General features: G+C 41.6%; 2 protein-coding genes across 2 annotated transcripts; both read left to right on the plus strand.

Annotated features, from left to right (window-relative positions):
* Positions 1–285: 285 nt before the first annotated feature.
* LOC307249754 (blue-sensitive opsin-like) lies at positions 286–2,233 on the plus strand (the record flags this gene model as incomplete). The annotated part of the gene is made up of 5 exons (XM_080026607.1): positions 286–664; positions 801–969; positions 1,060–1,225; positions 1,352–1,591; positions 2,132–2,233. The coding sequence occupies 5 exons, from the start codon at positions 286–288 to the stop codon at positions 2,231–2,233; spliced, it is 1,056 nt and encodes a 351-aa protein (XP_079882733.1).
* A 1,815-nt stretch (positions 2,234–4,048) lies between these two features.
* suclg2 (succinate-CoA ligase GDP-forming subunit beta) lies at positions 4,049–99,447 on the plus strand. The gene is made up of 11 exons (XM_080026176.1): positions 4,049–4,153; positions 22,218–22,359; positions 45,375–45,474; positions 46,522–46,612; positions 48,703–48,855; positions 50,416–50,505; positions 52,012–52,108; positions 55,186–55,347; positions 56,718–56,860; positions 88,415–88,535; positions 98,425–99,447. The coding sequence occupies exons 1-11, from the start codon at positions 4,070–4,072 to the stop codon at positions 98,535–98,537; spliced, it is 1,296 nt and encodes a 431-aa protein (XP_079882302.1). The 5' UTR covers positions 4,049–4,069; the 3' UTR covers positions 98,538–99,447.
* Positions 99,448–144,179: the final 44,732 nt, after the last annotated feature.

Below are 144,179 nucleotides of genomic sequence, written 5' to 3' on the forward strand. Positions count from 1 at the left end.
TGAATTACTCTAATTAAAACACAAATGAAATCAATCAATTAGACAATCAGTTAACATTTAATGTGGCTTAATGGCATCCCGAAGCGCTTTATAAAAGTCTGTTCTCGGCAAAACATTGACATGAGAGACATTAGTACCGCAGGCTTCACGACATTCATGTCTGAAGCTTGAAGCTTTTACACTCTCCTTATCACATGCTTTATATGAAAGTTAAGGGGACAACATAAGCGCGGAGAATACAGGAGAATAGCTACTGTGATCAATTTTCATAACAAGAAGAGCTAAATGAGGCCAAACCGAGCCATGGAGCTACCGGAGGACTTCTGGATCCCCATTGCCTTGGACACCAACAACATCACGACTCTCAGCCCTTTCCTGGTTCCTCAGGACCACTTGGCGAGCCCAGTCGTCTTCTACGTCCTGGCACTATTCATGTTCTTCATATTTGTGGTGGGCACTGGTATTAACGCGATTACTATTATAACCACCATGCAATACAAGAAGCTCCGGTCCCACCTCAACTACATCCTGGTGAACTTGGCTGTTTCTAACCTCTTGGTGTCCGCCGTGGGCACCTCCACTTCCTTTATTTCCTTTGCGTGCAGATATTTCGTATTGGGAGCACTAGCCTGCAAGATTGAAGGTTTTCTGGCAACGCTTGGTGGTAGGGATTTCAACTGAATACTTTCAAACATGAATTTACACCATTTGAGCGTGACTTTCTATTACTGAACTTATCCTATATTATATTGAACTTATATAATGATTTGACGAATTTTTTTTTGCCTCTGTCATTCCAGGTATGGTAAGCCTATGGTCTCTTGCTGTGATAGCTTTTGAAAGATGGCTGGTCATCTGCAAGCCAATTGGCAACTTTGTTTTCAAGCCTGACCATGCTTTAGCTTGCTGTGCATTCACTTGGTTCTTCGGATTGCTCGCCTCAGTTCCTCCCCTAGTGGGATGGAGTAGGTCAGTATTACCTGCATGCCCCTTAGATTTGCAATGATCAAGCTGAAAGACTGACATGTAACACCAGTGCTCTGCTTATGTTATATCCAGGTACATCCCAGAAGGCCTGCAGTGCGGCTGTGGTCCAGACTGGTACACAACCGACAACAAGTACAACAACGAGTCCTACGTGATGTTCCTCTTCGGCTTCTGCTTCCTTTTTCCTTTCAGCGTCATTGTCTTCTGCTATGGTCAGCTGCTCTTTGTAATGAAAATGGTGAGGCAGACATATCAACTGATTTTTGTTTTTACGTAAAGTATGTAGCACTCGGAAAAATGGCAATCGGCAAACAGAATGAATGGTCATTATTATTGAGATTGATTCAATTATCTGCCTCAACAGGCAGCTAAAGCCCAGGCTGAGTCTGAATCCACCCAGAAGGCAGAGAGGGAGGTGACCAGGATGGTGGTCCTCATGGTGATGGGCTTCCTGGTTTGCTGGATGCCCTACGCCTCATTTGCTATGTGGATTGTTAACAACCGTGGCATGCCGTTTGACCTGAGATTGGCCACCATACCTTCCTGCTTCTCGAAATCCTCAGCAGTCTACAATCCAATCATCTATGTTCTCTTCAACAAACAGGTCTATTAAATTCTGTGATGACTTATTTGAAAAGGGATACACTTTCTTTTCTTTCTTTTTTTACTTTGTTGCAAATATGTATGTGGGACAATTGTTAAAAGAATCTGATATGAGACCCCAACAACCTTCTGCGGACCACTCATTGGGCTAACAATGGGTAATGCATACTCTATATCTGAGATGCACGACTGCAACATTTTATTTTATATGATAATAGTTTAAAAATAAATTTGAGAAGACGTTACTGCTGCAAACATGTTTATTTTCAAATAGAAAATGTTAAACCATTCATGCATCCACTTTATTAACACTGTGATGTCAATTTAAGGCACGATGGATATATTCCCATAGCAAAAGTCCTGCAGGAAATTCAAAAAAGTGTGCAATATCTGCCACTATGTATTTATGATACAACCACTCAAAAAAGTGAATTCAAGCTTTCCCCCCTCTCTGCAGTGAATTTTTGTTGTTGAAATGACTGTTTGTTTTATGGAATCAATGTTCATTTGAACTATTTCAAACATATTTTTTGTCTTTTAGTTCCGTTCATGCATCATGCAGATGCTGGGGATGGGTGGAGGTGATGAGGAATCCTCATCAACATCATCAGTGACCGAAGTCTCCAAAGTTGGGCCTGGTTAGACTGAACATCAAGACCGGTTTCTTATATGCCACTAATGATTATGAATTGTAAATAATGATATAGATAAATAATCTGCAAAGCAAAACAAATAAAAAAATATCCTGTTTATGATGTCTTTTCAGTTGTTGGTAATGGAAAAAAACACATTCATGGGTTTGGACAGTGTCTTTTCCTAAGGCCTTGTTCACATTATGCGTTGTGTGAGCCTGGCGTGCAGGGGCGTAGAACCAAATTCTAGGCCCCTATACAAGAAGTCCTGGTGGGCCCCCTGAGAGGCTGTCTTACAATACAAATGTGTAAAAGCTATATTTGTCTACAGTCCAAAACGTATTGGTGGGTGGTCCCTCTCTGAGCCAGAAAGCACCACAATATTTCAAATCGTTACTTGTACATTAACACAGTCCCTGGTCTAATGGCTTTTAAAAAGAATACACACATACAGTGTTTCTCACAGGAATTTGGGAAACTGTGGTGGGAAGCCAGTGGTCTCTCGTTTTTGCTTGGCCAAACCGGCCTCTCATGTATTTATCCCCCCTGTGTTGTGAGCGTATTACACTGGTAAATGCACAGAGACAGCAAGCCGAAAAGTTGGGTAGGGTACGGAGATAAGCGAGCCTAACCGCTCTAAGCCGCTCCTATTTTCGGTACTCCTCCATTGGGGTACCAGCCGCCTGAAAGGGTGCCGAAAAGGTGGAGCTACACACTGCTGTCCGTTGATTGCAACGGACAGCAGTCCGCCTCAAAACATAATTATAAAACAAGAGGTCTAAAACACAGATGATGAACAAAGGACTGTAAAAATCTAGTTCAATATCTAACCTGTAGAGGGCGGTTATACGCTAAACAGCGTCTTAACTGCCTGAATCTTATAAGAAGAAGAATAAATTCTAAATTGCTTGAGTATACTTCAACAGAAAACGTTTCGACGCACCTCGCATACATTTGGCCGGAAGTAGGTAGGCGGGCGGAGCCAGGCTACCAGTCCCTAGGATTCCTACCAAAATGATTATGCAGTGTATACCAACCAACCTCTCACAGCACAAATAGCTAATTATAATAAACACATACAGAATATATAACATCAAATTTGAATAAATACAGACACACATCGGGACATGATTAAGAACAGACCTGACAAAAAATAAAGCAAAGTCTATATTCACCAGTTAATCTTCTTGGTAATGATATTCTGAGCACTCAATTCAATCCAATCCAATCCACAATTTTAGAATGGTTTATAGGCTGCCATTTTTCTTCCTGCTCTAAGCTTTACTAGAGCAGTATTCAAAATGTTCCGTCTTCTCTTTTCCACATTCAGTGAAAAAAAAGATAAAGCGTTGTTGCCTATTCATGTAGGCCTTATGACATGTTAATTAGAGTCACCAAGCAAACAATGAAAATGTAACATTCTGAGCAGAAACACCATGAATATCAAGTGTCAGACTTTTCTTCTTTTCAAGAGAACTGAATAATTACTTTTTGTATTTTCATAGATTTTCAGAAATGTGAGAATTGTTTGAGAGTTTTAATTGTCATTGTATTGCAACTTGTATTTTTAGATATCAAATAGACATATTACTTTTACATTGATTCAAGTGGGCGAACCATTCATTCCAAACTCTACTGCTGTAGGCTACAATTTAACCGAGTTGTAGCCTACTTGTTGTAGCCCTTAATTATGAATACACATGTTCACTGGATGTTTGGATCATAGATGGATACGTGCGTGCCTTGACTCTCCTTCAAGCCCCGCCCATCGCTGCCAGTTGACCTATGTACGGCTCTGCCTTTACCCGCACGTGCTTCCGACGTCATCTCTCTTCTTCCGTGTCAACATGGCGGCATCCATGGCATCCCAGGCTGCAGCAAGAGGATGGAGGACAGCGACATCAAAAAACATACTTCTGGACAAAGTCAAGGTGCTGTAACAGCTTACGTTACTGAATATGCACGGGGTCTCCTCTCGTGCATGGTTTCTGCTGTCGTACGTCTGTTGTCACCGTCTCGTGGAGCTGTTAGAGGAGCTACGTGGCTAGTGCAGCTTAGCATGTGTGAGCAGGGGGGCTTTGACAGATCAAAGTTTAACAGTCTGACAGTCCAAGGGTGATGCAACGGCACTCTCGTCATGTAACCTCACCTTCATGCTTATTGTAGGTTATTGTAATGCTACAGGCCATTTAATGACTTCTGTTTGTTGAAAACCACTCTGAACCCTTTGCTTGTCTGTTTATAAAATGCAAAGTAAGGCTTTTATTTGCTACTCTTGACATTGACCTCTGTGTGTCTAAAGCTGTATTTGTGTGTATGCACCATAGACCATAATATGCACATGCAGTTTAAAAAGGTTATTAAGTTTTAACAGGAACGTCTGGAAGTTGAACTTTTATGTCAACTAGTGTTTTCTCTCAGTCTTTATCTTTAGTGTACATGTAGCCTAATACTAATACAGAGGGCTGTGTAAGCAGTTGGTTCATCATTAACAGCAGTGCGATGTACACAGCCTAGTTCTAAAGCCAACCCGAGGAGATGTACCTGAACACTGCCCCCAGGACATAGCTCAAAGTGTCTAACCGTCCCTGCTCCATATCAGATAAGACCACACACAGTGAAAAGGTTGATTTGTGCACTTTGATACTTCAATGTCTGTCAGCTGAATTTATCCGATAAAGTCTGTCTATGTACAAATGTCAAATGATAACAGGTAAGTTGTCATCCGCTATTTAAATATATAACAGGCCTAATAGTTCAAACTGAATGAAACAAAAAGCTGCCATAACAACACGGAAAATGAATTGGACTCAGAGCTCCCGAGTCCCTACATTGTATTGCCAACCAAGCAAATACACTCTCACAGAGAAGAAAGCAGACTTTTCATTTCGCAAGTGTTGCCAAAGCTTCAAGATAATCAGATTCATATTATATCAGCTTGTTCTGCAAGCAGCGCCTCAGTGTGCCTGTACCAGAGATCTGGTCGTTATCGGATCTGTGTCTGTATAAATGTTTGTAACACAAGTACAGATGTCCTCATTGAAAGGACAGACCAGGAACCTGTTGATACAGTAAACATTGTTCCAGGTAAAGTAGTCACGCTGTTTGGCACTGTGTTGGCAGTACAATCTTACGTCACATTCAGCTTTTCATGTTTGCTTTTGCTGTGTTGCTCTGAGAGAATCATACACCGATGGAGCCTGTTGTGTTGACGCTTGGAACAGGTTTTAAATTGAATTGAGTGAAAATTCTATCGCGATATTTATTGTTTTATCGGCCATGAACAGTATGTCTATTTTTCTCTTTCGTTTTCTATGAATACCTTTTACAAATGCAAGTATGTACTTTCCATCACCACAGTTGTTGTCTTCTGTTTGAACAGTTACTAAAACCTAGAGGGAAAAGTTACACAACAGCGGAGGAGCAGCGGAGGAGATATTATGATACAAGTTTCTTTATTTGTCAATTTACACATGGTATATCGAAATTCATTCTTCGCATATCCCCTCTCAAGTTCCCACACTTCGGAGGGGGTCAGAGCGCCGGGTCAGCCAAAGTACAGCGCCCCTGGAACAGTTTGGGGTTAAGTGTCTTGTGAAGTAAATACAATCCACGACACTTGCTCAAGAACACAATGGTAGAGATGGTGGGTACTGTAGATGTTATACAATCCACCACTAGTTTTACAAATAACACCCTCCTGTCTGGTGCCGGGGATCGAACCAGCGACCTTGTGGTTAGTAGTCGGCTCCCTTTTCCTCTAGGCCATCCTACCACCCACCGTATCCCCCATATGAAACTTATTGTTTATGTTTATTAACGACACCACACACATACTATGCCCCACCAAATACAGTAAACAGTGAACACCACAAACCTGGTTTATCACTTGAGGCATCCCCGGTCTAATAAAGCTAGCAGGGTGAAAATGTGAGAAAACGGCTGGGAACAGGGGCATTTCCTGAAACAACTTGTAGTGAGAAAATCAGAGGAACACCCCTGAAAGCAAATGTAACATTACCTCTAGCATTTTCCAGCGTTAATAGAAACATCACACCCTCTGCTGCTTTTTTAAATAGCAAGACACACGGTCCAGATATGCACGGTTAAACTGAGAGATTTAAACTGAAGCTTCAGTGTAGATGCTGCTATACTTCAAACTGTGATTAAAGGAAGGGAGGACTAAAGGCATTTATCACTTGCATACATGCGAGACTCCACGTGAACGGTCTGTTTCTGAACCATTGTTTTACTCATTGGCGTTGGATTAGAATGTCTTAATAAATTAAAAACTCTTGTGAAACTTCAAATACCACATTTACTGGCTGGCTATTGTACCTGCCTCTCTCCCACTACTTCCACATGTCTCTCTCTCTCTCTCTCTCTCTCTCTCCCCGCATCCCTCTCTCTCTCTTGGGCCAGGTGATAAGAGTAATGACGAGGGATTCTCTCTGGTCTGTAGCACAGTATCAGAGCCTCAACTGATTGACAGCCAGGTATCTCCTCAATAGAATCAAATCAGCTTCGACAGTAAGTCCGTTAAGCGTAGGAATTCAATTTGTGATCATTTATCAACAACAATGAATCCAGAGGAGACACGTCACAATATTCATACGGTTAGGCTGCTGCTGCTGCTGCTAGCTCTTAAAGAGGGGGAGTGGGATTTGTCATTTTTCTTGCTCTTCGTTTTACCTCTCGCTCATAAATCAAATCTTCTGAATTCTTGTCTGCACGGCGAGATAATCCTCGGGATGTTTTTCACTGTCGCTGCACAGTAGTGAATTTGTAAACGTTTGCAAAGTTTTTTTTCTTTGTTTTTTTGTGTGTGAGGTGTTCCTGTTTAGTAATAAGTGAACAGTGTCAAAAGCCCAGCGTGGTTTTGAAGGCAACACTGGGAAGAGAGGTGGCTCAATGAGAGTCAGTCCTGAATATTTTACAGAGGGGGGTGGAGAGCCCTACTGCTCGCAACCACTTCTTTCGCCGGAGCTTCAAACGACGGGCGGCTTCCCCATCTGTCTCAGCAAGAACACATTTACATTTCCTTCCCCGCAAGGGATACTGGAGGACAAAGTTAGCTCTAACTGGATTTGAATATTGCCTCACCAAGGTTAACAGCCATTTTTGTATAGCTGGTGAGGTGCTTAGGCTTTCTCAATAATTTAGAGGAGGCTGCAGTCATTAGGAAATGTTGGCAGCCTCCGAAATGGGGAAACGCCATGATTGAACGCACTCCTATCAGCTTAACTTCTGCTGTTGTTCTAGTTAAGTTAATGAGAAGAATGTTGGTGTTTCTGTGTGTGAGGCTGGAAATTAGTTTAGAAAACACAACGCCAGGGATTGCTGACAGCTGTGATTCATTAAAAGTGCAGTGTGTGGAATATTACGTTCGGCCGTTTTAATAGGTTATCTATAATCTTTGAGATTATTAGACCTTCATTATCGTAAACCTGATTTTGATTTCATAGGTCGCTTTGCCTGGGGACACAACTTGCACTCATCAATGTGCAATCATTTCAGCAGGGGCAATCCCAAAGCATGATTATATGGTTATTTTGTTGCAAATACAGCGATGGCTGTGTTAGTGCGAGTGTAGTGCACACTGTGTTACTGAGCTATACAGCTGCTGCTAGTGGCAATAAAGACTCCAATAAAGCAGCTAAAGTAATACATTGTCTCTCCACACCACTGGCTGTTGTACTCCCCAGACGGTTTGGTTGGATGACAATTGTTAAAGCGGTGCACACACATATTATGCTAAGCTTTGTTTGCTGTTTTCAGAGACCGCCTTGTAGGGAAAGTACATCAACATGTGACTCATATTACATGCCTGCAAACCAAGTTCATATTGTACATATGAGCTTGAATGTATATGAGGGGGAACTTTGACATAGTTACACACACATTTGTATTCCCTTCTCCTCATTACGGCATTATCTTCCCCTTAGAGCTGACACCTTTAAATATAATTCGGCACACTCTGTCTTATTAACTATGCTAATTACTGAAATCCCTCTCCGTAGAGACACAACAGCCAGGTTTTCCTTCTTCTTAAGCCTGTCTGCGGGAGATTAGAGCTGCCCTGCCTAAAGACCTGCCGATGATGCAAATCTCACCTGATCTAAATCCTGGAGCCATGCTCTACTGCTCCCGCCTCTGTCTCTGCTCTGCTGCTCTATTCCTCACTCTCTCTAACAGACACATGTCATTTTTTCTCTCTCTCTCTCTCTCTCTCTCTCTCTCTCTCTCTCTCTCTCTCTCCACACTCTGTTGGTCTGGGGCTGGGTATGACCTCAGCATTTAAGAGGCAGGTACATCGAAGGGTAAAACAGCAGGAAAAAATAGCAAGACAAACCTTTTTTTTTTTTTGTGACGGATGTGAAATGTGGCAGAGAGGGGAATGACATGCAGACAACGACCACTGGCCGGATTCCAACCGTGTCTGCTGCGAAGAAGACTGAGCCTCATGGGGGGCCGCTCTAACCACTACACCATCAGACAATCTTTTCTACCATACATGCAACCTTACTTGATTTGTATTTTGCTCTATAAGTCAATTAGCCATCATGGAATTTGATATGTTCAGATAAAGCCTTGACATGATGAAATGTACATGACGTTTGTAGCTGCTTAAAGCCGGGGTATGTGATTTCTGATTGGTCAAAGTTAACATGAGCTGTACACTTTGACCAATCAGAGCGAGGCTCTGATTCTCTGTTCTTATTGGACTGTCCATTCACTTTGGCACAACTTTGTTGGTGTAGAGCGTGTCAGGGAGGGACCATAGTGGAGGGACCAAAGAGAAGTGGAGCGGTTGAGGTATTTGGATTCGAATCTCTATCCCAACTGCCATTTTCTCACCAAATCCTCCACCCCAGCTTTAATGCTTGATGATTGTGAATGCCTGGATTTCCTTGTACACATTTACAAACCAGCAGTGTTATGTCTGTGAGGATGAGTCACAAACCACCCTTACTTTTAACCGCAGTATTCCATCCCAAGTATCCTCCCCATTACTCCCCATGCAAATCTGTGGAGGCAATGCCAACGCTGAGGACAGAGAGAGGAATTTCTACCATCCAAACAAGAACAAGAACTCCAGAACTTTGCTAATTAAATGAGACCAGGCTAGATGGCCTTCTGGATTAGCCCACTAATGCTTCATGAAGCATGTTCTTGCTACATGGCTGACTTTATGCGGATATATGCATGAGATTCACACTGGCCTGTTTATGCAGAAAATCCACATCAACTCTGCTACTCTGCCTCCTCAATTTTCTATACTCTGTGTCACCTCTCTCGCAGCTTACTAAACAGTGCTTGACTAATTGCAAGACAGCTTGTTTTTATGAGATGCGACTAAGAAGCAAACTGCCACCTCTTAAGCAGAAAAACATTCTACTGCAATCAGTATGGCAATGATTTCGATAGTCTGCTCCCTCTCTGATGGGAATGTGGAAACTATAAAGTTCCCTTTTACATTTTCCCCGCCTGGTTAACTAAATGGATGAGGAAAAGAGACGAGTTCATAACCTGAAATGGAAACAAATCAATTACATAGAATTGGTGAACTGGCAGTCTGTTAATTTCTTAAGCATTGGATGAAGCCGTTGTGGTTAATTAACTCTGCAGTCATTTGTCCTCAGTAATAAGGCAGTGTCATTTCTAAAGGGGGTTAGGGTCTGGCCATGACAAGTAATGAAGATTTTAACCTAACCAGACATCTGAGGATACCACCGTATATTATGAGATTTTCAGTGCCTCTCTGGAAACTCCACTTGGCCTCTTGCTGTGGATACTATAGCAGAGCAAAATGCACTGTTCAGACCCCAGTATAGGATTTGTTAGGGGCATGAAAACACACTAACTTTTTTAGGACCCAATTCTGCAGAACTGCATATCGCAATGTCAGTTGCTCTGATGAGGAAATGCATGATGAATGATTAGTGAATGTGATACTGTATATCTAAAGGCATTAGTTAAGATTCAGTAAACAAATATACCTCAGCCACGCCAGCTACTCTTTAAGGCTGTTCTCTGGCTGCACTTGTAGCTGATTTCTACAACTTATCTCCACTGATAGGCTTTTACTGTGAATAGTACCTAATCAGGTGTAACTTTTGTCTGCTTTGCCTTGATTTAATTATTGCGTGAGACTAGTGCATTTTTCTCTGGGCAAATGAGGGGAAAAAATCCATTAATGCGGGCCATGTCCGATTTTGATGAGGGAGGAATACCCTGTGGTCATTAGGACATTCAGTGGGAGGACATTCAGTCAGTGTCCTAAAATGATCTCAAAGCCCCCTTAGAACCTTCCTGATTGGAGTTCTGTAAGCTTCTTCTTCTGGTTTTTCACAAGGGCCACATCAATACAGATTTGCAGTTTTGTCATAATTATGCCTGCTTATGGGGATCCCTTTGGAATACATCCTGGATTGGCATATTAAGAGTTGAAGTTGCACTATGTCCATCTATTGAAACGTGTTGTTGATGATAACCTCTGTGTGAGTGGGATGGTGTCTCTAGTGGTCAAAATCTATTCCAAATACAAGCTGATCTTTACTAGCCTGGCACCGCCCGCCTACCTACTTCCGCTCAATTTTCATTTCACTTCAGTATTCAGTCTGGGGCTGCGATATATTCATGGGTTCCTTCTCCAGCCAGACTTTTGGCGGTCCAATCAGCGAACAGAGCGAGTGGCTGAGAACGATAACGTCGAAGTCGCGCGCCAGTTTCAGTTAAATGCTGCGTTCCTTTATAATCGGAAATTTCCGACTTGGTAGTTCAGAGTTCCGACCTGTCTGTGTTCCAGTGCATCTGCTCGGGAAAGTATGGACGCCTACAACCTTTCTCATCCAAATAACTAAACGTTAGGCTCTAGCAAGTGAACGTTAACAGGTACCGGTAGATCCATAGACTACAATATGTAGTGAAGTCGGAAATTTTCGAGTTCCCAGTACACTGAAACGCACCGTCAGAAGCTGGCTCATGACATACGTCACAACCAAACGTTATGCGATTGGTTGGCTGATCCAGAGAGGCACTGGGCAGATCCAATAGTTTTAAACTTCAACAGACACCTGCCTCCAAGTGAGTGAACGTTTGCCAATAGAGCAGTTCCAGACCTTCTGTACAAATGAAATGAAGTACGATGGTCTGGTTGGACCAGACTATATCTTTACTGCCTTAATGCAGCTTTTCATAGTTCTTTATCTGTATTCATAATTTATAAATTGTTTAGGAGGGGGGAAAAGTCTGCAGTTTGTTACTCCGTTATTGACTTCTCAATGTGAATGATGAACACTCTTGTTCAGGTGTCCTATAAGTTAAGTTATAGTTTAAGTTATTGATTCAGTCATGCAGCTGCTACCACTTTGCATGTGTCTTCTTTAACATGACCAATCAGTGCTCTCATTCCAACATTACCGCTGCTGTATTTAATTATCGAGCAGCCGTTTTTAGTAATGGTTTGCATGTACGTAGAGCTGCAACTAATTTTCACACGATAAATTCACCTTTTATTTTCTTGGTTAATCAAATAATTGTTTGGTATATAAAATGTCAGCACTTGGTGAAAAATGCCCTGATTGTGATCAACAGTACAAACCCACATTTTCCAATGATTTGCTATCATGGAAGAATAAGAAAAAACAGATATTTATATTTCAGAATCTGGAACCAGATAACTTTTGCCACTTCATCAAAAAAGTTAAAAGTTAACCAGCTATTATAAATAGTTACAAATAATATTTGATTTTTAAGATCTACATGCAGATGCTGTGTTCAAGCCTTGTTGTTACAGTTTAATGTAGGTGAAAATAAGATATTAAGAATATTAAATATTTAATCCAGTATTAATACAAATCACAAGATGGCGTCCATATGCATGATTACATGATAAGTAATCAAATTAATCATTGCATTCAACTACATTTCATCTTAATGTGAAAATTAATTTAATGTATAATGGATAACCATTGATATAACCCGTTGTCGTGCATTAGCATGTATGACCTAAACGGCATTACTAAAAGATAGTGTTGGCTAAAATGTTAAAAAAAACCTCTGTGGCTTAGTTGGATAAATGGCCTGTGTTCAGAGATAACGTTCCCTTAGAGCTACCAACTGCCAGGGCACTATCACATCTTCACTCACTATTGGCCGGATCCTGTCTGGCTTCACTTCCATTCAAGAAACAAATGTGTTTTTTGACCTGCGATGTCAAACCTTTGAATTTTTGAGTGACAGATTAACAAGCAGCGCAGCATTGACTGGCTGATGTTTATGGGCCTGATCAAAGGTGATTGCCTGCGTTGTAACCTTCCCCTGTAAATTAGGGCTTATGGCCGTAATAAATTTCCAAGGGAGCCTGAACTACTCTGTCAGCCGGTGACTTTTTGACATTGTTCCACTCTCTCATAGTGATAAAGACGACTGCTCAGATTAGCCCTAGGATATTGACTCCTTAAGTTGAACAGAAGGGCACACAACAAAGTACTGGCATGTCTTGCAATGACTTTGCAAAGTGCCAAGATCAGACATGCCCTCTCACTGTGATGACACTTCTCACAACAAGTGTGGTTTGACATTGTGCATGCTGCTCACAAGCAAACATGAGACTGCAAAAACTGGTGCCTCTTAGGATAAGTCCTGATGTTGCATGGTTCTGTGCTGAATGCCATATGGTCCAGCCAAAGAAGTGTTTTGGGAGTAGCGTGGACTATACTGAGAGATTTGTCCTTCAATGCCACTAGTGGATCAGTACAGCTGCAACAAGGACTTGGCCATCTGATGCAGCTGCTGCCATGGCAATGTATGTCCTCTCTGTGTCTTTGGTTGAGGGCACAGCCACTTTGAGTGCTTGGTGAAAGAGCGGCTGTATAGGGACATAGTTTATTCAGCACATTTACATTTTCCAATGATTCCTTTGTTTGTTTGCTTGCTTTAGGAAACAATATAAGTATACTGAATGTAAACAACCGTATATGCATAAATCCATCCAAGGAAAACACTCCTCCCCAGTATACCATGGTTTATTTATCACATGGTGTCTTCTGTTTACCAGATAAAACTTCAGGCAACCTCATACACCGATTTAATTTTATATGGACTGTTTTGAAAACCCACTCTGGGCTGCAACCTAACTGTGAAAATGTTCTCAAAGTTGGACACCTTGATCGAAAAATCAATGAAAAGCACCATCGAGATATGACGGAAAGAAGGACTTTTATTTCTTTTTGTTTTAAACAAAAAAGGCCCTTTCCTAAGAGAGAAAGGAAACAAGTTGATATCATCTTCTGCAACAGTGTTCGTGACATTTTGTGATCACCCGCGAAATGTCAAGACTGCAGCTCCAAGCCCGCTGTAAGTAAACATCTTTCACCGAGGAATCGCATCTAGAGCTGTAACGATTAATTGACAAATCGATTATTAAAATAATCTGCAACTATTTTGATAATCAATTAATTGTTACAAGTAATTTTTTAATAAAATGTCAATTCTCTGATTTCAGCTTATCAAATGTGAATATTTTCTGGTTTCTTTAATCCTATTATGTCAGTAAACTGGAATATCTTTGTGTTTTGGAAATAACAATACATTTGAGGACGTCAACATGGGCTTTGGAAAATGTATCAACATTTTTCACCATTTTCTGACATTTTACGGACCAAAACACTAATCGATTAATAATCGATTAATCGATTATCAAAATAATCGTTTGTTGCAGCCCTAAACGCATCCACGATATGACTTCAGCATCTTTCTCCTCTGCTTGATTAGAATTTTGTAGGGAAGTATTTAGTTGTGCTTTTACATTAAAAGTTGATAGCGTTGCAAGGGTTTAGAACATAATGGAGTCAGTGGTGGGATATTATTGGGAGTGGTGTCACATTTATCCAATGTCTTCACTGGTGCAGTCGAGTCATATCCCGCCTGGAAATTCATGCATCTCTAACCTGAATGGAAAGCCATGCACATGTGGTTTTTATGTTCGAGCAGCTGATTTTGAAAAATAATCACTATGGTTACCAATGTTAATGCATGCATTTCTAATTTTCACATTGTAGTTAAAAAAAAGTTCCTTCTATGGTGCTACCTTAAATTTCTTGTTTGCCTTGTTCCTCCCCCTTATTGATAGAAAATATTTCTGTTTATCGTTGTCCCCACTCCGAATCTCTTGCCACTGCGCCCCACATGTCACTTGGATGCATTCATGAGCGAGATCTTGAGTGCTTTTGTGTGTAAAGAAGTTTGTTTGGAATATTTATGTCATCTAGGTCCCATGTCAGAGCGTACAACTTTGTTCAAGCCCTAGTGTGTCTTCGCCAGTATGCACATCCTGTCTGTCTATTCTTGTCTTCTTTGTGTATTAAGAATGAATCAAGCAGTAGTAGGTAGAACTGGATAGGTTGAATATAGTGGGCCGCTAATGATAAATAGTGTAGAGTGTAGTCCAGGTGCCTGGCCTGCTTGCCTTCCTGCCTTGCTGCCATACATTGGCTTATTGCTTTCTTCCAGGGCAGACATAGCACTCTTCACATTCACAGTATTCTAAGAGGAAAACATGAGAGATTTCTTTGTAGGAGATATCCATTCATAAGGTGGAAATTAATTGTTTTAAATTATGTTATCACATAGTTGCACTAAAGGAGCTTCTTGTTATGAATGTATTTTATATAACTGTAAATTCCTGTTTTGTTTGTTTTCATGTTTCTAAAAATCTTACACATGAGAGTAGTTTAGTTTTTTTATTCTATAATGTGTTGGCCATTTTATTTTGTCTTTGCTTCCAAGAAGTCCATTTTTGTCAGTTTATTATGACAAATGGCTTTGATTACTATGGTACCCATCAGCCTCAGCTGGCATCACTCTGGAGATAAAAACCAGTCAAATGTGCAATTTTATAATGGGTTTCCATTCCAAGATGCTACACTACAATGATGAATTCCACCAGCACTGACTCAGTCATTTACATGACCACATCATGTAAACAGGCTTCTACTGTTGACTTTGTTGTATCAAATAACCAGCGATTTCCATTTATTTTCTTTAAGTATTTTTGGGAAATCTGTGATGAGATGAGATGATCAATCAGAGCAGACTTTGCTTTTAAGAAAGAGGCTTAAAGCTCCCATATTATACACTTTTCGGTTCTATTATACACCATATTATATGGTCTTAGTGGTCCCTAATACGTTTTTCTTTAATTGTTTGCTGAAAAAAACTTTCAGATAATTTATTGTACTATGCTATTTATTGTACTATGCTATGCTATGTTCAGCTAATCTCACAATGGCCTATTTTTTTAAAAGAGCTGCAGCTCCCCTCGTAAATATACAATCTTTGAGCTCCCCCCGCCCCCTGTCCGGAAGCGAAGCCAGATACGCCTCGCCATCTGTCTATCATGGATATGTTAGAACACATTTAAAAAGTGCATTTAGCACAATATGTGACCTTTAAAACAAGGGCTACAATGGAGCCTTTCACAATTATGTACACTTACTGACAACATTATAGACTGACATCTTCCAAAGACAGTTGTGAAGTAAAAAATACATTACTTAATGACAATGCAGGCTCCATATGAAGCTTACAGTTTAAGTGCCAAGCAAGAGCCCATCTTTGATAGCAATTGTCTATGGGTCTGGTACATACTAGAAAGTGCCCACGGTTCCTTTCCATACTCTGGTGTTTGGCCCAAGGTAACTGTCATTGCCTGGAGGGACACCTCCAGCCACACTTGATTTATTCCATAAGCAGAAGCTGTTATTTTGGGAAGTCTGCTGCTCCTCTCCTCCTCATCCTCACTCCTCTTGGTTTGGAGCGTTTTTAAGATATGGGGCGACTGAGGCTCAGGTGGTAGAGCGGGTCAGCCAATGATGGAAGGGTTGGCGGTTCGATCCCTGCCCTGCCACTTCTGTCATGGTTGTTGTGTACTTGGGCAAGACACTTCACCTACCTTGCCTCGTGTGAATCTCGATAGTTAGCCTGCTATTGGTGTATGAATGTGTGTGTGAATGGTACATATAAATGGGAACAGGTCTCCCTTGCTCTCCGGTCTCAATGGGATTTACCTGTATAAATAAACGTTAAGAAAAAAAAAATTATATTGCTTTATGCTTCCTAGTTAGCTAGTCTGGAAAGGATAATAGCAGATTTACATGATTGCTGCCTGTTTACCAAGGTATGTCTTCATTTTTGGCAGGACATAGAAACAAAAACTTTTCTTGCCCTTTCAGATTGTGGCAGTTCCTTTCAGGTCACATTATTTTCATCCACCAGTGGTTTTTGGACATTCTCGCATGCTTTTGCTACATAAATGTTCCTCCTATGAGTCAGCAATTTGTTTTCTTTATTCTCAGGGTGTATTCACTCAGGGAAAGTCCGCTAGTTCACTTGCTTTGGTCCAGACCAAATAGAGTTTAGATTTTAATTTTTTTGGTGTGGTCCACTTTCATATTGCCCCTTTTGCAAGTGAACCAGCATTAAGAAGTAAAACCACACGTGATCTGAGGTCATTCATTCATTGGACAGACATTCTGGGGTGAAAACTGCGAACTATATAACTGATACGATATGGGGTTAAAAATGATAAATAAATAAATAGGCCTACATCTAGCCTATAAATAAAATAAAAAAACATAAAATTATTGTTGTTTCATATGGGTATAATATGTAGGCCTGTGTCAATGTGTGGCTTGTAGCCTACGATGTGAAACATAATATCTACTGTATTTTTGCTGCTGGACGCGCGGCTCGCGAGGAATAGGCTCAAGCTGACACACAGCTGATTTAGCCGTGTGTCAGCTGGGTGTGAGTTTGGCGCGGCTCAGCTCCAAACTGACACGGGGATAGTATTTACGGCCCCGTAACATGGGAAGCAAAATAAAAACACGCACTTCAAAGCGCAACGTGAACCTGTTGTCACTGTGTGATGGAGACCCTCCCCTCTCCTTTATCTGATCGCTGAACAGTGACACATCAGCATGTTTACGCGTCCTGTCTATCAAATGTAATATATTCGCTAGGGGCTGCCGGTCAAACCACAACTAATCTTCCTGACTATGGCGACAACATCACTTTCCCATATTGTGAAGCTGACGGCGATTTATTAAAAAGAAAAGGCACAGTGCTTCCTGCAATTGGGTCGGATCGAGTCCGGACAAATTCACACCACAAACGAACTGCAGCAGAGTGCGTTTGGAAACGCACCGAGACCACCTCTTCAGCTGGGTCTCGGAGCGCTTGTTTGGTCCACCCCCCAGTGTGATTGCTGTATTCACACCTGTCTGAAAGATGCGCACCGAAGGCGGAAGTGCATCTGAGTTTGTTTCAACCGAACTAAACACGGCATGTGTGAATACACCCTCAATTTCAAGCTTACTAGGACTTTTCTGTACTACATGGTTTCACTTCTACTAACGGCTCTTTTGTTATTTTAAAAAAAGAAGCCAGAATTACAGAACCTTTGTCTATCTTTGAGAATACAATTTTAACTTTATTTAAATCACATCAATATTTCCAAGAAATGTTATGAATAATTGTTGGATTCAATTTGTTGTGCTAGAGCCTGCAGCCAGCCGTAGGATTTATGCTGCTAATTTTATCTTGAACCACTCTCAATTTCCCTAAAAGTGAAGCCAAATGTGATGGTAATTTGTCCTCACTGAGGGATTGCTTTTCATGTTTCATTTACAGAAGCTTGTTGTTGAGATGTTCTCTGGGGTGTGGTGGTTTATTTGGAGTTATATGTATCAAGTGTTGTCCACACCTTGCTAACAGGTTGCATTGCAAGCTCAAAATTATTATTTAATTTTTTAGGTAACTAAGTTCAAAATGTAATCCTATGAATGCGTCTCGTACCATGTGATCTGAGGATATTTCCTGTGAAAATACATGGTCCTCCTGTGACAAACTCTTATCTCCAATTTTCTTAAGTCATGTGTAGACCAAAAGATGGACTGACAGATGGGGACTTAAACCTCGGCTGCAAAGCTGACTCTCCCAAGGCAAACAGTTTTGAATGACAAGGGAAATTTATTTTTTTAAGAGAGAAGGCCCTGCAGGCACCTGACACCAGTCAAATGAGTCCACAAAACAGAGAAAAGTTGTCCTTCAGTTTGGCTTGTTAAGGCTGTGGGATTTGTTCTGCTAACGTAGACATGAAGGAATGAGCTGCAGGCAGGAAAAGAGTGAATACTAAAAGGCATACACTAGGTTTTGCTCGACAACAAAAAAGACTGATCTATTTTGTCCTAATTTAATTCAGATTTTTGCTCTTGATATTTTTAATACTTGGCAGATCTCGTGCAATCTTTTCTGTTTTCTTTCCCTGCCTTTGAACCTCTCCAGACTCCTTCTCAGTGACTCACATCATGACTACCTGGTACAGAGTGCTATGGGGGATAATGTTAAAAGCATAGCTCCACACGTACAAATACGAACAGTAATAACTGAAACATATGAATAGTATGGTGTTGCAGCTGAGACTGCAGAGCTGACCCACAGATGCCCCTTATTACTGTATTCAGTTATGCGAGAGAAGAGGGCAGTATGGATCAACATGTACTGTTCTCCTGGAAAACAACCCATTTTGCCCCTAATGAAGTCTCCTCACAGACTCCCACAAGAGTTGGAATTGAAAATGCATGCTATTACAGTGTGCTGTGGCACAGAGAGGGTTGGTTTTTGCATTAATGTGAATTACCAGTCATGCGGTAGCTTTTCTTTTCAGTCAAGGCTCAATGATGACTTGGTTGATGGCTTCATTCCAGATTAAAACAGGTTTGGCTGGGCCGTTCCCTAGTAGAGTGACCTGGTAAAGCCAATCAGCCGAATCACAAGTTAATTAGTTAGTTTTGGTGACAGTTGACTCCTATATGCACAAATGGCATGTGCATGCACACATGTCCACACAAACAAATCTTGCCTGTCAATTTCATTCTCTGGTTTCTGCTGTATGGAGAGTCTTCAAACAATGGATTTGCTTTATCAGCTCTTCCCTTATCTTTGCTGCTCCGGTATACATTGTTCATTATACCTTCATTGTATATAGAGTGTTTTTTTTCTGCACACATGCAAACATTTTAAGACAGGCTTTTGGTATCTGAATATGACCCATAACACTGACTCTGTCTATTGTCATTTGTTCATGAGAGTTGTAGGGATGGGTTTATTTTGTTAGCATTGTATAGAAAGTGATACCAATATTGAAACTGATACTTATCAATACACTTATTGATACTGACTGATCTAAATCATTTGGTGCCAAAAATCGGTTTGGACCGACTGGGGACTCGGGTCCAGCACAGTCTCTGCTAAAGCAGTGAACCGTGCCTTAAGATTTATATAACTTTTTAATTGTAAATGTTTCATGAGGTTTCTGGGGTATTGCTTTTCGGCTGTTAAATTATCAGCTCCACTGCAAAAATACTCCTATTCATTAAAGTAACATAGCGAGTGTATGGTTAGCGAGTGGCAGAAAGGTGATGGTCCTCACTAGGACCAAAAAAGTGGATCACATTACCCCAGTTCTGAGGTCTTTACACTGGCTTCCTGTCACTCAAAGAATTGATTTCAAAATACTGATGTTGGTTTATAAAGCCCTAAATGGTTTAGGGCCAAAATACATTACTGATCTGCTGATACGTTATGAACCGTCCAGAGCCCTTAGGTCGTCTGGGACAGGTCTACTTACAGTCCCCAGAGTTAGGACTAAACAAGGAGAAGCAGCTTTTAGTTATTGTGCACCAAAAATCTGGAACAAACTCCCAGAGAACTTGAGGTCTGCTGCAACTCCCAGTTCTTTTAAATCGAGTCTGAAGACTTTTTTGTTTCCATTTTAACCTGCAATTTTTATTTTATTTGCTTCTTTTATTTGCTTTTAAATGTTTTATAATATGTTTTATGTATTCTAATCTTGCCCCTGTAAAGCACTTTGAGTGGCCTTGTGTCTGAATTGTGCTATATAAATAAACTTGCCTTGCCTTAATGCAGGCGGAGCACAGGGAAAATAAAGCAGTAAGTTGTCAATCTAGCTGTACATGTATTTAGACTACAGTTTGTTAATAAATGTCCTAATTAATAAAATCCCCACCACCACCGCATTGCTCTAAAGAAGAGGTAGAGACCTGGAGCTCTTCTACCAAGGCCCAGCAAAATGTAATGCTTACAGGCAGGTTGTAGCAGAGAGTAACTGAGCTTAAGAAAATGTTTGTAACTCAGAAGCAACTTTTGACACCTCCATTTTAAATAAGTAGTTTTCTGTGTTGTGGCATTTAATGCTTTGTTATTAATTTCCTCAGTTCTTGTCAAAAGCTGAACATTAGCCTACAGTAAATTACCCAGAAGGCAACATGAATAATTCCTAAGATTTCATTATTTTGAAGCCATTCCAATGCAAGTGAATACAGACCGGTGCCACATTACCCATATGTGTATGGCACATACACCACTAACAGCAGTAGCAGCAGCATTAATAAAGTGAACCCCCACTTTTGAACGTTTTGCCATGTCAGCCATGACCAGGCAGCAAAGAATGTAAACATGTAATAGCGCAACGTCAAACTTAAAAGTCTGATTCTAGCGGCTTCGTCATCATTAGGGGACGGTTAGGAATTGAAAATGCGACTGCAACATTACATTAATAGAAATAACAGTACTGCTGGCCAGTCAGAAACCAGTACTAGTTTAGTTCCGGTTCTCGATATCCATCCCTAGTTGGTTGCTCCGTCTTTGTCAGCTCCTTCAAAATGATTTCACTTGACTGCCATTCTTTTTGTCAGTCAGTTTAGAAGGACACAGATTCAATTTCAAGGTGTGGTGCGCGCCTTGATACAATTGTCATATTCTAGGTTGTGTGTTTGTTTCCACCGAAATGTATTTTTCCCACTGTCAAGCACGGAAGCAACCTGCAAACGGCTCGCTATTTCTTTTGAAATCCAGTGAATGTTGTTAAGAGCAGAATATCGACCATGCAGAGTAAAGCACAGCTGTTGTGGTAGAGCATTTGCTTTTTTTGCTGTACTTATGTATTATTGACAATGTATTACTTATTATATCTGTTACAATACCTACCTAACAGTATCACACAATGTCATCATCCCCTGTTTGTTTATATGCCCCATTTGTTGATTGATGGAAGTGTCCTTAAAAAAACGAATGTCTTGAGTTGCCCTTATAGTCACATAATAGATAAAAGCTTAAGTCAGTTTCACTTGACTTTGTCAGCACTCTCAGCAAAGTAATTCAGTGTTATACTGAAGTTAATGTCATGTTATTCAAATCTCCTCTGCAAGGGAAATATACAAACTGATGAATCTTTTACATAAATAAACCATAATGTACCTACCAATTTGAGTTCCCTGTACTTTAACTGCCCTTCTTTGTGTAATAACTCACTGGAGAACATTCCTGTGAAGACATTTGCGTTCACTCACATGCCCACACACACACACACACACACACACCCTGACCCACGCACATAGTAGTGGTGTGCTAGTGTGGAGGGATTCTCACTCTAATACATCCTGTGTCTCCCCATCACATTAAAAATCCAATTTCCTTTTAATAGCAACAACAGCTGGAGCTGACAGGGCCTGTGTCTGCTGATGGAGCAAACAGCTCCAGACCTGTCCTGCAGCTTAGACCTGGCTGCATGCCTCATTACTGGAAAAAGGAGAGAAAAAGAGAGGGAGAGACAGGTATGGTTTGAAGGGGGTGACAAGAAGGAGGGAAGAGGAGAAAGGATGTAGCCTGTGCACTCTGAGGCAGGTGTTGGACATGTGTTGGTCCTGTATAATGTAAAACTCTGTAGTAGAGAGTGCAGTGCACAGGCTCAGAGAGACGTTGGGCTGAAAAGGAAAACAAAATGTTAAAACAGTTGTATAGGCATGATGGAACCCTCCAGATTGGTACCTTTTACAGAAGCGTGTTCACTACCTTTCACTTACTATAGTCACACTTACTCATGCTGCCTCCCTCCTTTCTTCCCTTCAGGTCACCTGGTTGAGTCCCCGGCGATGGCTGAATCTGCAGGAGTACCAGAGCAAGAAGCTGATGCAAGAGAGCGGTGTGGCCGTCCAGCGCTTCTTTGTGGCTGACACAGCTCCCAAGGCCCTGGAGGCGGCAAAGAAACTCAGTGAGTAGTACAGTAAACACCAACCGGGCAAAGCATTCAACCATAACTTTTGGTTCTTTAACAGTTTTCAACCCTCAATGCACTATCGGTGCTGTGTACACACTTTCATCGGTTGAATTTCTCATCTGTTACTCCAGCTGGATTTACTTGAGATACGCTATTTGACACAAATAAACTGATGAGTCTGCGTGCTAAAGTGTAGCATGGCTTTTATTTCAATCTAATTTTAAATTGTCAAGTTTGCAGATCTTAGACATTTGATGTCATGGCAATATGAACCGCAATAAGATGCAGAATGCGCAGTACATTTTAACACACAGTAAAAGAAAAATTACTCCCTTAAGAACATGGCCACAACATTGCTTCAATGCTCAAGAATTGTCAAATTGTGTTACACTTAAGATTATTCTTCATTTACTTTAGTGTTGATAATAAGTGAGTTTTAGGGTTTTCGGAAGCTGTGATTTGGTTGTAATTACTGTGCCAACGTACTGCTGTAAAACTGTGAAAACCTCCCTATTTGTGCTGCATGGCTCTTTGGCCCTGCAACAGGATGTGCAAATGACTGTGGCTAATCGGGGTGGAAGTTTTATCAAGTTTAATCGCGTCTTTATGCTGTTTGCTCACGTGTGGACGCCTGTGTTGTTCAGGCTTAGTGGCTGTGCCTGCTCAGTTTTTCATCAGGCACTCATCCGCACTAATTTGTTTCACAACCTCTCGTGTTGACTTTCTCACGTTTTACATGTTTTTTTTTGTCTTTTGTTTTCTTTTCCCTTTTTTGTGTTGCTTTTTAATTTATTTATTTTAAATCCTTGTTTAGAATTTGGATTAATGTCCCCACACTCCCACACAAAGCCATGCAAGGAAGTGACTGAAATGTCTAATTGTATTCTTGTAGCACTAAAACATTGTACATGTGCAATGGACAAAGAGGATAGCTTTCTCTTTCTTCCCCATTCTCCTTTCTTCCCACACAGTGTACATACATATCCACCCTCAGTATTCCATTATATTCAGTGACCTCTCCAACTACAGCAGCAGCTTTCTGATCATGTATCCAGGTTGGTTGTCAGCCAGCAAGGTGCCACTCCTACCGCTGCCTTTTGGCTCTAGTACCCGGGGTCGCTGCTTTCAGTGACCCTGGTTACGATGGGGATGAAGATAAACTGAATAAGGGAAAATATATATATATAATCTCCTGACAGTTCATATTTATAATATAGGTACTTTACGAACAATTGGGACGCACAAAAAGTCAGGAGAAGTGAGTCAGAAGGGTACAAACATCTTAATAAAAAAATAAAAAAAGGCCAGACTCAAGAGCTGTTATTTTTCATTGCTAAGTCAGACATGGCATTTCTCCTTAGTTATGACATAATTATGGGACTGCATTGAAGTTGTGTCCTGGCTACTGAAAAAAATTGCATGTTTTGGATATTAAATCTGATGTCAGGATATGTATGTGTTGAACTGCAACATGCTGTACAGGATATGCAGGGAAAGGGGAAGGGACTTGAAACAAATGGGGGCTGAAAGTGATTTATCAATGCAGATTGTCCACTGCAGTAGAGGTAAGTAATTGTGTGACTGCAATCCAGAAGTATTTGTATTGGTTTCTTCAACCAATATTTCAAGTTGAGCAGCAGAAAACGTTACCCATTCCGTTTCACTCCATTGTTTTCCAGAAATGGACAAGGCACGTGTTAAATAGCCCAGGATCAGGTTGTAATGAGTAGCATTGCATTCAAATCATATTGCCTGTAGCTGTGTGACCGCTTACATCGTGAGTGTTTGTAAATTCCCAGTTGAGCGCCAACACAGCTCTGACAGTAATTTGCTCTTTGCTTTGTAAATCAACCCCTGTATTCCCACACAGTACTTCAGAGCTACTTTATCTCCCCATCTCCACTTATGCCCAAAGCTGTGGTCAGTGTGTGTGTCTTTTTAACACGGAGGAAATGTTTCCTGTGATTACTGCTGCTAGCCCACTATTACAGCACGCAAGCGAGCATCGACTGACGCTTAATTTCTTCAGTTACACACTGTGTCTTTTCAAGCTCTCACAAAAAAACGTGTACATCTCATCTTTGGGTCATGTTAGGTCCAACATGAATGTGCTAGAATGAGAGAGAGAGAGAGCGAGGGAGATCAGTAACCTCTTTAGTTAAGATCTGTTGGGCTAAAATGCAATCTCCGAGCTCTGACCCTTGGAGGGTGTGAGGTCAAGCGTAGATGAAGCTCTGTTTCATGGCTCTCAAATTCTAATTCTTTATTGAGAAGAACCCCTTGAGATAACCCATCTTGTTTTCAAGGTGGTCCTCAATAACATGAAAGGACAATTACAACATATTTAGAACATGTTTCTTGACATACAATAGGAAGAAAAAAAAGCCACTTTTCCACAGCAGGACCATCAGCTGCTTAAGTGAGGATAATTGAAATGAATACATTTTAAAAATTAATAAATTGCAGCCAATGTTGTGGTTTCCACTGTAGACGACATTGGGGTATGGCTGTGTACAGGGGATATGGATGGTTGGGGTACTATCTTGGGTGGACCAGGAGCAACTCCAATGGATCCCTTAGCGGTGCTGATATCTTGCTGTGAGCCCATGGTCCCTGCATACACAATATAATGAATCAGTTAAACGTGGTAGCATGGACAAATGTGAATGACATGTGTTGAGTACGCTTGCCCATATGAGCTCGGAAACACACTAGACACTCACACACCGACCAGTATGCTCCTCTCTGCTGCACTCACTTAACCATGAAGTGGTTAAGTTGACAGTTCAATTGCAGCTGTGCAATATATAGAAAACTCCTCTCATGTACTGTAGATTGGTCCAACTCTCCTAAAGTGGACACAGATTGATTTGTTCTATTACAGCTGACGCCAAAAAGCTTATACTCTTTCTCCTTCTCTATCAAAACGTTTAAAAAAAAGGATCCGATATGGACCACTGATTCCTTTTAACTTGAATGGCAGCTCTTAGAGGAGAGTTTAAATTGTGGCAGATGGGTGACTCACAACCAGCTAATGGCTCATGGAAAGCACGGTTTGATTTCTGTGGCCCCATACTGGGCGAGCCGTGCAGGGAGTTATCAGAAAACCCAACATCTCTCTAATGTGTGCCCCACTGGGACATTGAGAGAAAGGCACACTCCTGCTGTCCGTCCAAAACCAATGACCCGGATCGACAAGTTTCACGCATTTAATATTTGTGGTGTGTGTGTGTGTGTGTGTGTGTGTTTGACAGCCAAACCACCAAGCTTAGCTTTTGTAAAATAAACTTTTAGGCCTTAAAGTTACATACTCTTTAGTCATTCTCTAAATGTTTTGATTGAACATTTAAATATCTGTGTCCTACTTTGTTAAGATTTCACATTCTGGGATATTTGTGGATTTTTTTTGTTGTCAGGTATCTAGTCATTTTGTCTAGTTACCAAGCTCTGACAATAATCATTTATGCTTCCAAAAATGTGCTACACTCTTCAGCAGTAATGGGCAAAGTACAAGTCAACGTCTCTGTGGAAGAATCCATAATTCATGTATGTAATGTGATGCTACTATGGCATGCTACAGCCAAGTTTCAGCGGCACTTATGTTTCCCTGCTTCCTAAAATGTGACCTAAAAGAGGTATAAAATAGTAAACTATTAGCATTTGTGGTCATAACCCGAAACTCAGCTCATTAAAGATATATATGATCAAGTATCTTTCATTAGCACTTTATTGGGCTCCTGAGACAGCCAACCACTAAAGTAGGACACTACCTCACTTCACACACCAATTAGAAATAGTATTAGTGTAAAACCCATAAGTGTAAAAAAACAAAAAACAAAAACATATCAGTTAGACATTAAAATATATAGTAAATGTTTGAGTAAAGACAAGTCCTCTGTTAGGTAATACATGCACATCCCATGATGCAAATGCTTAGCTGCCCTGATGGTAATACTTGTTGGGAAATGGAGAAATAACTTCTTCTCCTAAATCCCCTGGGAGAATTTTGTGACATTTCATGCACCCCTATTACCTGGTGACACTATTCAAATTACTTGAAAAACGTGTAGGTATAGGAATTTGGAAGAGGTGGGCTTCTTAGGCAGACCCCCCCCCCCCCCTCTACATTGTGGAAATACATTATCCATAATAGTATTATATTATTATAAATGATTGTAATAGCTTCAGGCAGGACTGCAGTGCCTCTCCTTTTGCAGTGATATGAGCACGGTCATACATTCACAAATATACTGTATGTATGTGTGTATGCAGGTTTTTTTCCTCACAAGGAGGTGGTTGCTATCTAGCAGTTTTAAGATATCAGAACAGGTCCAGTAATGAATATAGATTTCGTCTTCGCCTTCAAATCTTCAAAGGAAAAATGCACGGCCATGCACGCGCACATAAATACACACCCGTATACAAATACCTATGCCCTGCTGCAGCCAAAGAGAATGCGATTATGCAGTCCACTTTGTGTGTCGCCACGCGCTTGACAGATGCATCTGTTGAACAAATCTTGATGGATTTTCAGTCTGAATTCTAAATCAAAAGCACATTTTCCCTCCCCTTTCCTTGCAGAGAGAGCCTTTCATGTCTGCCATGCCTCCTGCCTCCCCCAGCAATCATTCATTGACAAAGCCACGATGGAAGCAAACACATTGCTTTGGATTCTTATCTTCAGCGCATGTTGAGTCTGTGTGATGAATGGGAGCAACATTTACTTGTGTATATGTACACTTCATATGAGATGAGTTTGTAAACGATTAAAGAAAAAATAGGGGGCTCCTCTTTGGCTGGTTGAGATCTTCAACAGCCGAAAAAGTCCAGTCAATGAGGCTCACATTGTGCCTCAGATCATGTGAAAATAAATGTAGCTCAAGGCCAATGACACTGTTGATGTGTGTGTCTCAAAGTGAATGTTTTCAGTATGCTCATTTAGCTTTGTAGTCCCTGTGGCAGCTCAGAGCCCCTCTATGCCTCTGGACTGTGATCTGCAAATTGAAACGGATATCATTGTAAAACAGTAGCTTTAAGTGAATTCTGCCATCTATGCTGTTGGTGCAAGTGACATCCTTCTCTGTGAGAGCTGAGAATTTTGGCTTCAGATACAGTGCACATATTAAATGCCCATTTAAATGATTTATCGATTCAAATATCTTGCATAATGTCTGTCGAGCAACTAGCTTCCGACACCGCCAGAGGATCTCACAGCCGCATCCCAAGCATTCTAGTGCGTATTTGAATCTGAATCAAATGTGTATGATAATATCAATACACATTGTATTTAAAAAAAGACTGTATTCTAGTACATTAAATGAGGGGAGGAGATTGCAACAACCCAATCTACAGCAAACTGGCCAAGGAGTTGAGGCTTTTCACTAGCAAAACCTAGGGATGGGTGAAATAATTTGAACTCTGTTTTTGTGGAATCCGGTGGTATGGGTTTCCCATTGTGCACTGAGGTGCAGAGAAGAATACTTGCACAGCAGCCTCTGCTGGATAGACTCCCAGACAAATCCACTACATTTCCCCCTCATTAACAATGTGGAGAGACATGGGATATACCAGATACACAGCCAAGGGCATGTTGGAAGGACCCAGTGGCCAGGGCAGCTGTAACTTTGACAGCAACTGGAAGGACAGACGGCACGTTTCAGGCTATAAAACCCTGCATGTTTGTGCTTCGATGTGGAGAAGAAGGTTTACATTTAATGTTTTCCTTTCTATAGGTGGATCACAGCTGCACCTGTGTATTCCAGTGTTGGTTCACTTTTAACCACATATGTATGAAGCTAGAAATTAATGCTCAAACTCAATGCACGAAAAGGCAATCTAGAACATGAATGCCTTTCTGCACCTGTAACAAATAAATTTGAGGAAAGAAAAGTAAATCGTATGTTTGAATAACACATGATACCTCTGCTGAGACAGTGTAAAATGTTTGAGTAACCATTTGATGCTCGCATTTACCTTATATCAGTCCAGCCGTTTGCTTCAATTCACACAATGCTGAATTGTCAGAAGTAGTAATGCATAAAAACTGTGTTACTATGGTTGTGAATAAAACGCTGAAGTCACGGGGATAAGATATGGCATAGAACACATGCTCACACTTGCTCTCCATATTATTTTTACCTAGCGATATCAACGCTTCCGATTTTTCTGGCAGGGTGCAGAAAAGCATTTACTCCTCCGACGAGGCCTGGCACTGGTGTAAGAGCTCATCTAAAGAGTACCATATGCTTCTTCACTAACCTACTGCCTAGCCTGTACCATCTGTCATATAAATAATCCTCCCACCATGGCCATCAACACTAGCCATTTTCTGATTTTATTTATTCACAGCATTAAGTTTAGTGCATTTTAATAATTGTCTAGCTACTTAACACCAAACATACACACACACACACACACACACACAAATGCACCTTATTTAGTTAATTATTAATCTCTTAAGTTTTAATGATCAGATATTCTATTGCATTTTTCTTAAGCTTTATATGGTATGAGTTTTTTTTAAATTTGCAATGAAGGACTTGACTATTGTCATGGAATTGAAATACCAACCTTTAAAAGATGAGAATATAGTCAATTAATACGAGGTGACACAATGTTTAAATACAAAAATAGAACAGATCTTTAATGTTTGCAAACATGAGTCAAGACAACAATCAAGCAATGGGATTGTGTGAAATGACCACCGATAGGCAGTCAGACAGAGAAGTTATAGCAAAATCTAATTACGCACGAACCTCATCCTACGTAAATAGCTTTCAGGGTTGGAATAGTGAGACATAACAACCTTCACCATAAGGTCAGGTCAGAACTTTTGTTGATTAACTTCCGTTTATTTAGAGTCAAGATGGCATTAGTCTATATAAACACATAATTATTATGACTGTAATAAAGAATTCCACAACATTCCCTTCTCTTTAAAATAAATAAATAACAAATATAATTATTCTAAAAAATGGTCTAATAATTAAAGGATAAACAAGTTTATATGGAAAAACAAAAGCGTATTAAAATTCTACATGATGGCCTGTGAGATTGTCCGCCAAGGCCTGAGTGGCCTTTCAGGTGTTTTATCCCCTTGACCAGTGTATTCAAAATAGACGGACAGAAATCACAGGTCATCATCACCTATACACATAGAAGCAAACCCACCCCCTCACAATTGGCAAAAGGAGGTCAAAAGAATTCTATGCACTAACTATACTTACTATAACAGAACTTATCATTGGGAAAAAAACCTCATAGGTCGTTAGAGAGGAAAAAAAAATTTTTCAGACAGTTCTGTTTAACAAAAAATTAAACAGCTATGCTTAAAATATTTAAATCAAAAGTAATGTTATATGGCAGTATAATTCTAAACAAAACTAAATAAAATATTGTAAGAAAGAATTAATGTTAACTATTAAATGTAGATTAATATACCGTAAGGGTAATGTTAAGTTGCAGGATATAATTAAAGGTTAGCATAAATCAAAGGCCTGGTGTTCAGGTGTCATTATTTCATTGTAGCCATTCTCATCGTGGGATGCAGAGGAACACCCACATGGCAGGATGTTTCTTCGGGCTCAGGAGTCAGCATGCTACCTGTGGGTATACGTACCTGGGTCAGAGGTTCTAGAACATGACCCTTCGTAGGGGCGGACACCTTTACCGTGTGCCCTTGTTGTCATCCTTCCGGGATTTCTTTAGTCCTGTAGTCGTGGGTCTGCCTCAACCCTAGGCTTGAAGCATGCACATTCGGTAGAGTGGAGGCCTACGAGCTTCCTTCGGTCAAGAAGTGCAGCTGCTCAATGTCTGGGAGTGAGTCGGCCACATCCCAGGGATCAAAGGATTCTCGTCTGGGAGAACGGAGGAGAGCATATTGCTCCACCTTTCCTCCAACCACACTGGCTATCCATCTGTGTAGCAAGGCTCTCATGCAGGTAAGGGTACAAGTACAGAGACACAAGAAGGCACCAAACATGATTAGGAATGGAAAAAGAACTTGAAGGGCAACTGCTCCCCATGGGCCTAGCCTGTCCTGCAACCATTGTTCCTGAGACAAATTAGGCACTTTAAACAAAAAACTCTGTGAGTAAGTATTGAGGCCTGTTGTGTACCAGTACCTGTTAAAATCAAAAGGGAAAACTAAAACAAAATCATCATATTTTAGATCAAAGTTTTCTAAACAAATGTGTGAACACATTTTAACCAGATAAAAGGTGAAGTGAGCTAAAGAAAAAAAACAATACAATGGGTATTATTGTGTATCGCTATGGTGGCTTCCAGGTCGCAGGACCCCACCAAATCCAAACACTCCACCAATGTAGATCCTCCCTCCTCCGGCGGTCAGAGGCGCCAAACCCGCCGAAAGAGCGACCACCAATCTCTCCCTCCTCTCACACACATGCATGCAGTCAGTCACAATCAGACACACATGCCCGTTCATCCTTTCACGCTCTCTCTCGGACACACACACACACAGGCACTCAATTTTGGTGTCCCATGGTCACTCAACCACACCAGCACACATACTCACTCATACCCACACACTCCCTTTCTCTCTCTCTCTGTCTCTCTCTCTCTGAAAGGAATCCAATGTTTAACACTGTTAGGGACACAATACATACTTTAAACAATAGTTTAAAATAGTTTTTTGAAGCTTTGTTAAAACAAATTGGTGCTATTTGTAAATTATTCATTTCTATTCTAGAAATTTAAAGCAACAGCAGAATCTGATGGGGTAACTCAAACTCTGCAGCTAGTCTCTCAATTAAAATATGCGGCTGCATCTTATTAAAAGCAGAAGAAAAGTCTGCAAATAACAGTCTAACATGAGATCCAGGCTTTTCTAAATGTTTATACATTGTATCTATAATAAAGAGCTTTGCATCATCTACACTTTTTCCAGTTTGATAAGCAAACTGTAATGGGTCAAGTTTTCCAATAACCAGAGACATGATTTCATTCTTAATTTGTTTACCTTAAGCTCTAAATGCAAACAGATACTGGCTCTCTGGATGCAAATTAAAAAGACAACACTGTTGAACCTAAACCATGACTTTGTGGTGCATTAATGGCTGGACTCAAGAACTTTCTGAAAATAATCTGAAGTGAACTTGAAAAGGTAGCTTCTTTGATATAAATATATTTTGTGGCGAAATGTGTTTACTCAGATGTAGCTCGTGTGCTTGTCTGTTTGAGAGGCTGCTATGGCTGCTCTCAAGGTCTGCCACCTTATCTATTGTTTTTACTCACTGCCGTCTGTGACTGCATGTAGAAATAAACCTTAGAATGAGTTACTCTCTTCTGTGTGTGTGAGACTATTTAACTGATAAAACACACATTGTAGAATCATAAAGTAAATGTTCCTTGCTTCTTTCACTAATCATGTGCATTTAAATGTCTAATAGTCAATAAGCTAATTATCTGAGTCAAAAGGAAACGTTTATTACAACCAAGTTGAAATGAAGGAAAACAACATTGATAATATCTCAAGATCATGCAACGTAAATAGTTTTAGGATACTTTCCAGAAGGAGTCCAAGGGTCAATCTCCTCTCATAATTGTAGGCACTGTATTGTATGTAAATGCTTCTCTGTATCTCATAATTTGTTCCTCAGCAACAGCTCTCTCTATAGAATCTCTGTGTCTGAGCCACTGCATAGGCAGCAGGAACAAGAAAATATAATAGATCTCAACATTACAGCTAATTTGCACAACAATTTATTTCGGCAATTAACTTTTTAACTTTTGGATTTACAAAATCAAAAACTATAGTCAACATTCAACAAAGATAATCAATTCTGACTCTGGTGGTAACATCTTGCTAGTCATATCTCACAGTTGTCTTATATTATCACTGCAAATAAGAGTGTTCAATTTCAACATCAAACAGCATATACTCTTTGAAGGGGTACTATCAACCAAAATAGACACTGTGGACCCATTTATTTCTACTGGCATTAGTGGGTCTTCAATAGGGGAAGAAGAAAGTTTAATTGTAGCTGCTTGAATTAAATTTGTATGGTCTGACCATTTTTTCCGCAGAAGTTACACTGTCCTTTTCTCCAATTGTTTCTGAAGTTATTGTTTTGTGAGTAGTGTGGGGAAGTGTGTGCTTTGCTCTGCCGGCTGATGTACTTTGGTTCTATCGCACTCACTCCTCCCTTTTTGATCCCTGACCCTCCTGTTGCATGCAAGTCTATCTCCCTTAGTGCTTGAACTGCAGCTGCTATGAAAAGTAATTCATCCTCTTTATTTCTACTTACATGTTGTATTGTAGCTTATTCTATCTTCTGAGTTACTTTTGGGTATGAGGAAACAATAGGCACATCAATCATGGACGACGGGAGCGGTAGGCCGGCCTCTATCAGAGTGGCCACAAGACTTTGTGGTGAGGGGGGGGGGTACTCTGCCGTTTCACCCATTTGAATATCATGGCTTTAGCATTTTGTGTGGGGTTTGATCCATGACACTGTTTTATCTTAACCATTTCCTCAGCTCTAGTTTTCAACATAGTTTCAAGCAGTGGCACATGACGTGCACTTAAATAATGCAACACATCTATTAATCAATTCTTTAAGTTCTTCAGAAACTCGATCATCCTTTCCTTTGCACACATTTGCACGTTCAGTACATTCATTCTCACTTCCATACAGTTCTGCGGTGTCAAACCATATTGCCACACATCTTCTTATTTTACCAAAATCCCAAGCTGGATCTCCATGTGGGCCATATACAGTTGAACTAGCAAGCGTATCTGAGGCAAAGGACCCCTCCATGGGCCACTTTCCACCTGTCTCTCCTTGTGTTCTAAGCGTCTGAAGGACGGGTTATACACTGGCATGAGGTAAACACTGTTGATAAGAGGCCCCTAGGGCAGGCATGGGTATGGAACGATAAGCTCCACCTATTGAACCATAGCAGAGATCAATGGTGGTATTTTTCTGTGTTGTGCTGCAAGTTACATATTGTTCGTATGTTCTCAAAGTTTTACCCAAGTCACATTTATGTGTAAGATAAACTAAATTTGGTCAAAACACGGGTGCCCTTCTTGTCTAGAAACAAACGTTGTTTTGGGAAACATTCTCCTGAGCTCTTATCAGCTCTGCTGAGAGGGAGAAAAGACTTATCTATTGCCTTTTTCTGTCTGTAAGGAGAACGCAGTGAATTAGGAAAAGGTTGTAAAATAATTAAACAGTCAGTCTTAGTCATCAGTCAGTCCATGATCATGTATAAAGTTTGCTCTGCAGAGGCTTAACTAATTTTGAAAATTCTGAAGTCATTTAAAAATGATTATCCCTTTTTGGAAATTGTGTGGCTTGGGAATAATAACATCCCGTCTTACACACTGTTATTTTTAGAAAATTCTACTCACAAATGATGCTATAGCGCGATATTAGAAGTACTTTTCTATCATTAAATAATTGTTTCGTAATTGTGTGTGTATAAAGAAAGCTCTCGTGGTTAAACCAACACTACTTTAGTCACTGCAGTCACTTGCTCGGCCTATAGCCGTGTTTTGGGTAAATGTTTTCACCTGCAAAGATAGGTATGTAAACATAGAGACCTGGATACAGTACAATACTCAGTTGTCTATCAAAACAAATTAGATATACTATACCATAATTAGCCAAAAATGTAATCACCTAGCGTGACACTAACAATTCTGGTGTAGACAATTCAGATGGGAAAATTAAGCATATAATAATAATATTACTGGACAGTGAGAGTCACTGCATGTTTGGTGCACCTCACCCTCCTGTGGACCCCTCTCTGTCTCTCCTCTCCGGCCAGTCAGTCTCCCACTCTCCCACTCTCCCACTGCCTCTCTGCTCCTGGGACTGCAACTGCAGTCCATTCTCTGGTTGTTGTTCAGGACATTCCCTGCCCAGTGCAAGTTGTCCCAACACAGAATCAGCCATGTTGATGTTCCTGGTGTTTTAGCCACATCTGCTGGCTCTGCCTCTGCCTCTGGTCCTCTTCGTCCGCCCTTTCCATTTGTCCATAGGCCTTCAGCTGGGCCATACAGAGGTTGTCCTTGTCACAGAGTTCACATTAGTTCTGTCATAAAAGGATCTCTTCTTTAGGCCAGTCATGTTGAACTGGACCCCATTTGAAATGGAATAAGGTGGTAGTTGGAAAATACTCATCTGGCAGATGCAGGGCTGTATCCAGGTGTAGATGTGGAAACAGCTTTAGTTCGTTGAGCTGGTTTTGGTCTGCAACCGGAGGTGTGAGAGAGGAGGTTCTGCTAGGCCAGAGACGAGAGACCAGGTCTGGGATAATTGTCCTGTGAGGAGCTTAGCACACTTTGGTTAAAGTTATTTTACCTTTAAGCTAATCACTGTCTCTGTTCACTTTGCAACAAAGGCCTAACAAAAAAAGCTTTTATTTCTCTAAAATTTAAATAATTGCTAACTTAGTTTTTCTATCTTAATGAGCCTAAAGCTCACATTTCCTGGAAAGACCATATTCCTCCCATAAATTTACCAATGCACATGTATAGTGAGTCTCCACCCTTATCACACATTCTTTGCACAACTGTCAAATTCAACTTCCAACTCCTTTTGTTTAAACAGACTGTTCCCCTTTTACAATAATATTGAATTTTAGAGAATGCAGTGGAGGACAGATCCAACAGAAGACACAGAGACCTTAAATAAACCACACACAATTAGTACTTGAAAATATTATAAGTATTATATATAACTATTTTAGAACGTTCTTTATTTTAGATCTATTTTTGCCAAAACATTTTTATGGATCCTACGCACTGTCCCTGACAGTAAAGATATCTTTGTGGTCCCGGACCACCTAGTGCCCGGCACTAGATAGAATAGTTTAACCCGGTTAAATCTATCCTATTCCTCGAGTTTGGTCCCTGACCCTAGTGCCCCTGGCGCTAGATAAAATAGTTTAACTTAGTTAAATCTATCCTATTTCTCGAGCCTGGCCCCTGGCCAGTATATTTTTGGTCCCTGACCCTAGTGCCCCTGGCGCTAGATAAAATAGTCTAACCTAGTTAAATCTATCTTATTTCTCGAGTTTGGTCCCTGACCCTAGTGCCCCTGGCGCTAGATAAAATAGTTTAACCTAGTTAAATCTATCCTATTTCTCGAGTTTGGCCCCTGGCCTGTATAATTTTGGTCCCTGACCCTAGTGCCCGGCACTAGATAAAATAGCTTAACCCGGTTAAATCTATTTTATTTCGTAAAAGCTCGTCAGCTAATGCGAATTAAAGACCCCTGGTCTTTAGTTTTTAGTTCAACTAATCAGCAGCTGTCCTGAATTAACTAATTAAAGCTATTCATCCAACACACTTTATAGAAAAACTTGGTCCCTGACCTTTCAAAACATTGTGTTCTCACCCTTTTAGTCTTTTTGAGTTCCTTGGATGTCGTATCGGGAGATCCCCCGAAGCACACCTGATTTAGGCGCCAACCTGCATCTCCTGAGGTCAGTTACGGTCCTCCGTGGGGAGAGGTTTAGGCTCCGGGACCCAGTCTCCGGCTGTGCACAGTTAACCTGTCAGAGGGTGCTTCAGGAAATCCTCGAGTTAGACATCCCGGACGAGCCCCCAAATTGTCATGGAATTGAAATACCAACCTTTAAAAGATGAGAATATAGTCAATTAATACGAGGTGACACAATGTTTAAATACAAAAATAGAACAGATCTTTAATGTTTGCAAACATGAGTCAAGACAACAATCAAGCAATGGGATTGTGTGAAATGACCACCGATAGGCAGTCAGACAGAGAAGTTATAGCAAAATCTAATTACGCACGAACCTCATCCTACGTAAATAGCTTTCAGGGTTGGAATAGTGAGACATAACAACCTTCACCATAAGGTCAGGTCAGAACTTTTGTTGATTAACTTCCGTTTATTTAGAGTCAAGATGGCATTAGTCTATATAAACACATAATTATTATGACTGTAATAAAGAATTCCACAACACTATCGCGGGAGTTGAGTAGTGAAGCCTCTCTGTAAAGGCCTCTGTGACACATTAGCATCATTCATGCTTCAGTTGCTCTTTTATGTCATCGTGTCCCAACACTTTCTCAGTGATAAAGCCATTATCTGGGTAATACTGGCCCTAAATGGCATGTTTTATTAGGGCTATTCCACGCTTCATTGAGCGGTGAATTTGTAAGAAGTAATGCAGTGATATTTCTTTTCCTACTGCTTTCCCTCGGTGTGTATGCTCGTCTTCTCACTCGGGTTTGGTTACAATTGTTGGCTGCCTGAAATGGAATAACAGAGTCTCATGACGTCCAGGTCATTTGTACTTAAATTCTATTATGCTCGTCTCTCTTTGTGTAATACCAATCCTGTCTCTCCTATGACCAAGAACATGTTTAGATAAACCTACCATTTTAATTGTGTTTTGTATGAACACCATTATACTATTAGGGCTGGATATTTGCAAGGACTTCACGATATGATATGCAACACGATACATGGGTCACAATATGATGTAACATGATACGATGCATTTTGCAGTATTGCCATATTCCACATGGTTCACTGGAAATGTAAACACGGAGAGGAAATACAATTTGATGTGTATGATCTGGGTGGTCTTAATAAATCACATCGCATTATATTGATAACTCAGTGGAGAAATCCAGTCAAAACTATTTTAATTCAAAACTTCAATTCAAATGCAACACACAACAATTCAACTACATGAGCAGGGGTTGTAGTTCAACACCCGCTTTGAACAATTTTATTTTATTTTTTTCAATGCATCAATTTTAGGAGCTGTACATAATTATAGATACAAAAAATAAATATCATGATATATTGCTGCATGGATTTGTTTTAGCTCAGCCCTATATACTATACACGTTATGGTTGCATAGGACCTGCTTTCTTTTCAACTATAGGGACGGACAAATATATCTTTGTCAAACATGGTTAAAGCATTGAACATGGTCAGACCTCTCCTTACTGCACATCTCCCTCCGTTCTCATTCATAGTCCCCACTTGAGCCTCCTTGTGCATATCAACACTTCAAGCACCCTTTTAAGAACCCTTTCATCTTCTCCCCTTCAGAAAATGAGGGAGAGTCTCTGGTGGAAAGCCCTTACAGTAGCAGTTAGTGCCGTATAGAGTTGGCTCAACCACGGCCCCTTTCGCCTCTATCTTTGTCTGAAGTAGTGAGGGATAAGACGACCCTCTTAGAGCTGTGTGCGTTTGTGTGCATGTGTACCCCAGCTGGAACCCATGTCGTATCCTCTTCTCCTTGGTCTGTTGGACACAGGCCACTGCGGCAGCCGCTCTCCTATTGAGGGAACTGAGCATACAATGGCTTCTTGAACTTCAAAAGCATATTCAGCCTCAGTCCTACACGATATTGCTTTTATACCGATGCCATCCCCATGCTCTCACTGCCATTCATTCCATTTCCCTCAGCGAGCGGTCACCTTTGGCATCTCCTTTGTTTCCAATGTAAACGCCAAACTCAGTTGGCTCTGGTGGTCCACACACACTTGTCATATGAAGTATACTGTGATGCTGCTAACAATCATCAGCAGACAGGCAACATATGTAGCTTAATGCATTATGTTAAGATAATTTGCTTCTGTAGATAATACTAGTGGGTTTGTGTTTGTTTTGATCACTCAGCTGCAGAGCCACATCTCAAGCAATGGCTTTCTGACCAATTTATTTTTCGTTATGAATGATGCCAGGATATTGTAACAATCCTTTTCTTTCAGCAGAACACACAGGATGTGCTCTCACTTGACAAGAGACGTTCAGAAACAGCAGTCGAAAAGTTTAGGGGTCATGGCAAAGAAAAGAACATTGACTGAAATAGATTCTGTTGGTGTATTTGATATGTGTGGGTTTACATAGAAAAGTATTAGCGGTGGCTGTTTTGACACATGCTGCTTCTGCTTTTTCCGGACACAATGAACAAACTGCAACTGATGCATTGCACAGTTAAATGTGTCTCTGGAGTGAGTTGCACTTATATTGAACTGTGCTCTAATGGCTTCAGAATTGGTGAAAATTAGTACTTACAAAAACATATTTTACTTAGCAACAGTGTGATAACATTGTGTCTCGGAACACACAGAGCATCCATGTGAAATAATCTCAATGTGTGAGACAGTGTTAGCATTCGATTGGTTCATGCCTATGCTCTTTGGCTCCCACTTACTTGAGATGACTTCTATTAACACTACTGACATTTTGTGTTAGACCCAGTACATACAGTCCTTGGTACTCTTGGTACTTTTGCAGTTTGCAAAAGAACAAAGTTACAAAATGATAGAATAGATTGTTTGAATTCACATTGCCCTTCCTTGTTCATTTGTGTGGAACATTTTGGAAAGTACACTTTTAATATAAACCTACGAGACAGATCTGATCTGTGCGCATGAATAAAAGAAAGTCACTTGACAAATGAACAACCATTAAGCATGTTGCTGCTGTTTATGCAGACAGAATTTTGAATTAAGTATTATGCTAGTAACTTCTACATAATGTGTTGAGGTCCATTTGAATAGCTATTTTGCTGGTAATGTTTTGTGAAGTCAAAACAACATTACTCTTTCTTCTGCGTTTTACCCTCACGCTGTCACCTTTTTCTTCCCCCTTTGCCTCTTTTCCCTCTGTTCTCTCCTCTCTTATCACTTTTCCGCTCCCTCCACTTTGTTTACTTGCTGACTTTTTCTATTTCATTCACTGTCTGTTGTCTGTAGTTCTCAGCAGCACCCCTCAATTGATGCCCCGTCCTGTAAAAAAGGGGTAGTACTAAAGCAGTACCTCAGTGTCCTCGTTTGCCACTTTGATCACATTGTCAGGGAAATAAATGAGTGTAGAGAGTTAACTGGAGTGAGCTGTGGGTACCTCACCACCATGCCACTCCCTGCATGGCTCCCGCTGATGGACAGACCCACTCTCGTCCCTTTCGAAGGGTTGACCCATCACACAGCAAGACATATGTTAGGCCGCAGTTTTCCTGTCTCCACTACCTGCCAAGATAACACACATCCGATGAGAGGAAACGATAGGGAAGGGCTGGCTGGAAACATAAGGTTTATTAACACGGGCACGGCGGCCCACTGACACTCACTGTACCAGCTTTACTCAGAAAAAAAAAACCTTGTACACTGTTTGGGTCAATGCAAACACTGCGTACACAGAACACAAACATATTCAGACACACTTCAACACTTGCCTCTCCGAGGACCTGTTGTTTGTTTGTTTGTCACCCCCATACATTAGCTGACTCTAAGATTTTCTCGCTTGGTAAGAAAAAGCCCTGCTTTTCTGAAATTGTCTTAACAGCTGTAAATAGGCTTTGCAGGGTAAAGCAGCCTGTCTCTCAAAGAGCTGATTTCTGTAAGCGGCTTAGTGTTTCCACCTCCGCATTACACACCCATAACCTATTCATTTTGAGGGTGAGACATACAATTATTTCTCACACATCCCCCCTCTATTGTGTACGGATGCTGCTAATGTGCCAGAAGAAGTCAACATTAAGCCTAACATTTGTTGTCAGGGTACTTAGATGGCATGCACAGGCTTCCTAGTTCTGCTGGCATTAGTTGGACTTAAGAGTTATGTTAGGCTCAAACATAGGAATTGTAAGGGTGGAGTATAATGTACAAACTTACCTGTATTTTTGTTGTAGGGATTTCTCATGGAGCTAATGGGATTTTCCTCCTGCCCACCAGTGCATCGGCAGAAACAGATGTTGGCAGCTTTAAGAATAGTTATAACTGCTATTTTTCTAATTGAAAAAATTATGGTCAATTAATAACGAGTGAGTAGCTCATGTTTCAGATTTATTTTTCATTCTAGAACAAGCTGTTCATAGAGGCAGTTTTTTTTAGTTAACTGTCTCGCGGTGTGGCTTAATACAGGAAAATGTCTTTGCAGAGGCTATGTTCTCAAACAAACAATTCAGGTTCAATAATTCACAGGTAACCCCGTGGACATTAAACAGCCACTGTTCCACAACACCGTCATCGTTACTGTCAACCCTCTGGTTGCAAACCCAGTTAGGGGGTTTGAACTGCACCTCTCTGTCACTGAGAGGAGACCAGGGCCAATCTCAGGGTGTCATTAGAAAATGCTGTCTATGTCTAAAAGCCAGGTGGACTTGTCCTCTAATGAGGACTCGGCCCGTCATGCAAGCATTGACTGGAGGAGGTGTCATGCAATGGCACTGTTGATCCGTGGACGCTGATACTCTCCTGCACTGAGATGGATGGCATCATTAGAGTTCTAGAGACGGACACAGATCGACGGTGGGCTTACCCAGACAAGACAGTGAGATGGTAATGATATAGTTAGTTGTAGCTGAACAAACGAATCAAGTTGTTGTCATCTTCGACATTTTTGTAGTGTTTTTAAATCTCTTTGTTTGTCCCTTGTTATATACCTGCCAGACATTCCGACAGCTAAAGGACGTTGTAAAGGGTGGTGCGGATGTATCAATGTTAGTTTAATTTTCAACCTCCACTGAACAAGCAAATCAATTTAGCCATAAGAATTCTAAGGCCAGTCTGGCAGAATTGGAAATGGTGGACGTTTTTTAAAAGCTGAACTTGCCCCCTGATAATAGCAGCATTACTGTGGTGGTTAAACAAAATCATCACACAAGGAGTATAAACATTAAAGGCGACCTGTTCCATTTATTCATCCTGCCGGTGCCAAAGTGTAATTAAATGCGTTGGCAAGGCTATTACACTGAACTTTTTGCACAAATGATTTCTTGCCTCGCTTGACCTGTTTATACACACATAAGGGTAAATTGCACACACATATTCACATATTCAGTTTTTGATGCCGTTAGCAAAGCTTATCGGATAGTTGCTTTTTATTAAGTCATTAATATCCTGCCCTGCGTATGATACTTTTTGCTTTAGGTAGGTTGTGAGTTCATTGTTCCCAATATCCATGAGCCATGGCTGTACCACAGCAAAGAGCCCTGTGGCGAAATGAGTCAAAAGCTAGAGCTGCGCCAATAGCTTTCGGTAGCTATCAATATGCAGTTGACAACATAATTAGAGTTATTTAAAGACACGCCATGTGCCGCTAGATGGAAGCAAATGGAGGCACAGATTGTTGTTCTTTCTACTTATTATAGTGCTGGAATATACCCCTGAATTATGAAATTCTTTTTAAGCTGCTGGGAACTTATTCCAAAAAATACTGGGGTAAAGAATCATTACGTCTACATTATTCATTTTAATGGTCTTGCACGCTGACATTCTGGACCTTTTTTTCTTTTTTTTTCAAAGTATAATTTCCACCTCTTTGGCAGCAATCAACACACACATCGTAACCAGGAGGTTTACTGTCTTGATGAGCAGCACGCATGCTGAAGGTTGAAAGGTCTTTAGTTTTTTCTTCATCCCTCTAGTGGTGATGGCACGACGTGGGCTCTCTGTGCGCGCTCGTGTTTGTTTTCTCCACTCTCCCAAGAGTTTGATTAGTCTTCTCCGTTTAGCCGCCACATTTCTTTCATTACAGCAAACACTCACGCCGGGGAGGGCTGTCCTGATCTCTTCCTCTCTTCATGCAGATGGTGTACTGTAGCCACATCTTAACTCTCTCTGGATTGGCACACAGCCTACATCTGTCCCTTAACCAGCCAGCATCCCCCTCACGGCACAGCCCTCCAAGGCTTAATTAAATATCAGACCAAAGCTATAACTCTGCTGCTTGCCACCCATGGTCTACATTGGACAGACAAAAAAGAACACAGGCCTTTCAAAAGTCCACAGAAAAGGAATAAAGTGAAAGAGACACCGATTTGTAGAAGTAACATCTTCTATGCCAGCTGCTGCCACTGGCAAACAGACTGGAAGTTGATTTGCACTCATTACTGGGAAATGAGTAAGGCCTGAGGAGAATGAGGACTGCGTTACCCAGAGTGCATGTGATGTGATTGGAGATGTGGTGCAATGTTAATCTCCTCCCTTGTCCCCAATATGTAGGAAATAAATGGAGGTGAAAATCTTTCACCGCATCACAGTGGGCCATGCATGATTGGAATGGAAGCGGAGAACTGATTATGCAACAAGGGCTCCCTCCCCCAAAGCAAATGGTTTTCATTCAACTTCTTGGCAAACCACTGTCTGAGGGAGCAATCTCTTATTATTGTGGCGGCAACACGTTAAGAAATAGTGCCACGTTTTGCACACTCAAAGTAACAAAAAGGATACATTTAAGGAGGCATTTGGACAGCAAGTATAATATAATTCTGTCTGCGGAAACACACTTAATGCAATGTGTGTCTCCTTTCATTAGCGGGAACTCTCATGCTACAGTTTTAATATTGTATTTTTCCACTGCAATGAACACTTTATGCTCTGACCGGCCAACAGTGCTCACAAGTGTCTTTACTGATTAACTTCAGACACGTGCCCTTCTTTCCCCTTGTTCATCGCAGCGTCTGGGGTTGAACAATGCACATGTTAGCACGACTTGTCAGTTATTTTACATACTTGTACTCACTTTTTCGTCCTCTCCCGACTCTACTCCACACACACTCATTAGGGACCAACCTTTGTCTGAGTGGTAAAGGCCATCTCATGTCTGCTCTACTACCAGATAATGGTCACCCTTGCTCGTTACCATGCGCCATGTTCAGTGTGATCTTTGAGGACATCGTTATCCTCTCCACGTGTTTCAAACAGAGTGGAGCTATCGGCGTTAACCTGAGATTTTTTCTTCTTCTTCTGAGACAATGGTGCGCTTTTTTTCTCCATTAAACAGTCTTTGAGATGGAGTGTGAATGTATTTTTAGCCCATTATATCTTTTGTTCGTTTCCCTTTTGTTTCTAGTTTTATAAAGTTTTCTCTTATTATCAGCACATTGCTCTCTCAGTGCCCATTCATAATTGCTGATATTGCTACAATATCTCGTCGCATGCGGCATAATAAGAAGGGTTTGCTCTTTGTTTCCAGTGCAGTAGGAACGAACACCTGCCTTGTGTTCACCCCATTACCTTCCCTGGCACATTACATGCCGTTTTTATATATTTATTTAGCTTTTTTTAAGGTCCTCATCAATCTGTCAATACTCTTACCTTTCTCCACACCTCAAACAATGCCCTATTGGGGCTACATTGTTTGTTCCTCCACTTGTTTCTTTTTTAAAAGCAAAAGTCATTTCCTCTGTGCCGTCCCTCTTCGCCGCACATACCCGCAGGACACTCTATTTCATCTTGCTTTGAACTCTTTTAAATGTTGCACCGTAGCAGTTTTTTATTAACATATTTATTCATTTATGACTCCTCTCAAAGCCCTTTGCATATGAGCACACCTTTATTCTCTCATGTTCTCTCTCTTTCTCTCCTCTCCCCTCTCAGCTATCAACTCTCCACAGAGAACGAGTCTCACTAATGCAGTGTTAGTTTAATCCCTGCCACCCTGTCGGAGGCTATTTTCTCTGGATTTTCTCTTTTCTTACTACAGCAGCAGCAGGGAGCACAGCCAGACTTTTAGACTCCCTGCTCAACCGCGTTAGTCTAGACGTCCTCCACCTTGCTCGCGGCGTATGTTTTGCTCGCAGTCGAGGGAGGTGCACATCTCCAGCCCCCAAGGTCAAGCTGTCTTTCCAGCCATCGCAAGGCAAATCATTCCCTTCCACTCTGCCTATACCACCCACTTTCCCACCGATGCAGCCACCTGTCAAGGGCTGAACTCTTTCCACCTAAGATAATAATAACCTAGCCACAGACCATCTTTCATCAAGTGTCCTCACCCCATTTGAATACAGGGGAAATTCCGGGCAAAATGGTGAATAGACAGCTCAGAGGCCTCCTCTTGAGTTCTTGCAAGGTGGCAGTGACAGCAAAGGGGATACAGGGTGGTTATATGATTTCAGCAAGGTCATGTCAAAATGCCACAGTTCCTTATTTCCCTTCTGGCATTGAGATTGTAACTGAATGCAAGTTGTAAGGGAAAGGTACTAATCAAATAGTGCAATGGGATATTGTTTGTGTGTGGAATTGTTAGCCATGCTAGCCACATGATCCTAGGGATAGGCATTGATGGACTATGAGTTGGTCGACTTTCGTCCAGACTGAAATATCTTCACAACCACTGGATGGACTACCATTACATTTGGCACACTCTGGTGATCTGTTGACTTTTCTTCCACCATTTAATGCCACCATAAGGCTAATTTCTTAAAATCTATTGAATGGATTGCCTTGGCATTTGGTAACACTATATTCATTGTGCCCAGATGATGAATCCTAATGATTTTTGGTGTTACCCTGAGAACAGTTTTGAATTTTTCAGTGATATATCTCTCTTTATCGTCATACTTGATGGACTGGCACATAATTTAGAACAGCCGTCCATGGCTCCCAGACTAAGTATCCAAGTGGCTTCGTTGATCCCATAACAAGTTAAATGGCTTGACAACAATTACCATGACATTTGATTCAGATATTCAGCCTCTTAAGTTTCATCTTGGACCATCATCACGTCAAAACTGTTATCCATCTAATGGTTCAGTTTTTGAAACACCAATGCCGTTCCCTGACTTTCAATGATAGTGCTGAAATAGGGTTGATCAGGGAAATAATAACATATCACAGTTTGTGAACATATCAGCATTGTTACTGTGAGCATGTTAGTATGCTAAAGTTAGCTTAAAGCACTGTTGTGCTGAGGACTCTGTTTTGTTTAAAGGATATTAAATGTTCATTTCAGTCTGGGTGCAGTAATCCTTGTTATACATTTTTAATTAGTAGTTCAGGCAGGGGTGATTTTAACTCTGGACAGTAAACTTTTTAATTCCCAATAATATCCCGCAATAATCTTATCACGTATCACACTCAACCCTCTCTTTTCCTCTTCCCCTCTCTCCTTCAATCAGATAAACAGATAAGTGGCAGACTCGAGGGTGCTTTTAAGGTGTTGATCTTATATCTTAAGTGCTCTGTCTCTCTCTCTCTGTCTTTCTTTTCCCTCGTTATGTCTCTCTTTCTCTCAATCCTTCTCTCTTTGTCTCTTTTAGATGCCAAGGAGATCGTGCTGAAAGCTCAGATTCTGGCTGGTGGAAGAGGCAAGGGTGTGTTTGACAGTGGCCTTAAAGGTGGAGTGCACTTAACCAAGGAGTAAGTATGCCCCCACTGTGCATTTCACACTGAGTTACTGTAGGAGAAACACTCGTATTATTTCTCCTACCACAGCGGCTTTTAGAGTGAGGAGGCTCAAAGAGCTGTCTGAAGACGCTCCCTAGGCACAAAAACACAGTCGGATTACTTTTGCCGCAAATAAATACTTATCCTTTCTTCCAGGATCTCGTTTTTCGAACAACTACCCTCAATTAAATGAGGAGAAAAAGTGTTTTTCAGGTCAACAGAAGCATTATACGCCCCATACTCAGTTTTTTCTCAGTACGGTATTTTCAGGTTGATTGGGGTTTGTGCGGTTGCGGATTTTGTTCCAGATTAGAATTACTAGGTTTAATGGTTGTATTCCTCCTGTGGAAGATTTTTTTTTCAAAAGGCTTTATCAACAACATAACATAGATTTTCTTTGCTCCGGCACTGCCTTTCCCTCTACCAAGTTTCCATGTAATAAAACAGTGCTATCTTTTTAGTAAAGGTGCCTACCACCTACTGCCACCTTAAAGGCAAAGCCGTGATTTATGACAATTGTCCCCGACATGTATCATCCTCACCCTACTTCAGGGTTCGGTATGGCCCCAAACTTTTTTCATAGTGAGATATGCGGAAGTTCATGGTCCCCAGACGGTGACATGAGTGCACAGTTCACCTTCCTATCATTTATCAAAGGATGAGCACAACCCCCGGCTTCATTTTCTATTCACTCACTAAACCAAAGAAGGATTACAGAAGGAGCTCCAGCATGCAGGCTGCTTTTAAGCAGAGGGAATAAGTAGAGTTTAATTCACAAAGAAGTGAACATATACCAAAGTGTCTCCAAAAAGCTGTGCTTTGTCAGAATATGTTACATTAATGCCCACATAGTGCTGGAGCATATCTCTCTCCCACTGAACACAGCTCTGGATAGATAAAGAAACACTTATTCATTCCTCAGTTCATCGGCTTTCCTCATCTTCTGAATGTAACATTCTCAGTGATTGTTTTCCATTAAATGAAGACTGTTGTCTCACTGTTTGAGCCTCTCTCCTTCAGCCCTGCGGTGGTTGGTGAACTGGCCAAAAAGATGCTGGGTTTCAACCTGACCACAAAGCAGACACCCAAAGATGGAGTGAAAGTGAAAACGGTAAGCCACTGTGCAGACTCAAGGAAAGAAAATATAATCCTGTGTATATATACAGAATATACTTTGACCTCATTTCAAGGCATTTTGAGTCCAGTAATGCAGTTCCGTAAAATTAATGACTGTGAACTTCGGCAGTCGGGCTTCGGCAGTATGTGTTTTTTTCCCCCACTAAGTCTAAATAGTAGCTGTCCACTGTTGATTACTGTAGGTTTGTGCTGGCTGGTGTTATGGGCTCATTGCATAAATTGAACCGGGGCCCACTGTTTGGTAAACAACTGTTTCTATGTGCCACTAACAAGCAGGAATATCATTTTCTCTACTTGCATGCTGCATTCAGTGTACCTCCTCAAAACAGACATTTCCAGGTGATATAGCCCTCTCAGACTTTCTTTTCTTTTTTAGTCTTTTTCTTTTCCTCCGTATGTGTTTAACCCTGCTACCCCCCATTCCACCCAGCTGCTGCACCTACTCCTATACTGCAGAGTTAAGATGGAAATAAATTAGTGTCACACTTGCTGTTTATATAGAAAGCACATGCGGACCAGGAGGTTCACAAGCTCAGTATTTACTCCATATGTAGGAGACAGAGGGAAAGACAACACAAACAACAAAATAAATTGGACAAAACTAATTCCATGCAGACGAGAAAAATACGTGACACCCAATTGGCCATCTTATTGTCTTACCACTAGAGCTGGGTATCGTTCCGAAATGTTCAATATCGCTACAATAACTGACACCTTGAATTCGATTCCCATTCTTGATCGATAGCAATTTTATTGAATGACTTTCAACAAGATGAACCTTTTATGTATTATCTTTACCTCAGCACCCTGGCATTTTCACATAATATCAGTGAATAATACTTTAAATAAAATGAAATCAAACTAACTATTGTATTTTCCTTAGATGCCTTGTCACACCCAATCACCAGCACTCTAAGACCTTGGAACATCGATAATTTTTCATTTTTCGATACTCGATGGTATCTAGGCAAATCGGTCGGTGCCAAAAAATGTGATTCCCAGCCCTACTTGCCACAAACATCCTCTTTCGCCAGAAGCACTGAAATCACACTGGAAAGAGCAACCGTTGACTAACCTGAAGGATTAAGTAGTCAGTGTTACTACAGTGTCACAACCCTGGTCTGTCATATGACAGCCAGAGCTTAGCTGTCAACCTGCCAGTGCAGCTAGCATCAACCCTCCACCCATATACTGCACCTACAAGCTTAAAAAAACACCAGTGGAAAAAGGGGGCAGCACTTCAGCATCTACATGGAATTGCTGTCATGGAATTGATGGAGGATTGAAGATCAGGGAAGATGAGACAGAAGGTGTGAAAACTGGCTGTGGAATAAAGACTGCAGGAGACTAAAACAGTGATTTGGGGGGAAGAGAAAACAACAAGACGGGGGGGGGGGGATGGGATATGTTCAGTTGGAGTGAAGACACAGGCTACAAGTCAAACCACAGGGAACTTGAGAGAAGGTCTGAGTGACTGGAGGAGACAACATTTGGACAAGGAGATAGGAGCACACTGTCTGTTAACATGGAGGCCAGAGAAGGCTATCCATCCTCATTGGCTGGGTGGAAGCAGAAACATAACTGCTGTGGATGTTCAAACAAACACCCCCATGCAGAAAAACCTGCAGCCCCATTAACCACCACACAACTGATAGCTTCCTGTCAGGCTTTATTTCCTCCCCCTCTTGCTTGTGTCCTCTTCTCTGCTTATCTTTCCGGACTCTCCGTTCCTCTTCTATTTGCCTGCCTTTCTCTCGCTAACAGCGTAGGAGATTTTCCTCACAGCTGTTGCTTCATAGATTCTGCCAATCTATGGCTCCTGCTATTCTGACTGTGTTCCATTGTGTTTAATCTCGTATTGATTATTGTGGACCGAAGACGCGTGTAAAGATGGCACTGTAATGTGAAAATTAAAGTTTTGCAAAGGTTCGCCTCACAGGGAAGTCTAGGAAAATATTTTTTTTTAAATGAGAACTACACCCTTTTTCCTTCAGGGTAATTAGGTAGATTTAGTATCGTAGACAAATTCATCTATCTACCCCTCTTTCTCCATGTATGTTCCAGGTGATGGTTGCTGAGGCCCTGGATATCACCAGGGAGACCTACTTTGCCATTCTGATGGACCGTGCCTGTAACGGTCCTGTCATGGTAGGAAGCCCCCAGGGAGGTATGGATATCGAGGAGGTAGCCGCCAAGACTCCAGAGCTCATCTTCAAGGTAAGTCATTTGTGGTTTATCAGGGTTCCCCGTACGGTCTTAAAAGCATTGAAGGTGCTCCGAGGAACTTTCAGTTTGTGTTCATTCTTGCGCCCCTTTTGGAAAATAGCAGTAGTGTTTTACTAAGTCAGCTGTAGTTCCTGGGTGAGCGTACTCATGACAAAGGCATTAAGAACAATTATTTAAAAAAAGCAATTATTTGCAATGATGGTCTTGTGTTACATGTCATTTATGATCATCAGAGGAAAAATGTACTGTTTCAGAAATATTAGAAAGTTCCTCTTAGCACCATCAATGTATGTGAGTTTATAATAAATGTTATTTATTTAAAGTACCTTTTTAAAATGTGTCCAAATTTCCATTATATCCTTCCTACTTAGTTCCAGTATGGCCTGACGTTGGCTTTCAATTTCATTTTTCAAGTGGCATTAAAAAGGTATTAAGAATGTCTTAAATTTAACCTGGAGATCCCTGGGTGTACCCTGTTTATACTTATCATTCCAAAAACAAATGAGAAGAAAAAGAAAAGTCAGTTGAATCCTTCTCAACTCAATTTGATTGACCTTGTCTAGCACCATGAAACTCTCTAAAAAGTGAAGAACCCCTCGCCGATCTCTGCTCAAAGACTTCACTCTGTAATTGAGAAAAGTTTTATCTGGCTTGAAATCACGCCGGGGACCGGATTGCCCAGTGGGTGTTGCAGATGGAAGCAGTGCTCTGCCCGTATCATCTGCTAACTCAATTACATTTATTGTCCTGTCTGCATGGGCACTGCAGCAGCTGTACACGATTCACGCATATACGGCAATACACTGAAGCTTAACGTGCACAAACACAAACAAATGCACACAAACAACACAGCCTGCTGTTATTGCTATTAATTAGATCGCACCTACAGAACTTAATCCACTGGCAACACGTCCTTGTCATTGTTAACAGATGTACAGTTTAAGCGTTACAGATGCAGTTTCCCCCTGCATTTCCTATTGTTGTATATCTTTATTTTGCTGTAGTCTACAGATGTTCGAGCAGAGTGTTAAGATTCCCCTGTGATTGAAGCCATTCATTTTTTTTTGCCACAGAAGATTTCAGTTGGTTTATGCAGCAGTACCTACACAGCTGCGGCGTGGCGGTCTAACTCACGATAGAACAGTTACACCGTTCGCACATCTCATTAAAATCTATACTGTCCAAACAGGCCTAGTTTATACAGACTTGGTTCAAACCGACTAACAACAGCTGCAGCTTTATTTTTCCTCCCACTGAAATCCTTCATCCATTTTTACGCCTCTGACGAAAGTTATAAGAAAGCGTCTCTCTATCTGAAAGTCAAAGATACGATCGTCTCATAATCATAAAACCATCTTTTCTGTCCTGTTGCATCAAATAATGACCCATCGTTTGAGCCTTGTTCTCTCTCTCTCTCTCTCTCTCTGTCTCTCTGTCTCTCTCTCTCTCTCTCTCTGTCTCTCTCTCTGTCTCTCTCTCTCACACTCACACTCACTCCCTCTATTTGTTTCTCTCCCTCTCTCTCTTTCACTTCCACTGCATATCTCATAGGAAGTGGTGGATATATTTGAAGGTGTGCAAGACGTCCAGGCGCTGCGCATGGCAGCTAATTTGGGTTTCAAAGGACCTCTGGAAAGACAGGTAATGGGCGCACTGCAGGCTTTACAGTCACAATGCAAAGAAGGTGGCAGAGAGATCTGTGACACACACAACACACACACACACACACACACACACACACACACACACACACACACACACACACACACACACACACACACACACAGGCAGATATATCCTCATTTACAAACAGAGGCTATTATTAGTGTTCTATAGGCAGGTTGTGAAGTATCACACCAGACCAACTTGCCAGGTGGTTTATTGTCATACTTGGCAGTGAGGCAGAGGGCTGATGTCAGCCAAAGGGATCTGACATCACTAATGGTTCCATTATTTGAAAGAACATGGTGCACATTGATTCCCTGAGTGGATTATACAGTATAAGGAACTCCTCTCAATGTCCAACCTATCATTTTGAGGACAGCGAAACCAAAATGAATTTACAAATCTTCTCGCGGCAGCATTAGCGAACAAAATGAGACCAAGGAACAGCACGGCACAGAAATCACCCAAAAATCACATTCAGAATGTGTGTGTGTGTGTGTGCGCTTGATGCAGAGTTCATTTCAAAGCCATTTGTCTCTCGGCAACAAATACATAATTTGTTTTCTGTTCCACGGGCACTGTCGCATGAGAAATCAGATTAGCTCAGAATCTTAACACACACGGAATAAATATAAATCAGCCAAGTGAATCTACTTCTGAGAGTCAGGGGTGTTTAAACTCTGGATGCATTTCATTGTATGTGATCCTCCTTTTTGCAGGATGCAGAATGGTGGTGATTTTAAATAGGCTAGGAGAGAGACAGAGATAGAAAGGGATTGGATAAGAGTCTGCAATGTCCGTATGCTTTTGTCTGGTTGCTGTGACTCATCTGTGCCAGACTGTTATTCAGAGCTAAATACAGATCGTCTAAAATACTAGTGTCTCGAATGAGCTATGGGATGACTGTCTTTATGTAGATGTGAGTGTTTGTGCATGCTGATACTGTGTGTGTGTGTGTGTGTGTGTGTGTGTGTGTGTGTGTGTGTGTGTGTGTGTGTGTGTGTGTGTGTGTGTGTGTGTGTGTGTGTGTGTGTGTGTGTGTGTGTGTGTGTGTGTGTGTGTGTGACAGAAAAAAAGTGAGACTGGTGGACTGTGTGTCTGCAACTGTGTATTGAGAAGTATTTTTGATGCAATGTCGAGCTGTCTTCATTACTAAAAAAAAGAGTTACAGGGATGGAGGTGTTGTATAGTCATATTTCACCCTATTGACTGTGTGCATATCAATCCCATTGGAGAAAAAAAAGCAATGAATATGTTAGGAGGGAACTCATGAAATGCACATTAAAATATTATGTTGTCCACATTGGATAGAAATTGTGCTAGTATGTGAGAAGAGTCAAGACATGCATGCAAAACAAACTGATTTTGAGAAGTGACTTGCCATGTTTCCTGTAGCCTTTGTGAGAAGGCTGAGTGGCCTTGGTGGGGCCGGCTGCTCTGAGCCTAACATCAGGTAATTACTGTCCTCTGTGGACTTCGCAGGCAGCAGATCAGATTAAGAGGCTCTATGATCTGTTCCTGAAAGTCGACGCCACTCAAGTCGAAGTCAATCCTCTCGGCGAGACTCCCGAAGGACAAGGTACCTCGTATCATAGAAACTGTCTGTGTGTGTGTGTGTGTGTGTGTGTGTGTGTGTGTGTGTGTGTGTGTGTGTGTGTGTGTGTGTGTGTGTGTGTGTGTGTGTGTGTGTGTGTGTGTGTGTGTGTGTGTGTGTGTGTGTGTGTGTGTGTGTGTGTGTGTGTCTCTCTCTCTGTGCATGTGTGTTTCTCCTGTCATTAACCCCTGTCCCTATATCACGTTAAATATCTGTAATATTTCCCACTTTAAATAGTGAATTCTGCATTGATCTCTCACTGTTGGATATGGGCATAGAGTCTCCTCGAGTCTATGAATGCATTAATGAATCTAAAGTGTAGTTGCAACACATAACATCAGTTTTCTTGTCGGCGTGATTTGTCTGGATCAGAATACAAATGGCCTGAGGGAGCACAACGTTCCATATTCAAAGCATGTTGCTGTTTCTTTGTTGATGATCACTAAAGGAGCACATTTGATCACCAACTAGGAATGAAGAACTACTGTGAGGAATAGCAGCTGCATTTAAAGAAGCATTCCAAATGTACACTATATGGTTATGGAAGAGAATATTTTCATTATCTAAAACGTGCTACATGCTACTGTTGGGAAATGAGCTGTTCTAGATAAGGTCAACTGCCTTTGTAACTTGTGAAAATAAAGGTAAATTGTACTAGTAATTATCTTCAAAGCTCTATTCAAAAATCCATATTTGGAGATGTATCACAAATGTTCCATACCTTTTTATGTCCAAATGGAAGCCCTTATTTTTTTTCGAATCTTCAAGCGGTAAATCTACCTTTATTCTGCTAAGCAACAAAAAGTTCACCTGGGATTCTTCTGTTAAGAGAGAGACTTTTAGTGTATTTTGAGGATAAAACAAAATGAAGAGAATCTTTATAGGAGTGCAGCCTAGGCTAATACATTGTTTAGCCTATTAAAATTAAAGTACCTAGATTCGCGATACATTTATTGTGCTGTCAACCAATACAATATGCCACTTTTGTCAGGAGGTCAACTCTTATAGTACTTTTATTTTTCAATCACGGTGACACTAAAATCTTAAAATGCTGTCCTTCAAGGTCATCATTGTTATGCTTTAAGATTAATGAAGGTCTTAATTTAGGCTCTCTGTTTTGACCATGATTAAAACACTCAATGCAAGAATTCCCCCTTTTCTTATCCCCTATCAACTCAAACAGGATTTGTCCAAAACACAACTATTTGTTTCTCTATTTGGTCTCTAAAAACAATGAATATTCATGTTACTCTGCTTTTTAAATGGATTCCCAAGAACAGCTGGAGGAGCTGATCTGAAACAGTGTGCATTTTCCATTTGGGTGGAATTCAATTGTAAGCAGATACCAGGCTTCTTTTAAGTCAAATGTTAGATTTTTTAAAAGAGATTAAGATCATTATATACCAATTCACGGTCTCAAAGCCTGCCTCAGTCCAGTTTCTTCTCTGTCTATCCTAAGTATCCCTGATAGATGAAAACATTTGAATTCACAGAGAAAAGACAAAGAGATGATACATTTCAGTCCCCGGTTGTCACTTCAGTAAATTGGCATCAGATGACACAAGAGGTTATCACTTGGCGTGCTCATCATTCAAATTAGACTATAATATTATAGCTGTTGTGATGCTGCTTTTGTTGAACTTTTACTGAACTTTGTTTTTCTCTCCTTAAGAAATAAGACTGATTGCCTTGTCTACTGCCGAACACAGATTGACTGTGATGTGTCCAATCCAGACGCATTACAACACGCTGGAGCTGCGTCACGTCTTTGATGTTATTTAGTCTCCTCGAAAACAGATTCTTGTTCAAAGAAAGCTCTATCAAAGATTGACAAGAAGTTTGCTGTTTCATGATATCCTATGAATATTAATGAATAAATAGTGAATTTTGTTTTCCCTGAGGCACAAGTTTACTTGTTCTACCAGCAGGAAGAAGCAGTGGCTTGGATTGAGGGAGGCTTTGTTCGACATATTTCCCATTACAATCAACAATTTTTTTTTCTTTTGGTTCGATTTGTTCACAAGTCACAAGGGAGCACAGCTATTTTCTGGCAGGCATTCAGCAAACATGTTTTCCAATGTGTAATTTCTCAAGGGTGTAACATTTGTGTGTTTTGCCTCATTTGGTAATAGCGGAATTCATTTTGTAGATGGGCGGTAATATTATAATATGTCATAACAGTGCTACTTTAGCTGGAGGACTCAATATCTCTACTCCCCAGTCCCAGGACAGTATGCCTGCTGCATGTAGCGTGTGTCAATGTACGTGAGTTGTTTGTGCCCCCGTGTCTGTATGTCACTCCCTAAGCCACTTCCAGTGTTTTCACTGGAATTGGCTATGTTTACTTGCTTGTAGCCTTCACTTCATTGAAAGTTGATTCTGAAGATTTTATAGACTAGTTTCTCCTAAAACCACAATAGTTATTTTTTATTGGTTTAAGGTTTGCTATATATATATTATATGATATATATACATTCTAAACTCAAAAGTTTAACAGTTTGTTGAAAAAAGAGCAAATCATTCATGCGTAAAAAAGATAAATCTGATCCTCGCTTCTTAAAACCTAGATGTAATGTTATCTATTTAAATTAATATTTTGCCATTTGGAGAACATGCTCATTTGCTGGCTTCTGGCTTCTGGCTCCAGCTTCATTTTCCAAGAATGCAAAGAAAAAATAACGTACTTAATATTCCTTTAAGTTACACCCCCAGTGTAAGTGTAGTTTCATTAGGTAGCTTTGTGAACGTGGTCTCTTTGAAATGCACTCCCTTTGAAGTGTAAAGAAAATGTCCGTTTACTATAATGGTCTATCTATCCCTTTGGAAAAAACCCATACCTTAGTGAGCCAACCTCTGAAATAATTAAGACCACTAGGCCGAGGGGACGGCTCTCATTAATTTCAGGTTTTAGAAATGATAATGAGTTGGCTTTTTATGTCTGAAATAATCTCTCTTCCCTTTTTCCCTTGCCTGCTATCTACTCCTTGTCTCAGTCGTATGCTACCTCTGTCCCTAGCCATATTCCCTTACTCTGTCCTTGTCATCTTCCCCATTCACTCCAGTGGTTTGCTTTGATGCTAAGATCAACTTTGACGACAATGCTGAGTTCCGTCAGAAAGCCGTGTTTGCCATGGACGACATGAGTGAGAGCGACCCCACAGAGACGGAGGCAGCAAAGTGGGACCTCAAATATATCGGACTGGACGGAAACATTGCCTGCTTTGGTATGGAAACAAAAACCTTGTGACCCATTCCTAAACGCATTCACACACTCACAATCTCACAATCTCACACACACTCACACACACACACACACACACACACACACACACACACACACACACTCACATTCACATACAGTACACAACACAAACAAATTAAATTAATTATCTCATAAGCAAATCCGTCCTGGCATAGGGCGTTAGTGCACCTCTCAATCTCGTAAGTGAACAAGCTTTCGGACACAGTTAAAAACTTTGTCAAAGTAAAGGCAGCCCGGTATCTCCCCCCAGTCCACACATTAACAAGCGGCTTCCTGAGGACTCCAGAAGGAATACGGCCGTAACCAATGCGTTCTAATTAGCCATAATCCGCCCAGAATGTCTCCAGCGAGCCAGATTGTTAGCATTCTCATTAAAGGCCCCCTCTCTTGTCATAAATCAAAAGCTTTTACAGTGTACGGCAGCACTAACAGGTGCTCTCGCATCTTACCCCGTATCCTCATAAACACATTAGATGTCTGTTAGCGCCCGCACACAAACACAAACACATACACATACACATACACATACTTGCCACACCGATCCCCCTATTCTTCATCCCGCATCTCCCAGCCTCTCTTAAAGTAACAACAGTTTTTTTAAAGCCCCACAGCTTCCTTGAGCGCTCTGTAAAGCCACCAAAGTGACAGCTGTTAGAGCAAATTTCCCTTTTGTTGAGACCTCGGCCGGGGAGCTTGCCAGAACACAAGTTCACCCTAGCTAAACCAAATGAGGGAAGACATTTTTTTGTGCACTTGGCTCTCACACAATTTAGCAGGGTTTAGGCAGTTGGCGAAATGATGACACACAGGCCGCAAAAAAAGAAAACGCAGCAGAAACCTCTTTTAATTAACGCAGTTTTTCTCTGAAGTGGAGAGTTGATTCATAATGTTTTTTTCTCTGTGTTGCTCGACTTTGCAATTGAACGTTCCTGATGATAAGAAGATTTCCAGGCGATTTCACTTTTTTAAGTGTTTTTTCCCGGATATATCCTCTTCTCTGGTTGAGAATGTACTGCTGGATTCCTTTGTGGGTGTTTTGACAGTATTTCATCCTTCAGCGAGTGGACTTTTATAATTAACTCAAGGCTGGCTGCCGACTTAAAGTTTGCTCTCAGGGACTTTTGTTTCAGTTCTGGATTTATTGGTCAGATTAAGTTTCATTATAATTAATAAATACATTCAATACAATTTACATTTTAGGCTATAGTTCCAATAACAGTGACTCAACATTTATACCATTCAACCTAAAATGTCTACTTAGCCGTCCACTTTACCACAGCACACATTTTGGCATATTATACATTAAAGTGACACATACATTTTGTTTTACAGTGAATGGAGCCGGTTTGGCCATGGCCACCTGTGACATCATTGACCTGCATGGAGGGAAACCCGCTAACTTCCTGGACCTGGGGGGAGGAGTCCAGGAGAGGCAGGTGTACGAGGCCTTTAAGCTGCTCACTGCTGACCCTAAGGTAGGAACAAACGCTTAAAAAAAAGCTCATTATGTGCTTTTATTCTTGCAAATCTTAAATGTAAAAACGTAGTCCATCAAAGCCGTTATCTTAAAACACATCATTAGAGTAAAACAGTCTGAATAGAACTAAAGCTATTGTACCACCTGTTGAAATTGTCTTTGATATTGCTCTTGTGTATCTTGTCACAGCACATTCATAAAGCCCTGTCTATCTGCTTAGCACTTTGTCACAGAGACAACAGTGCTCATTAGACTGGGGACCTTGGCATACGTCCATGCTTCACTGAGGGAAAGCAGAGTGTGGGAGACTGTGTGATTATATGAGATCATTTTCACTTGCTGTGTAGCATGATAGATCGCTACAATAAAACTCTGCGTTTAGAGACCGGTTATCAAACTCTCCCCCGCACACATTTACACACTTATATTCAAACTCAAAATTAACTTGCATATACGAAGTCAACTCGAAAGATTGCGTCTGGAAGTCTTGCAGCTCTTGGGGTTGTTTTACAACTGATCCGACTCTATGCTCAGAAAGCTAATAACTCTAAACTAAACAGCATGAGCCTTGTAGGGACACTGAAGTGCTGATTGTGTATTGACAGTAATCACACCGCTAATTCCCCCACTGCTGTCACTCCCACACCCCTGGACTGTTCTCTCAGGAGTCCTCCGTCTTAGCATCATCTCAAGCTGGTGGTATGGAATACGGAATAGCATTTGATAAAACGTCATTCCTCTGCCCCCCTTTACAAAAAAATAAAAATAAAATGTGTTTCACACTTAATTTTCACAGATATCTACATATCTGGGAGTTGCCATGTTCAGCCACATCTTTGCACTACAGGTTACTATCCTACTAGAGAGGTAGCATCTCACACTTTCCCGTTTACATCTGTTTCTCCCAGCATAGTGCTAGCTTTCTTCATTTTAACACCCACACACAATGGAGAGAAGCTGGTAAGACAGATCAGCTGTAATACACATTCTGCTCTTAAAATAGATATTCTGTCAATATACACCACTACAAATACTAAACTTCATCCAAACCTAATCCTCGGTTGTAGAATTCATACAACTCAGTGTTGTGAGCGTCTGGAAATGGAAGCGTATTTTGAAGAGTTCTGACCCATATCTACAGCGCAGCAGTGAGCGGACAAGTGTTGCACACCCTTTTATAGATGAATGTTAAAAACCTACCAACCTTAACACCCCAGCGGGTGATACACTGCCTCGCTCAGACTTCCACTGAGTGTAGATTTTATTTGGTCTCATATGAAATCAAACCCAATGATCTAAAGGGGAAATAAAAAATGAATACGGTAGATAGAAAAGAAATGCGATCAATTCGGGTGAAAGACAACTACAAAGGCTTTTCACTCTCCCGCTATGAAGAGAGTCAAAAGAGTATTATTATTACTTGGCCCTTTTAAAACAGAGTGGAATTCTGCAGAGACAAAGTTGGTATTTTTTAACGTCTGCATTCATTGCACTCCCCACAAAAATACACTCCCGCATAGACAAGAGGATCCTCCTCCACTCTCCTCCCTCACTCTCTATCTGTGTGTTGGGCTGATTCCCCAGATCCAGGTGGGGGAGTGAGTCGGCTGTCTGTCCCTCCTGCTGCTGTGTATGGAAATAGAGACAGGGAGCTCCTCCCTCGCACGGGAAAAAAGTAGAATAGGATTGACATTAAACTGGGTTGGATGCACCATTAGCATTTGAACCAGGGGAGCTGAGCAACCTGCTCTGATCCGTGGAGGGAATGTTAATCATTTCACAATAAGAGAGAGAGAGAGAGAGAGAGAGAGAGAGAGAGAGAGAGAGAGAGAGAGAGAGGAGAGAGAGAGAGAGAGAGAGAGAGAGAGAGAGAGAGAGAGAGAGAGAGAGAGAGAGAGAAGAGAGAGAGAGAGAGGAGAGAGAGAGAGAGAGGAGGAGAGAGAGAGAGAGAGGAGAGAGAGAGAGAGAAGAGAGAGAGAGAAGAGAGAGAGAGAGAGAGAGAGAGAGAGAGAGAGAGATGAGAGAGAAGAGAGGAGAGAGAGATGCCTAGAATGCATTTTAGTTCTTCCTTTTCTTTTTTTTCTCCACAAATGAGCATCTCGAACATAAAAAAAACTCTGAGCAGAAATTGAAATTAAAAATCACGCCCTTTGGCTAGGTGAATGTGACGAGGCAAAGTGTATTGATCCCATGTCTCAATAAATTACGAAGAGAGCTTTGTGTCTCAATAAATTACGAAGAGAGCTTTGGTCTTTGTATTTTCCTCAAATATCAAAGCAATTACTGCTCATTACCTTCATACATGTGTGTCTCTTTGGACTATTTATGCACCCTCAGAAGCAGCAGATGTGCTGTTTTTTTTTCAGCTAACAATTTTGACAGCATATGTTTCTAAAAATGCTTCTTTCCACTGGTACTGCTTGAGATTAGTTCAATAGTGGCTATAGATAGGAACGCAATTAATGTCCTGCTGCATACACACATGCTTTTTATTAGAGACCACTGTGACTTTTGACTGGTAATATTAGAATGATTTATATACTGTTGAAAAGACAGAAGTGCATTCGGCGGCCAGGCAGGCAGTACAGCAAGAAAACGCCTGCTGTAATGACACCATGATTTTCCACAAACACAGGTATTTTGGTGTCTGTCGTTTTCTTTCAGTCGCTTTTTAAGCTTTTGTCTACCTCCCTTTAGTCTTTCTGCCTATCTCTCCCTCTCTGAGTCTGGGCTTTGATGTCTCCGGCTCATTGTGCTGAGAGTAGTGGAAGTGATGTGAGTGTGTACTACTGGCACTGAATAGCAGAGACAAGAGTTCTGAGATGACAAAGAAACCTTTTTTCTTGTTTGCTTACTCCTCCAGTATCTAGCCTCACAGCAGTCATTAGCTTAAACATTATTATTATGTGGGAGACCGGGGGAAGAGAAAACGGATGCATTTGGGGATAGTGTATATAAAATGGTAACAACATAGAGAAAAAAAAAGAAGTCAAAATTAAAAGATTGAGGCCATGAAAGACAAAAAGGAAAAAAAAACAATGGTAAAAGCAGCATGTTGCCCAGTGTGAGATGTTATGTAGCTCAGCTAGGTGTACTCGACCATTCAGCTCTGTTTGAATTTTCAGCCCCCCCCGGCCTTTTTTTTGGTACAGGGACATATTTATTTTTAATGCTAAAATAAATAGGTCCACTTTCTTTACATCCGCGTAAATAACAGTGTGTTGACAAAATGGGTGAATTTATTGCGGTTTCCCTCACATCACCTGTAGGCACAAAGCGGGAGCCGGGCAGCAAAATACCAACAGCCAAATAACCTTGTGATTGCCTTGTGCCTGTGCGGTAAAGAAAGTGGCAGATGGATGTTTTTTCCACCACGACATCCATTTTGTTTCTTATAGCTTAAGGCAGTTTGTCAGTAATTTCTATGGGTTACAGTAAATTATGACCTTTCTTCTGAAACACCACCTTGTAGTTGGTGTTCGTCTGTATAACTCTCAACGCTATATTAAACTGTTGTTTATCCTGGTAAAAAGTATTTAATCACAATATCCAAAAAAAAAAGAAAATCAAATGAGTCTCTACTTCATGTGCAATTTCAAATGCACATTACTACAGTATAACCAACCTTATCATATTTAAATTGCGTTTACAATTATATAACCGCATAAAGCACTTTGCTGGTTAATTAACTCTGAAGATCGGTTATAGAGAGAGACATAGAGAGAGACAATGTAATGATTGCCTGTGTTTTGATCAACTGAACGTAATAATAACTAAAGTAATAGTGCCACACAATTCTTTTTCTTTTTTGCGGAATAGTGGGTTTTGTGGAGAGGGTTGTGTCTGCTGGCTATCAGCTTTGTGTTTCTATTCGCAATCAACATCATTTTAATTCCTTTATACATAAATGAGAAGTGGCCAATTTGTGCCCATTGTCTATTTCCCGATGGTATTATCCTTGTTTGATAATTACAAACGTTGCATATTATTACACCCGTAGTCTGTGTGCATTTCTACAATAAAATACTTGATTCTCAGATTAAGAATACTTTATCAATCCCAAAGGAAAGAAATTCATTTATACAGTCTGAGTCTACCCAATTCCTGTAAATAAAATGAATAAATACATAAACTATTCTGACAATAGCAACCCAATTAACACGCCAGTGACAGCAAGCACACAGATCAATGGGTTGCATTTAGTAGCCTGATAGCCGAAGGAATAAAATAATTTCCATAACAATGCGTTTTCCATGCAGGCACTGAGGCACGTAATGGCGCCAGTCTGAGGGTATATCTGAGAATTCCCTGGAAAGTGCACGGTCGGGTTGACCTATTATTCTTTCTGCTTTATCACTTCTTCCAGAGAGAACTTAGGTCTGTTAACTGGACTCCAGTGATCTCGGAGCAGACCTTAACTCATTCTGTGTGAAAGCTTGCACATATCCGTGCATGTGGGTGGGTGTTTGTGTGTGGGTGGGTGTTTGTGTGTGTTTGTGTGTGTGTGTGTGGGGGGGTGGGGGTGGGTAGGTGGGTGGGTGGGTGGGTGTGTGTGTGTGTGAGTGATCTTTCTTGGTTTTTACCTGTAGGCTTGTTGCGTGCTGTTGTTCGCGGTGCTGCTACGCTGCTTCACTCTAATGTGAGAGAGAGAGAGACACAGATTGGCACATTAGCATTAGTTCGGCTGGGTGACCCGTCCTCCTGGGCAAACGTGGCGGTGTGCTCATATGCATGTGTTAATAATGTTGTTGCATAATTACCCTGTTGATCATGAAACATCTTTGTAGCTCCCACGGGCATATGCGTGATCTCAGTTTGGACTGCTGAGGCTCAACTGTGTGTGTGTGTGTGTGTGTGTGTGTGTGTGGTCTGTGCATCCCCCGCAGTGCTTCAGCCCCCATTGCCCTCAAACAAAACTAAATACTATTTTCCCTCTTTCCAGCTCAGTGGCTCTGCTTTAACTCACCTGTGGCCCCTCTTTAACCACTTTTCCTCCATGTTGCAGTGACACTCCTGAGCGCTGTCAGCTCCAAGTCCCATCTCCCCCTCTACAGGGGACACACATTACTACTACTACTTCCCCTTCCAACACTGTCCTCTGTTTTCTGCTAGAGTGACTGTATACGTAACATTCGGCACTACTTCCCCAGTGATTCATACCTGGACATTTATAGCAGTACCACAGTGTGTCTTCCTGCCAGTCTGTCATATCACTACTGTTCATTTCCTCCCCTTCCCATTTTAACTTGTTGATACTGTGTCTCTCTGCTTCTTTTTATCCCTCTTTTCTTCAATGCTGCCTCTCTTCCAGCTAAATCCTGTTAAAGTCAATGTGAGTCGCTCCCCCCTCGGTTACATGCCTGCAAGCTAAATCCTACAGGAGTCCAGGCGCTGTATTTTTCCCATTCCCTTGAGGAGACATCTTGGCCCATGTCTAACGTGCTTCAACATGTGTGGAGTCACAGAAGAGCAGAGGCTCCAGACCACCGTGTCAATGGCCCTTTATAAATTAGCATTGAGCCAGTAGATTTTTTTTCTTCTTCATATCAGTTAGCGGACTAAGTACTCGTTATTTGGTACATATGGTTGTAAAAGTTAGCTATACAGGGAATTATTTAAGCTTTTATTGTACATTGAATATGCTTTATACTTTGAAATATGGGTTTCTTGTACAGTATTTGAGATGTCTGGCTGAGCAGCGGAGGCTATTCACATGTAGCTAAAGGGTCACTGAACACTGCCACTGGTTCGTCACAGTTCCAGTGGAAAAAGGGCATCAGAGAAATGTGTTGAGAGAAATGCATCACCCTGTGTTGAGGAAAAGGAAAGGTGTCTTATTTGACAACATTGTGTCCTTAGGGTGCCAAAGCACACAACTGTGAATGAAAACCCCAAGCCCATTCAGTCATTGGGCAAAACACGCAAATAGGTCCAAATACATTCTTGTATTGTCAGACCCACATTTGCACCCACATACGGCACTCCAGGGACCCAAACAGCTCTTAATCACAAGAGTCAAGCGTGATGCGAGAGCCTGGCTGTGTGTTGTTTTAGAGGGAAAGAAATCAACTTTCCGCCTGAAGCCGAGGGCCTGTGGGAGACGCCGGATCCCTATGTTATATACAAAAGTAATGCAAAGCCGTTAAGAAATGGAGCGAAAGGAGAAAACAAGGTAGCACTGTAATGGAGTTCATTCCCAGTGCGCAGAATATTACACAGGTACTAAATAGGGGGCGAAGCCATGGAGGAAAGAGTACTCAGTCCAGCCAGCACAGTGGGGCTGCCATATTGGGGCCAGGGCCACAGAAAGTGCGAACATTGCTTGTAAATGGGCAGAGAGCGCAGGGCTTTGAGTGCTTTAAGGTAGAAGTGGCTCTCCGGGTGATGTATTTCTTTTTCTCAGGTCATTGTATTGGTTTGCCATTTTAAGAGAAAGGCTCTGCCTCATTTAATTGTTTTCCTGCAGATTTGCTTTCAGTGCATTAACATGCTGCTTTAGTGACGGATACAGGGTTGGGTTTTCATCTATAATGGGACCTCTTCTGCTCTCTTATATTTCAAATAATTACAGCAATGTGAGAAGCTTATGCTATAGGCTACACCCGGAGTTCACTGACCCTATGTTAGTCCTTGAAACGCATTCACTGGGCGCCTAATGCAATGGAATTGACCTGTGTGCACATACACATTGACTCACTCTTCAGCTAAATGTATTAATCTGTGTGATTTTTTTCTGTTAAAAGAAAAAGCCTGTAGCTTGTTTATTTGTGTGGGTGTGTGTTTGTGTGTTTGTTCCAGTGCTGTCCACTGAAATATCTAAAATATGGGGGCAAAAGTTCAAAACTCCGTTAGTAGTTATAATAAAGTATACACCTATATTGAGTGGGTGAACTCTGTGGACTGAGAAACCCACGTAACAGATGAATATAACATTTGCGCTAGAGATGTCATTCATTTCTTAGATAATATCAGGGTACAACTGATAAATCTGAGATCAGCTTTAACACCTGTGGTGGTTACAATATCTTTTTGTTCTCCACATTTCTCTTTCATTACAGTATATTGAATGAACATGCCCACAGGGACTGCAAAACTACGTGATTATACTTTAAAGTGACAGCAGGTGTACGTCTGTTGTGTTATGTGTTTAGAAAGGTAGTCCCTAAAGAAAAATGTCAACAAGCTTTTTATTCTGCAAGCTTATACTGTATGCATACAAATGACAGAAGGCAATGAAAAAACATGGTACATGATCGCAAGTTGTTTATCGGTTACTCATCAGATTTTGCAGCCTTCTGTTTCAATTACTGAAAGTGTAGGTGTGGCTTTGCCTTCTAGCTCTTCACATATCAAGTGTATGTGTACTCTGATTGTAAAATGATGGAATCTTAATGACTTCCAATATCTGTTCAGTGTACAATAGATGCTATGTATATTAACGCCTGTTAAACTTGTTTGAATACTCTGGTCTCTAGTCATTCCACAGTATTCTTCATCCGCTCATTTGTTTAATCAGTACAGCATTGCATATAAATGTTGTTTTAAGTTCTCTTGACTTTGTGCTTGTAATAAGGCCACTCATTTTCCAAAGCTCAATCCTGCAGAGCAAAGTGGAGAGAAGAGTTGAAGGCATGCTCATTCATTGTCACCCAGAACACTTATTGTCAAAATTGTCTCATATCTACTCACCATCCTCTACTTGTCCATAGTGTGTGCGCGCTGAAAAAAATGGTTGGGTATTTTTACACATTCCGCGGCTCGGTTAACGGCGATGTACGTGCGGAAAAGGCCCTGGAGCGTAGGTTGGACACCAGCTGGCTTGGTGAACAGGTTTGTTAAATAGAGATGGGAATGTTATTATATGTTGGGAGTTCTGCAACAAACTACCTGGCTTGTCTTGAAGAAAAGTTGGATGTAGGGAGAGAGAAAGAATGCAAGGAGCAAGTGAGAGGCACACAGAAGGCACGAGTGGGCGAGCAACAATGGTTCTGCTGTGGAGTAATGAATGTGTGTAAGATGAACTGAGTCAGTTAGTAGTATGCATTTTAATCAGTTTATATTTACAATTCACTTGGCCCCCTTTGTGCCTGGACAAGTTGTTAAGAACAAACATGTGAAGGTGCCATAGCCGTCTCTTACTTTTACTATCTTTCACACATATGCTGCTGATCTCTCCCCATGACATTTATACAAATGTTTCTCATCGCCTCAACTCTTGAACCCAAACCCTGTAAAATACATCATCCACACACTGTCACGAACCAAATAACAAATGTAAGCATACATTGTGAATAAGGGCATACATGTACACTTCCACTGGGTGGGAAGGTTCACAAGTGAAGGAAAAATGGGGTTGTCAGACTCCACCCTGTACAGTCTACCTCTCATTCCTCTTGTGAAGGTTAATTTGAGGAAGTGAAGGAATTGTCCAGAGATGCACCATGGAGCGGATGACTTGTCAGATTGATTTGCCCTTCAGGGAGCTAATGCCTCGTCTGTCTCCTTCTCCATTTGATCTGGCCTAGGACAGGACAGCACAGCATGATCTTAAAGACTCTTGTCATTTTCCATTGCACCATCAGTGGATAACACTATTACTTAACCATCATGTATGCATAAAGACTATGGATTTGCAAATATATTCACCTCATTCCAGAACCTTGTCTCTGCACCGATTCGTCCCCTGTTGATTCTCACACACGCACAGGACACACACACACACACACACACACAGGACGGGTCCCATGGGCATGTCTGATTGAGCTTTCTCCTGTCAGCCATTTCTCATCGGTGGGAAATCAATAGAGGATCTGGGATTGGAGCTTGGGCTAATTGAGCTCTGCTCTCTTCGTTCTCTTATTGCTGCCAGGAGCGTTTTGTCATCACAGCACCTGGTTCACACCATGGGGCCAGGGGGAGCCAGCCAGTGATCAGATATAGGGCCTTCGGATGCCACAGGGAAAGGGAGCTGCGTGTGATTGAGCGACCTTGTGAAGTCTCGGAGGAAGGGCATAGCAAAGAAGGCCTTTCATTTATTCTCATGCGCCTCTATAGGAACTCTTTCACCCGATGCTAGAGGAAATGGAAATGTATCGCCTGTTGCACAGTTCAGAAGTCAGAATCGTTGCAGTAGTGATTATCACTCATGTAACTTTGTTGTCCAACTCAATTTTTTTGCTCGCTGCAGTATGGCAAGTCCCTTGTAGAACACTGCATAATGACCATTGCATCCATGTGCATGTATTTCACATCCCATTGCTAACCAAGAGACTTCCAGTGAATATATTTCAATTAATTTAAACCATTGTCTCTGTAGTATCCCTTAGTCAAAATTCTATTACGCTATGGATATCATGTCATCAGAGTTGCTGTTCATCTGTGTTTATAACAATAAAGCCTCATATTTAATGTGGCATGCGGTTGCTAGCCAGTTATTCTCGCAAACTGCTTTTCTACTCTCGGTCTCGGACTTATAAATGGAGGTTTCTTCCAAACGGACCATCTGGTGTCATCGTTTCACCCTGTTTTCCACCATTCCAGTTCTCCATTTCTCCAGCTGTCCATGTTCCAAGACTTGAGGGAGTATTAGTATCACAGGCAGCCATGTCCAGTGCTGTGAGACACTGCGACAGAAGTGTGACTGTAAGACCTCCTTCATTTCATGCTCCCCTGACGCTCATGTGTTTACATGCTGGGGGATTATGTGTGGCCATTCAAACACCCAGTTGATGAGATCATGTTTGCTCTCTGAGCCATGTACTGTCACCACAAACACTGTGCCCTCTCCTCCAGGGCTATTAATGTGGATGTTATTTGTATGTCACATGTCAAGGTTAAGCCTGCATATTTGAAACACAGGTTAATTGCAATAATAGCTGTTGAATTTTGCTATAAATCTTTTTCCTGAACACATTTTTTTTCTTCCCTATTTTGACAAGGGGCGGTCAAAATCCATCTTATAAATGGCCAAGTGCTTAAAACTCTGCAATTCCAATAATTCAACTCAATAGCCTCTTTCAGTGGACAGATTTACTGTTTTCAACTTTTGGAAAAGCTCCCCCAGAGGCACAGATGACATCATACAACAGTTTTTCCATTCAGAGTAGCACTCCCCTGGATGAGTAAACTGAATTTTAAGTGTAAAATCTATGGAGTGCACCTTTATTTTTCTATAGAAACAAAAATAATAGCCATAGGCCCAACTTTATTGACATCAGATGGAACGTACACAAACTAATGTGGGTGAATCCCAGATAAACCTGCAATAAGACACACAGATAATATAAATGTTTTTGATTTGATTTGTCCGTTCTGACTCAAGGATGAAATGATTATAATGTGGAGGTCATAGGTGACGGCCATTGTGGTATCATGAATGCAGTATCTCAGGGACATTTTGTCAAATTTGGAACAAACTCACACTTTCACTGGAAGATAAACTGATTACATGTTTGAGAGGTCAAGGTCACTGTGACCTCGCATATTGTTAGTGCAATATCTTAAGAACGGGATTTGAGGGATTTTCTTCAAAGTTTGCACAAATGTCGACTTTGACTCATTGATTCGCTCATTCGATTTTGGAGGTCAGACGGCAAGGTCACTGTGGCCTCAAATCACAACATTTTAAGAATACATTGAGGATTGTGTGTCAAATTTGCACACATTTACACTTTGAGGATGAACTGATTAGATTTCGTGGTCAAAGGTTACTGGCTCTATATATATTGTGAGGTTGCAGTGACTTGGACAATATATTCTTAGGAGCTTTACCTTCTTTGAAGCATTGCCTACCACCCCTGTACTTCCACCGTTCTGCCTGTATGCCTCACGGAGGCATACAACTGCCAGGTGGTAGTTCTAGTTTGATTAGGTTTATCTGCAGCTGCTGTGGGAGCATATTTAATAAGCACCAATCAGTATCTGTGTATTTCATCCAGTCGTTGGCTTAGTGCTGTCCGTAGATTATATACTTGTGGCCAGGCTCCTTAAGCTTGCTTCGGCTCCAGCATGGCCTTAAGCCTCTAACGACTCACATTAACCTTCTAATTTTGGTCTGACCATTCTCTCAAATCGAACAGCTTCTGCCCTCTTTATCTTGTTGCAGCCCCCTGGGTTTTGGTCAGGGCCAGGGGTTATGACACCGGCACCTCTCCACCAGCCCCTCTAAGTTATCTGACTCCATCGCAGTGTCTTGTCCACTCTTAAAAAGGGTGAAATTAAGATCAGCACACAGCCAGCATTACCAAATTCCTAAAATATGGCCTATTATCTACCAGAGCCTGATGAGCAAGCTCTCACAGATACTTGGGTCTCCTTAGATGTCCTGTCTCTCTTCAGTGCCTCTCCTCCCCGTCCGTTGTCTTTCAGGTATTTGAAGCTTTGTATGGCGAGACATGCCGGCAGCGGTACAGCGAGAGATTATTGTCAGTGTAATTGGCTTTTCCAGGCCTGATTTGATACGAGCCTCTTGTCTGATCCACACGCTTCTTTATTATCGAGCATAATGGAAAGACGTCGAGGCTCACATGAAACAATTGTCTCATCGAATCTCCAGAGAAATCGCCTCTCGCGTTTTGCTTCTATGTTCGGGGTCATGATGGAAAGCAGTGTAAAGTCTGTGTGAAAACGAAGTGCACACAGACATCGTACTGTAGGCAAAAAAAGAAAAATGGTTTTGACTACTGAATACCTTTTATTACTCTGACAACAGTCTAGGATCTGGTGAGGGTTGATTACGTCTGCGTTATGTGTGTTCAACCGTCATGTACCACCTCCCATTTCCCTCATTCAGAACTTATTGTCCCTGCTTTCCTCATAATTGACCTCCATTTGGAAGAATTTCGTACCAGGTTGTTTGATCCAGTTCAGTACTTGGTACGCTGTCCAAGCTGACATGACTTGCCTTGCTCCCCAAGCAGCAGAGGCATTGTAGAACATGGCTCACCTACACTATTATCTCTGTCAATATCGACTACTGCCAGAGGAGGATACAGACATACTTTCTTCTCCGAAAATGCATAGCCCAAATTAAGACAAGCTACACAAACTCTAGCTTGCTCTTCATTTTTACAAAATGTCTATATTTTCCCAGTTTTGTCCTTCATTCATTGTGCTGTGGTTCTGGGCAATGCAGGTTAGGGTTAGGGTTGCTAAGAGTACTACATACAAGGCCTTTTTCTCTCAGATTAATTTTAAGACACAATATCAGTAACCATAATCATCAGTCAAATCCTTGAAAGCTGTTTTAGACCAATTAAGATCATACATTTGACTAGTACACCCACCTATCAGCTTTACAGATTCTTAACTGATCCTGGTAAATGCCTTTTTGTGGAAGAGGTTCAGGTTTACATGTTGATACCTACATCTGTCCTATTTGGTAACATCTTTTGCTCACTCTCGGTTTAGATAGAAAACAGCTTACCGCTTCAGTATGAAAACATCTGGTTATATTGTATCCTTGGTTCTCTGAGAGAATACATTCTAGGTAATACCACTTCAACAGAGGTTTCATTAACCCCTCTAACCCTTACTGCAGGAGAAACATTCACCGTACTTATATTATTTATATCACTAGTGCAAAGATATGAGATTTGACAGAGAACGGCAAGTAACTGATATAGCACTACGGCATTGTTATTTCACTGGCGTGCGTATGATGGTGGGACACCAAGATGGTTAGTTGATATTATCTTGCAAATATAGTAGCGTAAGATGAGGTGTTGGTCAAAACAAGTATGTCTTTGTCTCTCTGCTTACACTAAAGAGGAAAATTGGCAGCAATTACAGAAAAAGTTGTATAATGTAATTGCACACATTGTTCAACCAGATGATGCATTTAAATCCAAAATCTAAAATTGCATGCCAGCTGTATAAAGGTGCTCCCTTTCAACTGATTAAAGACCATAGTGCTGGTGTAGGTTTTCCTTCTGCAGCATCTATCAGAGGTGCAGTTCAGAAAAATGTTCTGTCATCTTAAATGCCCTCCTGAGAACTAACAGTACATTGAACAGAAATATTTGATCAAAAGTACCTTCACTGGTTGTGTGTACAGCGAGATTGTGCTCCAATTATTTACTGAACATAGGGCTGAACAATTTGAGTCAAAAATCTAATTGCACTGTTTTTACCAGTGTCGAAATTGCATCTGCAATCAAATTGTGATTATTTTCTACAAAGTGAATTGATAGTCCTGCATTTGCAGTCAACTTTAAACAAGATAGTAATGAGCAAAATCATTAAAATGTCTTGTTTCTACATTAATGGAATCAGATACTGACGAGGCAGCTAGTTTTCTCAATCAGGAGCTAGAAGTGCGCTCTTCACTCTTGCAGTTGTTCTCTGTTGTTGTTGTTATATTGTGCTTTTGCCACGCCTACAAACAGTAGGCCAAAATCTCTTTTTTTTTTTGCACTCTTTCAATTTGTTATTTCCACGTAAATGATTATTATATGACCACATAAGCAGTTAAAACAACTGCTTACAAATATTTTATAACTCATGTTTGAGCTATCTGTTTGATCTTACAAAAGGTGTTTTCTTTCTTCTTCAGTTGCCATAGGATAGTCTTATTTCGTATTAGGACGGTGGTATCGTTCAGATTTATTCTATAGACGGCAGCAACTGGACTGGAATTTGTCCCTTCCTTCTGTTGCTCCTCTCTTCCTCCCCATACTGATTGATTTATTGATTGATTGATTTATTATTGTGTCATGCTTAAACAATATGCCCAGCCTACAAGGGCTTACAAGACACCATTATAAAAACAAACAGACCAGAAACCAAAAGTAGATGCTTAAAACTACTAATACTGAAAAAAATTAAAATAGAAAATAACATTTCTCCCAGGCTTTTGTAGCAAAAGAGGCCAAATTATATAAACATTAAAAGTAATCAACCATTCCATTCTGTCATCATATGTGCTCCAAATAATTTCAGGATTTAAAGCAAACATTTAATTTAAAAAAGGTATTCTCAGCTCATCATAGAATGGACAATATAAAAGAAAATTTGATTCATTCCCCACTTCTACTCAATCACAAAGTTCACCAATTCTGTTTTCCGTTGGGATGTTTTCAAATCTGCCAATCTCCAATGTCTTGCTAAATTTGCTTTCACATTAAATGATGTCGCATAATTATGCTTAAATTGAATATATGTCTGTCATTTAGATTTTATCAAGATGGCATTTATCCACTTTTCTTCAAACCAAACAACGTACTTGCGTTATTTCCTTATTCCTAAAAATAACTATAATTTATAACAACCCTATGTCATTAACTGTATTTTTCTTCTTTTAGATCCAGTGTCTTTTTTTTCTTACTAGTTAGCAATCATTGACATAGCTGAAACCGCTCATAACCTATAGAAAGGAGAAGAGTAGAGGAGTGTGAAATAGAGGAGGTGACTGAGATAGTTGTGTTGAAAAGAGAGATAAAGAAAGGGAAAAGAGAGTGGAGAGGGTGTGGATGGAGGGAAGAAAGTGGGCTAGAGAGTGGTAAAATGGGTGGAGGAGTGGGGGGTTGGGAGGGGGTTCTTCTAGCAGTGATTACATTGTCCATCAGGCCACAGGACGGCCTGCATCAGCCCACAGGATTGATGTTTGACAGAATAATTAGAAAACTGTCTCGGCCTGTAATCACTGGAGCTCATCTTGGCGGAGAAGACTTCCATTCGCTTTCTGCCACACATGCGCCGACAAACACACACACACACACAAACACACACACAGGCAAGTCAGAGCCATCCGTGGTTGACTGTTATATGGGACAGTGGGTTAATAGAGTGGTAAGATGGGGGGTCGTTCCTGTTTATTCTTAAGGAACTGAAATAGTTTATCTGCAGAGGAAAGGGGATTGGAGGCGAGTGTGGCACCTCACTCACTGGTTCATTGAAGGCGGGAGAAGTGAACACGCTGGTGCTTTTTAAGGTGCCAGCGGTAGGGTTTATGGACTGGAAAAAAATGAATTAAGTGGAGTTTTACTACAGTGGGTAGCAGAACGAATGAGATATGGGACTGTAGACCCTCCCCCTCACACTTTAACTCTATCAGTCCTATTGTGTTTGCTAGAGGCGTAAGATGATTGCATAGACGTGGTTGCTTGAAATTCAAGTCAAAGTCATAGTTGAAATGCTGAAGCACATACTGTAGGATACATGCAGACTGTACTGAACAGCTACACGCTCCCCTGCAGGAGTAAATAACCCCTTATATCCATCACACACATTTAAGTATGGGACACTGCTGGAAAAGGGTTTTAATGACAGTGGATATGTTTATAGTCTTTACAACTGTCGGCTGGTGTTGGTAATGTTCTTAAATGAATATACAGGTGAAACTCGAAAAATTAGAATATCGTGCAAAAGTTCATTCATTTCAGTAATTCAACTTTAAAGGTGAAAATAATATCTTATACAGACTCATTACATGCAAAGTGAGATATGTGAAGCCTTTATTTGTAACAATTGTGATTATTATGGCTTACAGTTTATAAAAACTTAAAGTAGGGGAGAACGGGGTAATTTGTCACATGGGTTGGATGTCACATTCGTTATATCTCGCCACCAGAGCGCGCTAGCTCTGAAATGTTGATATAAAAAAGGTCCAGAATTGGGATCAGAGGTCACATACATAGACTTCCTTGGAGGAAGACAGCTGCATTTCAGGTGAGAGGATGTTTTGTGTTTTTCATGTCAAATTCAAAATATTTTGCTTCTCAGTATTTTTCTTCTAGGCTTTTACACAATGGGTTTATAACAAAACACTTGTTACCCTCAGAAAGTGTGAAGGGTAAACTATAGTTTAGATTGTGGTTAGCAAGCTAATTAGTTGTCAGATGGTTGTTGGCCTTGATGCTAGCAAGAAATTCAAGTTGGGGTTGGTCGTCAAATTTTTTGGGGGGTTGGTTGTCACATGTTATCTCTAGGCTGCAGCCAGAAAAGGAACCCAAAACGAAAGAAATTGTCAAGCTGTATCCTCACTGACACCCCAGAGAAGGAAAGAATAGAGCAGGAAAAGGCAGCTAGCAAGCAAAAGAAAAAAGGGCAACAAAATCAAAACAACCCAGTGCATCCCAAACTAGACCAGCTGCCAAGGCTACAGAAAGTTATGTAGGCCTATTTGTCAACTTGACAATGCAATTAAACATTCAAATTTGGTTCTGCCTCCTTGCCTTCTTTTTAAGATTATTCCCATTAAGATAACATTGTGACAAACAACCCCATAGTGTGTGACAACCGACCCCTTGATGGGGTTGGTTGTCACAATGTGTCAGAGTGTCTTTGATGGTAAATTACTTCTTCATTACAATAAGTTGGAAAAAAAGAGAGACACACATTTCTAGCCAACACCTTAAGCTTCAATTTAATGTAGGAATGGCTATTGACAGATGTTTTGGTGATGAGTAGTCTGGCATGACCACTTCCGCCAGCGTCTATTCGCCTGCGTCGAAAAGCTACGCAGCCCTGACGCAGCCCCCTCCTTTTCCGGTTGCTGGCTTTCCCCTATTGCGATCCCCCTCAAATTCGGAAACAATTCACTCACAGTCAACCCGTGTGCTTATGAGCAGCGCTCTCTCTCTCTCTCACACACACACACACACACACACACACACACACACACACACACACACACACACACACACAGGGTGTGAGAAGTCACATTACTGTAGACAGAAATAAAGTGTGGCGATACTTCGGGATAATAATATTGGCGGCGGCGGTCCGGGATGCATCCTAGCTTAGCCTAGCTGTCCAACTTCATTGTACAACTACCCCCGGGCAGAAATACCCTCATAAACTCTGGAAAATGAAGCGTGGGGGTTTGAATTGAGCACCGGACCTTATAACCGGCTAGATTAAGATCCGCCGTTCCCTTTCTTTGGTGAATAGGGACTTTAAGCAACGACGGTTGAGAGGACGGCTACGGCGGTCGAGTAGAATTTTGAGCATTCGAGAATTTATGTCATCACCTCCTATCGCTGTAGTCAGAGCGAGTCAGAGCCGTAGTCCGTCTGTTTACAACGGCAGAATGGGTTTTTGACGTTGTGAGCGCTACACCAACTGCAGCAAGTAGCCGGTCTAAGTGTTGCTAGGTGATAGTGGAGCCCGTTGGAATCTTTCCCTGGCGCCGTAGCCGTCCCTAAAACACCGCTGCTTAAAGTCCCTAATTAGGGACTATGCAGCGGTGTTTTAGCGACGGGGAAAGATTCCAACGGCTTCCACTATCACCTAGCAACTACGGCTACTTGCTGCAGTTGGTGTAGCGCTCACAACGTCAAAACCCTGTTCTGCCTGTAAACAGACGGACTACGGCTCTGACTACAGCGATAGGAGGTGGTGACATAAGTTCTCGAATGCTAAAAATTCTACTCGACCGCCGTAGCCGTCCTCTCAACCGCCGATGATAATGTTACCAGAGATAACACTACGTGGGTGGCTAGTTAACTCCGGTTAAGTTATCCCGTGAGCTCCTCGGGGGCTAAAGTGTATGGTGTCTTGACATGCTGGTTAGAAAGCAACACACTATGTATATTCCTTTTGTCTTTAATAGTTTTTGTGTGGCGTTTGCGGGTTTAGCCATTTCTCTGACAGTCTCTGGACGTGAAGACGTTCCATCAAAATAAGTCTCCCCCCGGCACTATTTTGCAGAACACCGCTGCTGCTTCCCGGGGTTAGCCCCGCCCTAGATGATTGTGATTGGTTTAAACAAATACAAACAGGCTAGCCCAGTTTCCCCCGGTTTCCCCACCCGAATAGACGGCTCTAAACAGAGTGCTTCCAGACCCTACTACTTGCTGTAGTTTGGTCTGGCTTTGCGAGACTAGGTGATGAGCAATTCTCACTAGAGTAAAAAGTGTGCCTACTTACCCCGTTCTCCCCTACTTAGTAAATATGCATGATTATACTTTCTAGAGGGCTGACATTTCTGTATTCAAAATCCTTTTTTTATTGATTTTATGTAATATTCAAATTTTCTGAGATTTTGAATTTGGGGTTTTCATAAGCTGTAAGCCATAATAATCACAATTATAACAAATAAAGGCTTGAAATATCTCTCTTCGAATGTAATGAGTCTATACAATATATTAGTTTCACCATTTAGATTGAATTACTGAAATAAATAAACTTTTGCACGATATTCAAATTTTTCGAGTTTCACCTGTATAGTTCATATATTCTTGTCCGGTCATGTGTGGTAAAACCTAGATACCAGGACATTTACGCTATACATTCTGCTGTTGAAATTCATTTATCAGGTTATTTCAGGTTGTACTTGAGATCGGAGCCTGAACATTAGTAATGACACCTTACTCATGATTTCACTGTGTTCTTTTAGTATGTAACCCTGACCAGGAGATGTGACTTAAAAAGAAGAAAGATGGATCCTTTTTTTTCATCCTTGGTCTAAACTGGTGTGCAGCCCTTTTATTACCGTATTGAATGTCCTCGAGAAATCAGGAAGGGGTTAAATTGATCAATGTCTGAGGTCTTCATTAGGATAATAGCCTCCGCCGGCACCTGCAGTTCAAAGGTCTCATTATTTGTCCACCTTATACGGCCTTCCTGACATGGAACAAGCCCCTAGATGAGACCTCCATCGATCTAGAGTCTTCTCAGCCTCTTCTCTTCTCCCTCTTGAGGCTTTTATTGGTTTCTCTGATCCCCTTAATACCTGAGCAAACCCTTAATGGCTAATTGATATGCTGCGCTGTTCTCTAGAGCGCCATCAAAAGTCGGCAGGTTAAAATGTCAGCCTTGGAGCCACCCCCTCGCCTCCTTAAAATACAACTAAAACTCCTTTCTATTTGCATATGAGAGACCAACCACTTCTCTATTTGATGAGACTTGAGGACATGAGAGAATGTAATATAACAGCCCCTTCTGCAGCAGGAAAGCATTGGGGTAAGTGAGCAAACATTCACAATCAGTGTATGAATCCATGTCTGGCTTTTTGAAAATTAGACCCTGATTGTGCCCATCTGTTATGAGGAGGTTTGGGGTGTTACTGGCAATTTAGCACCCGTTTACCTAGACCTCTCAGGACTGACAGGGGGCGAATGCGGGGGAGGGAGAGAGAAACCGTGGAGTGGAGAGCGAAATATGTATTCTATCAATTTCTAAATGACTCATTTAGCCAGAGCTGAGTGGCATTGAAAAACAGTCATCGGTTTTCAGTAACTGCTGTGATTCGGTCATTGATGAGGATGAAAACACATCATTGGGCTTGTTGAACTGGGATATATATATATATATATATATATATATCCCAGTTCAACAAGCCCAATATATATATATATATAGCTCCCCGTACACATACATACATACAGGTTTGGAGGGAGGCAGCAAAGGTTGAAAATGCTGTATGAAGATAACCTCCCATTCATCAGAATTACAGCTCTCTGAGGTTATTCCAGCCATGCTATATTGCCTCTCAAGCTAAACATCCAGTAACAGACGATACGATTAAGTTCTTTCTCCGACACTTTATCCATTTCTTTGTTTCATCCCTCTCTCTCTCTTTTTGTTGGTGTCTAGAATGGCACCAGTTGTCAAGCTACAACTTCAGTGTCTCTTCAAATTATTCTTAAAGTGTTTTTTTTCTCTGTAAAATACGTCATTGCTATGTACACGTGGCTGATTTCACACCGTGAAATCACACACTTCTAGACCATTATCATATTCTTGTATTTTCATAATTGGCTGCTGTTGCGTTCCCTCACAGCTTGGAATATCCCCTAAGGTCCTGTGTGTTTGTGTGTTTTCTTAGGAACATTATTTTAGCATTCTTTTAACCCGGCTCTTAAAGCATTGAAATGGTTAGAGAGCAATTGAGTGAACAAGAGTAACTTATTTATGTTCATAAGAGAACATCAGAAGGCATGGGATGTGTACATCAGTTGTGTTGCTTGTGCATAGGGGGTGTGTTAATGTTGTGAGTTGTGTAAAATTATATTAATGTAATTGCTGTGTAATTGAATGTTGTCATGGCAAAATCAGGCTTTAGAACAGATTAAAGGTTCTCCGAGGAACTTGTGTCATCTTATGATCATAAATGACGTACAAAAAACTAAATCATCAGTGTAATTAATGCTATTTCTATATAGTTTTTCTTAATGCCTTTGTCATGGGTACGCTCACCCAGGAACAACAGCTGGCATTGTAAAAACCCTACCGCTTTTGTCCAAAGGGGGTGCAAGAATTAACAAAAACTGAAAGTGTCTTGGAGCATCTTTTTAAATGGAAGAAGTATAAAAACGATGATATTACTTTGTACTTACTGTAACATAATCATTAAGACAACTAATTACCTTTTTTGTCAAATAGCTTTACATGGCTACTGTTTTGTAGCAGTTGACTGTGGCTACTCCAAGTTGTAGGGTATACAGGTTGTTGTTCTTTGTCCTGACGCCTCCTACACAAGTCAAATGCTAAAGTGTTTATCCATTAGTGGAATGCAGTAAAGGTGAGTGGATGGCCTGCACATTGAGACATGCAAATGTTAGGGAGGTGGCAAAGGAAGAGGGCCGGGGCGATGATTTGCCTTGCAAAGCACACCCATCTGCCCTTTGGATGGCTCATTGGCTCCCAAGATCAGGTGCAATCTGAACTGGAATCATTTGGATAATTGACCTTCTGTGTGCATACATTAGAATAAATTATTTTTGATTGGCCGTGCAGCATTAGGAACAAAGCGGGAAATGTTGGCTCTTTTATATTTAGCTGCTGGTTTGTTGTAGCCCGTCTCCGAGGTGATTATGTATGCCATTCCCTAACTATTATGCATTTCTTCAGTTTAATAGAATAATTCTTGCTTTGAGCAGAGTGGAGCACAACGCAGCAAGATACTCAACTTTTTCCACGGTTTGCACATTTAAATCTAAATTATTCATTTCAGTGGGTGGGATTTTTGTGTATAAATCTATGCTTAAGCATGTTTACATGAGTCAATATACAGAGTATTTGTGCCTACCTTGTGTGGCTTCTGGTTCTCACTGTTTCCCCATCTCCATAAGTGACCTTGCTATTCCAATGAAAGTGCCCATACTGTGTGTGTGTGTCTACACCAGGCCCATAGAGCTCTGTATGTCTCATTGCTGCCTGATGGACAGCCATTAACCCTTGGTGAAGAGGTTGAGGAATATTTATGTCTGCCTGTCAGCAGTGACACCAAACCCTCTGGGGATGAATAATATGCCTGCCCTACACTGGCTCCAATTGTTGAGCCCAATTCACAGAAAAGGTGTGTGTGTGTGTGTGTGTGTGTGTGTGTGTGTGTGTGTGTGTGTGTGTGTGTGTGTGTGTGTGTGTGTGTGTGTGTGTGTGTGTGTGTGTGTGTGTGTGTGTGTGTGTGTGTGTGTGTGTGTGTGTGTGTGTGTGTGTGTGTGTGTGTGTGTGTGTGTGTGTGTGTGTGTGTGGGGTCAGGGGCATTCTGATACCCTGAGGCGAGCAGCAGGAGACCAGTTCTACATCCCTCAATGACATCTGACAAACCTCCTGCTCACCACAGAAGTTGGTGTCGCTTCTCCTCACTCTAGTCTTGTTTTCAGTGAGAAGTTCGGTTCAGCACGGCTCAGCAAGCATTTATTTACGTTTCCACTGTCAAAAGTTGGGGGGGGTACCTAAATAACCCAAAATAAAGTGTCAGCAGTGTACAGTAGTGATGACATTGTGGTATGAGGAATGCTTACTTGGCACATTTTTACACAAGAGCATACTTAACCATTGATTTGGTGCCTCCCTTAATGGCCACCATAAACTTAAAATGACATCCAGTGAGATAATGATCAATGATATAATGCACCAATTGTCTCAAAGTTAAACTCAGTTGACTTATTTTAACTATTGGCATTTTCCAAATAGTTAGGAATGTAATGAACAACTGCTTTCAGAGGTGCTCAATCATAAGTTTTCCATACAACAGGTTTAAACTGTGAACAGTGTTGTTCGTTTTGATGACATGTTGGAGGTTTTCTGTTTAACACAAACTGCAAAGTGCCTGTCAGTGCCAGCTCTTCATCTCACCAGCTCAAAGTTTTTAGTGGTTTCTACTTACTCTTATGTGACGTGGCATTTCCTGTCACTGCTTCACAATAAAAACCTCCCAGTGGTCCTGCTTCCCAACAGAGAGGGTGTTATCTTTTCAATGAAAATAAGTACAGGATTGTAGAGGAGGAATATTGTCATTTACAGTTACGCAGGAGTTACAAAGCACTGCAGTCTCAGTCTCTACATACAGTAGCAATAGTGTAAATCAGTGTATCACAAGACAATTCAAGGGTCCTTTAGTCAGAATAGACATCTCCCCAGTTTAGCAAGCCATGTAGTAGCTAGAAGATGTCGTGCTGAACCTGTGGGGAAAGGCCCTATTTCGGGTTTTTCACGTCAATCTGCTGTAAGAGTTTTTCAGTTAGATGTAAAAGCATGTGTGCGCCCCATTAGTTTTCTCACAAAATATAAAATTCTCAAAATAACAGGCTTTCTGTTGCAGACACAAGACAAGTACAACTAGAGAATGATGTATACTTGTCACTAGGCAACTCCCATGTCACATGGGAACAAAAGTTGTTGCGTGACTGCAAGCAAAACCAGAAATAAAGATCCTTCTAAAGTAAGTCTCTCTCCCTCATTTATGCTCTGTGTATTTTACCATTGTTTTTATTCAAAAAGGATGAAAAAAGGCAAGTGTGGGTGAGATGAGGGAATTATGATACCAAACTCTCAATCATGAGTAGTATGTGTGCGGCTCACACCTGTCAAACATGTTTTCAAATGATCATAATGGTAATGCCTGGCAGAGACTGGATGAGAAGGCAAACGGTTACTATCATTACACACCACATGGTGCATCATCTTTATCTCCCAACTGTCAACACCAACTGACCCAGACTCTTAACGGACTTAATCCCATTTGGCCCAATCAGTCATGACACTCCATTTAAAAATATCTGGCGCCCAAAAATGATAATGAGTGTTAAGAGTGTATAAGAAAAAAAAAATTGCAATCCGGCATATTCCTGCAAATAGTGTTACTGGGGCTATTTTATAAGAAACCTGTCTTAGCCAAACCTAATCCTCCAGGCTTCGCCATGCTAAATGCTATGACTCAAGGCTTCAAATCTTTAATGGCAATGTCCAGGATCCATTCTCTGGTCACATAGGTTCTTGCCAGATATTACCCTTTCCCTATTTCCCTTGCCTTATCCTCACCCACCCCCTTACCTTTACAACCTCTTCTGGCTGGAAGCAGTGCCATTCCTGCCTTGATTGGTTTCTTTTCTTTGAGTAAATGGAGTCAGAGGGGGCTGGAGGTGACCGAGTGCTCATAAAGTACGGGGGAAATGGTACTGCAGGACAAAAGCACCACACAGGAGTTGTAGTGTGCGTCTGTTGCTGATTTTGGTTTAAAAAGGGCTCGCATTGAAATCTGTTTTTCCAAAATGATAATGTGCCCACTTACCTGCATTTTGGAGAGAACCGGGTTGCATATTTCAGTCGTATTCATAATGCAAAAATCAATCCGAAGGCTTCCAAATGTCAGTGGTTACAAGTAAACAGAAACCAACATAAGGCAATGTAGATAATAGACTGAGTTTAGCGATTTCATCTTTATATTTCCTCAAGATGAAACCTCGTCTCCACCACGGCATCGATCAGACAGGTATCTAGCTGCCTGTTGCGGTGAATTTTTTTTTTTAGCGTCAAAGTGAAACTTCAAGGTGCCACTGTCTGTCAAGTGGTGTCTCTCCACCGGTGACATGGCCAATCTTTGACATAATGCTCAGTCTGTGTGTCTCTGCAGTCCCCAAGAAGGGGGCTGTCATGCTTCAGCAGGCCGGATAATTATTTCCCTCTTATCCCCCCTTGCCAGGGCCAATCCTAGCCTTCAATAGGAAGCCAGGGACCGCACCACTTCCCATCACCTCTCTCTCTTTCTCTGTCTCTTTTCTTCTCCATCTCTCCTCTTCCATCTGTTTCACTTCGCCTCACTCTTCTGACTTCAAGACCCCTCTCTCTTCCCCTCAGCCCTGTCTTTGTGTCATTCTCTTTCTTGTTCCTAAGAATAGATTTACACAGGCAAAATAGCTCCCTCGCTTTTGACAGAATTGCAGCTCAAAGTAGTAGTTAACAATGGCGTAAAAGATTGGCGTATGAAGATCCAGCCTTAACATGGCTTTGCATTACTCATTTGATGCGCCCTACACACACACGACAACAAACGCATTGAAACGGTCTCTCTTTCATCCGTGCATACCCTTATCATTCTGCGGTGACATGTGGCCACGATTACACAGCGTGAGCCCTTTTCAAGGAATGAAATTATCCCACGAAAAACTGTTGGCTGCGTCTAAAATCTAAATGATGTGTTGTGACAGACGCTGTTTATCTTTCATAACAAGGCAGGATATTGCTTATTTGTGTAGACAAGGCTTTATTTTTTCATTTGTGTGTCATCTATATTTCAAACATGTGTCAACAATGCTCTTCAGCGCGGATTTAATTCCACTATAATGTTTCGCTTTGTGTGTGGGGAAAATATTTTGTGCTCAGTGAATTCCGTCACTTGCTCATGGGTCCAGCTGTATTTAGTTCTCACATCCCTTACCGAAAGCAAATGGTGAATAGACGAACTCAATACTTCGGATGCAACATGGCACGTAGAAGCTGCGACTGCAAGTAGAAACCAAACCTTATATCGCAGGAAATCCTAAACAACACATTGACCATGTGTGAGGCAATTTACTCCTATCTTACCTCAAACGTTGGACAGACACAGAATAATCGTTTCTCATCGAGAGCAGTCACGTTACTCTCCGAGGTGTGTGATTGGAGCCAGCAGGGACTGCCTTGATTTTGGAAGGCATGCATGTGAACCTGTGGCCCCGGGGCAGAGCGCGTGGGGGCCCTTCAGCAGATCGAAGAAAAATAAACAAGGCCTGCCAGAGCAGTAAAGGCTGTCTCTAGTAGATAAGACAGAACAATAGCCCTTAATAGGCCACAGAGAGACACACACTCATCTCCAGCCCTGCCTTCTTCTTCTTTTTTATTTATTTTTTGTTACCCCTATCTGCTTGCTGGTTACAAAGGAAACAAGATGCTTTTTCCTTTTCCTTTTCTTTTTTTTTCCTGCCGAGAGATTAGCCACGCTCAACATGGAGTTTTGGGCATGAAAATGTGTATTTGAGTGATAATTCAGAAAAACGCCAGCACAACTTGTGACAAGAATGCCTTGCAGAATGAGAAGGAATACAATGCCTCCATTTCCCCTGGGTTGTACACTTGGAATAGAAGTACATCATGTTTGATTGCTATTTATCAGTGTATTGAAGGAATAGGAAGACTTTCTGAACAAGTGATGTTGCTTTCAGGTGTTTGTATTCTAGTCCATAAAGATGACCATGGATGTGCAATTTGAGTGTTTTATAAAATACTTTAGTGTAGACATCAAACTACTATTCTATTTCTCTGTTGTTGTTTTGTTTTTCTCTGTAAGGCACGTTGAGCTACTTTTGTATGAAAAACGCGATATAAATAAAAATTGATTGATTGATTGACTGACTATAAAACGCTATAAAAACAACGCGTACGTCTTTTGTTAAACATGCATCCAATACCTATTTCATGAAAATACACAGACAGGAGTAGTACAATGCAGGGGCTACGTCAGCATGTCAAATTGTCTAGGCTACATTTCTTACTTCCCTTGAATACAGTTAGTGAGGCGTATAATAACAGGCATAAAAACCTCCTTTCTGCCATGAAGGGCCTCTTTTTTGAATTTGACGCTAGAAAAGGCCTTGGCAGCAGGGTAACTGAATGCCAGCAGCTATGATCCTATTTTGTTAAAAAATCGGGATCATTTCACCGGCGTCCAGGTAGAAGGCACTGCTGTTTACGCTTTAACAACTGCCTGAAAGAACACAGAAAAGAGCCACCTTAAGAAAAGAGCGAGCTGGCACATTACACCTGATGCCTTTATGTTGGAGAACTGATGAAAGAAAACCACCCAGCTGCCAAGTTAGCTCACCTGAAAACGAATGCCTTTAAGGAAAGAGGCTGTCCTTGGTGCTGTGACAGGAGGTAAAATGCTACAGAGTGTGTGATGTTGCAGAGTTTTAGACTGATTGGAGCGTGTAATGCTATTTCATACCTTAAGGCTGGCTTTTTGAGAGGCTGCAAAGCTGAGCGGAGCAGAGCAGTGGAATACTTTTGATTGGAGAGGGCATCAAACCAAGGAGATTGGCCCTAAATTGTGAACCCATTCTTCTGGCCTGTTCATCACTGTAGCATTTAACCTCGTGCACACCTTGCCTAAAAGGAGCAATATATATTTTCTAAAGCTAATGTGCACCTAGTACAAAATGGCCAGTATGCCTGACCAAAGTATATATTGCCTTTTTAGAATTGAATGAGCTGTCCTAGGAGAGAACATGATTGGAACAATGAATAAGATATACACACTTTTACCTCTAATGGCTCATATATTTTCAATTTAAGGCTGTGTTCCCTCGCGGCACACATTTTTCACATTATCTCGCTTCAGATTACCGTATTGTAGCTGTCTGTGTGGGTGGGTGGGTGTTGTAGCTCAGGACCTGTGATCTTTACTTGGAATTGTCAGACGTGGTAGAACTTTTACATCAAATGTCTTCCTATTTCCGGATGTCAGCCTGAACAGAGAAAAATAATGTTTCTCATGCTGTCCACTTCCTCGTAAACCAAAAACCAGAGAAGGAGATATAAGAAACAAACAAACAAAACTTCCAGCAAAGTGCAACTCAGTCCTCCTTGCCCACATCCATATTTCTATAAACTGTATTTACTTCTGTGCCAAGTTACATAAATCATGTCTTATGTATCATTAATATACATGGGTGTCAATAGTAGACGCATGAATGGAAAAAATATGGTTCCTTCCGATAGAGACAGAGTTGAAAAATGGGCTGCAGAGAGGGTGATGGTTCTCTAGTGGGGCTGCAAAAAAGGCATCTAAATCTCTGCTGCCCCCAAGTGGTAGCGACCTATTGCTGTGTGTGATTGTGTGTGTATGTGTGTGTTAGTCAGAACCTGAGTCAGTATATGAAGTCTTACCCAACCGAAACTCTATTTTTTATTGTCACTATTATGTAAATAGCATGATATTGTAAAGTGCCATCCCATATTGTCGTGGTTTAGTGTCTACCATTTAACATAAGGAGCAGTCTGAAACAATCATATTCACTATTCCATTGGTAATGCATTGCTATTTGCTTATGCCAGTTTGACATCTACAATAACTCCTTACCTCTAATAATGCCATCAGAGTTGTTAACTTCAGGGCATCTTTGTTTAAAACTCATATACTGCATATACGGTACAGCAGTGTGAATCAATTTATATCTATTGAAATTCACTGGCGGACAAGGTGAGAAATGTATAGCACAAACACAGACTCAAGCCGAGGGATTTGGTCAATAATATTAAAGCTCGAGGTCATTCTTTTTTGTTTTGTACTTGCTTTGTATTGGCTGTATACGAATTATTAGTGATACTAGCAATATTAACCTTTATGCACTGAGCCACCACAACATCTGCACAGCACAGTGGGGTAACCCACACTAACACATGTGCCCTAAGGCAGCAGAGAATATAGACACATGTGCCGTCACCACACACACACACACACACACACACACACACACACACACACACCACTGTGAGCCTCAGTTCACACCTAACAGGCTTTCAGAAGAATAGTTCGATAAATAGCCGACTTCTGAAAACCCAGCTTCATATCACACCTCTTTCTTTCCCCTCTCACACTGTCATGCAGTCTTTTCACTGTCTTTCCACATAGTCACATTCATCCCAGTCATTACGTACACTATTGCTAATATAGACATCTTTAAAAGGCTTCTTTAAAATGTGTGTTAATGTGGCTTTTTTGACATTTATTTCTAGGCAAAACTGTGAAAGCAGGTATGTCTGAAGGTACACCTGGCTGTGTACAAGGAAGTTATTTTAACCACATCCATGCCTGCTGGATTTTGAGATTTAACATGTACAGTCCCAACATACTGTATCTTGCTTGCATACTACGGACTAAAAGTCAGGATATCTTTGAATTTCATCATTCCTTTATCATTTTGCCTTTTTTTATTTATTTCCTTAACTCAATGAAGGTGCATGCTAAATCACAGTGGGGCAAACATTGACAGTGTTTTACACAAATATCTAATTAATGATATTATATGATCAAAACTACATAATAATAGGCTGCCAGGTGTTGGTTAAAATTGTATATCAAGACACTTCAAACATCCTTTTGTTCCAAAGTTTAGTTACTCTGAGTGAGGACAGAACATTAAAGTGTAAGTAACCATAGTGACAATAGCAACTCATTAATGAAATAACTCAACAACAAAAGCATGCGAGTTGATCATTATTTGAAAATACCCTTCTGTACTTTACCTTTATTCTTTGTTGAGTGGCCATTGAATAATTGTGAAAATTCTATTTGATGTGACCTGCGATAAATGGACTACCATTCAATACAACTGGAGGTCATGATTTTTTTTGTTTGTTTGTCTTTGTTTTATGATGTGAACATCAGAATTGAACTTATCTACAGTTTGAGGCTATTGTTCCCTACCTTTTTGCCCATGTTTTTGCATTTCTGGTCACATCTCTGCGATATATACTTGATCAAGAAGAAAATGTACCCTGTGTTGACCTAACAACTTGCTCAATTTTTTGCGTGTCGTCCGAGTCAGTGTCTTACTGCCTTCATTGGTGTTTGTTTTGGAGCTGTCTCCTGGCCTTGTGTCATTCTCTGCTGTTCAGAAGGAGATGCTCATTTGGATAGCACCTAGAGGACAATGCCATGCCAGTAGCTCTGATAGCTATGCCAGTAGCTCTGATAGCTATCCCAGTCCTTGATCTTCTATCCCTATAAACATCATTACCACACACTGGAAACATACACAGTCACAACAGACTCAAACACACACACACATGCGCGAGTATGTTCACGCACACACCCGCAAGCTTCTCATCCACACTGGCGCTAACAGATTAGCAGTGTTTATAAACAAACATGGAGGATTAATCCTGTGTGCTCTCAGTCTACCTTTCCACTGAGCTAGCTAGGGTAATTACCAAGTGCTAGGTTGTTAATGTAATCACACACACACACACACACACACACACACACACACACACACACACACACACACACACGGACGCTGGCTTCCTTGCTACAGTGAGATTGTTTGGCACAACTTGACATGAAAAAAATGTTTCAATTACAAGGTCACTAACGGGGTGGGAAGGGAACTGACTACTGGAACTGCTGACCACTTTGTATGTACTTAAATGTACTTATTTTTTGCTAGCCATTCTGATGATTTGCAACCGATGGTGGTATGTAAATCAGTGTCAAAGGATGGACACATGGATACATGGCTCAGCCACTTAAAGCAGCTACGAGTAACATTTAAATATATTTTAAACAGCCTCATGTTTCCTCTGATAATCATAAATTACCTTTAACAGCAAACGAGACCATCAGTGCAAAGAAAGACGTTTTTATATAGTTTTTATTACTGCTTTTGGTCTGGTCGCACACCCAGTCCGATTTTCGGTTCGCACGTGCAGGCTCTATTGTCGCAGCAACGCGATTTGAGAAGCCTATCCCTCCAGGTGAGGGAAGGGGAGCGGGAGCCTTGTTTGAGACAGTTATTTGTCGTCATAATGACTGATAGCGGGGCTGAACCATCAAAGAAAAAAAGAAAAAGAGAATGCAATGAAGAAAAGCTAAAAGGGAGAGTGCTAGACGGGCGGGAGGTGGACGTTACCAAGCAACATGTAAACATTCATGGGAGCGAACTAGACTGCAGTGTTTACTCCTAAATGAATGAGCGGTACTAACACAAAGTTTACTTTGCTTCACCATCATCAGATTACCATTATTCATCTGAAATAGTCATTATTTACAACCACATGAACACATTACCTCATCGTGATCCATACAAACTGCCGTCTCTCGTTCATTCGCTTTCTGTGAGGACACGTAATCTTTCAGCTCCGTGAGAGGTGACACTGCATCAACTCATTGCAATCAGGTGTGTTTGGCACTGACTGGCATTAGTTGATGCAGAGTCACTAACCACTCTCACAGAGCCGAAAAGCGTCCGGTGCCCTCACACTTTCAATAGGCTACACCAGTGGTATTCACTACGCGCAATGAGTAACACTGGGCTACACGGACATGCACTATATTGCATCCTATTCATTTGACTCTTGCACGGACGGAACGTGCTAGAAAACAGCTTTGCGACAGCTGGGGTCGTAAAAATGCTACCGCTTTTGTCCAAAGGGGTCGCCAACGAACAAAGTTACTCGTAGTGGCTTTAAGATGATTTGAAAACCAGGCATGTGTGTAGCTTATATTTTCTGTCATGATGTCACCACTTCCCCATTGTAATATTTCTCTACTGTATTGTTTGGCCCCAGTGTCCATCGGCTGCTGCCTTCCTAACATCAACAATATGTTGTTTTATTCTTCCTCTGGTGTGACAGCGTTGTAAAGCCTCTGGAGGCAAGACCTAATGTCCCTGAAGCTGGTGGTGAGACTGCTCTACTAAGTCGCACCCTATGTAATGAACAAATGGCCAGGTTTTACTGTGGAACTCATACTTGGATCGGGTTGACTCAGTGGCAACTTTAAAATAATAAAAATAACACTAAAATAAGTAGGCTATAGCCTTAGTTTTACACAACTTTCTAACCTTTTTTATTTGTTTGAAAGGATGAAAACACTGCACCCCTGCGTATGAGTGCAACAGATCAAAGTGAATTATAGAATTGCCCGTTTCTACATCATCACCTCCGCCCTGAGCATTTCAAAGCCGACCTAGAGACGGTCGCGACGCAACACCATGGAAAAAAAGTGACGTGACTGCCAGCAACCGACAGGGACAGGTGGTGGCACTGGCTGGCAGATTTACAGTCTATGGCTGGCAGTCACCAGGCACAGTGCAAATTTTGTGTTCAGGTTCGCTCGGAAAAACTAGCTAAAAACAGTGTAACATAGCAAGCTGTGAGATTTCCCTCGACCACCTATAAAAAAACATGGCATAGATTTGCAAAATCTGAGCAAGAATTCGCCGTTCCTTCCCGACATTTACTCTGGGAATGGCGTGCCCACGCGTTCTGCCCCATTTCCACCACTGGTAATGAGCGTTCAATTTCAAAATCGCGAAGAAATGTTTCCAACTGTACTGGACATTATACAGTATGAATGTTCTTGTGAAAACTTTGCAAAGAAGCTAACAGCGGTTCACTATGCTGTGCTTCAGTTTAAACAATCCTTGGGTCCCCATCATTATCAATTCTGTGATAGATGTATATTCTACTTCTGCACAATCCCACTTTCCTCATGAATTTTAAGGGTTTCAATGCTAATATGGTGCTATCACATGCTATGGCACACAGATAGTAAAGATAAAAAAGTATATCCTAAAACTAAACCATATATTATATTGTAAAATATATTCATTCTCTTCTGTCTCAGGTGGAGGCCATCCTGGTCAACATCTTTGGTGGGATCGTCAACTGTGCCATCATCGCCAACGGCATCACCAAAGCCTGCCGCGAGCTGGTGCTCAAAGTGCCTCTGGTGGTCAGACTTGAAGGTAGGAATGCATAGGGGTGGAACTCTGTACAAGCCCATTGGGCTTCGTTCCCTCCTTGCACCATTAATTGTTAATGTGTGCTAAATAAACTAAACTAAACTAAACTCATACTTGCTCACACTCACACTCTACCATTGATACATCTCCAGCATTTGACCCTTGTCTTAAAGCTATATTTTAAAACCAAATTCACACCTCCAGCACCTTGTTACTCATATTGATGAGCGCTTTGCTATGACGTGGCTTACATCTCAAGAATGAGGTAACCATGATCTCTTATAACAGAGTACGGCTCATGCAAACAGACAGTTGTTCGGCCAATTGCTCAATGAAATAAAAAATAAATAAAAACAACTTTGCTTTTAATTTACCTTCAAATGGGTCTTTTCTTATAGTTCTTGGTATCACTACAGTATACCTGCCTTGACCCCTAACCCCATAGCTGAAGTCCTTATCACTACTAGCTTTACCTTTCGTGAATAAATAGCATATTAGCAGGCTAATATATTGTCTGATAATGTAGCTTTTTTTTAAATATATAGTTATTCACAATTGTAATCGCTGAAATATAGCTAGATCTCTTTCTCTACACTCACAGGCCACTTTATGAGGTACACCTGTTCAATGGCAGAAAATCAATGCATTTTAGCATGTAGACGTGGTGAAGACAATGTGCAAAGTCAAACCGAGCATCAGAATGGGGAAGAAAGGGGGTTTAACTGACTTTGAACGTGGCATGGCAGGATGGATCCATACTTTCATGTTGTTTACGCCAAATTCTGAACCTTCCTTCTGAATGTCGCAGCTGAAATCGAAACTCATCAGACCAGGGAAGATTTTTCCAATCTTCTATTGTCCAATTTTGGTGAGCTTGTGCGAATTGTAACCTCAGTTTCCTGTTCTTAGCTGACAGGAGTGGCCCCCGATGGGGTCTTCTGTTGCTGTAGCCCATCTGCTTCAAAGTTGGAAGTGTTGTGCGTTCAGAGATGGTATTCTGAATACCCTGGTTGTAACGAGGGGTTATTTGAGTTACTGTTGTCTGAAATACTCAGACCAGCCCTTCTGGCACCCTCAACATTACCATGTTCTAAGTCACTTAAAACCCCTTTCTTCCCCATTGTGTTGCTTGGTTTGAACTTCAATTGTCCTGTCCTTCAATTAAGTTGTCCTGTCCAGGTCTACATGCCTTAATGCATTGAGTTTCTGCCATGTGATTGGCTGATTAGTTATATGTGTTAAGATGAAATTGAACTGCTGTACCTAATAAAGTGGCCCGTGAGTGTATATCTATATTTATATATAGATATATACTGTCTGTGTACATAAACAAACACACATACACACACCATTTTAGGGTAATTGGTAAATGGTACTACTGCAGCATGATTTAGAGCACCTCTTCCCCACCTTGTTTTAAACTTTGGAGCCATTGTATTATTGCTGCTGTACTCTCTGGAGCCTATCCATCTTCATTGTTGCCCAGTGTCCCGGTGAGAACAGCAGGGCATTTCTCATACGTGTCACATTTTGCCGCACCCATCATTAGTGCCAGCCCGAATAACAGTAGAGACGGCACTGATTGGCTCACCTTTCACCTGTATATGTTAATGAACCTATTCAGTGTGTGTGTGTGTGTGTGTGTGTGTGTGGGTGTGTGTGTGTGATGACAGCGAGGCCAGTCGGTGGTTAGCTTAATTGTCAAGATCCTGCTGAGTGGTGTGTCCAGAGCAGAGAGTGTGTGTGAGTGCCTCTACCCACTTCATACTGTATGTCCTCGCACACTCTGCTAATATGGTTTGTAGGTCACAGTATGTAAGCTATTTCTTGAACCTAACTTTGCACAGAGGTACTAAAGGGCAGTGTAGGCATGGTTGTTCAGAGTAGTGTGGGCAGTTTATTTCTGCTAGTTTCTAGTGCTTGGTTCTCAATGGAATGAGGCCAGTTACCACATGCACACCTCGATAAATACAGTCATATGAAAAAGTTTGGGAACCCCTCTCAGCCGGCATTATAAATGACTCTGCTTTCACAAAAAAAAAGATAAAAGTGGTATGTCTTTAATTTACCAGGAACAGCTAAGTACTGGGATGTTTTCCAAACAAAGATTTTTTGAAAAGCAGTATTTGGTTGTATGAAATAAAATAAAATGTGAAAAACTGGCTGTGCAAAAATATGGGTACCCTTGTGGTTTTGTTGATTTTATTGCCTGTAACAGCATGTAAAACTGATGACTTTAAACGCAAAGTTGGTTGGATTATGTTGTTAAGCCTTGAACCTCATATAATTGTCTGTTTAATCATGAGAAAATGTATTTTAGGTGCCTAAATGCAAGTTGCACTTCTCTTCGACTCTCTGCTGAAGTGAGACAGAATAGGATCATCAAAACAGCTCCCAAAAGATCTTAAAAACAAAGATTATTCATTGTCATGGTTTAGGGGAAGGCTACAAGAAGCTTTCCCAAAGGTTTCAATTGTCAATTTCTACTGTAAGGAACGTTGTCAGGGAATGGAAGGACACAGGCACAGCTGCAGTTAAACCTAGGTCTAGCAGACCAAGAAAAGTACAAGAGCGGCATATGCGGCGGATTGTGAGAATGGTTGCACACAACCCAAAGATCACCTCCAAAGACCTGCAAGAACATCTGGCTGCAGATTGTGTATCTGTACATGGTTCTACAATTCAGTGCAATTTGCACCAAAACATCTGTATGGCCGGGTGATGAGAAGGAAGCCCTTTCTGCGCCCACGCCACAGATACAGTTGCATGGAGTATGCAAAAGCTCATTTAAACAAGCCAGCTTCATATTGGAAGAAAATGCTTTGGACTGATGAGACAAAAATTAAGTTATTTGGTCTTTATAAAAAGCAGATGTTTTGGTGCAAATTGCGCTGAATTGTTGAACGATGTACAGATACACAATCTGCAGCCAGATGTTCTTGCAGGTCTTTGGAGGTGATCTGTGGGTTGTGTGCAACCATTCTCACAATCCTCCACCTAGCCGCTCCTGTTTTTTTCTTGGTCTGCCATGCCTGGGTTTAACTGCCACTGTGTCTTTCCATTTCCTGACAACGTTCCCTACAGTCGAAATTGACAATTGAAACCTTTGGGAAAGCTTCTTGTAGCCTTCCCCTAAACCATGACAATGAACAATCTTTGTTTTTCAGATCTTTTGGGAGCTGTTTTGATGATCCCATTCTGTTTCACTTCAGCAGAGAGTCAAAGAGAAGTGCAACTTGCATTTAGGCACCTAAAATACATTTTCTCATGATTAAACAGACAATTATATGAGGTTCAAGGCTTAACAACATAATCCAACCAACTGTGTGTTTAAAGTCATCAGTTTTACATGCTGTTACAGGCATTAAAATCAGCAAAACCACAAGGGTACCCATATTTTTGCACAGCCAGTTTTTCACATTTTATTTTATTTCATACAACCAAATACTGCTTTTCAAAAAATCTTTGTTTGGAAAACATCCCAGTACTTAGCTGTTCCTGGTAAATTAAAGACATACCACTTTTATCTTTTTTTTGTGAAAGCAGAGTCAATTATAATGCCGGCTGAGAGGGGTTCCCAAACTTTTTCATATGACTGTACATTCAGCAAAGGTCCAGATTGAGATCTCTATCTCTGCTGTAGAACATGAACATTATTTGCACTGCAGTATTTTCCCCCTGAACACATGCACATGTCATGGAAGTGTGTAATATTTTCGCCTTTTTTTCCAGCTGAAATGGTTTGCCAAAGAGAGCGACTTGGATTAGCGATCAAACCGGAGCCTTAATTAGTCAGCACACATTTCCCTTATCAGGCCATGTAATTCAACTGGACTCACTATCAGGCTGGGTCCAGGAGGTCACTGCCGGTGGTCGCTCCAAAAAGCATGTCTTTCCTGGCCGGGGCCTAATCTCAAGCTTTAGCTGTTGGGTCATTACATCATGGGCTGCAGTCTTGTGGAGCAGATTGGTTCAGAATCAATCAGTTCAGCTTGCCAGGCTGACCGCAGGGCAGGCAGAACGGCCCAGCGCTTTTTTCAACAGGATCAGAATGGATTAACTGGCACACTTTTAATTGGGAAAGGCTCTTTTAAAAAGGCCTTGCTTGATTGCATTGGAGGAAAGTTATGTATTCCCCATTCGTGGAGATGAAGAGAGCCATGTGGTGTAGAGATGCTGATATGGATGGAATTAGTTGATAATATAAGAGCCTATATTCATACATTGCAAATTCACAGAGCAGATTCAGCACACTAAAGGCACACTTGTATAAACACATATTTAGGGTATTGATAGGAATAGATACCTGAGAAGTATTTTACTGCCCCCTTTGGCCACACTGTGAACACAGATGTATTACTCTGTGAGGATGCTGTCTGCTACTATGGGGGGGTGGGGGGGCTCCAGCTTAAGTAGCCCTCAGAGTCCTGGAAAAAAAGGTTGACTGCATTCGCTTAACTCTGTTCCCCGGCCTATTGATTTAACCAGCCATTTCCCAACTGTCTGTCAAACAGTGGAGGCTGTTTGTTTTCTCTTTTAAAAAGGCGATCCGGCCATTTTTCTCCTGTTTAATTAAAAAGAGATGGTAAGAGAATAAGAGATGTCAACAGAGCTTAAATAGCCAGCTGCAGCTATACAAATATAATAGATGTGCATGTGTACCCAAACACACACATACAGATATACACAAATAAGTACACTTTGGCACATTTTGATATTGAAGTGACGTTTTTCTTTTTACTTGCTGCCTTTTCATTACATCTTTGCAAGTAAATCATTTTTCATTCTTTAATTGCCATTTATTTTAAAAGCAACTGACAAGATTTGAATAGGTTATGAGATTGAATGATGTACACTTGCTTCAAATACATGAACACTGAATGCAATATTTTGTTGCAACAGTGAAATTCTTAGGTCTCAAACCTAAATGAATAGATCATTTTTTATAAAGAATTGTACATTTCAAAGATGCTCTCTTAATGTGATATATTTAGCTATATAGTCTGTGTCTCTCTCACTAACAAGAGTCCAGACAACATTAAAGAGATGAAAACGTTGATTAATGACTGGCTCTAGCACATCAAAGGGGAAAAGCGTCTGCGCTGTTCAGGAGTATCTCGCCGTGCGTTCAAATGAGAAGCATTTGATATGTGACACGAGGGGTGAAGGAGGGAGGAGCCGGGCTCATCCATTTTTGACTGCCAAAGGGGAAAACTCTCTGTTTAGTTGTGATTAGTATCTGGATTAACAACCAAAGACAGAGCAAATATGATGCCATTCAGTGATGCAAGTAAATGTTCTTACACCTGTTATCCAGGGAAACTGGAAGTGCGAGAACCCAAGCCACTGGTATATATTTTTTTATGGTTGCTGTCACATGAATTCTAAAGTTTGTTTTTCATATTCAGGGGATGGGGGGGGGATACTTTCATATATACATCACCTGTCCATTGTTTATTAGACTGGTCTGGTGTCAATCATGGTGTCAAGAAATAATGGAAAGAGAATCTCAGTTGTTTCACCTGGCGACCTATACCTGACTAAAAGATAAACAAGAATTATCTGTTAGTCCAAAATGATCTGTTAGTCCAAAATCCAAAAATGAATGCAAGCGGCCCAAAATATATTAATTATAGTAAATAACTCATATTAAACTAATCAGAAACTACTACAACTTTTTTTTTTTTTTAAATGTCATGATTTACTTTGTTCCTCTGTGTTAGAAACCTAGAGAATAAAAGTGTCTCACAGGCCCTTAAATCTTGGCTATGGAACTTTTTCTGAACACCGGTCAGAGTTGCCAAAAAGTGACAAAATAATATGCCTATTCCAGTGAAGGCTTTATTACACATCACAGGAGGAAAAATAAATAATAAGATTAACGATGGCTTAGTTATTGTGGGTGCTGGCCAGCTGCCAGACTGTCATATCTCTCTGGGACGCTTTAATAGAACGGAGCAACCGTTAATGTTGGTAGTAACACCTGTGCCTTTCCCTACTGCGACAAGTTAAAATGTGGCCCCACGGTACGTGCCAAAACGTAATGTAACAGTCAAGAAATGTAACACGGTCAGCAGCAAACTGATCCGATAATCTTGATTACACAGCAATATTTAGCTAAACGTTGCTAACATTAATAAATCATTTAAATAACCATTAGCTACTAATCATCCCAGCCAGACCAAGTACGGCAATGAAACAGCTTAGCGTATGGACTGTAAGTCATTTTCATATAAGTTATCAAGCTTAACATATATATTTTCTTTTCATAGATTTATCACAGAACTATACAGTTCCTAGCAGTCTTCCCCCTCTCATCAGATCTTAACAAGCCAAGTTTAGTGAAGTTAAGACAGAATAAGGCACAGATCTAGGATCTGCGGCATCAACACAACTCCTTCGATTGCAAGAAGTCCTTGGCGCAGCCCCAAGCCTTATTATCCCATTGAAATATGGTGGCCTGTAAATGACTTAACAATTTAAAATGACATTTTCACAATAGTCACCAGTATAGGCTTGCTAATTGGAGCGGGAGATCCAACAGAAATGTGTAGTGTGCTACGTGGCAATATAGTAACACATGGCAAAAAATACTTGGCATGGCCTGAACACTTGTTTGTTTTGGCTGTTTGAACAGTGTGTTGTTAAAGACTCATAGCTGAACGAGGAAGTTAGGCCGGTCAGCTGATCCACAGCTCAGCAGTTTAGAAAGCATTCAGAGTTGTGAGAAACGTGGGATTTGGATTGATTTTAAATTCCAATAAACGCTTGTCAGGAAGGAAATAATAATAATTCAGAACAGAGTTTTGAAGCCAGACATCTCAGTCCCTTTGGTAATTAACAGTCATTGATGCTATTTGAAAGTTAAAATCTTTCTTTTTTTTCCCCTGTCTTAAGTTCGTTCTTTACAATTAATCACACATAATTAGATTCACTGCCTTTTATGTAAGTGTGCTTACACTATACTGTATATACTGTGTGTGTGTGTGTCCGGGGCTAGGCTGTGTGTTGGTCTCTGGCAGCACCTAGTGGCCACAGGTGAACACACACATTCATATTCTTGGCATACGCTACACACACACTCTCACTCACACACACACACACACACACACACACACACACACACACAAAGTGGTGCAGTATCCAGCTGGGCTCTGTCGTCGCCTTTGCTGCTGTGAGCTATCAGTGCTCCCTACTGCTCACAGTAGAACTGCAGTCAGCTCTCTCTCTCTCTCTCTCTCTCTCTCTCTCTCTCTCTCTCTCTCTCTCTCACACACACACACATATGCAGAAAAAAAAGGCTTAAGTAAAATGCATGTCTCTTCTTTCACACTCCTATTCATACGTGTGATTCCCCCCTCACACATTACATGGATAAAACAGGTATTGTATGAACAATGCCGCCAATGCCATATTGCTTCTCATGAATATTTTTGCACGAAAAGAAATCGCAAAAGTGAATGTGTTGTTTACTTAATTTCGGTGCTCCATACATTTTCCGTAGGTATATTTGTCTTCAGTATATCTCTTGCATTATGGCTGCCTCTCCCGCAGTTAACTTCTGTTGTTTTTAAAGTTTTGTTGTGATAGAGTTTTTTGTAATTATCTGAAACTAAGCCTTGTCGCCGATTGAAGACTACACGTTAGTCTTTGGACACAGCGAGAGAGAATGTGCCGTGTGCTATTTGATCAGAGCTTGCCTTGGGAAACCTAATCCCCTGTTTATTCGCCAGAGAAAGACCTCTTCCTGCTCTTAATCTAATTACTTATGTTGCAGAATTGATTGTTTGGAGTGCGAGGCCCCAGCAATGTGTGTGGAATGACTTATTATCGGGCCTGGACAAAAGAGATGAAATATTAGGCGTTAAGTGGGCGCTGGTAATAGAATTCCTCATGAAAGGTCTATTGATCAGGGTGGCCGGGGCCTCCGGAGAATTCACATATCATGCAGTCTTAATTACACGCCAAGCCAGGAGAGCTAAGGTCAACCTGTAAGCGCCAAGTGTGGCACACACACACACACACACACACACACACACACACACACACACACTCACACAGCTCCATCCATTTAACATCACTGATTGGGTCAGACTGAATGCAGATACACACCAATGCATACGATAAGGCAATTATTTTCACATCAAACATTGTTAAATTACACATACGGTAAATGTCTAAAGTGTCACTATCAGTTAATCTGAAGATTATTTCAGATATATTTAAGGGAATCAGCAAGAAAGAGCAAGAAAACCAGCAAATAATTACTTTTACGGGCCGGAACCAGTGAATAGCTGCCATTCTGCTAAAAAAAATGGTTGAAATGAGCAAGTGATTATTCAATTATTGTCAAGTAATTTAGTTTTTACCCATTTATTGGTGCATATAACAGAAAGATGAACATTTTTCTATCGTCTGACTAATTGTTGCATCGATACATTTTGGGCATCACATTAATCAGTAGGTAAATACAGGAGCTAACCAGATTATAGTTTGTTTTATGTACTTGTATGGTGGATTGCTAAAACACACCTAAGAATTAAAGAGGCTTAGATGATAACATGACATTGTGTAATTTTTTAGCACAAAGTATTACACAGGCAGTCTGAGTTTTTTATGACTCAACGAAAACTTGAATTAGAACCGGGGGAAATTCAGGACAGCAGGTTACTACAGGTAAATGCAGAACAATTTAAAACATAAAATTAAAACATTCAATTTTTTTTTTCCAAAGACCAGTGGAGAACTGTTTAGACGAGATCACACAGCTTTCTGTAAATGGCCTTTTCTTTGCCATCGTGTCTTCATGTGTGAAATGCGGTAAATGCCACACAAACAGCTGGCTTTTGTTGTTTTAGCAGCGTGGGCGTTTCTGCTTCATTTGACCTTTTACTCTGTTGCCCTCTCTGTCTCTCTCTGTCTCTCTCTCTCTCTCTCTCTCTCTCTCTCTCTCTCTCTCTCTCTCTCTCTCTCTCTCTCTATCTCTCTCTCTCTCTCGCTCCCTCTCTACACCACCGGCCTCGCTGTGTCCGTGTCCTTCCGTCCACTGCAGCGCCCTTTCCCCCTGTGTTGTGACAGGCTTGTGTCAGGCTGGTGTCTGGTTGTGCACTGTGCAGCGCCAGTTCACTGTTTAGAGCTCCGGGGCTGTGGAGAGCATCTTTCTCTCTCTCTCTCTCTCTCTCTCTCTCTCTCTCTCTCTCTCTCTCTATCTATCTCTCTCTCTGTCTGTCTGTCTTTTTCTCTGTCTCTGTCTCTCTCAGAAAACAGTCAGAACTATTTGTACATATAACAATGTAACGTAAAGTACGTATAATATCTAATATATATAAGATAATACAGACAATAATTTACCAAATAGTTTACCTGAATGATTACATTTTTACAATAAAATGTAATGGTGGTAATATAAATAATAAGAAATAATCGCAACATTTTGAAAATATAATTTATCTAAAGAAAACCTTAATAATAAACATTATGTGATGATGAATAATCATGAAAATAAAACAATATTTCTCTCTCTCCCTCCCTTTGTGGTTGGTAACGATTCTACCTGCAAGGGCGCCACCAGCGTATCACACAGCACCTGCTACCCCCTGACCTCGGTGCAGCCAGGGGAGCACACACACAAATTACCCTCTTGGCTCACTGACATTGTTCACAGACAAAAAGCTGCTCTCGGATCAGCAGTTGAATTTGCTACTGTTCACCCATAACTCCATCCATCTGTTAGCAAGCGCATTCATTCCTCCAAAGGAACTGTTTGTCTTTCACACAGTGTGGTCTTCTACTTTAGTGCAGATGGCAGATCAGGTTCAACCTTGTCATGTCATGTCTTTTACATTTTTTTTCCGCCTATGGTAATATTGGTGTTTCCCTGTTTCTGCTATAGGGACCAATGTCCAGGAGGCCAAGAGGATTCTGGCAGAGAGCGGTCTACCCATCACAGCAGCAGACAACCTGGACGACGCCGCCAAGAAAGCAGTGGCCGCCATCAAGAAATAGAAAAAACTCATGGAAGTGACCTCACTACTACACTAATACATCCGCCCAGCTTTCAAAACGGCCTCCTATCATCACCATCAGCCTTCATACATGCAGACCTCCAGGACTTCAATGCATTTTCTATTATAGGCCTTTTTGATTTTTTCTTCTTTTTTTTTAACACTCGCTTCAAATTAAAACTTTGATTTCCAACCGAGTTTTACAGGTTTTGAGGTGCAATAACACCTCAACATATTACAGAATTCCATTTTTACACTCACATTTCGTGTGCAGTGTAAATTGGAAATCTTTGTTTGAATTAAATGAGCGTCACTTTGGGGATCAATCACACTGTAACTCTTGTTATTCTTTTTACGCAATGAAAATCAACATAATCATTTCACGGAACCCAATACTTTGAGCATTCCAATTTCCAAGGTGAAAGACATCGCTATTTCTCTGTGAATTGTGGTGTTTCGATTGGTATATTAGTAAAGAGAGACCTAATCCATTTTCACGTCCAGCCTAGGCTTAAGAGACTTTAAAGGGACTGTCTGACTGAAAAAACAGACAGTTTTTGAGTAGTGGAATATTCTGATGGCACCTGTCTATGCAGTACAAAGGTAGTATTACAGCGAGCAGTTAGCTTTGGATCAGTCGGTGCTAACTTAGTGAGATCACTGTCCAAAGTGGTTTCACATCCATTTATCCATCGGATGCCTTATCTGTATCAAAGGAAGAATCCACACTGTGAATTTTCTACATCATGTCTTATTTGTTAAGTGCTCTATGGGAAAGCATGTATGAACTGCTTAAACCTGTGCCTGTTTCATGAAGGCTATAGAGTTGTCTTTCAAACCCAATGTGAAAGAAAAAAACTTTTTATAACCATGAATGTATATTGACAGGATATCTTGCGTACAGTGTGAAAACTGTCAATAATTTCAGAGATTAAAAGCAAATATTTCAGGATTGCTGTCTTGATTAATTTGTTCACTCCACATTAGCGTATATCCCTAAAACGGAGACAGAAGCCGATGGAAACTACACTGCTTTATATTTATTATTTAAATTGTGTTTAAAACATTCATTTGGATTAATCTGCAACAGTGTAAAAACATTGCTGGGGATTCTGGTTTCAATTTAAGTGTTTGCCCATATATACAATATATATATATATATATATATATATATATATATATATATATATATATATATATATATATATATATACATACAAATAAAGCACATACCATATATTTTACTACAAAGTATAAACATATTTTACTCTTATTTCCCATTCTTTTTGGATGGATACATACAAGTTTAGACACACACATGCATGCTTAAACTCCTCAAATAACACTCCTTCGGTCCTTTAATGAAACTAAAGTAAATGTAGTCCCGAGAGAGATTTGAGAGAAGTGGCTGTCCTTCATAGGCCGTGTGTGTGTGTGTGTGTGTGAGAGAGAGAGAGTATGCAGTGCAGTGCAGAGCAGAGAGAAGACTGAGACCTCTTCCTGTCAGACACACTGACTGTGTGATGGATTATCTGTCAGGCGATCTGAGAGGAAGCCCAGGCGCTCACCATCGACTGCCATCTCCAAGAGAAAGACACCAAACCTCCTGTATGTACCGGGAGCTTCACTTTGAGAGGAAACACAGTCACAAACTAGTTCTGCTCTTCAATTTGGAGTCAGAGATTCTGGAGAACTTTTGTTGACAAAATCACTTTTTGTCAAAATCAGTGAAAATCTCCTCGCAATCCGTACATACTGGGAAAAAAAATCTGATGTTAATACACAGCCTATGCTCTGTAAACTGGCATGTAAACAAAGGGTATGTAAACAAAGGGGACCCACCATAGCTAGAAACATGCCCGTTTACAGATTTGAGGATTTGTACAAACACTTTTCTCTGACCAGCACGCACACAAAACGAACAGATAGTGGATTCAGCAGAGATTCACTTATTTTGACCAAAAAAATGACTGTCAATGAATCAAGCATTAACCAGAATCTCTGACTCCACCTTTAAACTCTATACTTGTATTTTCTACTGGACACACAGTCGAAAGGACTGCACACGGGGGCCCTGTGGTAATTGCTACCCTTGCTGCACATCATTGTTATCCATATAGTTAGAAGTGACAATGTCGTGTGTAACTGCCAACCTTCACACAAAGTAGAATGAGATAGTAAGTGAAGTTGTTGGCTAACTGCTGTCATTTATTTATTAGTGATGTATTCATTTCCAGCGTCCATATCACCAAGAGCCATCTCAAGCAAGACACAAACTCTGTGACTCCGTGCCTCTGTGCTGCACTGTGCCAGCCAGCCCTAGCCGTAGCAATGGGCTGAAGGGTTCAATAATTGCCTTATTTCATGCTCTTCCCCTCCGTGTGTCAGAAATATCCCCGCTGATGGATTGGACGGAGGAATGTAAGGCTTGTTAAAGAGCTGGCTTCTCGGGACCCTGATATTGTTTAATTCAGTGTCAAGCTGGAGGTCACGACGAAATGTGCACACTGATTTGCCGGGCAAAATTAGTGCCGCTTCTTCATATAAATATAGATGAGGGGGGAGAAGATTTGGAGGTCAGGCTAAAAGACTTCTATCATATACTATGGCCTGGGGGGGGGGGGGGGGTGTTGTAGTTTTTTTGAAGACCCTTCCGGCAGGCTGCTCCTTTTAATTAAGCTGAATTATTATGCGGCGGGAGTTTTATTTTTCAACCCTGCCGCGGTGGCTCACTTTGTTTGTCTCTGTAATTGTCCATTTTGCTTCCTGGGAAAAGGCTGCAGGTTTTTTTTTATGTGCTTCTTGAATTGATGTCAAAACGGTAATTGCCACTTTATGAAGCTGCCGTCCGTGTTTAAGCGCCTTTGGAAGAGCCGCCCCTCGTGAAAAGCATTCCTTATGACAACAGGGTCAAGGCCGTCTCCCAGGATGTATTGGACTTTTATTGAGTCATTTGGAAGCAACAACTATGAACATATTAGTTCATAATAAAAGCGATGGCGGTATGAAATGCCTCCGGCTATTGTACTTCATCTCTCAGGGACAAGGTGGTTACTCAATATTTACAATTTTCCGCCTGTGCATCTGTCGACCAGGCGGTGGACAAATAAGGGGCACGAAACCTGTGTGTGTGTGTGTGTGTGTGTGTGTGTGTTTGTGTTGTGTGTTTGTGTGTGTGTGTGTGATCGATTCTTGGCCGTGAGTGTGTCGGCATATTGATGCATTGTGGGTAAGAGGTCTGTATAAGGACAACGGACATTTTTCTTCCCCCATGGGATCATCCAAACGAGGAAGTGTTGCTTGTTTGTTTGTTTGCTTTGCTCTGCTCATTCACAGAAATATAAAATGAGAGAGATGCTCCGGCCTCAGCTCTCCATGGCCGTTTATAGTTCTAGTACCGACCTGAAATCATAAAAAAATAGTTGTCTTTGTTTGGTTTTATGGAAGAAAAGCAAAACTGTGTGAGTGAGAGTAAAAACGTCAAGAGTGAAGGAGGAGCCGGAGCTGTGGGTGCTGCCGTTGAGGTCCTCAGACGTGGCCTTGGCTCGCAGATGAGCAGAAAAATCCATTTCCCTCTCTCCAAACTGTTGTCAGTGTGTCCGTAATTGAAGGACTTAGAATCGATTTGAATTACCTTGGCTGTCTCGAGAAATTGAGCGAAGAGGAGGGCAGATCTTAAAAAATAAATAAAAAAAAGTTGCAATAAGCAACACACCTACTGAATCTCTTTCCTCTTTCCACGACAGTGTCTTGTTTGCAAGCCCGTCTCCGATCTGCTCTCACGATCAATACAATCGGAAGGGTCCTTTTAGTTTCAAGTGCAAAGTTTGAACGCACAAGTTTGCTCTTCAAAAAAGTCTGAAATGTTTCCGGGCACGTTGCTTTGTCGGTCAGTCCGCCACTTTGGTATCTCAGCAACTACTGAATGATGTTTACTTGCTTAACTAAGATGGGGAACATGAGAAACATTATGCCTGCCACAATGTTAGAACTGTTTCCTTACCGTCATACTACTCTACCCCCTTTCACATCTCCATCCTTCCATAGTCCCCTGTTTACATTTCCTTTTTTCGCCTCTGTTCTTCTTTCATACATTTCTAATTCTGAATTTGCCACAATGTGTCCCTTCCGATGCCTTCCTTACCTCTGTATTACTCCCTTACTGCTTGCCTCCTTCCTACATAACCTTAGTGCTTCCAAAGACGTCTATTTATTCACCCATCTGTTTGTCATTTAGAATATTCTCCATTCATCCTGCCACTGTGCTTCTTTTCTTCACCTCTTCCCCCCTCTCATTTTCATCCGTCACACCCTCATTCCAATCCACTCTGGCTTTTTGAAGGTTTTTAATCTTTTGCAGTTAGGCAAGCTTCCTTCCCTTTTTACTTCCACCCTTCTGTACTCTTTTTTCTGTCATCACACTTAGCCATCCTCCTCTTTACTCCTTTCCTTTTATTCAGCCATCGTTTTCCCTCACTTCCTTCTTTCTTGCTACCTACGTGTCTCTTTCCTCCATAACCTCCCATTATCCTTTGAGTAAGCCAATAGAGGAATGTGGAGCTTAATGCATCTTACACTTGCCCTGCATTCCAAATCGCATACTCTTTCTTTTTATTATGCTACATAATACAGCTGATCATAAAATAGTAAGCATGCGTGATGCATACAATCGGGACATGCTTTTACTTATTTATTGCATCATAACAATCCACCTTGAACTTTCCTCATGCTTCTAGATCTGTCTCATCGCTGGTTGTTTTCATTCGGAGGCTCCGTCGATGTGACGTAACTTTCAGTATGCAGTGGATTGTGGGTCGGAATCAACAAAAAAGCATGCTGATTTCCACACTAAAAATAACAACTGGACGTAGTAGGGAACCCGGGTATTTTTAAGCATGCTGCATTTGACCAAATGTGATGGGACATCCTAAATATTTTTCTGCCATACTAAATAGCAGGGAAGTTTTGGTATTGGAACTAGCCGGCTTAGTCTTTTCAGATATTCCTAAATTACCTTTTGGACCTCTGCATAGTGGCTTCAGTATTGAACAAAATATTCTCCTGGAATGACAATAGTTAAAAGCTAGTTTGGTGTGACCTCTGAAAGCCAACGCCCCCTAATTAAAACAGCGTCAGAGGCAACAGAATGCTGTTTCAAATTGCTTGATAATTATAGGCTCCTCTAGTTCTCCTGGTGGAGCGCTCGGCAGGTGTTCGGCTGACACGCTCAGACACTCCATTGTCCCACAATGCCGCGCTTCCTTCGCCGTCTGCTGAGTACAAAATATAAAGGTGAGATGCAACCCTGAGGGGGCCAACAGTATGGCACGGTGATGACAACATGGCCATGAAAATGCGGGGTGACGTTGTTTGTGAGCTGTTTGTCTCTCCTTTGTATTTATTTTTTATACATTTAGCTGGCAGGTGTGTTTGCCTGTGAACTGCGAGGTGCGCTGAGGCCTTACTCACATAATTTCAACTTGATCCATCCACTTCATGGTTTATATGAACTCTGTGTGTGTGTGTGTGTGTGTGTGTGTGTGTGTGCGTGCGTGCGTGCGTGTGTGTGCGTGCTTGGCTGCGTGTGTGTGTGTGTTTGTGTGTTGAGCGGGGGTTGTGCCTCGGGGTGAAGGTGACTTTGACAGTTAATAGCGATAACTGTAGCTTTTTCACCACCTTATTTTCTCCCTCTGCCGTCTCATACTGAATATGTGAAAGGCGCGTGTGTCGACTGCTATCGCCGTCAAATGGCTCTGCCTGCAGCTTGTAAGGGGGTTTGAGCCCAGCGCCTGGGAAAAGTGGCCTGTCACCTGCTATTTTGCCAACAATATAAAGCGAGGCAGTAATGGCAAGATGAAAGCTGCTGCCGCGCCGAAGCACTCTCACACGTCTACACAGTAAACAAGGTGATGAAGTTTAGCATGTGCGCTAAGATCTGCCTTGTTGGGTGATGTGTTGGGAGCTGTGGTTAATAAGAGAAAAAGTGTGTTTATATTTTACCCGTGTTCGGTTGTGGATGGGTTTCAAAATCCACCTGGGCATCAAACCTGTGTGTGTGTGTGTGTGTGTGTGTGTGTGTGTGTGTGTGTGTGTGTGTGTGGCGTGCGTGCGTGTCTGTGTGGGTATGATTGTCTGTTTTGTTTATACTCTGAGGGAATATGCGATGAGCTGTTTGTTTGTGCAGTGAAATATGCTAGGTTTGTTTGTATCCAGCTCATGCCGCCTTAACGCATCTTGGCCTGGAACATTTAAATCATACAGCAGCAATTTGCATGAACTGAATACGCTCGACAGTAGCATAATTGTAAACTTTGTCTTATACCTTTGTTTCCCCCGCAGTATATCGTTTTGCTGAGCACACATGGCTCAGAGTAAATTTGCACCGTGGCACACATTGATTAGTTTGTTCTACTGTGGAAGTCAACAGTTTTTGTAGCAATCAGAAGGCAAAACGTTCACACATTTATCCCTTGAAATAATTTGCACAAACAACATTAAAATAAAACAGTGTGTACACAGTTTGCCATTCCAAAAAGCAGTGAGAGGTCATATTTACCTCGGTGTGAAAACTAACTGGTGCATGTAAGTGTTTAGTTACAAGCAGTTACAATCAAAACTTCACAGCAAAGTACTTGGACTAAACTGTGCATCAGTTGTGATTACTTTGACCTTATAGCTGTAGTCAGTGACCTCATCTCATCTTTTCTTCAAACTCCAGCAGCAGAACCTGAATATTTCTACAGCACATTTCACTCACTTCAAAACTGAAAATCAAGATCAAAGTTTGATTCGGATGTACTTTCTCTTAGAACAATTACACTTAACGGGAAAACAACATGGTCAAACCCTAAATATAGAACTAAAAATAGTATTTTTTAGCCATAATAAATAGTAGAGTATTATGTTATACGTATACTGTACATGCACAGGTGACATCAATAAGAAATAAAGGCAGAAGACAGTATAGGAATGAAAGTGGGACCCTGCTCTCAAAGATGAACACATTACCTACATCCAAAGGATATTTCAAACACTTCCCCTCGTGAAATTCTCCCATTACGATGGGTCAACAGAGGGCAATGGGAGAAAAATAAATACCTACACCTCTCCACAAGACTGCAGCCCTCTCCGTTGGCTGCACACACACACACACACACACACACACACACACACACACACAGACATGACACTCGCTGTCAGCCCATCTGATTGCCTGTTAGGGAGTCTCACCCATCTACGACAAGTGCCCTTTTTCGCCAACAACCATTTTCCCCGCCATGTCAGATATGGGCATTTTAATGAATGCACAGTGACAGTACTTAGGGAGCGGAGCAGCTATCCTGCCTCTGCACATTTACCCGCTTCTGAATGACAAGAGAGAAAGAAACTAGGGAAACAAACAGGTGCAGGTCAGAAACTCATCTCCTCTCACCAGATTAAAAACCCATTTCTCAAAGCCGGGCGGCGTTATTGAAGCCGATTCTTCGGGCTCTCCATGCAAATGAAGGTGAGATTAGGAACATTTAAGGGTGTGCACAGAGGAGACATGGCTCTTTGGAGAGGAGAACGCTGTATCCTTCTGTCCAATTACCCATGTAAGGATAACTGAGATAGAGAGAGAGAGAGAGACAGGGGGCCAAAGACTGCCTCTGCCTCTGCCTTTGAAACACTCATTAAGATTCTAGGTTTTGAGCATTTTTGACGCTACATTTATGCATAATCACACCTACATTCAGTTTGTTTTGAACATCGGTTATATTAACAGTAATGCATATGCTGTTTCTCATGCTGTTTACTAGCCACTCTCTCAGTCGTGTTTAAGCTGTAATGATGGCTACCTGGCGCTTTGCTTTTAACCTTTAACCTTTCTTCCCGAGACAATTAAGAGCTTCTTTCATATTGATGTATTGCCATCAACACATTAGTGGAAACCTATCTGTATTAACATGTATCTATCAGTGTATCTATCGGTGTATGACACTATTAGAATAGGTTAGGTTGGAAAGGGGCGTACCAGTCACAGCATGGTTGGCTGTACCGATCCATCAAAGCTGAATGGGACTGAGCATCTCTTTGAAAATCAAGTACACTCTCACACACCCATGTACGTGATGTCATATCGACCGACGGTAAACACTTTGATGAATTCAAGGGGTCATTAAAGCACTGCTTCTGATGCTTTTTTAATGAAAAGTGCCGCGGTATAGAGCAAAGCCAGCCGGGATAAAACCAGACAGGTTTTTTTTTGTTGCTGTTGTTTCCTCATTAACATTAAATTATGCAAACCAGCATGCAGTGCACACAGTTTGTGGACTGTTCCGTTCATGATTCTTAAGGTAACGGTACCACCCACCTCCCTCCCTCCTCCTCCCACTCTCTGCCTGATAGCTGAGTGCTTTCATGTTGCCTCCAACAATCTGAGGGTCATGCCTGCTTTTCATTGCCACCGATTCCACTGCTGCTTCCCTCTGTAATGAGCTCTGGTAAAGCCCACAAGGTCGCATGGCACTGACACCTTTTTTTGTAAATATCGCCTGTGTTTGCACAAGTGTGTTCAAACACCAAACAAAGACACAACCATCCCCACTCATTTCTCTGTGTCCCGAACTGCTCCCACTCTCAGAGATTTCAGTTACCTGTTCTTGCTGGTATCAAGTGTAGTGTTTCCGCTGCAGCCACAGGGCACGGGGCTATTTATCACATTTATCGGGTTCGCTGCCATCAATGATCCTATATCTGGATCGATGAGTAGGATTAGTATTTCACACTAGACTAGATGAAACCCTGAGGCCTGCACAGAGGCCAGTGGACATTTCTGAAAAGAGGTTTTAAGAGAGGAACATACCCTGCTTTTCAAATTGCATACTCTTTCTTTTTGCTTTTTGCATACTTAAATGTATGACCAGATGTAGCAGGGCATACGGGTATTTTTAAGCATGCTGCGTCTGACCACATGTATTGGGACATCCTACATCTTTTTGTACCATACTTAATAGCAGAGACTATTGGATATTGAAACGCACCCATAGTGTATGTGTATATAACATTGTAGTAACAACAATTCTATTTCCAATAAGCGAGCGGTCAGAAACTGCTTCTTTTGGCGGTAAAACCCAAAGTGAGAGCACTGTTATAATCTCTCATTGTTGGGCCTGGAAGTGGGTGTAAGCTCCGGGAAATACATTTAGTGCAAATGCCTTTGTGGATACGCTGCTAGAACAGGGCAGTTTGCGGGCGCTATTTCCCCGTAAATCATGGAGCTATTAGCACACGCAATCCATTCTTAGTGGATCTGGCCCATGGTGATCTTATCTGATAGAAACACACATGACTGAATGTGAGATACCTTGCATACCAGCCTCTGAAACCAAAAAAAAACACAGCATGGATACAATTGTCCACTGATATTCATACCAAGGTCTTTGATCCATTGATTTATTAGACAGGCAGACTGCATATAGTTTAAATGGCCCTATTCAACCAGATCTTTTGGATGGTCGCGTCTGTATCACACAATGCTCTTCATGAGTCATTTCACTGTGGCTCGACAGAGAGGAGAGGAGAACGGGAATTTAAAAAGCGTCCCTCTCTAGCGCAGTGGAACAGCTGTCAATGTGCCGTCTTGGTGGAGCTACAAAGAGGCAGCAACGAGCTGGGAGATCCCTCCTGTCCCCGTCCACCTGGACCCATCGCCCTTGACGCACAATGTTCAAGGACACCTGACAAACTCCATGGTGAAGGTTCCATTGTGTGGGTAGGGTAACGATCCTGAAGAGTGTGTGTGTGTATGTGTGTGTGTGTGTGTGTGTGTGTGTGTGTGTGTGTGTGTGTGTGTGTGTGTGTGTGTGTGTGTGTGTGTGTGTGTGAGAGTAAAGAAACAGGTGGAAATGAGCGAGTTAAGGATGACGTGTTTATGCAGATGTGCCAACTAAGAACAGGTTGTGTGCACTTCCCAGTTTCTAAATGAGAGGGTCCCATGAGGTGTGTTTTTTTCTTTTGTAGAGGAGAATTCATGGGATACCTATAGACAAGACAAGAATAGAATCTCATCATGAACAAAATGACATTCAGCGCGGCTCATATCTGATGTGGCGAAGAAGCCTGCATACCACCTGCTTAGCCGTGAGTCTTGCAGGTATGCTAGTTAATATGGACTTGACAAGAATAACACTGAAACATACTCTTCCAGGAGTATGCAGCTGAATTAGGTGCTTCTCTGTTTGAGGGCAGAAAACTTCATTGGGAGAAAAAGGGAGGCTGGGGAAAGTTAATTAGTTTGCAGCCTTTAAGTGTGCCAACAGACTAACGATCCAACCCCGGTATGTCTTCATTAGAGTCAGAGTGGACCAAGGCAAACGCAGGACTTAGTCAACCTGAAACAGGTGCACAACTGCCTCTGAATAATTGGTTGAACAGGATTTTAAATGTACTGGATAGTGAATCCATAGCCAATGTCCAAGTGCCACAGCCCATGCACAAACATACCCACCAGAAACAAAAGAACACAATAGTTGCAAAGATAGCTGTACACAAAGTGTTGCATCCATAGTGAAACGGCAAACCCTATGTTTGCTCTTCTGGTTCCTTTAGGCAGAGAAAGTCTGACACACGTCCTTATTGTAAGCACGCACAGAGATCGTTTAGTTTGATGTTGAGTGTGATTTATTAAACGAGACTCCGGTTGACTTTCCAGTAAAAAACATAAAAAACTCAAAACAATGTCACTGATTAGCGGCCAAAAAACAGGGTTCTTATTATACAAAAAACAATACTTTTCTATGTGAAATAATATGAGGTAATGCGTGAGCGTGAGCGTGATCGTGATCGTGAGCGTGGTCAAAAAACTGTTGGCTCTCTGCCTTCCAACCTGAGTGAAAGCAAAGTCCCTCCCCTATAAGGTAGAGCACGACACCACAGGTGACACACATTACCAATCACCACATAAGCAAGATGCGCTGATATACATATGAATAAACATGATTAATATTTACTACACTTAATTCATAAATCATAATTTGCCATAAACTAAAAATGTATTTCCTTAAAATATATTAAACACAAAAAATCTCTAAATGGCTCCAACATACCGGCCCCTAATTGTGATGTTACCACAAAACAATTACTTAAATTAACTATATGGAGCCAGGTAAGTACAAATATTAATCAATTAAGTCCTTCAAAAATATGTCAAGTAACTTTACACTAACACATCACACCCAGCTTAAATATCAAAATTCACTACGACACAATTTACATAATCCCCACTTGAATTCCCCCCAAAGTTCATGTTGCATGAATGTCTCTTAGGCAGGGATAACCAGTCCAGTGAACGCGGAGTTCATGTATGCAAGGAAGGTGTGTGCAGGGCCATTTGTAGAGGGGCATGTATGTGTGTATGTGTGTGTATGCACAGTGGCATTCTTCATGTTATTAAGCTCAGTTTTCAGCTTCCAAAAGCAAGCAGAGCTTATCGATGGGCCTTTGCAGGGTGTTCGTCTTTGTTCGGACTAGAACACTTCGGACGAGACCTTTGCGCCCGGGAAAAGTCTTTACTACACGGCCAAGGGGCCATGAGTTCCTTGGTGCAGTCTCATCTACGATGACCACCACATCGTTGATGTTGAAGTTTCTTCTGGTGTTAGTCCACTTTTGGCGTTGCTGCATGAGTGGCAGATATTCCTCTGCCAGAACAGATCTGCGATGTATTGGACTTGTTTCCATCTCTTCTTCTTCTTCTTCTTCTTCTTCTTCTTCTTCTTCTTCGTCCAATTCTTTCTCAACCTTGTCGTTTTCTGTCTTTTCTTCACTTCCATTTCCCAAACTTTTCTTTTCTTTCTCTTCCTCTCGCCGACATCTGACATCTCCGCGTCCTCATCTTCCTTCTCTGCCATGGCGTCGTACACCTGAACTCTCATCTCATCTCTATTCTTCTCGTCAATGTTTTCTGTGCCATCAACGTTGGAGTCCTTGAGCTTTTCTTCATCCTCCTCTTCCTCTGGTACTCCTTCCAGAGCATTACCCGGGACTAAGTTCTCCATCCGTGCCAAATCCAGCAGCGCTTTACCGCACTCGTCCGCCGTGTTTCCATACTGTTCTACTAGCATGCCGCCGGCGTCCTGCAGGGCGCTCACTGCCTCCACCACCTTGGCTCTGTGACTTTCAGGCACTGTTGTGGGTACCTTCTCTGCGTAGCCTTTCTGCAGCACATTTTCCATGAAGAGCTTGTATTCTTCCGCATAGGTAAAGTCTCTCTTGAATTTCCCAGCCAGGTTCAATGTCCGCTGCAGTGCCACGTTGTAATTATTTGGCATGACTAGCTCTTTTTCTCGAAACGGCAGGGGCAAGATGTAATGTCCACTTTCAAACGCTTTGTAACTTTGGGCCAGCTCCATAAATCTCCTGTCCTCACATGACATCTCTTTCTTCTCCTCAGATTCCTTTTCTGGGAACTCTTGGTTGTACTGCCTGAGTAGCAGGTCCTTCAGATTATCCATTGAAATGCGATTGACTGTCATTGATGCTCTATGTTTATCCATTGCAGATGAAGACTTGAGGGGCCCATTCACCACCCATCCGAGAAGTGTCTTCACTGCGTATGGTCCATTACTCTGGCTGTTAATTATCTGCCAGGGTTCCATCGCTTTAGGAACATTCATTCCTATCAACATTTCAATGTCAGCATCAATCTCTTCCATTTGGATTCCACAGAGGTAAGGCCATTTTCTGAGTTCTGATTGGGTGAGTAGGTTTTCCTTTGAAACAGGGATTTTAGCTTGTGTGTACACTTCAGGTAGGTCAATAAATTCATTTCCATCTAGGTTGCCAACTTCCAGTCCTGTGATCTCATAACAGCTCACATTGTTTTCCTGTCCCATCGTCTGCAGCAGAATGTCAGTTTTGCGTCCGGTCACATTCAGTTGGTTCATAAGCTTTTCAGTGCAGAATGTGGCCGAGCTTCCCGGATCAAGGAAAGCGTAAGTTTGAATGCACTTACTTCCTTTTGCAGCTTTAACTTGAACTGGAACAATAGCGAGAGCACATTCTTTACCGGCCCCTGTTGCATCATCAGCCGACACCTGTACACTGTTTATTGATGTCTGCTTTGGTGCTGGGGAATTGCGGTTTAGCAGGGGTTCCTTATCTGAGGTTCTTGTGTCAATATGTAGCAGGGTTGGATGTTTCCGCTGACATGTTTGGCAGTCTAGTTTTGTCTTGCAGTCTTTGCTCATGTGACCCTTCTTTAAGCAACCAAAGCAATATCCATTTATTTTCAAACATTCCACCTTTTCGTTGTGTGGCTGTGATTTAAACTTGAGGCAGTCCAGTAGTGTATGCTTGCCTTCACAGAAACAGCAGACAGCTGAATTAGCAGCATTAAAGTTGGTGTGTTGTTGCCCTTTAAATGCATTCTGTCTGTTGTCTTGTTTTCCAGGTGTTGCCACAGCTGTCACAAATGTACTTCTGCTTTTGAGTGTCCTTATTTCAGTGCTCCTGTTAGTTGGGGATATTCTTTGAGCAGGAGGTGGGTCTTTAATATCACCAAATGCAGGGTGCAGTAAGATGTTAGCTTGATTTTCAATAAATTCAACAACATGTCTGAAATTAGCCCGCATCTTTCTTTTCTGAAATTCCTCATATGCTCTTGACCGCCACCTCTCTCTAAGCTTGTAGGGAAGCTTGGATACAATGAGCTTTAAGGTGGATGTCACATCCAGCTCATCCATGTACTCCAAGTCCTGCATGGCGTTGTGGCATTCCCTCAAGTATAGAGAATATGCCTGAAGTGCATTCCCATCCTCCGCTTTAATAGCTGTCCAGTTCAGCGCTTTATTCAGATAAGCATTTGCAATCTTCATTTCATCACCAAAATGTTTTGCCAACAATTGCATTGCTTCTGAATATCCTCTTCGTGCATCCATGTGCATACAGCTACGAACAAGGTCTCTGGCCTGACCTGCTGTAAACTGTTCAAGAAAGTAGAGCCTATCCTGGGAACTACTTGTCTTGTCCTCTATTAAGTATTTGAATGCATGCATGAAAGGTTGGTATGATAGTGGATCGCCTTTAAACACTGGCACTTCTCTTTTAGGCAATAGAGACAGATTTTGTTGCATTATCATGAGCTCAGTTATATCCCTTTGACTTTTAACCATTGTGCTGATGTTTTCATGTGTGGTATGATTGGTTGCAGGGTTTTCCATGTGTGGGGTTGGAGCCCTTGTTGTCACTTGAGAGCTATTATGAATGCCACCAACCGTTCTCTGTAGTGGAGTTTTAGGCACAGCACCCAATTGAATGAATTCTAAAGCAGATGTGTCTGCAAATGTTTGTTCCACATTTTCCTGTTTGCTTGTTCCCTCAAAATATTCATTCATAGCATCACCATCAGACTCTGTTACATTTGGGTTTAGGAGTACTTTTATTTTTGCATCTGCTGCTGCAATTTCTCCATCCAGTTCCACTTTTTCCATTTTTGATTTGATTATAGTTTCCTGCAACTGCAGTGATTGTTGCTGCAACTGCAATGAATGTTTTTCCTTTAATGCAGCAGATTTTGCCTCCAGAGCCGCTTTCTCAGCTGAAGCCAGCCGAGCAGCAGAAGAAGTGGTTGATGCAGTTGTTTTCCTTGAGATGTTTGATATGCTGTCCAGTGGGTCAACCTTTAACTGTGCACTCTGTTCCCTTTTCCATGTTTTAACCTCATATGTTAAGTAGTTGAAGTTCATCACTCTTGGCTCATACCAGTCCAGAGTGTCAGTTTCTTTTTCCTCTTCTGATAAGAGCTCTTGAACAGCAATGTGCACCTTGTTAAACTCATCCACAGCTTGTTTGAACATATACATAGATTTATCAACATCCTCAATATTTTCCCCTTCAGTCATCAAGGCTTTTGTTTCGTGCATTCTCCTTGTGCACACTCCCAGTTTCCCTCTGCGTGTCGCAATCAGAGATCCTAAACGATCCTCCGCTTCCGCGGCCGTTTTAAGTTCAGACATTGTCCCGTTTTTATTGTAGTTTGATTTATTGATTTCCTTTAATTAGATCGCTTCCTTATTTATTTTGCTCCGTTCACTTTTCCACCGCGTCCGCGGGATGCGCGATGCGCGTTCACACAGAGCTTCTGTTGCCACTTTCCCTTTTGTCACTTTTTTTTGTTTAGCAATCGCATCATAGTTCATATCAAACAGACAGTTAGAACGGGGCTTTAAACGCGGATCTCATCCGCACATCCAAATTCACAAGTGCTTTTATAGTGCACGGCTCATCCATGGGTTTTTTTTTACTCACGGCTTCCAAACGAGCTGCGCGCGCCCGTCTTCCTTGTTCCTTTGTCCTCCAAAAGTTTGTCAGACTCGTGGAGTTTTTTGACTCTGAAACGGCAAACCCTATGTTTGCTCTTCTGGTTCCTTTAGGCAGAGAAAGTCTGACACACGTCCTTATTGTAAGCACGCACAGAGATCGTTTAGTTTGATGTTGAGTGTGATTTATTAAACGAGACTCCGGTTGACTTTCCAGTAAAAAACATAAAAAACTCAAAACAATGTCACTGATTAGCGGCCAAAAAACAGGGTTCTTATTATACAAAAAACAATACTTTTCTATGTGAAATAATATGAGGTAATGCGTGAGCGTGAGCGTGATCGTGATCGTGAGCGTGGTCAAAAAACTGTTGGCTCTCTGCCTTCCAACCTGAGTGAAAGCAAAGTCCCTCCCCTATAAGGTAGAGCACGACACCACAGGTGACACACATTACCAATCACCACATAAGCAAGATGCGCTGATATACATATGAATAAACATGATTAATATTTACTACACTTAATTCATAAATCATAATTTGCCATAAACTAAAAATGTATTTCCTTAAAATATATTAAACACAAAAAATCTCTAAATGGCTCCAACACATAGCATGTTTTAAATCAGAGAAATGACACATTCTGCTCTACATTTAGTCTACAAAGGTTCACTTGTTTTAAGAGGTTGAATCCAATGTGCTTCTCTGCAAAGCAATGAGTTGAAAATGTCTCGAGAGGGTGAGATTTTTACTCCTCTCCACAACTTTAATGACGGCGAAAAGAGTACGGGCTGTGACAACATTTAAACCTGATCAAAGGAGACACTGAGCTGTGTGTTTCCAACCCTCTCTGCCAGACCAGAATATTCAGTGGAGAAAGTGACATGTGGAGAACTGCTGCTTGTAACAAGTTTTCCCCATCCTGGTAACACGTTACAATAAGGGTACATTAAATTACTGTTAGTTAATACATACTAAACATTAACTCATCGTTGGGTAAACATTAATAAATGCTAAGGAAATGCTTAATAAGCATTAACTAACTGTTATGCTTAGTTATTACATGGCACTTAGAAAATCCTGCTGCGCGTCGGGCTCCTGCTTCAGCTTGTCGGTCTTTGTTTCTGGCAAGTGACCCGTTCGCGATACATTATTCCTAACTTAATGCTTAACTAAGCATTAGTTAACATGGCATAGTTAATGCCTAACCAGACCTTATCTAACCATTGATAACGAAAAATTAACAATGAGTTCATGCTTAATAAACATTGACTAACTGTTAATAGCATTAACTAAGCATTAATTAACAGGTTATTAATGTACCCTTATTGTAAAGTGTGTTACCACTATCTGTATTTAGGTCCCTCCGATGGGCCGAAGACATACATGCTGTAGGGTCACCATATGTTGGAAACGCTTTTCGCTCCCAACACCTGTAGACTGGAACTCTGTAGAAGTTGCCTATTGTAGATTTAGCCAATTGTTAAGAAATACGGATGAGCAGTTGGGGCGATTACTCTCAGTTTCCGCGTAAGGGTTTGCGATAAATTCGTGTCTCAATAACAGTGTTGTTTCCCCTCGTAATGTTATAAGTATAGAGAGTTAATAAAGGTTTCACAATGTTCCATAGTGAAAGAAAGATAGTTGTTGGTAGAATGTATCTGTTTCAGTCAACTATCCTTTAAGACACTTAACAAACAGATCTGTACAAAGAATGTCTGTCACACAAACACAAAACCTAGTCTAGCTTAGCTTAGCACAAAGACTGGAAGACAGCTCGATTATCTCCCAACATCTCTGAAATGTTCTGATTTACAAGTTATGTCTCATTTGTGTCATCTGTAGAAAAACAACAATATACCTTTGGACCAGGTCAGGCTGTTTTGCCCTTCTTCCAGCCTCATCTTATACTCTCTAGCCTCATAGTTAACATACAGAACAGGGTAGAGTAGAATCAATCTTCCCATCTAACCCTTGGCAAAAAGGGACCAGGCGTATTCCCTGAATGCAGAACCATTCCTTTCAAACATCTTATAATGAGCAATACATCATGAAATGGACATTAATCTCACATTAATCACATATGATTCATGCACTCAAAGGAAGTGCCAGATCCCAGTTCCCAAGACCTGCTGTATATGTATGAGAGGTGTGATGAAGATTGTGATACAGTTAGACAGAAATAAGTAGGCTACACAACATGTACTACTTCACTATTTACTACATTTTGCAGGAAGGACAAGGAAATCGTTGTGAACCCTCTGTGGGGAAAACCTGCTGCTGTCTGTCAGTGTATGTTGGTGCTATACTGGTACAAGGCTGATAGTTAATACTGTATATGAAAAATCATGTTTTCTTTAACTGCTTTAAAAATGTCTCTGGATTTCATTTGAGAGCAAGAATGTGGAAAGGGAACCGAGGCTATATACAGTGTGTGTGTGTGTGTGTGTGTGTGTGTGTGTGTGTGTGTGTGTGTGTGTGTGTGTGTGTGTGTGTGCGTGCATGCGTGCGTGCTTGCTTGTGTGTGTGTGTGTGTGTGTGTGTGTATGTGTGTGAAAACTGAGACCACGCCAGCCCTCTTCACACCCCCCTCTCAGCACCTCAGAGCAGCCGATAACATTTCATCAAATATTTATAAAAAACAATCTCCAAACAGCGTAATTAGAGGCTGGGGTTTGATGACGGACTAATCCTTGGGCTCCTATTTCGCCGCGGCTCTTGCTGGGTGGTTATGGGAGCCAGTGCTGCAGTGTCTAACCCTCCAAAACGGGCGGCCAATGAGCACTCTGCAGGGTGATGTCATATAGAGCACCTCATATGTGCCTCACCTATGAATCAACATTTGATTTCTCCCCACCCTCTCTCCCATTTTCTACTGTCATTCCTATTTATCTCACTCCCAGATATGCATAATGCAGCTGCACTGTAATATGCTGACAAGATACACACACGCGTGGGCACACACGCACACACACACACACACACACACACACACACACTTGGCATGGCCAATAGCCACTACATTTCCCCTGAATGGTTTGCAGAAGAAGAGCTGCTGCTGAGCACACTATTATATGTTCAGGTTATTAATTGCTTTCCAATTACTTAAACAAATATGCTACATCGAGTGCCTAATTTCCCTGCTAAACTGCAGCAGATGGATGTGGCTTTGGCTGAAGCCGGCTATAGCGCTCCATACTTCAGCATATAAGAAAAAAAAGAAAAGAGTGTGAGAGGAGTATCATGCACTGGTAGCTACTGTCTGCTGTCTTAGCTGTAGCACATTAGTTCATTAGTGAACCCTAAAGGCAGGCAGCAGGACCAGTATGTTTTTGCTGTGCAGCCATGCAGAAAAGCAGCTGCTATTTATTATTCATGCACTTTTTATGATTGGGGAAAGTCATGGCGACTTGGAGCTTTATGAGCAGTTTTGCACAAGCTGTATATTATTGATAAATTATACCGTTATACTGACTGTATCGCCTTGGAAACAGCCTCCTTTACCATTCATTTTAATATGTGAGTGATATTCTATCTAAATGGAAGAGGTGTGAGTGTACACATGTATGTATTTGAGCACACACGGCAGCCTATGTATGTTTTTGTGCATGTTCATCTGTTTACACAATGCACACAATAGGAGCCAAAACTCTTAAGTCACATCTAAAAGCCCTGGCCCTAATGGGAAATCTCTCCTCCTAATTAAGATGCATGAATAATTCAAGTGGTGGCACGCTAATTAGTATTCCATCAGTCCTCTGTGTGTGGCGATGACGGCCTGTCGACGCACATCGCACATCGGGTGCTGAACGCGAGGCTGTGCGGCTGAAGTTGAGGAATGCAGACAACTTCAGAGCCGCTTGACAGAGTATCCTATCATTACTGTAGAGAGCTTGACAAGCTTCCTCTTTTCTTCCTCTATCTTTATAATCAACAACAACAACCATCCTTTGTTTGGGGAGAGTATCTGGTGAACAACATATCATTTGGGAAGAAAATGAGCCTGTGAGAGAGTGACTCCACCCACCCCCCCCCCCTCCCTCCACCTCCATGTATCTAACTTCAACCTGAGAAAAATCAACGTCTCATGTGCCTGTGTAGTTTTTTTCAGCATGGGTGCGGTGAGACTTCCATAGCACGTTTCTCCTGCTTTAAATGCATGATTTAGCAGCGGTATGGCCCTGCAGTTATTGCCTCTGTCTCGGAGGGGCTGTTTAATGCTAGTAAAAGCAATAAAGAGGTGTTAGGATGGGAATTAAGTCGGGATAAATCACACAGGATAACCCGGCTTTTGCTCACAATTACAGTCCGCCTTCAGTGAAATCCATTCCAAGAGTATTAACCATGTATGATCATGTGCTAATGTAGCTGTCGCATAACTCTCTGTCTTGTATTCACTGCAAGGAGTTTGACCCGACGGCATCTTTGCTTTAATTACAGCTGGTTATTGTAATAAAAAAACACTTATGTTGACACGAAATATAGAAGTTAAGCTGTAGCTTCTGTCCAAGCCTGTGGCTGTGTCACGATAGTTGAGGACCCACTCTTTTGATGCCACAAGGCACGCACACACACACACACACACACACACCTACACACACACACACACACATACACACAGGCAGAAAGAAGAAAGGCTCCAGTGGGCCCTTGCCTGTGTGAGTGTATGTAGCCCCGGGGAGGCAGGCTGAGGTTTTGTGGCGTCTTTGTGCTGGGTTTAACCTTGGCTCTGGGCTAAACACACAGGGAATGTTCTGAGAGGACCTTCAGCCATCAGCAGCAGCTTTTCATATACTGCTCCATTCCTCTGGGAGCACAGCCACAAACACAACTATTGATCCACTGTCATACTCTCACCCACTCCTCCCCTCGGCTTCCCCTCTTTTCTCTTAGCTGTTTGTGTGTGTGTGTGTGTGTGTGTGTGTGTGTGTGTGTGTGTGTGTGTGTGTGTGTGTGTGTGTGTGTGTGTGTGTGTGTGTGTGTGTGTGTGTGTGTGTGTGTGTGTGTGTGTGTGTGTGTGTGTGTGTGTGTGTGTGTCAGCCAAGCTAAGAAATACTCCCCAAAGTGGTCACAGATCCCATGATGTGGTATTGGGGCTATTGATGTGTTATTGGTGCCCTGTGTATCCTGTCGGCTTTGGATTATGTTTCTATTTACTTTCATCTTTTTTTTTTGTGACTATTTATAGCCATCAATATCATGCATTGGATTTTTACAATATGAACTAATATATGGGGTCTTTCAATATTCTATTATATATCAGCTTTCCTGGAAAACATTCATGGTGACCTCATGCTGGGCAGCTACTTTTTTCTCTTTTAAAGAAAATGTTCTTCCTTTCTCTCCTTGACTATTATTATTATTATTACTAGAATTATCTTTTATTCTGTTGTATAGCATTATGACCCAACATACTGGTTAGTTATACAAGGAATTCATCTCGTTGAGTGAAGAAGTTAAGATCTCACTTTCACACATAAGAAAATGGATGCTTGTCTTCCATTCGGAGGTACATTAGAACCTATTGTAGAAATAGCTTGTAAAACATTATCTTACTGTTTGTAAACAATTATTAGATTTCCAGGAGACTCCATAATTTGGTGACATTTTTAATTGAAGGAAACAGAGAGGTAATGTTTTGTTATTTAAGTTATTTTAAAGTTAGCTTGGTCAGCTGTGTCGAATTTATAAGCAGTGTTTAATTAAATTTCAGTGATACAAATTTTTTTTTTTACAAAAACTTTGCACATTTTACATGTTTGCATGCTCCTCTGACATGCTGTGTCCTTACTTCAACAGACTCTGGGTGGCACTGGCAGTGAATTGGAATTCATATAAGTGTATTCATTGAACTGTGTTTACATTTTTCCTATAATTAGCACTATCAATGCTCTTTCCAGGAAAACCTTCCATGAAATTATTTTGAAATGGTCCATATAATCTAATGTCACAGAAATGTAATATGTGCAACTTTATGAGACTTGAGCATGAGAGTACTTTTCAGTTGTGTTCATTTAGACTGTGGCTTCTCCTTCCCCCTTTTTATGTTTTTTTCTTATGCACTGTGTGCAAGTAGAAATTGATCCTCCCAATTCCAAACACATAAATATCAAAATAATGTTCCATAAATCTAGATAAGTCTTGAACCCACCAGAATGAATGTTACCTACTCTCCAATTATCCAACTGCCCAAACCTGATGAGTGTTCCCGTTTCGGAAATCTGCACCATCGGTTCTTTGTCCACACAGTACAGACAATATTGTTTTTGTGCAATAATTAATTATCTGTAGCGACTAATCTTCTTGCCCATGTGATAGGAAAACCCTCAGGTACACTTCAGGGCCCTCAGACTACTGCAAGAAACCGACGTGAGAATACTGAAAATCTTCACAAGATAGAGGGACAGGGAAAGAAAGACATGGAGAGAAAAGGGCATATTAAATGCAGAGGAGGGGAGAAGATTTGAGTAGAGACTAGATTTCTGGAGCGAAAAATAGATGGAGGGAGAGAGAGAGAGAGAGGAGAGCGATGGACTACAGTCCCTCTGCACGCTGAATAAATAGCAGGCCATTTCCACATCATAAATATCATCCCGGCTTAATGTGCTGAGCTCCAAGGTGGGCCCAGCCTGCTCTGCTACGCTGTGGGTGGTTTGTGGAGAGGGGAGGGGGCTGTGGGGGAAGTATCCCTTTACCTGCAGCCCTCTGGAGGCAGGGCGAAGGGCAATCTAATCCCTGAAGCCACTTCCATATCTGTCCTGCTCCCAGAGGGGCAGGTGTGCTCCACCTGCCAAGATGGACAAAAAGGCCTATTAATCATATTCAGCCTGATGACTCTCCCCCTTCATGTCCACAACCCCGATGAGTGTGTGTGTGTGTGTGTGTGTGTGTGTGTGTGTGTGTGTGTGTGTGTGTGTGTGTGTGTGTGTGTGTGTGCGACTGACTGACTGACTGACTGACTGACTGACTGACTGACTGACTGACTGACTGACTGACTGACTGAAGGAGAGAGCGAGAGACACACACACATGTGCGGTACGACTACAATTGGGCTGTAGTAATGCCAAGATGGCCGATCACGGGGGACCACTTGTCAGCATTTGAACCAAAAATAGAGGGAGATGTACTGTACGGATACACATTTTCTATCTCTTTTTTTTGTACCCCCTTTTTGAACAGAGACCTCTCATGCTTAGAGAGCGGGCGGTGGTGACATTGGACTATAGGATCTGTCCTGGCGTGTGGAAGGTTGAGCTCATTTTTCTGGATGTCAGGCCTTGTCCCCTCTGATGAATCCCGGGGCCCTGAGGCCTGGGCGGATTGGCCCGGGCTCGCTGGCTTACAGTCAGGTGATTGATGAGAGAAGTCTTCAGCTTTGCTCCCATTTCCCCCGGACCAGCCTTTTATGACAGCCCCATATCAGACATCTGAATCGGGCCCGCCGCCATCCAAAACGCCACTGCCATTGCCAGATCTCACATGACATGTCAAAGTGCCTGCACATGTCTGTGTTTTTTGGAAACGGTGGGAAAAAAAACCTGAGCAACAATTGCACCTTTGGAAGGCTGTTGGTTGTATCACACCCACGCAGGCAGACATGAAATAACAATCAACCGGTTGTTTTCCACATTCAAGTGCAATCAAGGCGGATTGTGAAGGCTATCTTGGGTCCACTTTAGAATAGCTTCTCTCAGCATCCTTAGGAAAGGGGAGGGAAGCAGTGAGCCGCAGCCTATAGTTTGAAGCCCCCTGCATCAGCTATTTGGATGAATGTGGGCTTTGGAACACACACACACACACAGGTGGTGTATATCGCTTCCTCAATTAGCACCTTGTCCAAAAGCCCCCCATGTCCCATTCCCTCCCACAGTACGGGTGTGAAATTTAAAATCCTTTCCAACCAGCGTGATTGCTCTTTCTCTTCAGGGCAGCGCGCTTGCTGATACAGCATAATGACAATCACCACAGTGGCCCTGGATGGCAGAGCTACATAACATGGGACGCGTACGAGGGGAATGATCGCCAGCCAAAACTCTGCGTGGAAGCGAAGACATGACAGTGGCTTAACAATGGAATTAGGGTTGTGTCGTACTGCGTATCTCTGATGAGTCATCAAGGTTGGATGATCCATACTGTTCCATGCCAGGCCCGGCCGTCTGTTTTCCATTCCAACCCCTCCCTTCGTGCCAGCCTTCTCCCTCTACCTCTTTGCGTCCCGTGGCACTGTGCCAGATGGGCAAAGTTGCGCTTGGCAATTACCCACCCACCCACCTGGGAGCGAGGGGTAAACGTCTGGTTGATTTGGGATGGCGTGATTGGCCCGCGCCTGTCCCTGCTGATGGATGTCTTTTTGGGCACCTGCCTCAGTGGAAGAGCTAGCAGATGATGGCAGGTGGAGGGGTTGGAATTTTTTTTTTATATAGAGGCTTTTTTTTTGGAGCTGCAATTACCTGCTGGTTCTTTCTCTTTCAGTCCTCAACTATTAAAGTTGTAATTATGTAGAGAAATCCAAAAGAGATCCAAAGCTTGACCAGCCTGACCTGCCTAAGAGAATACCACTGGTACTAGTAACTTAACCATTAGCTTTCACCAATTTACAGCTTTAGTGCGGGAATACTGTAATGCCGGTGAATGTATTTCTGTATTGAAATGACATGATGCCATTACAACAACAGATCTCAGTGCACATGTGTCTATTTGTTTGCGTGTGTCCCTAAGCATCTGTGTTACTTCATCTCTATCTATGAACACTGATCCAGCCAGTCCCCTCAGCAGCCCAGGTATACTGTAAAGCCATTAATTCCTGACACCTCCACTTATTCACCTTCACATTCATTTTCTACAGCTTGGCCAAACATTTGTCACTTTGTTAGCATCTTTCTGACAGCCCACAGGAAGCACAGGGGGCTCCTGTTTCCGGGGGCCCGCACACCCCCTGGGCCGCAGTGCCAAGTAGCAAATATTATTAAATCACAACCTGCAGCTATAGATGGAGATGAGAAATAGGAGGAGGGGAGGGGGGAGAGAGAAATGCACCCCTTCCAGCCAAGCCCAGACACATTACTATGGCAGTCTTCCCAGTGTCTTGCCCATCAGAGCCCAATCAAATATTCTATTACATTATTCTCCAATTTCTGCCCCCATATCAGCCTCGCGGGGCCCAAGGGCCTCGCTATAGCACCGTCGGCCCAGGAAATGTTTCCTCTGCAGCCATCTGTGGTGACGGGCGGACATATTGGAAATCAAAGCAGGAACAGGAGGAGGGAGCAGAGGGCAGCTCCCACCGGCTCTGGACATGGCTCCTGTTTGGCCCGGGAAATACCAGCTCTATGGAAGAAAGGAGTGGAGCGAGGAGGTGAGCGTGTATACACTGCATTTACACACACATAGCTTACTGTACGTACGTATACAGTATGCGGGAAGGCATATGCTTAAACCTTATGCATACGAGAGTAGGAATACAAGTCAGCACATTTGGGCATTTAGATGGCAGCAGAAAAAAAAACAGAAAAGTGACAATAAGAGAACAAAACTGTGAGCAAAAAGGCAAGGTCAGAAAAACGAACACTGCAAGAATGAAGAATAAGAAAATACTGATGGCAAGACTTGACTTAATCATGGAATAAAAATAACAAAAACATAAAAGACTGGCGAGGACACCCAGTGAGGACTCTCGCCAATTAATCTGTCCTCTGCTTGGGGGCTGCCCGCTGCTTCGTCTGAGCGGGGTTCACTAAGCACTCTGTCAACTTCCCTCCCAAAAAAAACATCCCTTCAGGAGACACTTTCTAAGGCCTCCACTCATATCTCTGCAGTACAGTCGGTCGGCTTTGTGGTTCCGGCTTAGCTACCGAAATGTTGGCTGCACGCTGAATAAACTTAGAGGTGTCCCCCATAGCTGAAATGAGAGACAATTTGGTAGCAGGCAACTTAAAATGTACAATGAGTTACTTTATTGCAGACCTGCTCGAGAAGCATGTCACGTGTCCGTTAAAACCTTCACTTTCTCTCAAAAAAGGATCTATCTATCCAACCCCTGCAATAAGTGGTGGCAAACAACATTTCAGTTAGTAATCATTGTCTGGAAATACAAGTACAACATTCAGGAGTAATGAGAAGGGTCCAACTTCAAAGATTGGTTAATCAACACATATACAGGTCCTTCTCATATAATTAGCATATTGTGATAAAGTTGATTATTTTCCATAATGTAATGATAATAATTGAACTTTCGTATATTTTTTATTCATTGCACACCAACTGAAATATTTCAGGTCTTTTGTTGTTTTAAAACTGATGATTTTGGCATACAGCTCATGAAAACCCCAAATTCCTATCTCAAAAAATTAGCATATCATGAAAAGGTACTCTAAACGAGCTCTTAACCTAATCATCTGAATCAACTAATTAACTCTAAACACCTACAAAAGATTCCTGAGGCTTTTAAAAACTCCCAGCCTGGTTCATTACTCAAAACCGCAATCATGGGTGACTGCCGACCTGACTGCTGTCCAGAAGGCCATCATTGACACCCTCAAGCAAGAGGGTAAGACACAGAAAGAAATTTCTGAGCAAATAGGCTGTTCCCAGAGTGCTGTATCAAGGCACCTCAGTGGGAAGTCTGTGGGAAGGAAAAAGTGTGGCAGAAAACGCTGCACAACCAGAAGAGGTGACCGGACCCTGAGGAGGATTGTGGAGAAGGGCCGATTCCAGACCTTGGGGGACCTGCTGAAGCAGTGGACTGAGTCTGGAGTAGAAACATCCAGAGCCACCGTGCACAGGCGTGTGCAGGAAATGGGCTACAGGTGCCGCATTCCCCAGGTCAAGCCACTTTTGAACCAGAAACAGCGGCAGAAGCGCCTGACCTGGGCTACAGAGAAGCAGCACTGGACTGTTGCTCAGTGGTCCAAAGTACTTTTTTCGGATGAAAGCAAATTTTGCATGTCATTCGGAAATCAAGGTGCCAGAGTCTGGAGGAAGACTGGGGAGAAGGAAATGCCAAAATGCCTGAAGTCCAGTGTCAAGTACCCACAGTCAGTGATGGTCTGGGGTGCCATGTCAGCTGCTGGTGTTGGTCCACTGTGTTTTATCAAAGGCAGGGTCAATGCAGCTAGCTATCAGGAGATTTTGAAGCACTTCATGCTTCCATCTGCTGAAATGCTTTATGGAGATGAAGATTACATTTTTCAACAAGACCTGGCACCTGCTCACAGTGCCAAAACCACTGGTAAATGGTTTACTGACCATGGTATTACTGTGCTCAATTGGCCTGCCAACTCTCCTGACCTGAACACCATAGAGAATCTGTGGGATATTGTGAAGAGGAAGTTGAGAGACACCAGACCCAACACTGTGGATGAGCTTAAGGCCGCTATCGAAGCATCCTGGGCCTCCATAACACCTCAGCAGTGCCACAGGCTGATTGCCTCCATGCCACGCCGCATTGAAGCAGTCATTTCTGCGAAAGGATTCCCGACCAAGTATTGAGTGCATAACTGAACATAATTATTTGAAGGTTGACTTTTTTGTATTAAAAACACTTTTCTTTTATTGGTCGGATGAAATATGCTAATTTTTTGAGATAGGGATTTTTGGTTTTTCTTTATTTTTTTGCCAAAATCATCAATATTAAAACAATAAAAGGCTTGAACTACTTCAGTTGTGTGTAATGAATCTAAAATATATGAAAGTCTAATGTTTATCAGTACATTACAGAAAATATTGAACTTTATCACAATATGCTAATTATATGAGAAGGACCTGTATAGTGTCTGTGTGTATTGTCTGGAAATACAAGTACAACATTCAGGAGTAATGAGAAATATAAGTGATTCAAGGCTTCTAAATGTATCTATCTATCTATCTATCTATCTATCTATCTATCTATCTATCTATCTATCTGTCTATCTGTCTATCTGTCTATCTGTCTGTCTGTCTGTCTGTCTGTCTGTCTGTCTGTCTGTCTGTCTGTCTGTCTGTCTATCTGTCTGTCTGTCTGTCTGTCTGTCTGTCTGTCTGTCTGTCTGTCTGTCTGTCTGTCTGTCTGTCTGTCTGTCTGTCTGTCTGTTGTCTGTCCATCTATCCATCCATCCATTCATCTATCTATCCATCATTGCAGTGAGACAGTATAGTTGGTTTAAACACTCAAATGGGAAAAACACTTGAACAGCTTGTTGCCAATAGTCACAAGTTCCCCGGAGACAGGAAGAGCGAAACCTTTGATCGGTCGCGTGTGATTGGACGAGAATGTGGAAAACATGTCAGTGAGTGTGAGAGGTGCTGTAGCCTTTTCTCACCTCTGGACCAAACCCCCAGCGGCTCAGCTCTCTCCTTCCTCCTCCCCTTCACCTCACTGTGTGTTGGCCCTTCTGTCCGCTGCTTTATGAATTATGCAGCCTGAACAAACATACAAGCCACCGGGTCACTCAGGGAGGTTTCCATTATGCCTGTGGAATAGAGAGAGAGAAAGAGAGAGAGAGAAAGAGACACTGGACGGATGAGGAAATGAAAGAATGAAAAGAGGAATGGAATAATAGACAAGATAGTGGACAGGATTTCAGGTGGTCCGGTTTTCACTCCACCTCAACATGCACACACTCACACATGCATGCACGCAAACATGCACGCACACACACACACATGCACACACACGCACGTACACACACACACACACACACACACATGCACGCACACACCCACGCACACATACACACACACACACACACACACACACACACAGTCCCCCAAACTCCGATCACCACCTCCTGACTGCCCAGCAGGAGACTTGGGGTGATCTCACAGCAGTATGACAGGACAGCAGAGGCTGGGGGGTCACAGGGACAACAAAGGTTACTGGATGTTGGGGCATGATGAAGCTGTGTGTGTGTGTGTGTGTGTGTGTGTGTGTGTGTGTGTGTGTGTGTGTGTGTGTGTGTGTGTGTGTGTGTGTGTGTGTGTGTGTGTGTGTGTGTGTGTGTGTGTGTGTGTGTTTGTGTTGTGAGAAGTGAGGATAGTGTGCATGCAGCCGCTGTGTCCATTAACAGTGGCCATCCCTGAAGATCAAGCCAAGGGCACTCCAGCCGGCCACTCCCCTAGCCAGCCTGGTCTCCAGTGTGTGTGTGTGTGTGTGTGTGTGTGTGTGTCTGTGTGGGAGTGAGTGTGTGTCGCAGCATGTGTGTCTGGTGTCTGTATTGTGAGTGTGTGTGTGTGTGTGTGTGTGTGTGTGTGTGACTCACCTATGACCAGCTCTGCTTGCTCGGAGGCAGCTCTTTGTCTTTGTGCTGACAGGGTGAAGATGATTGAACACTCTACTCCTCCAGTTTTACGCCACGGAGAGCTTCACACAGAGAGCAAGTTGTATGCTTGCTGGAGCTTGGCTTTGCTCTTGCTCATCATCACTTATAGCAATAGTATGAATATATAAATTAAGTTGAATATAAAAATATAAATACAAACCCTATAGTTTTGAAATCCTGCTATCCACCAAAAGAAATACAGCTATAGTTCCCGTCTGGGTTAGTGATAGTGACAGCGTACACTAGACTATAATTAGTTTTATTAATCGACTAGAAATCACCTAAATTAGAACCCTGTCTGTGCTTTTGCTGAGATAAGCCTTGATGGTACATGGTTTAAAAATATACAACTCTCACTGTTTGAAAAAAAGCAGGCGCTGAGAGTGTAATTGTTGTTGCTGTACTCAAGTAGACATAATTGAATGTGATTTTTCTTTGGAATGCTTAATATAATTGATTTATGATTAGGGAAATAATTGTTTTGGTGATGCTCCTCTGCTTCCGAAGCAAATCTTATGTTCACAGAGTAATATGTCTTCATGAGGTAAATTACTGCTCATGTTTACCAGGGTGTATTAGTGCAGTGATGATCACACAGTGACAGAGTGATAAACTAGTTAATGGGGTACAAAACAGAAGAGTAAAAGGTGAAAAAAGGAAAACATAATGTCAGGAAAAGGACAGTCATATAGCAAAGAAGATCCTCATCTCCCTACCACCAAAAAAAGAAAAGAAAAAACAATAAATGATGGCATTGTGATCAATTAAAATCAATATAGAAATATGACAAATGTAAAGTTGAACATAAGAATGAAAGCATGTGAAATAATATCCTACAACCACCCCCCCCCCCCCCCCCCCGCCCCAGGAAAAAAAATAAAAAATAAAACATAGGTTAAATAAAAAATCATGAAGTATAATAATTTTTTTAGTTATTTTTATTTTTTTATACAGTCAAGTGCGAAAGTTTGTGAACCCCTTGAACATTTTGGAATTTTATTTATTTTTACCATTAATAATTCATTTTTATCAATACCAGTATTTTTATATGAAATAGCAGGTGTTTGTTTATCAATTCAACATTTTTCTTTCCCAGAAATAAATTGTTAAAACAGATAAAACAAATTATTTGACAAATGTTGTATGATCAAAAGTTTGTGAACCCTAAGCTGCATTGCTTAAATCGAGCAAGTAAACACAATCAGATGGGCCAAATTGAGTCATGAAATGGACCAATGTAGTGAGAGATCTTTAGGGAAGAAATTGGGTGGCACTAGATACAACAGAGATAACACCAGGTCAGTTTAGGCTCACCAAAGTGAACCCATACAGGTCAGACATGCTAAAAGGGAACCCAATCTCTGAGGATCTCAGGAATAGAGTTTTGATGCTGCACATTTGTCTGGGGACAGCTATAAATTTTTTTTTTTAAAGTTTGAGCTCCATCGGTCCACCGTGAGGCAAATCATCTACAAATGGAGAAGAGTGACTGAACATCTGCCTAGAAGTGGACTTCCTTCAAAAATATCCACAAGCGCCACAAGATAAGTGATTTTTCAGGTAAAAGCCAACCCAAACATTACATCTAGTGATTTGCAGACCTCTCGTGCAGCATCTGGGACAGATGTGCATGGTTCCACAATAAGAAGAAAACTCAGTCAACATGGCTTTCATGGGATGGTTGCTGAAGAAGCCTCTGCTCTAAAAAAAGAACAAAACTGTTTGTCACAACTTTGCCACAGAGCACCTGGAGATACCTGAAGTCTTATTCTGTGGACAAATTAGTCCAAAATTGAACTGTTTGGTCATAACCAAAACCGCCATGTTTGGGCAAAAACGCAATTCTGCCTACCACCTACAGAACCTTCTCCCAAGTGAATAATGGTGGTTTCAAATTGTCTGCAAATCTCCAGATGTAATGTTTGGGTTGGCTTTTACCTGAAAAATCACTTTTCTTGTGGCGCTTGAGGATATTTTTGAAGGAAGTCCACTTCTAGGCAGATGTTAAGTCACTCTTAAAGCTCTCCATTTGTAGATGATTTGCCTCACGGTGGACCGATTGAGCTCAAATTTTTTTTATGAATTTATAACTGTCCCCAGACAAATGTGCAACATCAAAACTCTATTCCTGAGATCCTCTGAGATTTGTTTCCCTTTTAGCATGTCTGACCTGTATGGGTTCACTTTGGTGAGCCTAAACTGACCTGGTTTTATCTCTGTTTTATCTAGTGCCACCCAATTTCTTTCCTAAAGATCTCTCATTACATTGGTCTATTTCATCAACCAATTTGGCCCACCTGATTGTGTCAACCTGCTCGATTTAGGCAATGCAGCTTAGGGTTCACAAACTTTTGCACATACAACATTCGTCAAATAATTTGTTTTATCTGTTTTAACAATTGATTTCTGGAAAAGAAAAATGTTCAATTGATAAACAAACATCTGTTATTTCATATAAAAAATACTGGTATTGATAAAAATGAATTAATAATGGTTAAAATAAATAAAATTCCAAAAGGCTCAAGGGGTTCACAAACTTTCGCACTTGACTGTATATTTGCATTTCTTCTTTGGTTTGCATGTTTACATTATGATGGCATTCGGCTTGTGTTCAATGCCAACTCATGGATGTGTGAAACATGAAGTATAGAGCTGAAATAATCAATCAACTGACAGTAAATGAATCTGCAACTATTGTTGACTCATTTTTAACAAAGAAATGTGCTAGTTGAAGAAAACAAGAACCTCAAAATGTCACCTAAATTTAAGGGAAACTTTGAGACCAAATGATATTTAGTTGAGGAAACAATCAGCAGATTGATCATTATTGGAAGTCATTGCAGCCCTTCACTACTCAGTACCATTTTATAATGGCTGACTAAAGTGCTGCACTTCTCTGAGTCTTTGCAGAAGGCAGGAGACAGTGGCAGGGCGGCAGACTGCACTTGTTTGTCCTCCTCTCACCATAACATGACATTTCTAAGGCTGTTGTTATACCGTTATGTTGACAAGTGTGAGCTGAAATATAGAGTTAGGCTTGTGTCCTTGGGGATTCCGTGCTGTTGGACTGATTAGTAAAGCATGTAAGCAGCCTGTGTGTGTTTTGTGGAGCGCAGACAGACAGACAGGGAACATACTGTATGTACTTGAGCCGGGGTTTGTAATCAACACATGCTCTGCAAGGCTGCTGTTACTGCTACTGCCGGGGAATAAAAACACTTCTAAGGTAGAGCGGAACACACACACACACACACACACACACACACACACACACACACACACACACACACACACACACACACACACACACACACACACACACACACAATGAAGTTCATGGCACCTTCTTCACTGAAAGGGATCAACAAAATCAGATTTGCAGGGATGAGGTGAGCGGACTGGATCATCCCTTCACAGCAACACAGAAGCGCACGCTCTCTTATGTAAAAACAAATCCAAAAGTGTGACCCTAAACAGCCTTATGAAGCTGACACAGGCTAATTCATTTCATTGGCTGTCTCCCTGTGTTCAGCCCCCAGTGTGTTAAATGTGATCAGTATTCGTGTGTGGTCGTCAGTGAGCTGAGAGGGAGATGTGACAGTGACCCTCTGGGTACTCGGCAAACAGACCCCACTGCCTCCTCACTCTGTCTGCTGTCACTCCCCCTCCTGCCAAAGGATGCCTGTAATTAAGAGCCACACATTGTAAGAGTGGTGTGTGTGTGTGTGTGTGTGTGTGTGTGTGTGTGTGTGTGTGTGTGTGTGTGTGTGTGTGTGTGTGTGTGTGTGTGTGTGTGTGTGTGTGTGTGTGTGTGTGTGTGTGCATGTCTCTGTCGATAGGGCAAAACTGTGAGTGAATGTCATCCATGGGGGTAATAAAGCGAGACAGGGGCAGATGGACCTGGAAAATAAACAGGAAAATACATTTTCGTTATTTATTTTTTTAAATATAAAGAAATCATTATGTTTGGGGCTGCAATATTTTTTGAGTACAACCATCGGTGTCTGTATGGCCAACAGCCTGCTGTAGCTTATCCCTCTGTGACATCCTTTGTGGACCAAAACCACATCAATAAGCTACACCTTTGCACCAGGTGACCTGAACATGGCCACTGCAGTTTATTTTAAGTCACTGAGTTCCACATACACTAACACAGTCCAGTTTCAGCAGGAAAAGCCTTCATAACTCAGGTGCCTCCACACCTGTCCCATGACTCATTCTGACTACTCCCATTATGTGTTGCAGGTAGGACAAACATATTCAAAATGCTATTAAAACTCACATGACATTATAAACTCTACATTCCCAATGCTATGTGTGTGTTTTTTTTCATTCTGTATGTGCAATGTCAGTCATGTGAAAGACACATTTGCATTGCCTTGTACTGGACAAAAATATGTATTTTTTTTCTCCAAATTCTGAGTTACATTTCATTTGGACAAATCTGCAAGGCAGATCATGGTGCACCATACTGTGCCGGTGCCATAGCAGCAGGTGATGTGTCCTTTGTGTAGCCAAGCGGGAAAGTGAGGGTCTGACTTGAAACACAATCTGTCCCTTATCATAACCGAGTGTTTTAGTTGATTAAACTCAGCCACAGCTCTCACCATATTTCATTTGCATAGATATTGTGGAAAGAAATGTTCTCATTGGAAGTGAAAAACTGAAGTTTTTCATAGAAAGGTGTATTAATCCGCGACTGCAAATAAGTACCCAAAAAATGCACCATTAAATCTGTTATTTTTGTAAATATTATTTTTCCAGAAATTAAACTACATATTTGTGACTAGATTTGAAAAATGTACCTATTTTAGTAGAAGGGAATGAACTTGAGACTAAGTGCAACAGACAGGCAGGGGTAGACATCATTGATAGTACTAAATTATTCTTGGGTTTATTTTGATTATCCTTGGAAAACACAAACCTTATCCTTTGGTCAAGATGACAGGATGCACTTACGTATGCATCCCATAATACAAAGAAGAGAATAGACCTGTAATGGCGTGGTCTTTCGAGCCTCCGTCTCACCTCCAATACGTAATGGTCCCTTAACACACTGTCAGAATAAGAGAACACGCGGCATGCTGCCTAGCCATGTTCACCAAATATTAGCCGGAGTAAATAACGTTTAACTGTCTGCCTGAGGGTGAGCTGTTTGCAACCCATCCAACCAATCCTCTATTCCCATGGTCCTTCCCTGTGGCTTAAGCTTGCTTCCTGGGTGTGTGGACGTCAGCTGAGGTGAGCAGTGGAGGATGATGGGCTTCACTTCCTGCAAACACCTTCATCAGTGTGTTGCATCGATTGCATTAGTATCCCCTCCTCGCCGATCAATGGCTCCCCGTGCCGCCCTGAAGCTGTGCACAACATGCAGGGTTTTTCCTTACATCATCACTTCAGCACATTTCTCTGGCTAAAAATGTATTTATTTTTATTCTCACCACCGTTTCGTCTCCATCACTTATGTCATCTTACACCGACATACGGCTTGTTGTGAGTGTTTAATTGTTGTTTCGATGTTAAAGGCATAGTGCGTAACTTTTTCATAGAAATTAATGCCGGTTACGTTCGACCCATGGCCAAACTAGTTGACACAAAGTTGAATTAAACCTATCAGCTCAACCTGATCAGCTCCACAACACTCTCTCTGTATTTCTCAGTATGGCAGCGTTTACAAACTGGTTTTGCCCCCCCACCCCTCCGCAGGAGCTCAGAAAATTCCCATGAAATGTTTCCGTGGTAGATGCTACTGCTAAGATGAAACCTGGACGTACAGCAGATTTAATACAATCCATGTGCGATCACCGAAATACCTGACATACATGTTTTCCTTTTCTTTAAATCAACATCATTCTTCAGGGGAGATACAGAGCACAGGAAGATGAGGAATTACTGCATTCATTTGATCCTCGGTGGATGGAGGATTTCTCCGTGTCTCCTGTTCTCTCCATGTCCCTGACTGGGCGGCAGGTGTTTGATGAAATAAGAGTTGATTTGCTCAATGGAAAGTCTCATTAGAAGCCAGCAGTGGGGGGCTCAACTCAACAAATAGAAACTGCTTTGTCTAACTCTACCTTTGACAGCTGAATGCAATCCTATCAAGGGATGAAAGGATCATAAACAGAGCCATGCAAACACATGAACACACACACAGGTGCGGGGATGTGACCTGTACAATAGCCTGGCTCAGTCAGTTGCAAGAATCACAAAAGAAGAATTGCACATACTATTGCCAGGGTTCAACATAACTTTTTTTTCCTACTGGCCCGCCGGGCCAGTGGATCCGAGTTTTACTGGCCCCTTGTATATTTTCACTGGCCCTGCACACACTTTTTTTTTCTTCATAATTTAGTGTCAATAATTATAATACCTGTATTAGAAAAATAAAGAAAAATAACCAAATCTAAAGGGAATATCTATACTGTAACAGTATAGATATTCCCTTTAGATTTGGTTATTTTTCTTTTAGTTAATTAGCCTATATGAAATGTTGATATTGCTCATACACATAATATAAAACCAGGCAAACATATTGAATTAGAAGCCTACAACTGAAAGTATGTTGAAAGAGTCGGCCAGTATTTTAAAGTCCAGTAGTTTGATGGTTGTTTTTATTCTTGAATTTGGGCAGTTTAATGAATAGTTCACCTGCAGAAGTCATGTTCAAACATAAAAAAAAAAATAAGAGATGAAGGTCTGATCATTCTTTGTGGTGTGGTAGGCTGTTTTTATTACTTTCTCTATATGCATTAGGGATGTGAATGTGTCGACCGAATGACCGGTTTTCCACTTGCGCTCAAGTTGACTTTAAAAATAGAATAGAAATCCGAAAATCAGTGGGTTATGCAGTTTTTTTTATGGGAGATTTCACCGTGTACGGTTCACGTCTGGTCGTGAGCGCGCTGCAGGAGTGTCACTTCTCCATGAAGTGTCAGCTTCACATAAGAGTCCGGTGTGGGTCGGGACCATTTTTTCAAACTATTGATAAAAAACAATGCAGTGCAAAATATGCAGCATACGTTAAACGCTCGTCTAAGACTATGACGTTAAATCACCTTAGAAACACACAATGCCTTCGTCCGATCACAGCAGCGTTTCACCGTGTGATCTCGCCAGCGAGTGAGCCGCCGCGCAGATGAACTGTGGTTTGTGGCTAAGATAATAACCGGGGATATTCTCCCCGTTAGCGATTTCAATGGGAAAGACTTCCGCGATCTGATTGAATGTCTCGAGCCTGAAAACACAGTGCCAAACTGCGCGACTATAGGAACTGTACAGTGAGCCGAGTCCCTCCGTTCGTTTCTGTCTACAACCGACACAATCACCGGAGACGCATTCACAGCGTTTAAATAACGCCTCTCATTTGTATTACCATTGGGGCTTGGATGCAAATACTGTAACATTACGGCGGCAGCTAAAGGAAAAGCGCAGTTATCATTTTCTGCACCTCAACCTCTGCTGTGGGAAGAAAGAAAGGGGGCAGATTAAGTCGATTGATTTGTCGACTCGCAGGCTGACGGTAAGCAGCTCTGCCAACGGAGCGAGAGTGCACCCGCTTGTTGCGTCAAAACGCCCACGCATCGTTTGTCCACTGGCCTTTCATTAAAAAATATATTTTATATTAGGTTTATTATATTGAGTCTTAAATAAACACTGCTTTCATTCCGACTATCAACGCGCATTTCAATGAACCATGATGTAGTCTACAAAAAGATACTGAACTGTGATTGGCCAGTCACTGGCCCGGGCGGGACAGTGACTGGCCAATCAACTTGCCCTGCATATGATTTTACTGGCCCCGGGCCATCGGGCTATACGTTATGTCGAACCCTGATTGCAATATTTTTATTGTTTTAAAGCAATTTTTTTTATTTTAAAGCTAAAGTGCGTAACTGCTGCTGCCCCCATGAGGAATTCTGAGTAATTACAACATCATTGTCGGAGCATCTTCACGACGTAAGCCTTCTATGATCATGCATGGATTTTATTACTTCTGCTGTATGTCAGTGTTTTGCCTTAGCAGTAGAAACAAAAACTAAAACATTTCTTGGGCACTTCTTCCATACCATCACAAACGCTGGCTGTTAAACTTTGTATTGGTAACAATCTGGATGGTCCTTTTCCTCTGGAGCCCGGAGGACACAACGTCCATGATTTATAAAAAAACTATTCGTAATGTAGACTCATCAGACCACAGCACACTGTTCCTCTTGGCTTCCATTTCAGATGAGCCCAGGCCCAGAGAAGTCTGCATTTGTGGATATTGTTGATATATGGCTTTCACTTTGCATGGTAGTCTTATCTTGGATTTGTGGATGTAAATACAAACTGTTTACCGACGATGGTTTTCTAAGGTGTTCCATGGCCCATGAAGTAATATCCTTTATAAAATGATGTCATTTTTGAATGCAGTGCCACCTGAGGTCATGGGCATTACATTTTCATTGTGGGCCTTGCCCCTTACGTGCAGCGATTCCTCCGGTTTCTATAAATATTTTATTATATTATGGATTGTAGATGGTGAAATCCTTGAATTCTTTCCAGGAATGTTGATTTTAAACTGTTGGACTGTTTTCTTCAGCAGTACTTCCCGAAGAAATGAGCTTCACCCCATTATTTCTTGTGAAGACTGAACCTTTACGGTATGCCTCTTTTTTCCATCCATGATAATATCACATGTGAGCAATTAACATGTTTATGTGTTTAAAGTTTTTCAGTTTAAACAAATACATATGATGTATGTGTACTGTGTTTTATTGAAAACATGTCGAAAAGGATTAAGAAAATGATCACATTCTGTTATATTCACATCTGACACAACGTCCCAACTTTTTCTGAGTTGGGGTTGTAGTTTCTTTCAGATTCTACAAGCTGAAAGCAATTTCTCCTGTTATCCATCACTTGGGCTTAAGCTTTTACCTCTAAAGTTACTGGGCATAGCCATCCCCACCTGCAGGTTACTATAACATATTTTCTTTTAAAGCTGACCTCCTTTTGCTCTGTATATTTAGCACTAGCACAATACTTACTGGTCGGTTACTGTATGCCATCTCTCTTCCTCCTCCACCTCCTCCTCCTCCTCCTCTCCCTTCATCTGTCGACTTACTGTCACTGTCCTGCTCACCTTCTGGCGCTGCTGGCATGTGTGTGCCCAAATCCTCAGAGCATCTCCTGCAAATTTATTAATATGATTTACATAAAGTTAAAGTTCTCCCGGCAGCCCAAGGAGGCCGCTCTAAAATAAGCTGTGGCGGTGACAGAGCCAATGTGTTATGTGTGTCATAGGCCCGGGGGTGGGGGTATCTGGTATGGGGGGCTGCTGTGTAGGCAACGTCGTGGAAGGGGTCCCGAGGGGGCTCTGGCCTGGAAATGACACAAAGTGAGGGAAGAGCCCCCTATACCCCAGCATCAGTCATCTCATCTGAAAGGGGGAGAGGAGGAAAGGACAAAGATGCATCGCCACCACCGCCGGGCTAACACACACACACACACACACACACACACCATGGGAAATGCATGCATGCCCTCTTACACACACACACACACACACACACACACACACACACACACACACACACACACACCTGAATATAATATTTTATGTGCGATTCTTAAATATGGCTTTAAAAAAGGATTATGATGGGGATGATGAGGGCCATTTATGGGTTTTCAGGACATTGAGGGCACTTGGTCTCTTCAGTGTAGTCCATCACACGAGTGTATTTATTCATACCGTACACAGGTTTGGAAAAAAGAAAAGAAAAGAGGTGTTAATTGTTCTATTTTTAAATGGTCCTTTCATCTCATTTTCAGGGACATATCCAGATGTATTTTTTTCATTTACCTTTAACCGTATCTGGTGATGTAGATAGTTCTGGGTTTAGTGTTTAATATGACAAATGACCCTCAATAAATACCACAATAAAATAGGCTAAAAATACAAAAACATACAGACTCAAACAAAATACCCCATAATACTGTGTGAGTTAATTATGTGTCCAAAAGAACTTTGAACTTGTAGATGGATTCCTGCCTTCCAGTGGAATTTTACATCAATGAAAAAATCTATGGAATCAATGGGAAAGAGACACTTTTTCAAGTATTGATGCTTGTTTTGTAAGCTCTGGCATTAATGTATTTAAAGGGCTGTTAACCATGTTAAACTCACCACCGCTTTCCTCTTCTGACACCAGATAGGAAAAAAGAAAATCAATTTTCAACATGGGCCCGATAATCGCCACATCAGCCCCAAGGCGGGTTGTGCGGTGTAGCTTACCTACCCACAAGGTCAATATCTGCCCCGACACGATGACAGCTGACTGATGTCAAACTACACTGACAGCTTTTTGATGGGATGATTTTCTTGAGAAACCGCCATCAAAGCCCAGGAGGGTTTGGGCCAATAGCACACCAGGGAAATACAATCCAGTGTAAAAATGGGACGGAGAAGGTTTAAAAAGAAGAAGAAAAAAAAACCTTAAATCCCCCTAGAGGGACACACAGCACTCCAAGGCTTTCTAAAGGGAGCAGAAGCATGAGAAAATCAAGAGCTGTGGAAAAGCATTTTTGCGACAAACCAAACCACCATAAGCAGATGGCCCTATTTTCTCTGAAGAAGAATAAGTATAGCCTAATGCTAGAAATAACTCGGCACGGCCTTGGCGTTCGTTTCTCCTTTGCAATTTCCCGGGCACAGCTGTGTGAAATTAGCTCAATGTGTAGTCTCATCCACACTGCATGTCGACTAAAAAGGCAAAAAAAAAAGTGTCAACACCTAGTTTACCGTGCAAATATCGAAAGAAAACTGTGACTAAAGGAGAAGTCCTCCGAGAGAGAAACACTCGTGTAACATTTTCCCTGATGTTTCGTCTTAATTACCGCCATGCAAGCCATGCAAATCCGATTGGGCCGTTTATGCCAGGAAATTCATAACCACAGTGCGATATTAATTACCCCGGTAGGATTCGTGCTATATTTGATATGCATGAGGCACCGCGGCCATTACCAGCCTTGTGTTTCAGCCCGGGCCCTGCGTGTCAGCGGTAATCAAATCTAAACGTTGACAACAACACATTCGCCAATCAATATAGGATGGGGAGGGATCCTTTTGATGGTGGAATTTTAATCTCTCTCTCTACTCTCATGTGTGTGTGTCTTAATCTGTGTCAATATCCTGTTAACGTCTCCCTCTCGCACACACAACTCTATTCATTTCTCTCCAGCGTTGCTCACTGGATTTCCTCATTTAAAGCACGTCTTTTATGCTCCATTGTTCGCAAAACCATTAGATTAAGTGGAGTCAAATGCAATTACAGCTCACGGCTGTTTCGGCGAGGAGTCGGGAATTGTGCTGTGTTTGAGGGAGGCATGGGGAGAGGATATATGTATGCCATCCAGAGAGAGTGAGATGAATGGAAAAGAGAGTGGGAATGGGAGGACAGAGTGAGACAGTAGAGGAGGATGCAGACAGAGAATGAAGGAAGGATGGAAGACAGACAGAAAGAGAGGTAACTGGTCTTTTAGTTCAGCAGTGGAGCAACACTGACCTCTGCAGGGAAAAACGCCTTTCCACAATGGTGTTTTTTGCACACTTGAACTCCCCACCAGTGGCTTTAAAATTGCTTTCTTAAATCATCCCGCGATGTGAGGGAGAGGGAACATAGATCAAGGCACGCCGAGGAGTACAAAAATAATACGAAAAAAAACACAAAGCACCGCTGCCAATTACGGGCCCAGGTTCTACATTGCTCTTATAAAAATGTAATCAATCACCCAGCTCCAATGTGGGCCACACACACAGTGTAGTCCACAGTTTAACACTCCCCCCCTTGCCACAGACACAGGAAAAGGTCACCGACCAGGGGGGTAGAGGCAACGGTGCACTCCTGTTATATGGTGGCTGCAGTGCAGTGAACTTGGAAATGAGATGATATACAGGGGAGGAGAGCGCACAAGATGACAGGCAGGGTTTCACTTTCATCCATATCCATAAAAAGCCATTCATCTCTCCCGTCAGGACCCCCTGGCTGGCACGACTCCATTCTCCTCTGTAAGCTTTAGTGGATTTTCAGACGGGCACTGAGGATGCCACCTCAAGCAGTCAGACCGTGTTGGGGAGCAGACAGAGGGGGTTGCCCCGGGGGTCCTCGCAGGGCCCATACGTGCTCATTAATAACTCCAGCTATGCGGGGTGCCACGGACAACAGAGAGGCAGGAGAGCATGAGGTTGGCAGAGAGTGGCAACACACAAAAGGACGTAAAGGAACGTATAGTAGGAGGCCTTGGTATGCTTTCATATTGAACAGCTATTGATCCACGCACTCGCTTTAGTGTTCACATAAGTAGACATACGTACATGCATGTACACATGTTTTTAATGACATTGCTACACACACACACACACACACACACACACACACAGAAACACGACATAGTAAATTGTTTGTTCAACTGCACAAATAAAATGTTCCAGCTCATGAGCAAACAGCTATCAGAGACCATTAAAAAAACATACACTCTTAGTGTGTGTGTATGTGTGTGTGTATTTTCCTGTCTCACAGTCTTTCCCTCCGCTTTTGCTAATGATGTATTGGCATGCACTATGTAGCCGTGCAGCCATTCACACAGGGCTGGCATGTGTGAATGGCCCTGGCACCCCCCCACGCCCACGGTAAAAGCGATACATCCAACTGGCTTGGTGGTATAGTGCACGGAGTCAGGACTGAACAGATGCCACTCATTTCTGCCGGCCAAAGTGACCCGGCAATCAGCTGGCTAAGCACCTAAAAAATCTCAGCACGCCACTAATGAGAGGAGTGAATGCTCTACTCTGGGTGACCATGCAGTGTGGAGCCTCGGCACAGAAGCCATGTCCATGTTTTTTTTTTTGCTCTCAGTTTGTCCTTTTGACTGCTTTCGCCAGTATTGGGGCTGATCCTTGCTTATCTGCTGAGTCTCTTTATTTCCTTAACCTCCTACTCCTCCTCCTCTTTTCTCATTTTCACCCTGTCATTCTGCCATTCTCTTTGACCCAGACACGTTTTTTTTGTCCATAACTCATTAAACACTCATTCCGTACATGTACTTTTCTGCCTTGCCATCCTCTCGCTGGGCAGCACTGGTATGTGTGTGTGCGCGCGCATGTGTGTGTGTGTGTGTGCGCGTGTGTACGTGCCTTGTTCTGCTAGCTGATGTTCTCTGTGACATATAGAGGTAATAAAAAGCTCCTCTGCAGGGACGGCTGTGGCCCACTAATTAAACACCTCTTATGCGACCTCTTTGCAGCCGCCAGTTGCCATAGAATCCTGCTACATCTCCCGAGTCCCGCGTCAAACTCCATCTTTGAATGGTAGGAAAAGCGAGATGCAAGGTCATTACCTAATAAAAACCAAATGACATTGCGCATATAAGCAATCTCCTCCTCACACGGGACGGAGGTATTGTCTAGCAAGATGTAAGACTTGTTTTTTCACAGCTCTCTTAAAACTTTGGAAGGTTCTAGAACAATGGGCTTGTGTTTTTGTTCCACATCAACACAATGATATTCAGAGAGGCAGGGAGTTTCACTTCTTTTCTCAGTCTCATGAGCTGAAAACAATTGAGCTGCATGGCTTTTGTGCAGCTACTTTCTGTAAGAGTACTTTATTACTGAGACTATATTAAAAGATAACATGTCCAAAAATGCATCACTTACATATTACAGTTTTTTTCGATTGCTAAACCACAGTGGGCACAACTGGAGCGACAAGTGCAAAACTCTAACAACAGTATGCAGAGCAGCAGTTCATTCGGGCCAAACTCTAGCTCGTTTTTCATTGATAAAACACAATTTTCAAAACTCTACACACCTATCTCATGGCTTAACCACAACCTGCACAACACTGTGGATTTCCAGCACTTTTTTTCAAATGCTAACACACTACTGCCACAACTGTAAACCACACATTCAAAACAGAATGAATGCCTAGTGCATTTCAAACACTGCAGATTGCAATTTCAACTGAAACACTAAGAAGGTGTCCTGTTTTAGACTTGTTAGTGAATATATACAGTATAAAGAGAAAACTAAAAAATATATTTTTTTTGTAAATGGACCAATGAAGATAGGTTGTTGGAGGGAGAAGAGTGGCAGTGAGAGTGTGGATGTGTGGACGAAGACAGAGCTGTAATGTCTGTTGAAATACAGTAAGGGCTACACTGATAGACCCTGTTGTGAATCATAGTCTCTCATTGAGAGAGGCAGGGTTGAGAGTGCAACCCAATCTGCAAAAATCTAAAATTGCATCTGTAATACGAATTTTCCAGCAAACAAACAGCTTAGAGTTGCATCCTTACAGTAAATGACAACATTACAGGATAGATTTCTGTATTACAATTATAGAATATTTACACAGATAAATACTACATTTGGTAATGTTTTCCTTAAAATATACAAAATGTGTATCTATTGAAGCAAACTTCTGATTTTCATTTATTTTTGTTTTCCTAAAAAAACTGGTATGTTATAAAATAAACAATTTCATGTGAAAGAATTTCACCCTTTCATCAAAGAAAATATTACGTAATTTGTGTGAAATAACTCAAATTATTCAAACTGTAAAGATTCAAAGTTTGTAATTTATGTATTGGGGTTTGACGCTAGTGTTTGTACTATGAGCATATTCTGAGTGACAGTGTGTGTGTTATCTCAGTGAGGACAATTCATAGTGTTTGCTGCACTGAGCCTGAGAACTGTTCAGCTTCAGTGACTGTTGGTAGTGCAGACTGTAGTTAGAGTTTTGCACATTGAGCTACAGTTGTGCCCACTGTGGGTTAGCAATAAAAAAAAACTGTAACAGGTTTGCCAAAGAAGAAAGAGCACCATCTTTTTGAGAGCTCTTCTGAACTGGTGTGAAAAGTGACACTCGGACTACTGTATTACGTGAGAGAAAAAGAGAAAATTCTAAGAATGGTGTGCCACTGACTTCTCTTCTTTCTTTTTCTTTTACCCCAAACACACATAGAAATCCCAGAGAAGGATGTGTTACTACAAACTCCTTCCTGAGCTCATTAACCAGGGATTGTTTATTTCAGTGTCTCATTTGGCCTTCCACGCTAACTCCTGACGCCACTGCACATTGGATCATTAGATGTAATGTAAACTGTAGTAGAGTATACGAGCAGACGGTCACAGCAGGAAAGTCCTGGGTTTCCAAATTCAAACAGCCGGATGGATTTTGTCCACACGAAACAGAAACAAATTCAAATAAATCTAGTCCCATTTCTTAAATTCTGGCCGGCTCTCAGGGGGTTAATATATACAGCTATACACAACCCCAAGACAAACAAGAATGCATGTGATTACATGTGCAGCAAGGAGTGAACAATCTCCATATTTCTCTATAATTGCAAGCGTGGGAGTGAGCATGCTTTTCTACCAGCTTGGAGCAAATACATGTACAGCAAACACTGAGTCAGAGAGATGTTTTTGTGTGTATGTGTCTGTGTGTATATGTGTGTTTGTGTGTGTGTGCACTCGAGTGTATGTGTCTGTGTATTTTTGTATGTGTGTGTGTATGCGCGTTTGTGTGTCTGTGTGTGCGCATGTATGTGTCTGTGTGTGTATTTGTATGTGTGTGTGTGTGTGTGTGTGTGTGTGTGTGTGTGTGTGTGTGTGTGCATGTTTGTGTCTGTGTGTGTGTGTATGTTTCTTTGTGTATATTTGTGCATGTGTGTGTGTGTGAGTTGTTGTGTGTGTGTGTGCGCATCTGTGTGTCTGTGTGTGCATCTGTGCATGTTGTGTCTGTGTGTATATTTGTATGTGTGTGTGTGTGTGTGTGTGTGTGTGTGTGTGTGTGTGTGTGTGTGTGTGTTTGTATGTGTGTGTGTGTGTGTGTGTGTGTGTGTGTGTGTGTGTGTGTGTGTGTGTGTGTGTGTGTGTGTGTGTGTTAGGGTCAGACCCGCTGAATGAAGGTGTCCTCTGATTTGGTCCGTGGTGATGCGAGGGTCAGCGCGACAGACGACTCGGCACCTGTCAGCGGCCGAGTCCCACTCATCAGTCACCACCTCCATATGCTGCCCATTAAAAACAGACATGTGGGCACTCGCCAGGCAAAGTCCACACACCTGATGACCCTCTCCACATCTGTTGACAAAGCTTTAATCACATGCGGCACAGGGAAAGGGGGGAGCAAAAGGACAGTCGACATGGGAAGGTAACCGAAACAAGAAACAATAACAATCTAGAATAGGACCAGACTATAATTTTTTTTTTAGATATCCAGTATTTCTGAGATTTCTGCCGTCCACCCCCAACACACACATTGGAGTTTAAGAGAATATTGGTTGTGTTGCTAACAGCAGTGAAATGGTTTTGAAATGCCAAAGCAGTGTTCAACTCATAACTCCACATAATCCACAGACCTCACATTGAAACAATCGGGAGTACTTGAATCATACACTCATATGCATTGGACTAACTGTATATTTTAAGCTGATAAGACTTCTATATGCAACAACAGTCACTTCAACACAATTACTCTTTGGATTTTAACTTTGTCTGTAACACTTTACGATACGGTACACAACAATATAGGTAGTTACTATCGGCATGGCTCAATCAATACCGCTATACTGTATATTAGTATGAGTGTTCCCTCGCACTACTTTATAAAAAGATGTGAATACTCAGTTGCAGGGGTATAAAAGATGCATGTAAACCATTTAACCTGAATTAGACTTTTACTGGAGAATGGCCAGTAGCTTGAGTAAGGCCATGAATATATAAGTGTAGCCCAAAAGAGAGAGGGAGAGAGAGAGAGAGAGAGAGAGATTAAATGAGGGAGTATGAATTCAAGTGGAAGAGAAATTCACTCAATACCTATGACACTGCTGAAATTCAATGTAGAGATGTGTGCGAAGGTGGGTATGTGTGGATTTGTAAGCCGCCTAATATGCCTGCGTGATTGTGCATGTGTGTAAGTGCCCGGGCTAGTGTGCATGTCACAAGCACAATGTGACTGGGTGTAAGAAATGCAGAGGGCATTCTCTTCAAACGGATCGCATTCAAAGA

This window comes from Ammodytes marinus (assembly GCF_949987685.1).
Source record: "Ammodytes marinus genome assembly, chromosome: 4".
Classification (NCBI taxonomy): Eukaryota; Metazoa; Chordata; class Actinopteri; order Uranoscopiformes; family Ammodytidae; genus Ammodytes; species Ammodytes marinus.

Bases quoted from the DNA above. Each gene is read 5' to 3' on its own strand.
- suclg2 (XM_080026176.1), top strand. From the start codon at position 4,070: ATGGCGGCATCCATGGCATCCCAGGCTGCAGCAAGAGGATGGAGGACA. The intron at 4,154-22,217 runs GTGCTGTAACAG...TCTTCCCTTCAG, and splicing joins TACTTCTGGACAAAGTCAAG to GTCACCTGGTTGAGTCCCCG. The intron at 50,506-52,011 runs GTAATGGGCGCA...TGGACTTCGCAG, and splicing joins AAGGACCTCTGGAAAGACAG to GCAGCAGATCAGATTAAGAG.